Raw genomic sequence first — 144,179 nt, forward strand, 5'->3', positions numbered from 1 at the left:
GTTACTAGATATGATCAATATGTCTTTATTAACAGGTTATGTACCGCAGTCATTTAAAGTAGCTGTGATAAAACCTCTTCTGAAAAAACCCACCCTCGATCCTGAGGTCTTAGCTAACTATAGACCTATATCTAACCTTCCCTTTCTCTCCAAGATCCTTGAGAAAGTAGTCGCTAATCAGTTATGTGACTTTTTACATAGGAATAGTTTATTTGAGGACTTTCAGTCAGGATTTAGAAAGCATCATAGCACAGAGAAGGCACTGGTGAAAATTACTAACGACCTTCTAATTGCTGCTGACAAAGGACTTGTCTCCATACTTGTCTTATTAGATCTTAGTGCTGCATTCGACACTACTGACCATACCATCCTTTTAAAGAGACTGGAACATTTAGTTGGCATTAAAGGAATCACACTAAGCTGGTTTAAGTCCTATTTCTCTGATCGATCTCAATTTGTCAATATCAACGATAAATCCTCCAAGTACGCTAAAGTTAACCATGGCGTTCCTCAAGGCTCAGTGCTTGGACCAATTCTTTTCTCCTTGTATATGCTTCCTCTAGGCAATATTATTAGGAAACACTCAATTAACTTTCACTGTTATGCGGATGACACCCAATTATACTTATCAATCAAGCCAGACGAAACCAGTCAGTTAGCCAGACTTAAGTATGCATTAGAGATATCAAATCATGGATGACCTACAATTTTCTGATGTTAAACTCAAACAAAACTGAAGTTATTGTACTGGGCCCTAAACACCTCCGAACATCATTATCCCAAGATATAATTACTCTAGATGGCATTGCCATGGCCTCCAGCACTACTGTCAGAAATCTAGGAGTTATTTTTGATCAGGATATATCCTTTAACGCCCACTTAAAACGAACCTCTAGAACAGCCTTTTTTCACCTTCGTAACATTGCCAAAATTAGGAACATCCTGTCTCAAAACAATGCTGAAAAACTAGTCCATGCATTTGTTACTTCCAGGCTGGACTATTGTAATTCCCTATTATCAGGATGCCCAAATAAAACTCTTAGGACTCTCCAGCTGATCCAGAATGCTGCAGCGCGTGTTCTGACAAGAACTAAGAGGGGAGATCATATTTCTCCTGTGTTGGCTTCTCTGCTTTGGCTTCCTGTAAAATCCAGGATTGAATTTAAATCCTTCTCCTGACCTACAAAGCTCTAAATGGTCAAGCACCATCATATCTTGAAGAGCTCATAGTATCTTATTGTCCCACTAGAGCACTGCGCTCCCAGAATGCAGAGTTACTTGTGGTTCCTAGAGTCTCTAAAAGTAAAATGGGAGCCAGAGCATTTAGCTATCAGGCTCCTCTCCTGTGGAACCAGCTCCCAGTCTGGGTTCGGGGGGCAGTGAGGAGTTGCAGTGTTCGCCTAGACCGGCGGGGAAGGTGTGTAGCCACAGTCATGACGCACCGCCTGCCTATCTCGGCTTCTCTTCATAGAAAGCTTACTATATTTAGGGTATGAGGAGTTGCAGCGTTCGCCTAGACCGGCGGGGATGGGTGTGTTGCCACAGTCATGGCGCACCCCCACCCTATCTCTGCTTCTCCCCATAGAAAGCTTACATATACTTAGGGAGTAATGAGTCGCAGCGTTAGCCTAGACCGGCAGGGGAAGGTGTGTAGCCACAATCACGGAACACAGCCTCGCTATCTCCCCTTCTCTGTAGCTCTTAGTTATGCGGTTATAGTTCTAGACTACTGGGGTACCTCCTTGGACACACTGAGCTTCTCTCTCCTCTCTCTTTCCATCTGTGTGTATTCGTGTCACAGAAATGCTTGTTTCTAACATAGCTTCGGGGAGCTTATTCCCCGGAGTCCTTATGTTCTTTTTCCGCCCAGCATCATCATCTTGGATCATGATGGCACCTACATCATGGTGGCAGCTGTCGCCGTGGTCATGCCTTACGCCCTGCTGTGCCCTATTACACCCTGCTATGCACTGCAATGCCCGGCTTCGACTTGCTATGTCCGGCCAACGCCCTGCCACACCCTGTTACGCCCTGCTGTGCTCTACAACACCATGAACTATTATAACTATTACAATATCTTTATTGTGACTATTATTGCCATTGTTCATCATACCCCCAACCGGCACCGTCAGACACCGCCTACCAAGAGCCTGGGTCTGTCCGAGGTTTCTTCCTAAAAGGGAGTTTTTCCTTGCCACTGTCGCACTTACGCATTCATGCATGCTCTTGGGGGAATCACTGGAATTGTTGGGTCCTTGTAAATTATAGAGTGTGGTCTAGACCTACTCTATCTGTAAAGTGTCCTGAGATAATTCCTGTTATGATTTGACACTATAAATAAAATTGAATTGAATTGAATACAGCTAGCTCTATTATAAACAACTGTAACATCTCAAAGGTAAACAGCAGACAGTCTAAAAATAAGGCTGTGTCCTGACTCCTGAAAAGATGACAGGTCACAGAAACAAAGTGACATCAGTTAAATGTGAGAACACAGCATTGTTAGAACACAGCATATCACTGAAGTGAACATTATGAACTGTGCTCTGTGTGTGTGTGTGTGTGTGTGTGTGTGTGTGTGTGTGTGTGTGTGTGTGTGTGTGTGTGTGTGTGTGTGTGTGTGTGTGTGTGTGTGTTTTCCCAGGCTATCATAATGTACCAAATATAGAAGTCCCTTGGTCTCTGGAGAGACCATCAAGTGCCTCCTTACTCCTTTGACTCTGCCCACTCTAGTTGATGAACCAGACGCAAAGGGGAAGGCTTTGTTCCTTCACTGCCTGAGAAGAAACATGGCGTGAATTTAAAATGACTTTGCTGTAAACATGTTGCTTATGCTGCTATTAGACACGCTAATGTAAAAAGAAAATAGTTTATGCAACCAACACATTTTCACAACAGATAGGAGATTGTTGTGATGCAGGCGTGGGCCAATTCAGTTGCAAAAATCAAAGAAATTGTAGACTGAGAAATTTCACTTCAGTTAAGACTAACATGCTGTGACACAGTGGAACTCCTCACAGATAGCCTTTGTTTCCACTGATCACAAAATAAAATGTTTGTGGTTGAAGATTTGTTTTTAAATGTCATGTCCATTTCACACTTTTTCACCTCTGACTGGGTAAAAGAACTTCATGTTATTTGTCCTGTGAATTCTGGGTGACTTTATGAAGGGGGATACACTTTGAGACATGTCCTCAGCGGGTCAAAGTTGGTTGCTCAAATGCTTACATTACCAATGTTTAAAATAACATGACAGCTCCACTCAGCCATATGGAGCGTTTCAGTGTCTTTGAACTAATTGTTTAGTTTTTTCCGGCCCGCAACTTCACTGCTCTCATCCGCATCATTTCCAGACACAGCAGGTAGCTGTTTTCAGTGAAAGAAGCTTTGACAACCGTCAACCGTGACCACCGTATACTACCTGCTCAGCACCAAGCGGCAGACAGACACAGTTAGGGACTAGCTAAAGAGACAGATATTTGGCATTGGTGGAGATCAAATAGAGCTAAAAGTAGAGTGAATATTGAACTTACATTTGCTTCAGTTTGCTTTATTTAACTTCAAATGAATGATAATGTTGCTCCTTATCTCCTGGAAACAGGCAACTGTTTGCCTATGATAATATGTCAATGTTGTAATTACAGCTGGTTTCTTCTGCCCACAAATTGCCAAAACATCTGTTAATGCAGGTAGTAGTTTTACAGTTTTCCCAGTTTGTTCATTTTTCATGGGGAACACTCAACTTAAGTGAAGTATTTTTGAAACCCCAACCCCAATGATTAATTTTTGTACATTTTGAAAGTAACTGACAAACAATATCATACAGCCGATGTTATTTATTGGAGTTTATGGGATAAAATAACAAACCATGTATTATGTCGTTCAGTCTGTCTACTTCTTATATTTTGCTTTTTTACGATGCTAAACAAATAACTAAAACAAAAGAATAAATAGTGCAAGTTTAGATATAGGTCAAACCTCAATAGAATCATAGACGGTATAAAAGCTAGCACATACAAAAGATGAGCATAACATTCTCTGCATAACTTTGAGGATCATAGCCATTGAAGAGGTTTCTGTCTCGGTTGTAAATGTATCCTGGTGAATAACTGGCCATAAGTTCCCAGCAGTGCAATGTGGGGTGTTAGGGTATGAAGGCTGGGCCTTTGTGCAGAGGGCCAGAGGGCAATGGAGCGTGGCTCTTTTAGAGTTTGATTTATAATTGAAAGCTGTGTTTACATCAGCTCTTCAGCCTCCGTAGTACCGAGAGCAGTTCAAAGCTTGATGAAGGAGGAACTCAGAAATTGAACCCATTAGCGAAGGAATTTTTAGGGAAATTGGAGGAAGGGGCAGAGGTTGGGGTGGTCATAGAGCACAGTGTTTACATTTGGTTGTACATCGTTGTGTACACTGGTACTCTGAAAGGAGGGCAAGGAAATGTAAATCACCTCTGACAGCTGAGAAATTGACCACGTCTTGGCTCTAATACTTGTGTTGAAGATGGGAGACTCTCTGGGCTGGGATGGTGGTGGAAGCTAATGAGCAATCATTACAGTTGGTCTTCTTTGAGTAATTACATACACACTGGCCATTTGGGGACATGCTGGGTGCTGCTAAAATTATTGAAATTCTGCTAGTGTCTCTAAAATGCCTGATAATATCTCTAAGTGCATTACAGTTTGTTGAAAGCAAATGCAGCCAAATATGTAAACATTAACATAAAAAAAAACATGACAGGTTAACAGAAATACAAAATACATGCAACCAACAAGTAATCCAGCATTTCTTTCCACTTGTGCAAAATCTAATTCAGGGTTCAGAAAGAAGTTGAGTCTTTATTCAATAGAAATATAAGTTCATAGTTCAAAAACTGGTATACGCTGATTCAGAAACTTGCAGTAAATATTTACTGACTCAAAATACAAATCTTTGACTTGAGTTCTTTCATTCCAAAACACAAATTGCAAAACTCCTTTAAGTGGATGAAAAAACTCCTCACAGATGATTACACCCACCCTGAATGTGATTATTTTCTTAGTGAAAAGTTCCAGATTGCTAATTAGCGATAATCATTTTTCAGTACTTTGACTTTCATGCAGGCAATCACTTCCTCAGAGTGGGCGTCACCTTTTTTTTTCCAAATGTTACACATCTTAATTTGGAATTAAAGTTGTGATATTTTGATACTGATTATGAGACTAACTTTGTATACTAATCAGTTGGTTGTTTATGCTTCTGCAGTTCTCAATAACAGAATTACCAGTTGGGGAGCATACATAACCCATTTGCCTGTAGTTTACTTTCCTGTGTTACTTTCTATGTTCAGCAAATGCAATCGCCACTTCCCCTGCTGTGCAAATAATGATCCATGTATGAGATTATGAAGTATTCATGCAGCTCGTCAACATTTTTCAGCTCCATTACCCATTGTGCTCTGTGGAGACATTCACAGTGATGAACACTGAAACTAGATGGATTTACAAAGCTCTCATCCCTGACAATGTAATGTATTTATATTATCTGAGAATGTACAGCACTTCACCTGACACTCTTTTTCTACCTGTCTCTATTGAACTGCAGTAAACTCTCTAAGTTTGTATAATTTAGCATTCATCACACTGTAACAATAATGACCTTGATTGTAGACCCACCCCTAGGCTCCTGGAAATATTGCATTTAATTAAATTCTTCTTTTGCACCAATATTATTTATTTAAATGCTGCACTAAATTGTCTCTAAACCATGTAATGGCTTTCCAGCTGCTATGAAAGGCTTAGCAGTGCCATTAGAGGCAAATTCGGAAAACTCTGTCTTAGCTCTACCCACAGGACAACAGTGATTCTCCTCATTTAAAATGCAATGCATGCTGAAACATTTAATCTTGACATTATGGCCAAGTTATGCAGAAATGCTGATGTTTGTAAAATGAGGAGGGGAAAACGACTGGGAGCAATTTCCCCAATAATGCTTTATTTTTAATTGTAAACATTGACATTGCGGTCTGGAAGTAAATATCACAATATGCAAGAGAGGGAGTGGGCGTCAAAACAAGTCTGTTGCTGTGGATCATCATCTTTCGTCATGAATAAATCAGGAAACATAAGCTGTATAAATCACAAATTCAAAGGTTAAATGGCCTGTTTGCAGCAAAAAAAGGAGGTTTACAAGTATTTATTGAGGTGTCGTGCAGGAATAACATGCCATTCTTTAAATGGGTGGCATCTCCCTTTAAAGGCTTGCTTTGTCAAGCCCAGTTCAATGCCTGAGCTCCTATTCTTTTAAAAAGCAGAGAGCGCCATCAAGTGGTTGACCTGTGCTCGACATCTACTCATTTCTTTGTTCCTTTTGTTGTGGGGAGAAGTGATTGTGCAAGCTGCTTTGTGATTTTGTTAATATTACCAACAGAAGTAAGTAGTATTTTGTATCTCCTCTACCAGTGTGTTATTGTAATCGTTATGTTTAATTGGTTTTGTTTGTCATTTGGGTGCCATACAATAAGGCTGCAGGAATATTAATATCATCTTTCCTTTTCTACTGTGAATTATTTCCAGTAATACCATTAGATATTTAAGATTATTAAGTAATGTATAGCATGAAAACTGTTTTACATACCAATATTGAAATACATCTAACTTAAAACAATTCAAGGAAAAAAAAAGTACAGTTTGACAAATTGTAGAAAATAATAAAAAATGTGATCCTCTAATACTAGAGATGATGAAGTATTTAACACTATTGGTTGATATAGTCCACACAAACTGAAAGCACATACCCACATATTTACATTCTGCTAACCCTATCTACCCTTACGCTTTCCTTTTGGTAGAAAATCTCCGTCATAAACTGAAGCTTTGACTTGATGCAGTAGCAGTCGGGCCTCGCTCTGATGTAACTCAGGATTTCTCTGAGATCTCCGGCTCTTTGGTTCCTGTAGATCAGAAGGACGGAGCAGCCAGAGGGGCAGAGGAGCTCCTCTCTCTCCAGAGCCAGCAGGTCTGGAAGGTACTGCTGGGGGTCATGGTCCATCAGTACCAGATTGAGCCCTTCACTAGCTTCTTGATTAAGCTCAAGAGCTGAATGCAAAGTTAAGATGGCCTCAGCTGAGCTAGATGTCAACACCTGGAACTGCAAAGAATCAGAAGAGCACAAAAAGAGAGATCAGAATCCCTCAGTTCTATTTTTTAGCTTTCTTGTTAAAAGTGGTAAGTTAGCTACTTTGTCTTTTATTTGAGTGCAGTAAAGTAAAACGCTCATCTTCTCTGGGCATACCTGGGAGTGTTTGAAGCCAGCCACCAGTATGATTTCCTCCCCTAGCTCTGCTGTGAGTGGGTCCAGCTCCACTGTGATCAGTCTGCCAGCAGAGGGCAGCAGACGCAGCAGGCGGACAGAACTGTAGCCACAGTGCATCCCCAGCTCCAACACCCGGGAGGGACGGACACGCCTCACCGCTTCATCCAATGCTTCACCTAGGAGAGATGACAGGAACAGAGGTGGTGCTGATTGATGATGACTTGACATGTCCTTCTCATATCTGTTACTAATTATTGACCTGAACACTGATTGTTTTATTTGTACAAAGAGCACAGTTTGTTACACTGTGGACATTCATTTTCAAACAAGAAGCATCCAAAGTCGATGTTTTTTTGCTTGAATTACCTGTGGGCAGAATACAGTAATAGTAAAACAAAGTGGTGTATTATTATCATAAGGTAAGGAACTTATGGCTGACAGATATGCAGTTGGATGTAAGATGATAGAAACAATATTATGTGACACAGTCGGGTGAAATACTAAATTCCCAGTGTAATAATGTACGGTTCATTTCAAGAGTTACAAAGACTTTCAACAGTTTTAAAGTAATGATCTGGGAGATTTTAAGAGAAACCCTCTGTACTGATATCATAAAGGCTGTCTTGTAACTAATGCACTTGGTAAATAAAGTGATTCTAATGCGTACTGACCAATCTGTGGGCTGATGCAAAGGGAGGGGTGTGTGCCGGCGTAAAGGTCAAAAGTCTCCAGGACGCTGTCAACTTTGCCATGGGTGCATTTGGAAAACACTAAGGCGTGGGTGCTCCTTACACACACTCTCCCTCGCACCAGCCTCAGCGCCCAGGCCAGAGCTCGGTGGCACTGTGCGGCAACTTTGACACAATACCGACTGGATACCATGACGAAGGCAGGAAGCAGCGGGACAGAAAGGACCACGAGACACATTTTACAAGGCTTTGGAGGAGACGAGAAGAACTGCTGAAACCTGTGAATGACAGGAAGAGAATCTAAAATCAGTTTATGGATCTGAGAAGTGTGACTGAGAGAGAAAAGTGACCCATTTGGTACACTTAGATTTTAGTTAGGCCTATTCTAATTATGATTGTTGGCTTATCTGTTCCAGTTATTATTAAATCTGGCTTATTTGTGCTAGAACAAAATCAAGAGTTCCAAAGAAAAAACACCTGTATTTTCAGCAGATTATGTACACGGCCATGACCAGCCGTCAGCCATAGATTATGAGATATTTTCTGATTATATTTTGGTGGAAAGATAAGTTATAGTAAAAAAAATAAATGTTCTGTATGTTGGCATGCAAAAATTGATTTGGGGCCATTATGACTGCAGGAAACACTGTGAAATTATTGTGTACAGTATTCTCTTATTATTATATTAAAAACACTGACCTCTGGCACCCCCTGCAGATACATTATGTTACTTCTGTTGGCATTCAATTGGAAAAATATTTCAATTCCCAAATCATTGCACCTTTTAAATGTAGGAATGTCCAACTATAACTCTAACTTTCATATTTTACTTCCAATCAAATACTACAGCAAGAGCTTTCACTGAAAAATTCTGCTCCTGGAACAAAAAAAAACCGCTTTGAGAGTCCAACCACCACAACATTTTGGATTAACAGATCAACAATTTTAATTGTTCAACAATAAAAATATCAGAAGCATAGATTCTTACTGCAAAGATTTAGGGACACATGATTAATATCAAGTTTGTTTTTTTGCAAAACCCCTCCAGGTTTAAATTCATATTCATCTTTATTAGAGGCACTGTCCATGATTTATAGGCTACTGCATCTTGGAATAAATAAAACTGACTGAATATACAACTGAATTACAATGCTTCTAACAATATTACATGTGTAGTATGGCTTTTAGTTTAAAAGAAGAATGTGGATCTGTATATTCTAGTAACTTATTAAAACATTTTAAACAAAGAAATTGAACACTTTAAGGAGGACATTGAACAGATTTCTTGAGACAGAAATAATAACATATTTGCAGAAGTGTATTACTTGCCAAACTGCCCTGTTGCCTGTCCAGGTTAGGAGGACGTCCTGTCAAACACAGATGGGACTGTCACTCCTGGAAGTCAAGAAGGGGAGCTGCATAATGGAAACACTGAACTGTTATTTGTATCCAGGAAATAAAAGCCTGAGGAACAGAAAAGAGGAGTGGCGAGTGAGTACACCCTCTCTACAAATGAACACACACACACACACACACACACACACACACACACACACACACACACACACACACACACACACACACACACACACACACACACACACACAAAATGCCTGCCTGAAGCTCCTCCTCTCACTTTTCAGTACTGCTGCATTATTCCACAAGAGGTCAGCAAAGATGTAAGAATATCTCCAAGCCTGTGGCTAAACTTAGGTGTCTGCAGGACCTGGGAAAGTCTCGATTGGTGTCATCAAACCTAGGAAACTGATAGCTTTCCATGTTGATATGTATAGTGCTTACAAATGTTGAAATTGTGTGTCTTTAAAAAGGAATTAAGGGGACCACAGGGGCAAAACTTTTCATCACGGTAGGTCTACATCTGGCTTGGTTGTGCAACCCAGAGAACACAACTGACCATGTGGGAGACTAATGAGATATCAAAGGATCCCTTATGTCTCCTAAAATAGCCTAAACAATTGGCCCTGACAACAAGAACTAAGAATGAACTGACTGGGGGAATTGAATTTACCATTAAGCTATAGAGGAATGTTCTAATGCAACATGAGGTTTAGGTGTGTTTAAAACAAAATAAATGTAAATAAAATAGAAAATGGCTACTGCATCTTGGAATAAATAAAACTGACTGAATATACAACTGAATTACAATGTTTCTAACAATATTACATGTGCAGTATGGCTTTTAGTTTAAAAGAAGAATGTGGATCTGTATATTCTAGTAACTTATTAAAACATTTTAAACAAAGAAATTGAACACTTTAAGGAGGACATTGAACAGATTTCTTGAGACAGAAATAATAACATATTTGCAGAAGTGTATTACTTGCCAAACTGCCCTGTTGCCTGTCCAGGTTAGGAGGACGTCCTGTCAAACACAGATGGGACTGTCACTCCTGGAAGTCAAGAAGGGGAGCTGCATAATGGAAACAGCCGGCTAACTGAAAAACAAACCATGATTTGCTCCCAGTCACAGACATTTTGGGTCAAAGTTCACATTAAAGAAAACCACACTGAACTGTTTTTTGTATCCAGGAAATAAAAGCCTGTGGAACAGAATAGAGGAGTGGCAAGTGAGTACACCCTCACTACAAATGAACACGAACACACGCACACACACACACACACACACACACACACACACACACACACACACACACACACACACACACACACACACACACACACACACACACACACACACACACACACACACACAAAATGCCTGCCTGAAGCTCCTCCTCTCACTTTTCAGTACTGCTGCATTATTCCACAAGAGGTCAGCAAAGATGTAAGAATATCTCCAAGCCTGTGGACAAACTTAGGTGTCTGCAGGACCTGGGAAAGTCTCGATTGGTGTCATCAAACCTAGGAAACTGATCGCTTTCCATGTTGATATGTATAGTGCTTACAAATGTTGAAATTGTGTGACTTTAAAAAGGAATTAAGGGGACCACAGGGGCAAAACTTTTGATTTAAATCCACGTAGGTCTACATCTGGCTTGGTTGTGCAACCCAGAGAACACAACTGACCATGTGGGAGACTAATGAGATATCAAAGGATCCCTTATGTCTCCTAAAATAGCCTAAACAATTAACAACAAGGAATTGAATTGACCATTAAACTATAGAGGAATGTTCTAATTAGTTATTTAGGGCTGTCTTTAAAACAAAACAAATGTAAATAAAATAGAAAATGTTTTTCCACCTTAGCATATACAGATTTTCATGTCACTTTCATGACATTATTTTTGTATCGGCCTGGCGGAGGGAAACCAAGTATGCAAACTAAGTATACCAAACGTTTTACTTGAGCTTTGAGCTTAATAATTATTTTAGACCACAGATGACAAAAAGCATAATTTGTAAGTGATATGAAAATATGGAGCTGCTCCCCCCGCGACCCGATACCCGATAAGCGGACGAAGATGGATGGATGGATGGATGGATTATTTTGTTGATTGTCTCATATTATCAATGACTGGAGATCAGAATTGGCCCTTTGTTTTGGGTGCCTTTGCTCTAAATCAGTGAACTCTCTGCTCTCTCAGTTGCCCCATATAGTGAAAGTGGGGGTGAGATCCCCAGTGTGTTGCTGCCCTCATTGGCTGGTGGTGGAGCGGCGCTGCTCTGTGTATTTTTGGCCATTGGAGCGGATCATACTGCGGTGTGCAAGTCCTGTCAGTCCGACTGCGTCAAGTTAGCCAGGAATAGCTAGATTACTACCGGAAGCAAAGCATCTTTGTAACCAAAATAAAATCCTTAACAAATGGCTGGTGGAATGGAAGCCAATGGGCAGTAACAACACTGACACGTGTATGTTAACACCAATACAAGTTGTAAACAATGACAAACAAATAGTTCTCGTGGGCTAAAGTGGGCCAATGAAAACTATGACATAGCTAACAGCTAGCTAGCTAACTGGCAAAAGACGAATCCAGTTTAAACAAAGAAATAGTAGGCCGTACATTAACAAATATTTGTATTTAACGTTACACATTTTAAAGTTACTTGCTGTTTTGTTTAGCCAAAAGTCGTAAGCAAGTGCTGATGGTATATATCCTTCTTGTAAGTTAACACTACTAACATTAAGCAGTTCCAAAAAAAACTTTACTCTGACGTTCACTTATCTTCTTATCTTATTTCCTAGTGAGTGTTATCAGAGTAGTAATAGTATTCTTCTATCTACTAGTAATAAAGGTAGCTTTGGCGTTACTTCTTATTTAGTAATTAGTTCATATTATACAACAAAAAACGCAATTTCCGGTTACCTATCTTGTAGATTTCTACCGCCAAAATATACACGCATTATTCACTTCCGGTTATTGATGGCGTTTTGGTTTGTTGCAACCAACAGTCTGCAACTTGAAACACCCTTTAAATTATGCAGCCTTTGGAATCGTTTTCATTTCAGTTTCATAAATGAGTTTTGTGGAATCTGGAAATGTGTTCAAATCGGCGGTAGGTTAAGTTTTGTTTAACGTTAAGTATCTTTCAGAACCAGACTAATGTGACTGTAACGTCAATTAACGTCAGCCATTAAAGTTAATGTTAGCTAACGAATGACGGTAAAGCCTGGACTTTTCCAATGTCCACTGCCCTCCACTTTGCGAGTCCTTGATACTCTTTACGTTTTCAAGGTGTAATTTATGTAAGTTATCATTCTGAATGGCACACAGAGTCCCGAGTTCCTCTGTCATTAGCTAAGCTGCAACATTGCCAAGAAATTAACGTTAAGCTAACAGCTCAACAGTCAGTTTTCAGTGAGATGACGGCTTAACGTTACGTTAGAAAATGCTGAAAGGATCCAAACTACGCAACGTGTCTGTTGTCACATTTATTGTAATCATTGTGTTATATTTAATGCGCCCAATTATGCGACTGAAGTTTTTATTTTTAGCGGTTTCACCGGAAGCCATGTACGTGACTCTAGCTGACTTGACGCTGGTTGTCTTTCCACAGACTGCAACAGGAGCGATACTGGAGAGCAGCAACTGGTTCGTTCGCCTCGCTGGTGCTGCTGCTGCTGCAACACCTACAACCGACGGAGGAGAACGGGCTGACCGACACAATTCACGTGTAATTTTGGTGGAATAACGCGCGTTGAGCTGCTTTTACACCTTTTACAGGCTTTACAGTACTTGGAGAGCAGATCTTCTTCGCCAATGGCAAGTCCGGTTGCAGACATAGGACAGTCTCATCAGCATCACCCAGTGACCGACTCGGCCGCAGACTCCGCGTTCCAGGAGGCGCAGACATGGATAGAGGTGAGTAACGGAGCACAAACACAGAGTCCAAATATTACCTTAATACCAATACTACATCATCAACACTTTGCTTCCCTTTTGTGCAGGTGTTTTGTTTTCATTATGTGGCCTTAGTTATTGGTTTGCAGCATGTATCTGCAGCGTTTTCTCATTTAAACGGCAGTTTGATTTTATTGCTTCGTCACCTGTTGAAAGGTGACTCAAACTGCAATAATCTGACTCAGATACTGACGAAATCTTCCCAACAATATTCCTATGAAGTGTATGCATTGGGTGCAGTGTGCCCGTTCATTAATGCATTTTTTTGCAATATTACGTTCTTCTATTAACTTGGGTCTGAAACCCAATACTGAGTTAATAACTACTTTATTACTCTCAAAATAGAAAGTTACACTCTTAATTTCTAATGATATAGCCTAACTATAATAATACCGTAATATCCTAAATAGGATATTGCACACAGTTGTACTAGACACTCCTAAATGTTGCAGCAGGCTTTCAGTTGTTTTTGGTGAGGGCCATTGTACAGTAGCTTTGCCTGCTGTAGGGCTTGGTGCCTGTTTGACTGAAAACAATGAATGCATCATGTGGAATGGATTTTTGTTTCATTGCGAGCCTGGTGAACAATAATCACACAAACAAGGTTTTGTTCTGGGAGAATTTCAATCACGACACTTGCCCCCATTGCATTTGACTTTGTCATCCTGCAGTGAGCTGTCCTCTTGTCAGCCTTCAAAACACTGATGTCTGGCTGATTATCTGTTGCATGTTGGTGGAATGCAGTCACAGCTTTGCAGGTTGACATAAAGGCTTAACAATCTAAAATCTAATTTGAAGGCCACTGTGGCAGAAGAGATTGATTCAGTGTAGCAGGGGCGTTGTTAAGGATTGTGGGGCCTCTGTACAGGAGAGAACTGTGGGGCCCCCATATTCTTCCCTCATTTACATTTCACTAATCATTGACACATTGAGGCTACATCCACACGTATACGTTTTTGTTTCAAAATGCATAATGTTTGCTATGTTTAGCGTCCACACTCCAGCATTTCCGAGCCCCTGGAATGGAGGCTTCTGGAAACGCTGCTGACCCAGTTTTAGTTTGAAAACTCCAGTGTTGCGTTTTAGTCTAGACGGGCAGAAACGGAGACCTTTGGAAACAATGATGCAGACACCCCTGTTTGCTTCCTGATTGGGTCTTATCTGTCCTGAGGTGTCCTTCCCTGATTTGTCACGCCTTATCACGTGACCCTTTTCCAGAAGAAAATAAACGATCAGCCTTGACTACCGGTGGTTAATTCAACGTGGATAACGAATTACAGCCATTTCTTACCTTGTTGTTGATGCCTGCAGCTGATGTGCAGTTAAAGTTTCATTTTTATAATGCTACTACTTGCCTACATGTGCATTTTTTCAATCTTTTTTTTCAGTTTCAACTTTCTGTCAATTTATCACTGTTTTGGCATGGAGGGGTTTGAGGGGAAGGGGCATGTGTAGTTATTACCATACTGTGTTTTAAACTCATCAAAATGTATTACATCTTAAAGTACTATTGAAAATGACAGATCCTCTTTAAGAATGTCAAGCGCCATAACAGACCTATTTAGCACTAAACCCCTTTGAGGCTCATATCAAATCTTTAAAAAGCCACTACTGACCTAGAATCTCTGAGGCAGATCAGGGCTGAGAGCTGAAAAGGCAGGAGTGAACGGATTCTACTCCTGCGCTGTTGTTCTTCTATCACCCTTGCCCCGTGGGGACTGATTTCATTACCCATACACACCTGGTCACAGCCCTTCAGTCACCTCAGGGAACCAGAGACAGGTCACTGTATCTTCAATGAATAGGACAACGCAAAATCTCAGTCAGCATCCCAACGGCCAATGTTACGACTTCTATTAAATTTCTGTGTCATACTGCATGGTGTCAGGACTTTAGGCTACAGGTTAACAACGGGTCTCCTGTTTGCCAAGTATTGTCAGTGGCAAAACGTGCAACGAAACTCTAGCCAACATCCTCAAAGTGGACTCGTGCGCTTTGTGTTGTTCACTTCACCAGCTACACATCCTTGGTTGTAAGCAAAACTTTTACTGTCTTTCTTTGCCCTCTCGTTTTGTTTCATTTTAGGGTTAGCTGTTAATAATAATTGTATCTTTTTATATTCTGTCCTAGACCCATAATGCAATATTGCCTTCTTGATTGAGAGGGCATATCTCAATCTTTTGCCATTTTAAACAATGGCCGTCCAGTTTACATATACAAGAAAACAATCAAGATAACATAGACATATTTTGCAGAGGCATGTTTGATCACTTCCTTGTGCTATTTTAGGGCCTGTTCACACCAAGTGTATTTGGCATGATATTTTTTTTTCAATAAGTTGGAGCAGTAACTCTTAAATTTTAGTTTGTTTTGGCAGGTGAGAATACTTTGAATTCTGCTGCACACTAGCTAACCACACAGAAACCCCTAAGACTCCTGTTGAAAACCAGATTTATGCTTTTCTGTCAAATTGTTCTGTATCCTGAGTAGAAACGTATTTATAGTTCAGTGTAGGATTTTACCCTGTAGGTTGTCGTTACAGTAAAATTGAATTATCAAACCTGTATCATACATTTATTATATACCTAAAGTAATTGGTTGCGCATGTTGGGACATAGAGCAATGATGGGATGGTTTGCACTGTTAATCGCAACTTGCATTTTTCTAGCAACTGAAAATGAGACTATTTAATGCTATCACAAAGAAGTAATTGTATGGAATGCTTTTTCATTCACAAGATGGTTTGCATTGAAGTGGCTTTTTAGATGACGATCTCTGTCCTCACGAGTATTTTAGCACCATTTCAGAACTAATCTGCATCCATTCTAACATGCCTGTAAACGCATACCACAGACCATTCAGTATATAGCCTACATCTTCAACTTACAAAGCAAGTAATAGTGCGTTCCATTTACCTTGGAAGTAGGAAGCCAGAGCTGGGAATGACGGAATTCACATTGAGATTTTCTCTAGCCAGGTCAGCCTCTGTTAGCAATTCCAGTTGATAACAACCCATTAAGCTTTTTTTGTGTGCATACAAACGGCATAACAACATGTCTTAAAATAGAAGTTGGACAGGACTGTGTGTACGACACATTTTGTGAGACAAAAATAAGACAGAAGTGCTAATAAATAGAGCCCGACTGATATTATCGGCGGGCCGATATTATTGGCTGATATTAGGCATTTTCCAAAGTATCGGTATTGGCATCTATAATGGCCTATAAATGAATATTTAAAAAATAAAATAAAAATGGACGAAACCCCCTTCAACCATGTTATGAGTGTGTACAGTTTGTCCACCAGAGGGCGCTCTACAACGTCACTGTTGTCAACACTCGTGTTTAACCCTTTAAGTGTCATATCTTAAGTTTGTATTTTTATACATTTTATTTATCAGAACTTTAATATATTATGATGTTCTGTTGTGACAATAAAACAAACAAGTTTATTTTTAAACTGCATTATCATATTATTTGAGTGAGGACTCATAAATAATTACAAATAACTAATGTTAGGGAAATCGGTTTACTGTATGTTTTTTTTTTTTTACGCGTTTCTGGATTATTTTTTAATATACATCGGCCAATATATCGGAATGTCGGATTTTTAAATCGCCAAATATTTGTATCGATATCGCCTTAAAAATCCTTGGGCTGGGCTCTACTAATAAACTGTATGCTATTACAGCTTTTACTACTGTTGATGCACGGAGAAGCCATGTTGGATTTTGAACTAGGGGTACTGTGAGGTTGTCCGACCTCCCAACTCTGAAATCAGAGTACAAATGCCGAGAGTCAAAAACAACACACCTTCGACGTTCTGTGTGTGCGTCACGTTAGGTCACGGCAGTTTCCTGTGGCGTTGCTATGACGACCAGCCACGCTCGCCTCACACATGAGGCAGTACTAAATCTGAAAATGGAGGACGGGGCACCGCGGTCGAGCAGAGTAGAGTAGAGCTGGTACGAGCAGTGGGTAAGCGCCATAACGCTCCCTAACATCCACTTTGAATTACAAAGTAATTCTCTCAAATGTGTCACCATGGGAGCTGAGCTCAGACAAATGGCAACCAATGGCTCTATCTGTAATACCCAACACCTTGATGAAGCATTCACACCTGCACTCATTACTTCCTTGCCCGCACTTCCTCTCACCATCTCGTCAGTAACGCTGGCACTAATGGCGGTGTTTAGGCTCCTCTGAACTGGCCCTTTGATGAGGTTGATTGATTTGTGTCATATAGCCACAGGGTGTTTGCATGAATGGGAACCCAATGAAATAATCTGACTGGTTCTTTTCCCAGCACACATCTTAGTGGTTTAATGAAATAGCTTTCTTCTGAATGGTGGTTGCGGACTATTGGCTGTTGGTAAATTCATATCAAAGCATAACTGTGAGTTGCATAATTTCATCACTCAACTTGTTATGATTAAAGACAATTATGGAGGAAAAACATCCAATGGATAAATTAACAAGAATACTTTGCATTGAAACAAATTGAAAAAGCTCAAACCAAATGTAACAAACTTGCAAAGAAAAGCAAACCCAGTTTGGCATGTGGAGCGTAGTAAGATATCTTGTCAGATTTTAACTTAGCCAAGTATGAGAGATTAACTCACTGAAGAATTTCATGCTGGTGCTGGTTTTCCTTGAAGTCACTCATACTCCATAAAAACAGACAAATGACTTAAGTCTATATAGACTGGCAGTTAAACCGTGTTGCCAGAGAGGCTTTCTTGTACAGCTTAGGCACTACATGATATTAAACCTGCTTAGAAGTGAGGCTTTCCAGTGACGGCTGAGTCGGCACTGGTGTCTGTAGAAAAAGGGCAGGCCATCTTGGACTCTTCTTTTATTTTAAGCTGGTTAGTGATATGTCGTGTTTCTTTTCTGTGCCTGCATAATATATACAACAGTCAGGTATTTAATGTGTGATGCTTAGTCTTTTTACTAAGTCTTTTCTTAGTCTATTCAAGTTTCAAGTTTTGTGCTGTAGTCCCTGCAGAAAGGGCTCTCAATATGATCGCAACAAAAACAAATGTGCTCAGTGTTCTTTGCACACTTTGCAATATCTCATGGTTATTATTGTGATTTCCTTTTTTTTGGATGATTTGAAAATGGCTGTTTATTTGGCTGTTTAGTTGCCTGGCGATGTCACTCGTTCTCTTGTTGCTGCTTGATATAGCTGCGTTATCCGTCAAACATTTGTAATGTAAATAATCCTGTCAAGATGTCTTTATTTTCCAGAGCTTGTCTCAACTAGTTTAGTGTCTCTTCTCTGTTAGGTGTGTGTGTGTGTGTGTGTGTGTGTCTCTGTCTCTTTATCCTTGAACCCCCATCTCCTTCTGTCCAAGTCATGGCATGTTTAGGGGGCTGTGAATAATACAAAGTTCCATTGTGACATGCCTGAAAGGTAAAGTGACAAATCTACATGTCAATGGTTGATATAATTCCTGTGATATCATTGTACTCAACAGCCAAATCACCAGATTGATTCATGTTATTAAATGTCTGTCCAGCGTAGATATCACCGTGACTGGAGATTTAAATTCCCTATCCAGTATTTTACAGTATACACACACAGTATTTCATCTTGAGACTTAAGTTACGAGTGTTATTGATATGTGTGCAGTAATGTGTGTGTGTGTGTGTGTGTGTATATAGAATCCAACACACAAAACAATTATATTCAAAATAGAGCTGCAAATATTAATGGATTAGTTGTCAACTTTTATAATCGATTAATCGGTTTGAGTCAAAGATTCTCTTATTCCAGCTTCTTAAATATTAATATTTTCTAGTTTGTTCACTCCTGATGACAGTAAACTGAATATATTTGCGACATTTGAGGACGTCATCTTGGGCTTTGTGAAATGCTGATCGATAGGGATGCATCGGATGGACATCGGAATCTGCAGATGTCCGCCCTATTTACTGTCGGCCCATTGGCTAATAAGGTGACATGCGCCGATGGCAGTAGCTGAAGTTTATCTATTTTGCGCTGCCTTAATGTTGTGTTAATTGGTCTGACTTATGCAACAGTGGCCTACCCAGCTTCACAAGAGAATGCTCCTGTGACCAGCGTCCAAAATTAACTTTTTTGTCCACCAGCCAAATGGCTAGTGAATGTTCAGATTTGACCAGCCACTGAATGGATAATCATTGTTTTTTGGCTGGTGAGTGAAGCAAATCTACCAGCCACTTGCATATTTTACCAGCATTCGGCTAGTAGATGGTGCTAACGATTATCTGAGAGCTAATAAAAAACAGAGCGATGACCTGGAGGCCAAGAGAGCACAGACCGACATAACGACTCAGCCCATGTTAACCACAGCATTCGAGAAGGTGAAATCCCCGTAGGCACCGGACAGCATAGCTTACCGGCTGGTAGCATGCAGCAAGAGACACAGGTTAATGTTAGCTTACCGGTAGCCTGTAGCTTGACTATTATTCCAGACACCATGGCCCCTGCCAGAATCTGATATGAAATAGAAACAACAGAAAATCCTCCTGGTTCCATGAAATCACCTGTGTGGCAACATGTTGGCTTCCCCGTGAGTTATGTAAACAGGTTAGGAAATATGTGGGCTCCGTGTAAAGTGCCAAATGCGACTAGACTTGATGACTGCACCTGGTGTTTGGAAACTTTGAGTTAAGGAGCCAAGAAAGGATGAACCAAGCAAATGGGGGGAAAAGAGGGTTATGGTTGCCAAGAACCGAAACACTGATGATGATTTTCCTTTTATCAAAATGAAAGAGAAAGTGAGCCCGTGTGGAGAGACTTCAGAGAAAGGGACCATTATAAATGGATGTTTAGTAATGTTGCAGTCCACATGTGTTCATGTAATTTCAACCTAGTGTGTCTACTTTTTGCAATATATATGTTTTGTATTTTTTTTAAACGGTTCCCTTTGCAATATAAAATTGTTTGATGTTTTGTAATTAGAATACTTATATGAATTTAACTAATTGACATCCTTGAAACTGCTAGTTATATCATGATGCTTAAAAAACTCCCATAATGAAGTGGAGGCAGCTTTTTAAAGCTGACACATACGATTCTAATTGGAATTCATCATAATATGAATTGTCTAGCTTCCTTTTTGAAATTGGGATTAGATTCTTCACAATTCTTTTTCCTGCACAGACACTATTGATACACATGGGGAAACCATCCTTGTCTCATCGTTGAGCGCTATGATAGCCTGATACTCAGCAAAACAGGCCAAAAGGTCTAACTAATCCACAGCCATCAACAGACATTTGTCTGTCAAAATGTCCACACGTTGCTCTCAGTAAGAGGATAAGCTTCATACCAGCACCATAAAATTTAAATGTTTTGAATCTGCCCTTTTAAGGGCACTTTTCCTTGTTGGATGACATGACCGCAACAGAACATGAAAAAAATGCAATGCAGCACACCTCTGTTTCTGGCCCCAGGCTGTTTTTGGAACGCTAGCTCCATGGGCTTAGAAAGATCTGTAGGCGCCTCTGAATTCATCCATGATGTCATTCCCAGTTTGGGGGCATTGTCATTCTTTCCTACAGTGTGGACTGATGTGTTAAGTGCTGAGCTCTCTTGTCAGTTATTATCAAAGTACATGAGATGCACTGCTATGACTACGAGCCACGAATAATGTTATTTTAGAAGGAAGTATCTGTCAGAGAAGGGTTTAGGCTAGATTCAGGCTGTCCCCTTCATCACTCTCCTTAATGCTCTGGAAATCCATGGTCAACCACAACCCCCCTCTTCTCATTGTGCAGCTTGAATAATGATCTTAGAGTACACAGTTAAGTGTATTATTCCAGAGTCAGAATTAAGATTTTTTTATTATTTTTATATATATATATATATATATATATAATTATTTGAGCTGCCAAGTCTTTCACTTGGTTTCTCTCAATCATAGCTACATTTATGACATCTGTTCTCAGTGTGTTTACTGTCATAGTTAAGTAATGTCATATTAAAGCAATTCGGACTAAATGGATAATGAGTCTGATCCATGGTCATTTTGTAAGCAGGGTAAATAAAAAATGTGTTGGGAGGTGTTGCACTGTTAAGCTATGGACTGACAGTTTATTCAGGTGACATGAAGTTTCTTTTATGTTTTATGTATATCTTTTATGGATCCCTCAGGAGAGTGAGGCTACTTTTAATTTACATTTTCAACAGGGCAAAATGCTGCTGATCTTGAATACACTCAAACGCTACTTTTATGGCACTAAGTACAATAGGCTCCAAATGCTTTATTGGCCACAGGTATAGTGGTTTGTCATTTATTTATGTTGCTTAGATTGAAAGCATCAAAAGCACTATTGAGTGAACAAGTCACAACATAATCATCTATGTTCTGCTCAGCTGCTGTAGCTGATACAAGTGCAATACAAAATTGGATGCTGCCATTTTTTATAATTTTATTGAAGCTCTGTCTTTGCCAGTACACAAATCAGCGCCACACAGCTACTCGTACAAATGAGAAATCCCTGAAAGTAAAATGCTAATCTCTAATGCTGTGGTTATGATCTTCTTAATCTCAGCAGAAGCTATCTGTCCTCTCCTGGTGAAGCAGGGAAAAGAGCTGGTGTGTTGGCACAGTGGCGAATATATGTTTCAGAGAAGCAGGCCTGGTCATTAAACATATAGGCTATTTCTATTATTTCAACCACCTGATACAACTATCTTTTAAAATTCTAGATTGAATCTAATTATATACCTTTTTAAATCATATGAATGCTATTGGAGTCATAGATATGGTCAGATTTCTTTCATGTATGAACATGTATTGGATAGTTTGAAGAGTGCCATGGCATACAAACAAACAAAAACCCACGTAGTAAGATGGTGTAATGCAGCAAATGCCTGCCAGTCTGGGTCCAGATGGATCTTTATGAACACACACATGCATGTTTGAGGTCAGAGGTGATCATGTGGTGGATTAACAAACTAGATGGGGAGATTAGCCCCCCCTCCCTCTTCACTAGGTTTGTATGTCTACATCTGTGCTCATGCAGTCACTCAGGCAACATAAATCCACTTAAGGTATTCCATGTTTTCTGGAAATCCAGTGTCATATTGGCACTGACATTTTGACAAATAATAAATAATATATTAATAATAAATAAAAACTACAGTTTCCTTGTTATCACATTTTCTGGAGCTGATCTTGAAGGCAACATCACTGATCATCAGCCATTCTAGTGTTCATGTGTGTCCTGCTGCTCGTAGCTGACTTGTGTAATGCTCTTCATCTCAAGGAGCTTTCAAATAAATGAGTGGATTTCTTGGCTGCTGTTCACTTACAATAATTGCAAAGTGGCTTTTTGAAGGCTATGCCTGCCAAAGTAGAAAGGCATTAAAAATGTGCTCCTCTGAAGCAGCGAGGAACTTATCTAATATAATCTGCAAATACTTTATTTCATAACCAAATATATTCAAATATAGTAGGCAACTAGGCAAAGTGAAAGCACCCTTATCCAGTTAGGTTGATGACAACATTCACAAAAAACTGTATTCTTACAAAAGTCATATTCTTACTCCCTGTATCCTTTCATTGTTTCATTGTCAAACTTTTTCAAGAGCCTTTATTTAAATGAGATTGTACTGTAGGCTTAAAAAATGGTTTTAAGACCTACCAACAAACAGACATGGCTTACATATGACACTACAAAACCGTGTCAGTCAAATATTAAATAATTACATGTTACTCCTGTGATAGACTAGCGACCTGTCCAGGATGCATGCTGGGATAACCTATAGCTCTCCTGCACCCTAAACTGGAGTTGGCAGTATAGAAAGGTGTTGGATGAATAGATTATAAAAACAGCCACCAAGAGCAGAGCACTGAGAATATCAGCTGCTCAGTCTGGATGTCCCTTTTGACTTTCTCGCTTTGTGTACATGTCTGTGCGGGTCTGTTAGTGCCTGATGTTGCAAGTCTGTCTATGACAAGGTGAACATATTCATCTTGTTCAACTGTCAAGTCTGTGTGTTCATGCACTGAATGGAAAAAAGAGCTTCAAGGAGGAGAAAGCAAGGCAGCCTGGCATTCAAACTGCAGTGCGACACACACAACACACACACGCACACAATAAGCACCAGAGTGAAGGAGGTACAGCCGGCTGTGTGCCAGGTCTGCGCAGCCAATCTCTGCAGGGAAGCTGTTAACAATTGTTGTGACTTGCCACACTAGCCAATGCACCTAATGCTCACTCTGAAGAAAAACATAACTGACGGATGTTGACAGCATGAATATGTGAGGACTGGGAGGTTAGCATTTAAAGTCAATTTCATGCAGGTAGAGAATGCTTTCATCCAAAACAACTTACATTGTAACAGTAGAATAGGTTTAGGATTGCATTATGGATATTTTTCACGTACATCACTATCAGCAACTTTCTATCCTTCTCCTAGTGTGTACTTAGATCTGCCTTTTTGCCTAAAATTTAAATGGTAGTACAAACACATTTTATTGTGGGTGCGTCCAACAGTGGATTGGGTGTTGGCAAGCTTGAGGTCGGGCTCACTCTGAATGTAAAAAAACTCAAATCTAGTCCTAGATAATTGATGAGACATTCAAGAGGGAAATTAAAGCTAATGAGCCGGAGAAACTTTCCTTCTGTTGGTCTCTGCACTAACTTGCTTCAATTAAGACATTGCCATTAATAAGTTTCCTAAAAGAAAACAAAGCCAACCCAAGGCACTCTTGAAGCAGAATTTATGATGTAGTCTTCTTGCATTTCGCTGTGCTACTTTATCATGAAAGCCACAGCATGTCCGAAAAGCCCTAGAGTTGTTTTCAGTTAATAATTCCTTTGAACTAGCTCTTTAAAGGGTAGCTACTGTTTTTTTCAACCCTATTTTCCTATGTTTTTGTGTTTAAGTGACTGATGGGAACAGCAATCTTTGACATTGGTCCAGTATTAAGCGAAACAAACTACAATGTAAGTTAATAGGGAAATTGTGCAGCTTGTATTTACCTTCACAAAAATGCTTGTTTTGCCACTGACAGGCTGAGATTATTATTCTATGTGTGTCACAACATTATGGAAAGGATTTCTAAGGAGGTCGACCTTTCTGTTAAAGAGTAAGATCCTTTTTTTAAACATAAAAACATACGCGAAATTGCGTTTGCTAAAGCCACCAGAGTCCATGTAAATAAACGGTAATTTTAGCATTGTAAAATATACTTTATTCAAAGTCGACAGAAACTAAATAAAACTATGAAAAGCCGTTTTGGGTCGTCTTTCCACTTTTCCAACCAACTCTAGTTTTGGTTGAAATAAACACAGTTTACCGTATTACATGTGAAAATGTGCTGGCTCTATAAACACTAAAAGTATTGTTTTTTTAATTGGAGTCTGGTGGGTTTAGAGCTAGTGAACTCAGAGCTGTTTCTGGTTAAACAGAAAGGTCTTAAAGAGGCTTTAGAAAGGTCTATTTCTGTAGGGATCCTTTCTATAATGTTGTCAGACACTTATAATAATAATCTGAGCCTGACAGCAGCAAAAACAGCACTTTTAGTGGAGGCTAACTAACGCTGAACATTTGTCCCATAGGGTAACGTTGCAGCCCGGTCTGTGGCTGCCGTTTACAGTGCTCATGCTTAATACTGGACCACTTTCAAAGATTGTTGTTGCTATCAGTCACTTACACACACAAACATAGGAAAATAGGGTTAACGGTAAAAAAAAGTTAGTTACCCTTTAAGTTTAACTTGAAGGATCTGCTCTCCTTTTCATTAAGCAGCAGCCACACACCACCTTGAAACAGACACAGAAGACTCTCTAGAACTGTTTTCCATTTTGTCTTCTTTAAATTAATCAAATTAATCCAAAGTATTCAACACTGTTTTTCTCGAGTAGATACAGAAAGAGGGCAACCATACCTGAAATCTGGTCCGTACAGTCACCATCACCACCACGTTATTGTTTAACGTTCACAAAATTCTTCACTTCCTCCAAACAGTTTCTCATCACTCATTCCAACTTTCAGTCACAAGCCTGTTCTTTAATCCTTGCCCATAATTACAGGCCGAACCTCCTCTGACATGTAATCTGCCAGCAATCTATTGATTGCCCTCATTTACAGGCAATGTGGGTCACTTTGCATGCCTCCCATTCAACTCAGATTTATTGCTTGTTTTGTGGGCATTTGACTGAAAGGTTACATGTTCAAGTTCTTAGACTAGTTGGGAAATACTTAAATACAGAAAAATGGCTCTTTCCCAGACTGTCCAGCAAATATATTTCAGTAAATAGTGTTTTCCACATCTGCTGGAGCTTATTTAAGGCAGCTACACCGGGCCGATAATCGGCCGACAGTCTGGCGAGGTCAGTGACTCGAGTCTGTTCGGTGTGTTCTGTGCCGTCGTCCGTTGGAGGAGCTGTCGACCTTCATTTTTGCCGACCTGACATGCTCAGTCGGAGACAGGGCAGTCGGGACTCACCCGGAAATGGCAAGCGGAATGAGCGTGACTAAGCCTCTCAAAATCTGACGAAAATCTTTTAAACTGACCTTTGTCAATCTGAAATTAAGACAGATTCAGCTACTGCATGGCCTATTTCTCACTTAAAATGTTTTCAGAAACACGTTTCGGTGAACTATTTTAGTACAATATGAGATTGTATTCTGAATGAGTCGCCATTAATGGCCGGTTGAAAAATCCAAAATCCGGAAGCAGCAGCCAGACCCACATGACACGTTCGTCCAATCAGCTGCCGGTTTTAATTTTTTGGGAGACCATACAGATTAGCGCCGCCTGTTCTTATGGAGACTTTTTTACGTCTCGTCGCTTTGGTGTGTTGCGAGGCATTTTTTTGACCAACTCGGGGAGACTGATCAGTCCAACTGCCTTTTCTGGTTGGTCTGTAACAGCCTTTAGTGCCCAACAGTTGTAGATTTCTAGTGTAGGTGTGACACTTTATTCTGTTGAAAAAGAGCATAAGGAGTCATAACAAATACCATGTGAGGTGTTACACTTCTTCCTGTGTCTTGCAGCATTTGGAGCTGTTCTTAGCTGGCATATGGGACTGTTTGATGGATAGGACAGAGAACGATGTTTCTCCGACCGTCTAATTGGGTCAGGTAGGCTGAGCTGGTTTCCTAGTTTTCTGAGTTGGGGCACTGGGGACCTGGACTCTTTCTGACTATCGAGGGAGAAAGTGCAACCTGCACTGGATGGCAGGCTGACGGACTGTCGTATAGCAATAGTGTGACTAGGGCTGCACGATATGAGGAAAATATGCGATATGCAATAACATTGTAGAATATCGCAGTAATGATATTACATTAAATAAACGAATATTAAAGTGTACTCAGTTCTGCTGCTTTCAGTATTCTGCTAACATACATTGCTTGTTGAATTTAAAACAAATGAAAGGAAATAATAAAAAAAAAAAATGTATTGAACATTGAATTGAATATAAAAGGCACCACTAAAAATGAATGACATTACATTTTAATGTGCGGTTTTCTACTACTTTCAACTAAAATAAAAAATCTGTTTTCTGTCTATCACAACCTTTCGCGATGTGTATATTGCGCTAGTTGATATTGCGATGACGATAAAAAAAAACTATGTTGTGCAGCCCTAAATGTGACACCATGTCATTTAAAAAATACTATTCTGCCTTTTTCTTCCTGGCTCTTAAGCTTGCTCTTTTCTATTGCACATGATCTTTTCAAGAACACAAGTCAATGTTTTAGCCATTTTGCTAACACCACGGCTAGAACTAGATGGATGGTGATGTTGGTCATTCGGTTCACCACTGTGGAAATGACGGAAATACAATGAAATTTGGTCGAGATAATAATAGTATTAAGAGGATGAATCCATCAATAACAACTTTGGTATTCCCTTGACTTCCCCTGAACATCCATGTTCCCCTGAATTGTAACAACTTTGGTCCCTTAACATTTCCTCTAGCGCTATTATCAGGTCTAAATTTCAAACTGTCCAATACTTTGGTTTATAGCCTAAAACGCGCAAAAATAATGCCATCCCATCAGCCTCAGCTCCCCTGTGTTAGCATGCTAACATGTTAAACTAAGATGGCATGGTACACATTATATGTGCTAAACATCAGCACTGCAGCCGAGGAGAACACCTGCGGGCCAGGCCTCTGTTGCTGGGCTGTACCACGAGCTTTGGGGTTTCTTCCAGACATTATAATTCGCCCAAACTGAATACTAGCCAGGACGGAATTCACTTGGATATCTATTTCAAAAGACTTTTTTCAAAAAAAGTTTTAAACGAAATCTGCGGGAGACTCTCAACACACGTCCTACTCCATTGGTTGCTCAGCAGCACCCCGACAGTATCTCTAATCAGTAAGGTGACCTCAGCTCTTGTCTTGTTTAATAGAAAGATATTATCTGTTGTTTCAAGCAAAATGTGAAATTGTGTGAGATAAAAGTCTGAGTTTTTTTTTTTTTGCACGGCAAAGAACCAGATGACTCAGGTCCACCATGAATGGAGGCTTTTAGAACTGAGTGGGATGCCTTTCATTGTTTCACACACACACACACACACACACACACACACACACACACACACACACACACACACACACACACACACACACACACACACACACACAGTCTCATACACATGATTCTATGAACACTCAGCCCGGCATTCCTGAACACACACACATACTCACACAAGCATACAGACATACTCACGGAGCTCTCCAGCTGGTCGCCCCCCAACAACAATGCATGCTGTCACCACACTCTGGATAGAGACACAATCCACCCTCAGCTGGCATTTGTCTGGACAGGGCTGCATGATGCAGCATTGCTGTCTCTAGTGTATTTCTCTCATATCAGAGGATAATTTCTGTAAAGCTACAGTCAACATGATTGAATTCTTTAATGCTATAAATTTGTTTTTTAAAATAATTTTTAGTTCATGTACACAAATCCATCTTCAGAAATGTTATTACTTTTCTATTAAATGCCTTTCATTAGCAAGTAATGTAAAGGAGTAGAGTTTAGGGCATTTGGCTCTTTGGTAGATAACATGCCTCTTTCTCCCCCTGTGCTGCCATTCCTGATTCTTTAGTATTAGTATTCAGCTAAAACCATTAGCTGTTATTTGCATTAGAATAAGCGTCCATTTCTTAATTGTTCTCACGTTCTTTCATGCTCACTCTTCTGATTTGACAGTTATAGTGCTGAAATTCCTCTATTGAATCAGATAAATAAATATGACTAGAACATGTTTAGATCTTAGGACCTAAATTTAGTTTTTGTGATTTTCACCACTCAGTTCATGTTTTTGGAACACTATTTATTAAAGAGATTTTTAATTTATTGGATATTTTTTGCACAATAATGAGTCCTCAGAATAAAATCTTGGGTGGTCTTGTCATCAGTTACATGTTTTGATGATTTCCAAGTATCCATCTGCACTTGTCAAAGACATCACTAGTGAGCAGTGAGCAGCAAGTTTAATTGACAGGGTTGGAACCCCGTCCCCATAAATATAGTTTAAGCAGATATTAAGTAGTAAACCTGTTTGTTGCACCTACAGTCACTGCATTAACATGTAAAATGAAGGGTAGTTATGACAAAAATATACTGTCCCTCCTTTTTTGCCTTTTTATAACTTTTTCTATTCTTAAGCAAGGAAAGATAAAATGACTTGTTAACTTTATATAAACTACTGTACCAGCTCTAATTACCATTGAACTGAAATCAGATTTGCTGAAAATGTTTAAATTAATTATGTTACTAATGCAACACAGCAGTGAACCAATTTATATCCAGATCATGAAAGCATCTGCTTCATTTGCTGTTTTGTATACCTTGTGTTAGAGGTGTGAATCTTCACTGATCTCCCAATTCGATATCTCGATGCATCACTATGCGTCAAATACATTTTTCTATTAAAGCCATATAGGATATTTAATTCATAGCTTTTTGAGCTTCAAAAACAAAACATTCTGCAGTGCTCTAATACTAAATAAATTGGATACATAAAACTACAGCACTGAGCACATGGCACTTCCTGAATGTGCAAAACACAACAGAATATGTAAACCGAAAGGTTGTTAGGCCTACATTAAATTGTAAACAGAAATAATCGATTATGGCCCGGCCGATTATCGATGCAGCATCGTCCATGTCCGCAATTCGATGCATCGATTATTTGATTAATTTCAACACCTCTACCTTGTGTAAGGTACAGTATTTATTTTATAGGTATTTAATGGGATATGTCTTAAGGCACAAAGAAGCTTTATGTTTTATGATACTATAGGCAGCAATAACAAGTGAGCAGAACAGAAGAGGAATTGGATAATCAAATGAGTAATAAAAGCCACCCTGACTGAAACTATGAATAGCTCCACCTGCTGTCCAAAAACTCGAACCTCATTGACATCCTTAAATCTGAGGAAATGGACACCATCATATTGACTTCACTGTTTGATTCACATCATTCTCTAGGTAGTGTAGTGCTAAAACCTTTAACTAGATAACGAGATTAACAAAAATAATGAAAAACATTTCAAGTTGTTATTACAAAGGAGGATCTTGTGGATTATGGTTTTAAGAAATAAAATTGTCACCCTGCCGTGAAGTTAACTTTTCTCCTTCATTGCTTTTTGTTTTGCTTTGCATGGCCCATTGTTGAGAAGTTGAGTTTGTTCATTTGTGGTGTTTAGCTGTTTTGCCCAGACAATCCGATTTGGTCTATGATGAACCATTTTTGTTTAGTCTCTTTGCACCTGGTGGCATCCACTTTCTCTTTGTTTAAAATTCTCTATCTCTCATTTTTTGTGTATAATTCCTTCTAGGCAGCCGTTACTATGATTTACTTCATTAGAAGTGTAGCATTAAAGTGAAACGATAACCTGTTAGTGTGTACGCACAATACAATAGTAGCAGAAGTGAGACAGAACAGAAGAACCCACATTTTATGACTGCAGATACAATCAGGCTTAAGGACACAGCAATTTGTCTGTCTGTTTTACCCACAAATGCGGTATCTGAATTTAGTATGCTAATGTTTTGTTAATTTTGGAGTGAAGCGAAGCCACTGAATAAAATTCTTGACATCACCGTTTCCCTCAAAGAATATCTGTATAATTACACCATCATTGCACCTCTTACAAACTTTGAAAATATAGAAACCATTCTGTCAACTTTGGTAACAAAATGGTAATGGCTGGTTACAAGTCTGGCAACCAGTTCCATTAACTTTCAGGTGTCAATTGTTTGTTGCTTAATGACTACAGCTGGCACTGCCACTGCCGGTTGAAGGGTTTAGATTTCCACTGGGCCCAACCATGCTGGAAATACAAGCGCTTACTGTAGTGAAAGAGATACAAGCATCCAGCAATAGACACAAACTCTGCAAGAACACTTTGTAGATTAGCGATAAGGAGCCGACTGGCCAAATTCAGTCCTCATATGCTGTCTAAAAGGGCCCCTTTTGTTCTTGTTGCAGTTTTTTTTTTTTAATCTGGTCCACTATGTCTGGTGCAGTGTCCTTGGTCAAAACTAGCAGTTTACTTACTGCAAGTCTCACCAGTTAATAGTGTCAACTAAATACCTACAATGGAATGGCTTAGCTTACAGTACTGGTCTCTTGATTGCTGTTATCCCCATCAGATTGCTGGTAGCAGTGGATAAACTCTAATCCTGACTAATCCAGCCAGCTGCACCTCCCTCTTTTTGGGGTGAGTATGACAGCTCCCCTGGGTGGCCTGAGTCCAACTTTGACACTGTCAGTAAAGGGATACAGAAGGCGTATTACCTCGCCAGTGCGACCTTTACCTATTGAAATTATTATTGGTTGCCTGTAATGTTGGCCTTCTGGAAATATAAAGGAAAATCCAATGTATCACTACTAAAAAAAACAGCTATTGGTAATGTAGTGTACATCATTTTTTGTGTCAATCATAAGATTAAACTTTAGTGGTCCCATTAGGGAAATTAAGCATACATTTGGTTATCAAGCCAAGGCAGGCTGCCATATACTGTAGTTCCAGCTTACTTTTGGTCCTCAGGTGGCAGAACACTGCCAAATGTGCCAACACTCCACAATGTACGCTGCCACAATCAGCATAACTGGGCTGGCTACCTGTGAGAAGAAGAACTAGTGAAATTACCTGTGTTGGAACTGTAAACTTCTTTACTCTCTCCTCTGTGGTACATAAATTGAGACATTTTGTCATTCTCCAGGGCAGCCGCAAGCCATACTGCTGTTTGGAGAAAGGGTGACAACTTTTTTTTCATTTTACTAGAAAATACCTGCGTGTTAGTCTTACTGTGTGTTGCTATCACTTTTCCCATATTCACAAGTAGCCCAGAGCTGAAAGCAAGAAGTTCATGACCCCTCTGGGGGTTATTGAAAGGCGTTCTAGGAATTCACTAATCTTGAGTTGAAATAGACAAGACAGGTTGAGGGATCACAAAAACAACACCAAGAATGCAATAGACATCACAGACTGATAACTGTAAATTCCGCTCCTTGCTCAATCTCATGGAGCTGTTTTTTCCCTCCGCTCCCCTGCTCCAAGCCGCTCCGCTCAATATCACTCTGTGCTAAACTTGCTAAAGATTTCACCTCACTCCAGTAAAATGGTTCACTGCTTACTCCAAAAAAAAGAAAAAAATAACCTGCATTGTATTTATCAGATGAAAGGCGTCCACCCTTCCTTCATGCCGGATGACAGGCACTGGCGGGCATGGAGGAATAGCTGGCGTTGTTCATCTGCATGTACTGTGCTGCAGTAACACAGGGCGCTAGGATGCTTCAAACTCATGGTGTGAGTGGTTGTGGCGCAAAACAAGAAATAATGCACGCTCCAACATTTTAAAGATCAGCTCTGCACTCCATCCAAAATCCTCGCACTCCGCTCACATGCTCTATTGTGCACTCACTCAGTAATAGACTGGTAATGTTCTCAGTGGTATAATCAGTTATTCAAACAACTACTAAGCAACTTATGCAATGTGGGCAAAGCCTAAGCTTCAGTCAACCTTCCCACATTTTAGGCGTAATAGCTGTTGTGAAACTATTCAGACTTTGCAAGTTAACTCAAATAAGTTCTTTTTTTAAAGCTGAATTCCAACACAAATGTTAATCCTTCCGGCCCAACCTGATCAGTATTTAGAACAGCATTTGCAAGTGTACAGGCGTGTGTGTAGGCATTATGAGTAATATGACTTAAGTGCTACTATGTAAAAGAGTGTAGGCTATGGTTTACGTAATCCTACAATAGAAATCGGAGCTTGATGTTAACATTCCTCTAAAAATCTGCTCATTAGAAGTTTTTCATTGTAACGCATTTGGACATTTTTAGGCTTTAGTTTACAATCCCCCAGTGCTATGTTGGTCATACGCACATCCTTGTCAAATAGATGACTCAAATATCTCAGAGTAAGGATGCACATTTAATATTTAATGTTATTTTCTACTTGTCAAAGCTGTACAATTACTGTATAGTTGTGCAGTGTAGAGCTAAAATGATTAATAGATTAGGTGATCGACAGAAAATTAATTGCCAACGATTTTGATTTGGGGAAAAATCGAATTGTGGCGATTATGATTCGATTTGCGATTATACTTTAAAAAGTTTAGCTAAAGTTCAATATTCACTGTGTAACAGATAAAATGTGTCATGGAGCATTATAACATGAGACATCAAAACTGCTCTATATTCCTATGCAAGGATGAGAACAGATGAATTGCCAGCAATAAGTGTTTTTCTTTTAATAAGCATGGGACATTGAACAGTCACACACATAATATTTATCACAAAAGCTAAAGTTATAATAATAAAAAACAATTCTAATAAAAAATATCAGTACTTTCCTGTAAACGTTTCTGATATCCCTCAGTTCAATAGCAGCATCTAGATATTGCCCCTTCTACGATCATGTTAAATAAAGTAATACGAATGAATGAATAATAAACGTAAAATGGCACATCTCCGTACACAATCTGTGATTTACAATATTATTCCAGCATTTATTCAATGAAAAAAAAGTAATCGTAATAAAAAGAGGAATTAAAAATGATAAACCAAATGTTGCATCAAACACCATCAAATTCAACTAATATTGCACATTTGATTAATCGCAGTCTTCACGATTAGCTAATCGCATTCTTTCAAATTTCGATTTGAAAACGATTAATCGTTCAGCCCTAATTTTGATCGTTGATTTATTATTGAAACTGCATTTTGACAAAGTGACTGGTTTCAACATTATCTCACCCCTACTGCAACTTCTAAAGAATTTCAACAGTATAGTCTGTTATTTTGTTCTCTTCAGAAGATACTGTTTTGTCCTGGAATTCTTTCTTAAAATCCCTGAACCCCCGGGGAGAGGTACAATGGCATTTCTGAGCATTTGCGGTAAAGAGCCTGGCTCCATGCTTCGTTTTACCAATGGGAGCTCAGTGCTAACTTGGACTGACAGACGCCCATGTTCCCTGAGATGACAGAGGGGCTTAGCCTTGGGAAACTGTCAAGGAACAGGGATTCCTTTACCTTCCACTTACATATTTAAGAATTTGAGTCCATAATTTGGGGAAGAAGGGGCATTTCCGAGCTTTAAAGTCATTAAAGCTTTGTCTGACATGCTCACTTATCCTATAGTGTCCTCCAGGGACAGCATCAATCCAAGAGAATCCACTTGCAATTACACAACTTTAGGTGGCTAACTCATCTTTGTGCATAATGGTATTGGTTCAGTATTCCAAATACAGTACATGTATTTACAGTATGGATGCAGTTTACACATTTGGACTTCGTTCACCTGCACAATTCATAGGGGCCACCTGACATCACAGTACTTTGATATGCCATTTTTGTGTCCGGTTTCAGCATAGCAACTTATAGTAACCCATAGTTTTATACAGTCTATGATAGCAACCCATATACTTGATTTATGGTTAGGGCTGGGCATCGTTCAAAATCTTTCGATCCGGTGCCAATTTCAATACCTCAGTTTCGATGCCGGTTCCTTAACAATACTTTTTTTTTTATGTTTTAAAATCCATTTCAACATCAACAAAAATACATTAAACTCAAAACTTTTATTTTCCACCTTTTAATTGTAAATCAAAAGGTATCAAAATTAAAAACAATTCTGGTAACACTGCTCACTCAGAGTAACATTAATAAATATGGTTGTGCTTTTGGATAGGGGTGCGCCAGTCAGATACTCAGGATTGGTATCAATCTGAACTTGGCCAAAATTAACAAAAAAAGAGAAACCTTTTTGCCACAACATGAACATATTATAAATAATAAACAAATGACATTGTGTACAGGCTAATATTGAACTAACTAAAATGCAAAGGAATTAGTGGTGGTAAGGTTCATGGAAAAAACATCCGTACCGCTCGGTTCGCTTGTCTCGGTTCGGAGCGTGTGTGCGTCGCACGGTTCGTCAGTATACTGTTAATGTGCACTAACCACTTACTGCCGTAGTGCCCACTTTCGACACCTATGTTAAAACACTTACTGGAAACAACGAGGGGTGTGAGTGTGACAAACGCAACACATGGCAGCTGATTGGACGAACGCGTCGCGTGGTTCTTGCTGCTCCTGAATTTCAAAACTCTAATGGTGTCTCGTTATGAATACGATCTCGGATTTTTTACGAAAATAGTTCACCGAAACGTGTTTCTGACAACATTTTAAGCGAGAAATAGGCCATACAGTTGCTGAATCTGTCTGTTTTTTTGATCGACAAAGGTCAGTTTAAAAGATTTTTGTCAGATTTTGAGAGGCACCGAGCCGACCGCTCCTCGGGAGTGTGGAGTGCTGCAGGTCACATCACATGCAGAAATGGCAAGTGGGAGAGATAAGGAAGGCTGCCCGTAGTTGGAGGATGCGCTAGCGTCGTATATAGTCTGGTGTGTGGGAACATTTTGGATTTCATGTTACCTATGATGACAGCGGAAACAAAACCATAGATAGAACTGCCACTGTGTGCATGTATTGTACAACATGCATTTAATATGCTAATTTTAGCTATATATCATATGATAAAGTATATTTCTGGAGTGTTAAAGATTAAAAGAAAAAATAACAAGAACCGAAAACCGCGATACAAACCGAACCGTGGATTTTGTGAACCGTACCACCCCTAAAAGGAATGTAAACAACAAAGACATTTTAGTGCAAACTGCATAATGACACAAACCTTTAACAATAAACTTGGTGACTGCCCTGTTGTCAACATTGAACTAATGAAGAACTAACTTTAGTGCAAAGGAATGTAATTGAATTGCCTTGTTGCTGAAAGGTGCTGTAGAAATAAAGTTGCCTTGCCTTACAACCTCAGCCTGTCAGTCAGTCAGAGGAAGTTTAACGTCAACAGCACCGCGACCGCGTTTGCCTCACCATTAATATCATATAAAATGCTGTCTGCGTGAAGTTTTGAAAAATTGTAACCGCACTTGAAACCACTTTATCGGCATTGCCGTGACTCACTGTGACTTCAACAAAACTGCAGAGCCGACGTAGTTTGCTCGAGTTTACTTCATCCGTGCGTGTGTGTTTGTTTGTGTGTGACCTCCACTCTCTGTCAATATGCAGAGAGGACGGATAAGCTTGCACTTACCATGGCCGAGCAACGTACGTCTCCGCGACGTGTAGCTACATTTTTCGAGAGGTGCACGTCAGGCTACGGCGTAAGGCCCGGCGTAGGTTTGTGTCTCCACGTACCTACGTACGTAGCAAGAAGATTCGCAAAACACATATGAAAACGCGTACAGTGGGGAGAACAAGTATTTGATACACTGCCGATTTTGCAGGTTTTCCTACTTACAAAGCATGTAAAGGTCTGTAATTTTTATCATAGGTACACTTCAACTGTGAGAGACGGAATCTAAAACAAAAATCCAGAAAATCACATTGTATGATTTTTAAATAATTAATTTGCATTTTATTGCATGACTTAAGTATTTGATCACCTACCAACCAGTAAGAATTCCGGCTCTCACAGACCTGTTAGGTTTTCTTTAAGAAGCCCTCCTGTTCTCCACTCATTACCTGTATTAACTGCACCTGTTTGAACTTGTTACCTGCATAAAAGACACCTGTCCACACACTCAATCAAACAGACTCCAACCTCTCCACAATGGCCAAGACCAGAGAGCTGTGTAAGGACATCAGGGGTAAAATTGTAGACCTGCCCAAGGCTGGGATGGGCTACAGGACAATAGGCAAGCAGCTTGGTGAGAAGGCAACAACTGTTGGCGCAATTATTAGAAAATGGAAGAAGTTCAAGATGACGGTCAATCTCCCTCGGTCTGGGGCTCCATGCAAGATCTCACCTCGTGGGGCATCGATGATCATGAGGAAGGTGAGGGATCAGCCCAGAACTACACGGCAGGACCTGGTCAATGACCTGAAGAGAGCTGGGACCACAGTCTCAAAGAAAACATTAGTAATACATTACGCCGTCATGGATTAAAATCCTGCAGTGCACGCAAGGTCCCCCTGCTCAAGCCAGCGCATGTCCAGGCCCGTCTGAAGTTTGCCAATGACGGAATGGGAGAAGGTCATGTGGTCTGATGACACAAAAATAGAGCTTTTTGGTCTAAACTCCACTTGCCGTGTTTGGAGGAAGAAGAAGGATGAGTACAACCCCATCCCAACCGTGAAGCATGGAGGTGGAAACATCATTCTTTGGGGATGCTTTTCTGCAAAGGGGACAGGACGACTGCACCGTATTGAGGGGAGGATGGATGGGCCCATGTATCGCGAGATCTTGGCCAACAACCTCCTTCCCTCAGTAAGAGCATTGAAGATGGGTCGTGGCTGGGTCTTCCAGCATGACAACGACCCGAAACACACAGCCAGGGCAACTAAGGAGTGGCTCCGTAAGAAGCATCTCAAGGTCCTGGAGTGGCCTAGCCAGTCTCCAGACCTGAAACCAATAGAAAATCTTTGGAGGGAGCTGAAAGTCCGTATTGCCCAGCGACAGCCCCGAAACCTGAAGGATCTGGAGAAGGTCTGTATGGAGGAGTGGGCCAAAATCCCTGCTGCAGTGTGTGCAAACCTGGTCAACAACTACAGGAAATGTATGATCTCTGTAATTGCAAACAAAGGTTTCTGTACCAAATATTAAGTTCTGCTTTTCTGATGTATCAAATACTTTTGTCATGCAATAAAATGCAAATTAATTACTTAAAAATCATACAATGTGATTTTCTGGATTTTTGTTTTAGATTCCGTCACTCACAGTTGAAGAGTACCTACGATAAAAATTACAGATTTCTACATGCTTTGTAAGTGGGAAAACCTGCAAAATCGGCAGTGTATCAAATACTTGTTCTCCCCACTGTATATGCTGTGCATTTGGTCATATAAGAAACCCTGGGCTAGAGTAGTGTTGTCACCCATTTTTAATTTAGTCTTAGTATGTGCCCCATTTGTCCTACTTGTCATTTTAGTCTAGTTTTATTCAAAAGAGAGCTCAAGGTATCTTTGTCAAGTTTTAGTCAAAACATTTGTCTTTTTTTAAATAAATTGAGATTATTTCTGATAACCATTTCAGTCAAATAGTGTTTCACACATCTCATATTGGTTAAATGTCATAATTACCTGACAAAATACACTTGAATGATTTTTGTTGAATGCTACTTTGTTAAACACGTATCGAGCCTCTTTCTTCATGCAAATACAATCGTACACAGACACGTTAGATAAGCGCCAGGCCTCCCGGGCTCTACAGCACGTTGTTTTGTTGCCAGCGGTTGCATACATTTCTCCGGCCGTTCTGCAAGCTGTTTAAGAGCGGCTTCACCAGCAGGCTAAGCCCGTCTCCTTCCCTTGCCTGGGGCACGGGCTCAACGCTACACGCTGTAGCGGCTTCTGCAGCAGGCTGAACCGGGCTTCCTCCCTCCCCCGCCTGGGCCACATCGCTACCTGGATGTGTGACGGCTAGATGAAAAAAAGGGGACACGCCAAATCTCTAGATGAGCCGCAGCCGAGCCGCGCCTGATTAAACCGCGCTTAGATAAAGTTGTGGGGGAGGGAATACTGGGAACCGAGCAATTGGCCTGTTTGGAACAGGCACACGCTCCAAACGTGCACTGCACTAGTTCTATCTCATGATGAAAAAGTAGAGACGATTGTAGACGAAAATGAAGAGAGATTTTATCTTAGTTTTTAGTCTTTTTTCGTCAACAATAATGCATGTTAATTTAGTCTTAGTCAGCGTTTTTTTGACATTGGTGCAGTCTCGTCATCGTCTCGTCTTAGTCATGGGAAATAAGGTCGTTGACGAACATATTTAGTCTCGTCTCGTCTGACGAAATTAACACTAGGCTACAGTTTTATTCCATCCAGAAATAGAAAGTTTGTCCGCCAACCTCAAGCAATGTCTGGTCCCTGTTCAATCAGCAAGCCAACTCAAGCCAACGTTAGCTTTGTAGAGATTGTAGTATTTCCCAAATTGAATAAACCCCGCACAAATAAACACCAAACTGCTTAGCTAGCTCAATCTTGTTATAACTAAAATATCTGTTGACATTTTCTTTTTTTTTTTCTATTGATAGATTTTGCTCCTGTATGTCGGTGAAATTCACATGCATATGGGCGCCCGCTCCACCAACTGAGCTATCTGGGCGCCCTGTAAAAAATTGTTTTTTGATTCTGTGATGTTAACCAGCTGTTAGCCCTTTAACTAACAACTCGCTAGCTACTAGCATGATCAATCTAGACTTAACCACAACCAAAATAACATGATTGATGTTATATATATTTTTCTTCCAGTGCCATATCTTAGTGTCGTTCACCCATCCTGCAACAGCGTATTGATAGGCATCTGTACTCTTGAAAGCCTTTAGCTATCTCCAGTGTATGGGGATGGATTATGTAACGTTACAAGGTAAATGTCGGGAAAAGTAAGTTTCGCAAATTTTAAGGAATAAAATACAATTTTTGTCAGGTAATAAATATGAATCACAACCAATATCCAATGTCTTTCTGTTGCATTTAGATGCACTGTTGCCATGCCTTATCTAAAAAGTTGTGTATCAGTAGTTTAGTTCTGTATAGCTCTATTGTCTCTGTGTATTGACTTGTGAAATGATATCGATATATTTTCCAACGAGATATGGGATGAGACAATTCAGTTTATTTTGATGTAGTTTGATGTTGCAATACATGACCCATTTCTTCCGTATAGCCGTGCCAGTGCATCTCTCTCTCTCTCTCTCACACACACACACACACACACACACACACACACACACACCAACACGTAACTCCGCCCCCAGGTTTGTTTTAATAAAAGTGCTTGTGAAATTTCACGTGGCTTTGACTTACAACTAAACATTTAGCCCATTTTGTAGAAAATACAGATATATATTGTGTATCTCCATTCAGCCTAAAACTACCAAGATATGATTTTTGGCCCAGCCCTACTGCACAATTATAAATAATTAAAGTTTCTTAAATCCAGTAATTAATGCCAACCATCAATCATGGCTAAAATGTCTTGGACATGTCTTTATAACTTTGGCAAATTAGTTTTTTAGGTAGTTTAAATGAATTTAAAACTCATTTGTCTGTGGATTGTCAAGATTTCCTTTTTGTATTGATCTTAAATATTTCTGAACATTGAACCATAGATAGGTTCCCACTGTGTTTACACTTTGGGAATGCCAGTAAGCTGTTGTGTTGAAAGTGTAATGGAAACCAAGTTGTAATGGAATCAGAGTTGAGCTGTGTCTCAAGTGGATGTTTCAACATGATAGCACCACTGGCCAAAGAGTGTCCAACCGGTCAGATCAGAAGCCATTGTAAACACACTGATTATTCTGCATTGTGCTCGGGTGTTGACTCAGTTTGTCCGTGAAGCTCCCGATTAGCTCAGCCTTGCTGAGAACAGAGCTTTGTAATGAGAAGCGAGGAGGGCATGTCTGAACGTGTACACAACATATAAAAGAATCTTGTCACATTAAAGTTTAGAAGGGGTTTTGTTTGTTTTGGCTAGTATACAGGCCTCCCTCTCTTATAACCACAGCAAGAAGATGCATCTACTTCTTATCATCTTACTCAAATTCAAGGTCTGTTGCCTGGATACTGTTCTGAGCATGGTACACTTCACAAGCACACTGTGCCAAATCTGATATTGCTCAGTCGCCAAGAAAATAACACTTGGGTTACACTTCACTAATTTCAATTAGCTTGAAGCTAATGTCCTGTTTCCATGGGATTAATATTAGCTGGGGACATCCAGTGATTTAAAACAATTGCAGCAGTTGTCAGTGAGGCTAATCCAGTACCTGCAGTAATTGGGTAAAGACAGAGGTTGCATGCTAATACTCATGATGATACTGGTCCCATTAAACTCCCAGTAAAACAAGTTGTACTTTGACCTTGGTGGGATTTCTATACTCTATAATAAAGCAGGAAGGCAAACGGCAATCCCGATTTGATTCTTTCACCATACATGGGTGCCGATTTGATTTCCATTGGGATTTTCATTCATAGCGATTCTAGAAGTATTGCGATTCGATAGTATTGAGTATTGCGATTTTATTTTTCTTTCAATAAGATTTGCTGGAAACGGATATGATGTAGTCAGCGGTACCGTATAAACAGAAAATATTTAGGTGAATCATTGGTAAAAATAAATATCAATTCCAGGGAAAAGAATCAATTTTAAAAATTGTCGCAAAAAAATCACGATACATACCATTTTCGATTTTGTTTTTCCCCTACCCCTAATCTTAATGTATTGCAATGCTGAGGCTGTATGAAAATCCACTAATAACATGAAAACCTCTGCTATTACTGGTATAAGACAATAAGACTTCAAAAACCCATGCCACTTCAACACGTTTAATATTTTGTTTAGAAATGCTCGTTTTTTTTTCTGTGGATATTGTAGACATGTTTATTAGGTAAACCCTAAATGAGCTCTTGTGCTAAATAAAACCCCCTTTTTAAAACCTGACTGATCCAACACTGGCGTTAAGATGTCCATCCCAGCAGGTCGAGGCCAGGGCGTCTGCCTGTCTGTCTGCCTGTCTGTCTGACTATGGCTCCCAGTGTGGCTGCTGGCTGGATGTTGCCCTCTGCCTCATGGAAACTGTAGCAGGCAGGATATTGGAGACTAGTGGAGGCCCCTGCAAAAGCCCCGCTGCTTCGGAAGCTTAGCTTAGGGAGCTGGTGTCAACACGAAGGCTCTTTGTTTCTGATTTTGCATAGCTGTGGGGGGTTGTCACTACAATCCTGGTAGGTATGGGATATATGGTATGGTGAGGTATTTCTGTGGGCTGCATGGGTTGGATATTGTGTAATATTGGAAACCACCACAGTTTGGATGTTTTTGATCTATGTAGACATACCCAAGGGCCTTAGTTAGGGGAACAGCCATCTTATAACCGTAAGGTCACATGATCCATGCATGACATTGTCCATCACGAGCTACTTATTCCTTTGTGTTTGGTCGACTGACACCTTGCTTGTTCACCCAGTGTTTTCAATGTGGCCATCACATTTCATGGAAGATAAAAATCCACTTTCTATAGTACTCTTTTGTGTATTCATTCTCACGTTCACTTTTTGTGTCTAATTTCACTAAAATTAAATTGTGTACGTGATGAGCTGGGTTAGTAGAGTGGGGATTTGTAATTGCACACCCAAGGCAATAGATACAATTTAAAGAGGTGTCATTTGTGCCACTGAGGGAAGTTCTGGAGTGCACTGAGAAGCAAGGTTTGAAGGCTCATTCCCCCTCACACACATCTCTAACACACGCAATCAAGTGTGGGGTGGCACAATGAAAGCCCTGTGTGTCCCTGTCCCACCCAACTGGTCTCCCTGGTCTTCTAAAGGGACATTGTTGCTGAGATTGGACAGTTTTCCTTAGCAGCTTTTTGCCTGGTGGCAGATCTGCACTGCATAGAGAGCAGAGTTATCAAAACGTGCAAGGCTCAATCCATATAACACTTACAGATGAAGTGACATGAAAAAAACACACAACCCGCTCATTTTACATCCATAACTCAGTATTCAGTTATGAATATGAATATCTCTATAATGCACTGTATATTGCCAGAAATTAAACATGAGGCTTTTAACCCTCCCTACACCAAAAACCGTTTTGGTCGTCTGATTCTCAAAATTCCCACCGTCTGTAAATGTGTCCGTTTGTTAAAAAGCTCCAAAGTTAAGCCAAAAAAACGCTAACTGGATAAAAATCACCCATTGTACATGCCCATCTTGAAATATTTGCCAAAAATCAACCATTTGCCTAATCAAGAAGCTGTAGAAGTCATACAATTCTACACTATGTCAGCTGGCAGCCATATTGTTTACTGTGTGATGCATAGCCATGAAATAAAAATTCATCCAATCAGACCGCAAACCACAGCACAAAGAATACACACAGCCTAGTGTTAAGCGGTGGTGGAAGAAGAATACAGATACTTTACTTAAGTAACAGTACTAATACCACACTGCAGAAATACTCTTTTGCAAGTAAAAGCCCTGCATTGAAAATGTTAAAAGTATTTAAGTATCATTAGGAAAATGTACTTAAAGTATTAAAAGTACAAGTCCTCAATGCAAAACTAGTAACTAAACCTGTCAGTTTAATGTAGTGGAGTAAAAAGTACAATATTTATTTCTGAAATGTAGTGGAGTAGAAGTAGAAAGTAACATGAAAAGAACACGTAAAGTACAAGTACCATACATTTGTAATTGAGTAAATGTACTTAGTTACATTCCACCACTGGTGTTAAGTTTGTGAAAATGTAAATAATTCTTTGTGTAAATATTTTTTTCCCTATATTGTACATACATACATGTGTAATATTGTACAACCTGATTCAACTGGTCTTCTATGTTTTTATTTCTTTAATTTATCAAAGAAATTGAACTTACGATTTAACTTTTTTATTTTTCATGCCATGATAAATGTTATACTGCTCAAAAGGCATTTAGGAGCTGTAACTGCTTCTGGCCATGGCTGTGCTTGTTAATTTGAGATGCAAGACTTGCAGGTCGAGTGAAAAATGAGCCCACAGTAAGTAACAATGTGACAGGAGCAAAAAATGCTCAGAAATGATTTGGCGTATGGATGGTTGGAACACAAAGGTAACATTTGGTAGTCATTTAATTTTATTTGTAAGCCAACAGATTAATATATCTAGATATATTAATCTGTTGCCTTACAAATAAAATTAAATGACTGCAACTGTTCCAACTCCACTCTGACTTAACACACACTCCCATGCAGATTTATAAAATGGTGAATGACTTGGCAGGCAAGTCACAACTGTCAGCATCACCTTGCAGCCAAAAAAAGACGGAGTAATAAACTTCAACCTGCCTCTCACCCCGCACCTTATTTGACCTTAGTCAGAGTTTCCTTCATCCCTTTTAGCACAGGTCCCATTCCTTCTTTTTTATCCCCGACATTTGCCAAGCCACCCTCAAGCCAAATACTCCTTCCTTTCCCCTCATGTGGGCTCAAGGCCCCGCCAAGCCTGAAAGAGAATGGGGGAAGAAAAACGTGGGAGGGAATGGGGGTGGAAGTGAGTAGCGCCAATGGGGGCCAGGAGTAGGGTTAATCCACAACCCAAACATTGTTCCATCTTCTAATCAGGGTGGAAATGGGACGGACTGGCTGGAATACTAACATTTAGCTTAGGGCTAGGTCATTTTAGTCGCAGGAAATGTGGCTTGTTTAATCAGAGGGGCTTATCAAGAGTCGGGGGAGGGAAGGGAGACATAAAGAAGAGAACTGAGCTTCGGAATTCAGACTGTTTTAAGCTCCTAGGAAAACAAGTTTGGAAGCAGGCAGTCTCCTCTGCCTTAATGCCAGGTGTATGGTTTGAATGTAAAGGGCACTGTATACGTTAAATGGTCATAGTCTTAGGCTGGTGTTTGAGTTAGAAACTACTATTTTATTTTAACTTTCAGGGATTTTCTGCGCTACTTGGGTGCTTCTGGCAGCCCAACCTGGTCTTATTAACAACTGAATCTACAAGCATGGGTAGAAATGGTCTGGCATGTGAATGGCTGCAGTGTGGAAGTGTGTGGCACACTTGCTAAGCTGTTTTAGCCTCAGAGTAATAGTCACTGCCACAATGTGAATGCAAATTTATTTTGCTGTGGGTTAAGTTTTAATCCATTGGAATAATTCCAGCAACATGTTATGGCTATAAACTATTTTTAGTTTATATTCCTCCTGTATTGTTTGTCTGACTTTATAAAAGAAATACCATGCAATTGCAACCCCCGAATGATTAAGAACCAGTTCTGCAGTATAATGGTCTTATTGGCAATACAATACATCTGTCTGTGAACACATAAGCTGGACCACAGGAGCCAGCTCAGAGCTGTTAATCACTGCAAAAGGGTGGCAGTGTTTTTCTTGGGAGAGAGGAATGTTTCCAGTATGTGACAGGAGCCATACACTTAAACACTGGTTAATAAATTGTTATTTAGTCAACCAAGCAAAGAAGTTTACACATTTGTAGTATGTTATGAGACTAAGGCTTCCCTTTTCAAGGTTATTTGATCTCTAAATACCTGAAATGAAAAGTTACAGTTTTCACTTACCTGCTGGTGGTTAGTTCTTAACCACCTGTACTTGAGACACATATGTGAAATACAGCATTCTTCATTTCTCTAGACATCTTTGGAGATGCACGCCTGCTCTGTACCTTGTAGAGGTGGCACGGTCATGAAAAAACATCCGTACCGCTCGGTTCGCTTGTCTCGGTTCGGAGCGTGTGTGCGTCGCACGGTTCGTCAGTACACTGTTAATGTGCACTAACCACTTACTGCTGTAGTGCCCACTTTATACACCTATGTTAAAACACTTACTGGAAACGACGAGGGGGATGAGCGTGACGAACGCAACACATGGCAGCTGATTGGATGAACGCGTCACGTGGTTCTTGCTGCTCCCGAATTTCAAAACAGACTCTAATGGCGTCTCGTTCTGAATACGATCTCGTATTTTACGAAAATAGTTCACCGAAAAGTGTTTCTGAAAACATTTTAAGCGAGAAATAGGCCATACAGTTGCTGAATCTGTCTGTTTTTTTGATTGTCAAAGGTCAGTTTAAAAGATTTTCGTCAGATTTTGAGACCACCCCTAGTACCTTGTCAACATCGCAATGTATTGATCACTTCCCTGTTGTCTAGGAGTCTATACTTGATTCTTTACCTCTTTGCTTCACTCATCGTTTCCTGTTGTCCTCAGTTTTACGTGATACATTTTCATACATCTATAAAGCTGTCACTTTTCCGGCAGCAAAGATATGTCCTCCTTTTTAAATCCCGGCTCTTGCTTTAGCGTTGTACTGTATACTGTACAGGAGAGTGTGTAGACAAAAATATACCACTTGACATGAAATGGCTATGCATCATTCTTGAGACATTTGAAGGTCAACCTCCTTGTTTAGTTCTGTGCTTCCTCAAACAATGAGTTTATGTGAACTTTGGCACGAGGCCATTCGACTTTTCATCTTTCATGTGAAAGGAAGCAGAGAACAAGAACAAAACCTAGAAATCTAACAAGGGTCATAGGCTGTTCTGATATCCATTGAGAACCACTGAAACATAACAAAGAACAAACATTATGTCCTTGCTTGGTTCTGAAAATGAACATTTGACATACATCATACATTACATGATATATGGCCATTGAAACATTTTCATACAGTTCCCTCCCGTAAAAGAAAAACATCACTCTACTTTTTTAATGATCTTGTCACTTGGCATTGCTTCCCTTGCAGTTTTTTCTATCTTCAGATTTATTAAATACATACATTTGTTAGATTTTCTCATGGTTTTGTAGTTGAGTCACAATGGCATTCATTTGCAACATAGGTCACTATGGCCTTATACAATCAGAGATATTAACTGGATAGCTACCATGGTAAAAACAGTATTTATTTGAGAATCTTTTTCGTCTGACAAATCTCCATTGTCTCAAAGTATATCCCCCCAAACCGCCATCGTGTTATGTGCAGCAGAAGACGCTGAACGTTTATATTCCTTTTGCACCAGAAGAACAGCATTTTGCCTGTTTAGCCCTGGCAAATGTCTGTAGGGGCAGACCATATTTGTAATAGTCATCTAAATTTTACTTTTAAGGTGGTAATCATTTGTTAAAATTCACTCATTGTACCTTTTTTAAGAAGGTAGTTGGCTGGTTATATAGCAAAAGTTGGATGCCAAATTGTGACAGCAGGCAAAAAAGGTTTCTAGCGCTGAAGAGCAGGATTTTTTCTACTGCGCTGCTCACATGGTTTTCCAATTTGACGTCATGTGTTTAACGTTCGTTGACATCAACTGACACTATGTATTTAAAGTTTGATTGATCCTGGAAAAAGGAAGGATGCACCTTCATGAGGACTTTTTAGAGGTGATTCACAACATACTTGGATGACATGTGACACTAGCAAATAAGCAGGAGCTTGTTCGTCAGGATGCACTCCATTCCTAAAAAAGACACAAAGGAACAAAGAATCAAAGAAGGCAGAGTTGTGTTTTTGACCTTGAAATGTGTGTCTCATTGAAGCATTGTTAATATTTATCTGTCACATGGCTCTCTTCTCTCCTGAGAAGTTTGATGCAAATAGTGAGCCGAGTGTGTGTGTGGAAAACTTTCGTGCACTCCAAGTTCCTTACTTGTCTTTGGAAGAGTGTGTGTGTGTGTGTGTGTGTGTGTGTGTGTGTGTGTGTGTGTGTGTGTTAAAAACTTAATGGTATCTCGATCAGTGTTATGACGGTATCAATTTCTTAAGAACCGTACATGTATTGTATCAACAATGGGGACTTACAGCACTATAGGTACAGGTTAACCATCACTCCTGTACAGTATACAAAAACATGACAACACATTGTCTAAAGTGCAACCATAGACCCACCTAAGTACTAGTGTTTGCAGTGGTGTTTGTGTAACTTCAAACATTTTCCTTTTTAAATAAAATATTTTGTCTACAATCATTATTTTCTCTATCCGCCATATTTTCAGTTTTAGTGTGAGCATATATAAACTGTCTATTTTTTATATTTGCTCTCTCTTTTCTGCTAAAATAGTGACATGTTTTCACCCTTTTAACAAAGGTCTGATGATGATGACACTTAGATAATTCAGCTTCATATGGACCAAACTTCCAGGTGGTCTCCAGATTTACAGTGTAAACACAAACGGCAGACGGACATTCATTCCGAGCTCATCAGGTAACAGACAGTGGGCTCGTCTCCAGAGACAAAGGTATGACATTGAAAACAGCTCTCCTCTGGGGAAATGTGTTCCTGCAAGCTGGTGCAGCTGACAGATCAGTAGTCCCTAGGGTGCTGTTATTTTACGGGTTCTAATTTAGACTCTAACTAACCATGATTTTTTTTTTTTTTATTATTATTATTTCAAATGTTTCATTTGTCTTATTGCTTTGGTTAAACTAAACAGTGGAGAGCCTCTATGTTAACTCACAGCAAACTTGATCGACAATTAGCTTTAATTTAAATCAAAATATTATTTAAAATGAAAATATAAAGGGAAATGTCTGTTTTTACATAAACGTGGCCATATATCAAAGGATGCTTGTGTAGGGCTGGGCGATATGGAGAAAATCAAATATCACAATATTTTTGACCAAATACCTCGATATTGATAACGCAACGATATTGTAGTGTTGCATATTGGTGCTTTCACAAAATATTGACACAATGAGATTTTTGATAAATAATCATCAGTAATGTGGATATAATGACTAAGTGGGTAAAGGCAAATAATAGAACAATTACAACAGTCTGGTAAGTTCAGAAAATGACATCACTTTACTGTAATGCAGCCTTTAAAACCAGGAAAAGACAACACTTATGCCATATTACAACATCCAAAGTCAAAGACAATATCTAGTCTCCTATCACGATAACGATATAATATCGATATATTGCCCAGCTCTATGCTTGTGGCATTTAGAAGTTAGTCTATTTTCTGATGTCAGCCTGGGAAAACTCGGACAAACTTCCGGAAAATTTTTAGATTTGCGCTGCAAGTCCGTTTGGCCAAGAGCCCATTCAAGCCCACTTGCAATTTTTCCAAATCAACACACCAATCACTTAAGTCGCACAAACGGCTGACTTGACTTGTGACTCGACCCAAAAGACTTCAGACTTGACTTGAGTTTTAAGACTTGTCAACAACCTGTTATGCAATTATTGCTTTTTAAATTTATTCATATATTTCTATTTTCTTTTATTGGCGCATATACGTTGGGGAAACGTATGACGAGCTGCATGTCCCCTGCCCTTTGCCATAATGTGCAACGTAACGCATGCACTGCCTTATGTGCGCGCGCTCACATCTCTGGATGAAATCAGTGCGTCTTGCTGAGTAGGAGCAATACATGAGTAATCAGGGGTTGTGTAAGGTTTCCCACGCCAGATGACTCAAACAGGATCCTCCATGTGCCTGAGAACATTTCTGCTTTTCTGACTAAAATGAGAAAGCAACAGTAGAAAGTGTGTTTGTCTTTCAAATACATGAAGTATGGCGAGTTTCATAGGAAGCCGAGTTGTATCCCTCCTCACATTCTTCAAAACGTGTTAAAACAGAGACTACAGTATATTGTAACCTGTTGCAAAACTGCTTTACAGTCTAAAATCTGACAAATAATTTGGTTTTCTGGTAGCGTTGACTTAAAATGTTTTTACAAACAATGTTAGATTTTATAGTCCCATGAAATTCTGTTTAACTGATCTTAAATGAACTTGATCTGGATCAGAGTGATTGTTCTCCAGTCTTGAACAGCACACTTCTTTATGTCTTCCTTTCCTTTTATTGTGCTCTCCATGACTACAAATCAACATAATTCGTTGCTGCTGCCTGCAGCGTGTGTTGGCACATGTAAATGTTAAACTTGTGGCAATCCAGCACAAAGTTTTCCATAACATTCTGTCCCATGCATCATTTTTCTCATGTTGTCCTTCTGTTGGAAGATTATGTGATAGTTTTGTAGCTGAATGCTTTTTGAATTAATGCTTGATCCTTTTTATTCTGTCAGAGGTCATTATTTTGTTCTTTTGGGGGTGGTCTTAAGATGCTAGGCATTTTTTATTCTATGAAACATGGTCATGAATCACAACAGATTAAGCCTAACTAGTCTGCTGTCATCAAATCAGTCTGTAAATATTCTCCTCAGAAGCTTGAAGGTCCGACTCTGGGATTGGACTGTTGTGGTCCAGTGCTGATTCCACTGTATAATACCAAACCAATTATACTCTATTAACTATCATTACCTGTGATGATTCCTGTTTCATAATACTCTCTTGTTCATTGTCCTTGGCCTGGGCAGCAGCTCCGCTGCGGCTCCAGCTTGACTCAGTTGATTTAAAGCTTCAGCTGCTTTCTCAGAGCAGTCTGTCTCAACTCCCGCCAAAAAGGAAAAGTGGGGTGTTTGTAGTCAGCCTCCTGTAAACACATGCTGACATCAAATGTCTATGCTGATGTGTTTGTAGGCCCGTGGGTGAGTGAATGCTTTTTGTATGTGAGGGACAATGAAACTTTGTGTTTGTGTCAGTTAATAAAATATCACTAGTCAGAGCTTACTTACATTTGCCTCTAGACTGTGTGAATGTGCTTGTCTTACTACACTGTATACTCAACTGTATTTGCTGGCGTCGGTGCCTCCAGATCAGTCTGATATGGTGAATGGTTGGATCTGCAACTTATTGTGGAGATTTAGTGGTGATCTGCCATGCGGGCTTTAGAGGCATGATCCAATATTAGCCCAAATCTTCTTAAACCTCTGCCAACTCAGGAAAACCTCATGATGCATGCTGAAAGTTGGCAACAAGTAAAAAGATACACAAGCTATTCAGTTTTCCAGGCCCACATTGGCCCCAGATGCCTTAAGCACTTCCGTCTACTCTATGAAAAAGAGAGTTTGTAACAGCATGTTTTATCTCATTTTTGTACAGCATAAATTAGCACATATACCTAATGATATGTGCATTTTTTTTATTTATTTTTTTTAAAATCATATTAGCTCATCTTTAATGTGACATGCATGTAGGACATGTTGTAGCACAGGGGCATTTCTAGGACTTGAGGACTAAATGTAATACACAGAGCAGATCACAAAAACAGCGTTTGGCTTACCCAGCTTGTCAAAAGCTAGTGTTTCTTCATTTCAGCTGCCCAGTTTGTAGATGTTAGTTAGATGGCACAAACATACTGACAACTCAAAGACAAAGGTTTTGTTTCCAGATTTGTGGGGCCATATATAATGTGGGGGGTCCTCCCCCTTAATATCCTGGTGAATTTTTCTGCACCTATTTCTACCTTTTTCTGCATCAATTTATGCTGGAAATATCTTTATTTATGTAAAGGAAAACATGGGTGACAATTCAAATTTTAAAAACTTAATGGAATATAATGCAGTTAGGCTATCAGACGGTTTGTATTTCTCTTCCAATATTTATTCTCCTGTAGATTAACTTTAATGTTATCTCTGTTGAGTCAACACTAGGGTTGGGTATCGTTTGGATTTTTACGATTCCGATGCCAAACCGGTACTTTTAAAACGATTCCAATTCCTAAACCAATTCTTGAAAAACAAAAAAATGACATCAAAGACTGGCCGTAATATGCTTTTACATCCGCTTGGTGAGCCCAGAGGGAAAATATGGCATTTTAAAAGTAGCCTACATTTACGGTAGCTAGCTGACGATAGACTACAGAGAAAGTGTGATATTTTTTCCGTCCGTTTCAGAGCGATAGAGGGAAAATATTTCAGTCGACACATTTAGTGGAACCAAAATGAAGAACTGGAATTTGCGTTTTAATCTGGTCCGATTCCTACCGGTTGCGTAGGAACCGGTTCCATAGTGGATCTGGGTTTCGGTACCCAACCCTAGTCAACACACACAGGCACACAGGCATGATTTACTCTTCCCTCCTCTTTTGCATCTTTTTGTTGATGAAGTAACCTCTTTAAATGTGCAAGTGGCACTTTTTTGTTTTTGTTTTATGTGAATATGAATTCATTGTAATTAATTTATGAACCCCTGCACTGTAGCCTAGTATTTCAGATGTGTTTTAGCAAGATTTTTGCTCATGTTCAAAACATTCTGAACATTCAAAATGTAACTCATCCCATCTGTGTTATCTGGCTTCGGAGTTGTGATATTTGAGAAAAATAAAGTTATAATGTTACAAGAATAAAGTCACAATTTTTTCAGGAAAAATCCACCTGTCCTATAGTCTGCTGTGCATTACGTTATTGCTCTGCTGATATGGTAGATGTCATTCAGTCTATCTGACAGACAGAGCCCTGTGTCCCTGGGGTCTCTGAATGAGACAAAGTTTTGGGAAGTGGCTGAACGCTGCTTCACATCGGAGGTGGAAAACTGACTCTATGGCAGATACACATGGAGCACAAGTGCAACATGTCTGCCGCAGCATAAGAAATACTTTTGTTTTATTGAAGAGCAATAATAAACAATAGTTTGGTAACATTTTCGGAAAAAGCAACATTTGTGTTGCCTACATTGCTTACAATATCATCTCTCAAAAAACTAAACTTATGAAGTGCATTTAAGTGCCATATTACATTGTAAAATTTTTAAAGAAAACATTCTAACATCAACCTCACACTAAGGCATACATTAAACATACATAAACATTACCTTAAGTTGTGCAACTTAACTTTCAGAACTACAAGTTTCATCCTGAGACTGATCTGTATATAGGCCTATATGTAAATATAAGTATATGTAAATATTAATTATACTCAATCTATTTTAATTTATATAATATATAAATTAAAATAGATTGAGCTCTGTTACACTTATGCTAGTAGATCGTTGATCAGCTGGTTCTCCGTGAAGAGAGAGAGTGAGAGAGAGTGGTGCGCAACAATCAGCTGTTTCTCCGAAGGGATGGTCAACAAGTCGGCTCTTTAGATGAAATTGTGGTCACTGCTATGTATTTTCTTGTCTTTGTTTTTGCTAGTTGTAGTGTTTGGTGTAGTTTCATCGTCCATACAACTCCGTGATTTACTTTTGTCGGGTCCGCTTCGTGGAATGGATGAGAAATGTTTTCTGTTGAGATGCTGATGCATCGACGTCGTGCTATTATTGTGGTAAGCTAGTCCGGTTTTTCAGTAGACACACTGTACAGGATTTTCGTTTTAAATACGTTTGAACTGATTCCAAACTTTGGAGACTTTCTATCGTTTTCTCCAGCCTGTCTCTTCTCTTAGCCCCTCACTATTTACGCTCTGGCATGTGCCGGCGGCAGACTTAGCAGCGTCTGGTGTGCGACAATAATAATGATCCGTGTGGAAACACCGTCCGTCAGCAATACAACGTTGGTAACATTGATTTAACGAAGCTTCGAGGCAAGTCATTTTGCATCGAGGATTTTTTGTAATCGAATCATTCGAGTTATTCGAGGAATCGTTTCAGCCCTAGGTGGCAGCTTATAAAAAGGTCCAGATGATTGACCGTAGGGCAGATAACACCCCGTGACCGTTTGGCTGAACTTGTTGAGGCGACACCCCTCCCTTTCATACGAAGAGTCAGGCGTTACCAATTTTAAGAATGTTGTTTGTCTTTTGGACGTTTTTTTTCTTTTTTTTTCTTTTTTTTATCAGGTACTATTTCTCCTGAAGCCAAGGGTGAGATTTTAATCGTTTTAGTGATGATAAAAACCTGGCAGTTCTTTCTTGGTTGGAGCAGTGTTTTGTCTTGTCGTAAAACAGTTTTCGGTTCTGCAATACTGAATAAATGTAGTGTTTTTTTATTGTCTTGCTTGAAGAAGACACTAGACTACACAAATCATGCATCAGCAGTATATTCTTTTCTATTCCCCCTTCTCAGGTGTTTGTATTAGTGAATGACCACGTTGCAACTTGTTGTTTTTCTACTGTCGGAACCAGAAGCAATTTAAAGATGAAGCCAAGTTAAATTAACAAGATTGTTGGCTAAAGGCCAGGAGATGTTTACGTGTGTTCTTGAACTAGTGTTGGAATCAATCACACACTTCAAGCGTAACTCTCGCCAAAATGCAACCTAGGGTATTTTTGTGAATGTACCCTTGTCAAACTTTCGTTTAAAAGCATATTTAGGACGGAATCTCCACTTTTAAGATTTACCGTATTTAAATTTTTCGGTCAAATGGCCATTTGAATGGGAGTGCTAGGGGCACTTTTATGCTAGCCTCAAAATAGCTATTTTTAAAACACTAAGAAGGCTAGACACAACATGAAACTTTGCTCGAAGTATCACCAGGGGTTTTACACCTTAACTCCAGCATTGAGAACATTGTTTGTGTCCCCAGAGTTTACTAAAAAAAGTTTTGAGCAACTTACTGTAGCTGTTGTTCTTCCGGTCTCTGTCTATCGAGTCAGTCAAAAATAGTCGAGGGAGGAGAGTAAAGTTGGAGAGCTCCTAAAGCTTAGTTCCATATAAATGCACGGATAATTCGTTGTTTTGTTGTTAGTGAAACACAATATTGACCTTGTAGTTGAAAAAGGAGCCTCATATAAGAATGACAGATCCTCCTATGGAGTCCCTTTATTCGCATTCGGAGATCGCCTATTTTTGACTGGGAAAATGGCGGAAAGCGTAAATGACAACTGCTAACGTGAGTTGCTCAAAACCTTTCTTTTTAGTAAACTCTGGGTACACAAACAATGTTCTCAATGCTGGAGTTCATGTGTAGAGCCCCTGGCGATACTTCGAGCAAAGTTTCATGTTGTGTCGAACCTTCTTGATGTTTTAAAAATAGCTATTTTGAGGCTAGCATAAAAGTGCCCCTAGCACTCCCATTCAAAAGGCCATTTGACCGAAAAACGAAAATACGGTAAATCTTAAAAGTGGCGTTTCCGTCTTAAATATGCTTTTAAACGAAAGTTTGACTCGGGTACATTCACAAAATGACCCTAGGTTGCATTTTGGCGAGAGTTACGCTTTAAGATAACATCCTGTAAAGTAGAATGCTTTTGACTACAAAGCAGGTATGTGACTAGAACACAGGCGTGTGGGTTGGGAGCACATTTCCCTGTTTATGTTCACCAGCCCTTGAGCTAACAGCTGTCAACTCTTTAACAGGCTGATCACACTTGGGGCCTCAAAGTAACTAGTGTTTTACTTCCCCCAAGTCAGGGAAACCAACCTGTCTCAGACCTTGAATTATTGGTTGTTAATTTGGGAAAGGTAGCTGTCCAATGCAGGGCCTCTGAGATTACTGCTGCAATGCAATAGATCAGTTTCATTGCATGGCCCCTAGGGTAGAGGGATTGCAGTAAGATCGTTCAGACGGAGGAAGAAGGAAAAAGAAGGAGATGTAAAAGTAGTAATACACAGTGGTGGACTTGTTTGTTGGAAAGCTCTTGATTTAGCTGTTGTGAATATGCAGTACCAATTCTTCATCTGTATCCTGATCTAACAATTGTATTTTTCTTGGCAATATTATTTCAGTAAATTCTCTTTGAGTTGTGATCCACTGCCAGACATGATTTGACTGACTCTCTTCACATTGATGTTTTATTTCTCAGGACATGAAAGTGATGTTTCCTGGGAGTTTTCATGCTAAAACTCCATTGGGTTTAAAAAAAAAAATAGATTCAAGAACTACTGTTCCCTCAGGGAAACAGGATTTGGCAAAAAAAAGTTTGAAGTTTATTCATGCATTTCTAAACCAACATACTGTGGACAGTCTTTCTTTTTGGATACCAAAACATGACATGAATCCATGAGAATACTTTAGGTCTGGACGTGAAAGGTTTTCAAAGGGAAGAAAGTGAAAAGCAGGGAACAAAGCCAACCGGCATCGTTTGATTGTTTGTGAAACAATGCGGGCGACATTCCACTGAAAACAACAAAGGCGACACATTCCTCTTTTTAATTGAGTCCCTTCATATGACCCTGTGGTAGTTTGAAAACAGTCCAGATCCAGAAGTTTCTAGCATTTTTAGGTTCCAACCTTTGTCTGATCTAATTTAAAGCCTAACTGATCATTCATCTGTTAATCACTTGTCCTGTGTTCTCATTTTGAGAAAAACAAAAATCATAAATCTATATTTTTTTGTTTCGTGATGACTACCCCTAGTTTTGCATATATTTGACAGAATACAGTTCTGGTGTCTGTCTATGTACTGTAGTTAGGTTAGACCTTATTTCAGTGTAGCCAATCAAACCTTGCATAAAGCAGAAACATTAGCGTTCTGTCATTGGCAGAGCAGACGGTCACACTAAGCCAGACAGCAGCCTGCTACACACAAGAGGCACAGACTTAATCAACAAAAACCCACAATAGCTTTCCTGCTAATGTTTCCTTCGAATCTAAATTACAAACATGAACATGAGTGCTGTCATGCATCTTAGCTTGTTGACCAAGCCACCAAATAAACATTCAGCAGGGGAAATTGCACTGCTTACGTCAGTTTGCAGGCTAGATAGGTGCTGGTGTGGTCCTTACACTGTAGTACTGCTTAACAACACACTGTCTGCCCATGAGATAGAGAGAGATATATTATATATAACCTCACGTTCATCTGTTCCTATACTAATGTTACTATCAGAATATTAGTTTTTGTGATAAGCAAATAGAAATGCATAGTCCGGGTGGTCTTCTCTAGGTATTGTGTTGGTTTCTTTACTGATTCAGTGTTTAATGGCCACTTCATTTTATGGTGTATTCTATAAAACAAGCCATTGACCTAAAATAAACTAAACTCCCTTGCATGTAAAAGGAATATGCCACCTTAAATGTTATATCAATGTTACTGTAGCTGGAGCTTCCTGCTGTAACTCAGGAGGTGTTTTATTACTCAGGAAGGTAATGATGCTGGACTGTCTGATCAAATTGTATTTTAGTACAGTCTAATATGGCCAGGCCATGTGTTACCCTTTCACACAAGAAAGAAAAATGTTGATTCTGTATTATATGTTGCCCAAAAGTGTTCCCTCTAGTCCGTCACGAGTTTCATGTGCACTCCAGCTCTATACTTAACTGTATGGGAGCAACAGATGTACATGAATCAAGGTCCTTAGCAACTCTGCAGCTACTGCCAAACTGAGCAGCAAGAAAATGAGAATAATGGAATCCCTGCCATTTTTTTTTTTTGTCATAGCCAGAAAAGTAACATACGTAATTTGTGTTAATGTGCACCCCAAAGGACAAAATATTAATTGACCTAACCTTTAAGACATTGGTTTCCACCTGTAGGTTTGGGCTCCAGAGGCCCATTACATTATTTTTGGGATTTATTGAATAGGAAAAACACAAATATTCAAATACATATCAGTGTTTTCCCTAACTTTGTGGAAGACTTAGGTGACGTAGTTGGTGGGGGGTTAAGGCATCCTTCCTCATGAAAATGTTACGTTTTTCAATTTAAAAAACAAGCAATTCCCCCATACGTTTGTGTCTCTTTGTGAGATTTTGTCTCTTTGTGGGTTTTTCTGTCTCTCTGTAGTCGTGTTGTCTCTTATTGGTCATTTTTGTTGTCTTTGGGATTGTTTTGAGTTTCTATGGTCATTCGGCGTCTCTTTGTACTCTCTTTGTATTCCTTTTGTGGTAGTTTTGAGTCTCTTTTTCACATCATTTTGGACCATTATTATCGTCATATCTGTGTCGAAAACGTTTAAAAGCTAGAGCAGATAATAAATAAATAAATAAATAACACTCAAAAAGCTTAAAGATAACTTAAAGCTTAAAAAAATCTGACTACAATCATTAGATCTGGGAAAAATCTTTAAGTTACATTCATTCGGATTAGGTGCTGCCCAAATGGCCCGGGTGCTGCACCTAAACCTTATAATGGCCGGGAAAACCCTGCATATACAGATTGTTATGCGTCTCATCTTTTCTTTCCTATATGAAATATGCCCGGCTTCGACTTGCTATGTCCGGCCAACGCCCTGCCACACCCTGTTACGCCCTGCTGTGCTCTACGACACCATGAACTATTATAACTATTACAATATCTTTATTGTGACTATTATTGCCATTGTTCATCATACCCCCAACCGGCACCGTCAGACACCACCTACCAAGAGCCTGGGTCTGTCCGAGGTTTCTTCCTAAAAGGGAGTTTTTCCTCGCCACTGTCGCATGCTCTTGGGGGAATCACTGGAATTGTTGGGTCCATGTAAATTATAGAGTGTGGTCTAGACCTACTCTATCTGTAAAGTGTCCTGAGATAATTCCTGTTATGATTTGACACTATAAATAAAATGTAATTGAATTGAAAAGAGTATGAGCAGTTTCTGTCTCTCCAATTAGGAACTCTTACAATACCACATGTAGCGTAATTTATCTGCATAGTATATTTTCCGAGAGTTTTCACTTAGAGCAACTTGGTAGTGCAATTTTTGTCAGTCCTTGCCTCTTTTCCTGCACTGTCCTCAAACTGTAGACCAATCTTTCTAAATGTGGTGACACTGTAATCTCTCTGTGTGAAGGTGGTGTGACACCGTAATCTTCCCATACACACATACTCAATGACAAGGTTAGTGAAGAGCTGACCTAGTTATTAGAGAGACTCAAGGCAAACAGATTCAACCTCTGCAGCAAGAAACTAAAATCTACTACTAAAAATAACCCTACTTGTAAAAGCAGTAAACGGTTAGTCATCTTTACCAAGCAGAGTACCAACATTCATGTGAAAAAATGATTGAGAAGCTCCTTAATCAAGGTCATCTCAGCTGCAGATTTTTAAGCTGCAGATATAAAAGTATGTAGGCCACTGAATCTTTATTGAAATCAGACCATGAAATCTTACTCTCCTTATGAACAAAACCAAAGAAAGCTATTGTGTAATGTACTAACTCTGGGATTGCTTTACATTTACAGTGACGACCTGGGAATGTTATTCAGTCACATACAAGACTACAGAATGTTTTAGTGTGACATAATATCTTGAAATGTAATTTTGGTATGTAGAAAAGACCAAACATATTGACTAGTAGTGGTATCTACAGTCTGCTGTCATCTAGTTGTACAAGTTGAACTTTTTGTTTCACAAACATTTATCAGTGGCAGAGCTGGAGAAATAGTTAATCTCGTTGATTATGTTAAACCTCAGTGGGCAGAGCCATAGAAGTTTTTTTCTGGCCAAGTCACTATAACCTGAAGCCCAGTGGAAAAGACGAGATACGAGAAGAGGAATAGAATTTGCAAGAATCCTACTGCTTTTGGTGAAAATGCAGTCTAGCAACATTAGGCTGTCTGTGTTAACTAGTCTTTTAAACGTCCTAAGGTTGCACCAGCTCTACTAGTCTATAGATGTTTAAAAGAATAGTTTGATATTTTGCGAAATACGCCAATTTGCTATTTGAGAAGATTAATACCCCTTCTGTACAGTACATGTGAAGCTTAGCATGAAGATGGGAAACGGCTCACCTGGTTCTGTTCAAGGCCCCCTGTAAAATCACAACTTCTCCCTAAATTAGTTTTTTTTCTTCTATGGATTAACAAACTAAATGTAACCTGTCAATTGGTGAGCTTTTGAGCTGCTGGTAGGCTTTACTTTTAGCAGCCCTCTCTTTGCCATTGAAGTTTGCCACTTAGCTAGTTCTGCCCATTGATGTTCAACAAATAATGTTGTCTTCCTCCAGAGCAGGTCCATTACTGTAATCATAGAATATGGGTTTTGTGGACCTTATGTTTGTACTGTGAAGCTGACTTAAAGGCCTCACACCTGTTCACAAGCGCTAACGCAGTAGGTAATGGGGGCAGTAATAGTAAAAGCTAAATGTCAGCATATGGGGAAAATCTGTGCCACTTTCTTTTCTGTTTGTCTGTTTATCTGCCTGTCTTTCTGTCAAAGTCTCATGCACCAAACTCAACGCCTCACTGTTCTCTCTCTCTCTCTCTCTCCCCCCCCCAGCAGCAGAAATGAGGCTTACTGTCAACCTACTCACTGACACACAGCAGTCTATTTCTTTTGTAACAGGTCCAGGCTTCCAGACGAGCCAAGAAGCTGACTGAAACAAAACACACAGCTGTCCCAGACACACTACATCTCCACACTTTTTTCCACAGCTGTGTAAATAAATGTTAAATAAACTCTCAGGAAATTTAATCTTGTAATTGTTTTGGCTTCAAAATCAGTGGTCCAAAGGAGTCCCCCCTTTTTTACGGCCAAATCCCTGCCAGTGTCTGTGAGAATAAATGCAGTTTAAGTAGGCCTGCTGCTAAAAGTCCTAAAATGGCAGATATTCTAAAGTGGACAATTACTGTACTTTAACCATTTATATTTGCACTTTATATGTTTGTTTTTAAGTGGGACTTCAAATGCATTAACGAAATGTCCTGTTCACTTACATAAATAAAGGTGAAAGGCCAAATCTTTCCTGTGACTGAACCGTATACATGTTTGGAGCATGAACAGGGTTTTTATGCACTTACATGTCTTGCAACAAATAATAACCATTTATTTGTGTTCAAATATGTGTACAACAAAGTCACACAAGCCTGTTGATGTACTGTAGTCATGCAAATACATGAAAACAGGCAGCTTCTCCTCCTCAGAGGGTCTGAGTAACTATTACCCAATAAATCCCCTGTCACAACATATTAGCCTGCCAGAGCCATTTGGTCAGGATGATTGTGGCTTATGTCAAGCTTGTTAGTGTTTAGAGCTGTTAACTAGAGAGGGACTTGATATACAGCCGGCAGCTCTTTGTGCACCTCTCCATACCATTCTCAGGATTTATCGTGAAAGAAAGATGTGAAAGGAGTGTTGATTAAGGTTGTTGGACTTGTTTCTTTGTTTCCAAGTGGAGCTTGTGTGGCTAGACTTCAGATTCAGAGATAAACTTGATTTTTTGATGTTCTTAAGCCATGTTGTTGTTATATTTTGCTAACTCACTCCTTTTCTCTCTCTCGGTAGGCTGCTACAGGAAGATGCTTTGGTGACAAAGACTTCAGAGGAGGTTTGGAGAACGGGATTTTGCTATGCGAGTAAGTTATGACTGCATTTGAATTTTTATTAATAATAATAACTAAATTATCCACCAGCTTTCTCTGACTAAGCGTTTACATGTGTTGCTCCTATTCTCTTCCTGAAGAAAGTTATGCATTATTACTGTTGAGTAACTGTGAAATATAGGTTCTTTTAATTTGACTCCGTTTTTATTTTATTTTGAGCTACTGAGATGTTGTGTATCATGGTGATTTAAAATGGGTACAACAGTAAAAAAAAAAATAAAAAAAAATAAAACAACTTGAGAGTAGGAGTGCAAGGATCAGAATCATAATGTTCACAAATAGGTCAAGTGAGTGCTCACAAGTTTGGTTCTTGCATTCTTCTTTTACTATATTTATAGTTTTTTAATTTATAGTTTGGTGCGCTGCCTTCCTCCACATCTGTTTTTGTAATTACAATGCCCTGACAGTTTATAAAACGTTAAAGGGAAAAACCAAACACTATTATGTCATCCTAGAATAACTACATATGATTCAGAATGAATATGAAGAACATCAGGTTTTTCTTTCATAGTTGCACTGATTTGTTACAACACTTTGGTCCAGTGATCAGAGAGACTGGAGTCCTCCAGTGCAACACTGTGACCTCTTGTCTGCCCACTCATAATGAGTCTAGGGGCTAAAATGAGACTGAAAACACACAGACACTTCTTTCACATTCCTTTCTGCTCAGTTCAGTTACACGAGCGCGATGTTTACACCATCTTTATTGTGAATACAGACATCACATCCAATTTAACAGTGTCCCCACTGGTTTTGGAATTTCTGGAATATCGCTGAGGTGTTAGGAAATAGCTATATTTATCTCAGGGGAATGAATTTACTTTGATATGAACAATCATGGAAATTAACGTCAGTCCCATCATGTTCTGGTTTCAGCTTCTCAAATGTGAAGATTTGCTACTTTTTCTGTTTTATATTGATTGTTAAATAATTAAATATATTTCAGTTTTTGACTGTTTTAATCATCAACCTTACATCCCCTTGTCATAAAACTGCGCAAGTGTTTAGTCAAGTAATGTGCGTAAATGATATTCAAGCAGCAGAGGAGAGTAGACTGAACTTGAAGCTTGTTTTGAATTTCACTAATGGCACAAGCGAAACTCCCTCCATCCTCTTCCTCTTTTTCCTGATACACAAGGTGTCAGGAAATGTGTTTGTCCCTGTGCAAACTAAGATGATGTATTTATGTCGCTTGGACTCTGTTTGTTTTGATTGTGTCGGTTTTAAAATCCAGGAAAGCACTGTCACTCTTGTAGACATTCCCACTTCATTTGAAAGCTGTAACTAATTTGAACTGTGGCAGTCACAAATGAGCCACATATTCCTTCAGATAACGGTTTAAAAAAAAAAAAATCAGATTTTATCTTTGATTTATTTCCATCACAGGTGCAATGGGATTGTTGGTACTTTTTTCCCCAAACATTTTGGTAAACAAAGAAATCTGTACCGATATCATACGGGGAAAAATCCATTTTAAAAGAGATGATGAAACAGGGAAATCCACTAGGTTCATTTTTATTTTATTTCGCATTATTCTCATTTTCAAGAGTGGAAATATTTTCTTCTTTTCAGTGTTGCCATTGCCCACTCTCCCCACCTACACATTGTATGTAGCACCGACCCTTCTCTTGGGGTTGTTGGGAGTTATTCTGGGAAACGCACAGCACAGCAGGACGTCTCTAACTGAAGCTGAAGTAGATGAGACAGGCTGAGGGAAAAAGAGTTCACTAAAAAGGTCAATTACAGCAGTTTTGTGATGGCAAAATACCTGCTGGAATGCCATCAACATCACAGGGCTGCTGATATCTTATACTGTAATAGTATACAAGGGCAGGTTGTTTTTTGTACAGGAGAGAATCATTACAGTGCTTCCTCTGATGAAAACCCACACAAAAGATGAAACTGGAGACAGAGAGAGAGAGAGAGAGAGGAATGGAGGGGGGACTGTGAAACTGTTGCTGCTTCGTAACTGACAAGTTGTCCGAGGTTGCAGGAATATACTGTACATTTCCTTTAAAAATATAAAAAGTTTTCCTTCTTGTGTGTTTGTAATGAGAGATGACAGCAGAAGGACAAACCTTTTCACATGTGTAGTTCACTGTGATATGAAGTGTACTGGAACTATTTAACAGCTCCCAGTGGGTGGAAGGAGAAGCACTGCGATTCTCCACTATGATTTAGGATCTGTGTCGTTATAAACCTTCCAGACGCCACTGTGGGACCCTCAAAAATGTTTCTTTCTCCCATTTTGTTCCCCCTTATTTCTCTGAAGAGACACACAGGCACGCACGCACGCACACAGTTTCACCTACTCTTTATCTCTTTTGCCAGCAGTAATTTCACTCTGCGTGAGTTGGATTTAAACTTAATTTGCGGTGCATCATTTGAAATGTTCATCACAACTGGTCGTACAATTCTGGGGCCTTGACTCATGACTTTTTTAATGTATTTCTTTTATTAAAATTCAGCTTGTGATGTCTTCTTCCATGCATTTCTTTTGTTAGGTTGTTGAGCTCTATTAAACCCGGCCTGGTGAAGAAAATCAACAGACTTCCGACACCCATAGCTGGCCTGGTGAGTCCTCTGCCGTCACTCAACCTCACCGCTTTTCCACCAAAACTAAAGCCAGTCCTTTGATCCTCTTATGGCATGATATTTTTTTCTCATGCCATTTCTTACTTTTCCACCCTTATAGCATGTATTATGTCTGTGTCTCTTCCTCCCCTTTCAGTGTCTGTTTCCCTCTCCAGGGATACTTTAGGCAGTCTAATTCAGTGCTGTCAAATGTTGAATGCTCATAAGAAGTACATCACCATATAACTTTATTGTTGGTGTATGTCTGTTCAGGTTATATATGTTTTGGAGTGAGAAATTATGTCAGTTTGCCAGATCATTTAGTCCTAGTGCTAAATATCCATCCAACCTGCGCTGTATTAACTGATTTCCAAGGATGTGAGAAAAACGTTGGTAATACAGACAGACATACACTGACAATAACTATGTGACATGCATTTCCAGTACCAGGTGTTTTATCAGGGTTTGATTACAGATACCAGCAGCTGAAGGATCTCAGTTTCAGTCCTTGCAGCCAAGGTGTCCATCAGCAGCCGTGTGTGACACTGAGCCCTTAACGGCTCACTTATTGTACAGTAAGACTGTTTTGCAGTGACACAGATCATTTGTAGACTCCCTTTCTGTAAAAAATAAAAATAAAACTCTTGATCACAACATAAGTCATCTGCAGGAGAATATGTTCCAATATCATTGACATTCCTCTTTCCATTGTATTTCTTTGACTAAATGAAATTAGTTTGATTTACTTAAACCATCAAAAAGTATATTTTCATCTGAGCACTAAGACATTTCCTCCCGATCCTAAAACCTACACTGAATAATGCACGTTGTTGTCAGTGGTTTTATTTAAGAATCTTAAGTTTGCCTCCTGACGTTCAGTAGATCTGAACACTAATACATTCCAGAGTAGAGTACAGTGCAATACAGTGGAGCCCTTTCATTACAACCTAAGACCTTGATCTGGATGAAGTGACCTTTCAAGACCAGGACCGGAACGTAAACAGAGGTACACTGAAAGTTGATCGCATTGGATCTCACGCTAAATGTACTTCCTTCTGTCCTTCCTAACTTAGCTCTTAGTTGCGTTCCTATCTTGAAGACAGTTCATGTAAAAACGTTGTGGGTATTTTGTTGATAATCTTAAGTGAACAGTACACAGCAGGATAAAGAACAAGAAGTATATATATCTGTTGCTCATCCTGCCTCCGATTTTGAAAACGTGGCATTATAATGTATATCGCCACATCGTCCAACCAGTCATCCTTATGATTAAAGAAATGAAACTTCACTGACAAGGCATGACAGACAAAGGAGGTTGAAATATGAGGATGGTATAGAAGTGTAAGGGGAACTGGGTATTGTCTGGATCACAGCATGACAGAACAGACCAGGAAGTCTGAATTGGGCTGAAATGGCTTTTCTTATCTCATGGCGTCACTAATGGCTGCCAATGAGCCTTCTCTGGCTTTTTACAAGTGGCGGATAATTAAACAGCCACATTCTTTACAGGCCTGTTTTTTCACCATACAATCACTGCTAGAATAACAATACCTTGTCTTGTTAAAGGCTTTTTAACCCAAGAGCTTCTATGCTCACCCCATCCTGGCATCTTGTTAATGTATGTATTATATTAGCTTTTTGCGTTCTTTTCTCTATCTAGTTGTAACATCCTGCATTCTTTACTTTTCTTTATATCATTTTCTCTATTTCTAGCTAAATGGACTCTAATCAGATTATCTGCACTGGTTAACAGCCATGTCTTTTAGTGTTTTAAAGGTTTTTTTAAGGGCTCAAAGCTGCTGAAAACAAATAAGAAAATTTGATTTTCATTAGCAGTTTCACTTCTAAATTTTACTCGATAATGACATCAAGCAGGTGGATACAGTAATGCCAACACTTGTACGTAATAAAATGCAATCTATTATACAATCGGCGTAACAAATGGTACCATTTGGAAATCTGATCCATATTTTTTGAGTGTGAATGAGGCGCTAATTAATTTTTTGTTGTAGTGGATGATATTTAAAGAAGAACATTTTTAAACTGTTTGCTGTGTCACAAGTTTGTTTGGTATCTCAACGAACAGTTACTGAAAACAACTGCCCTCATTGGCCCAAGGAGAGGCAATGCATTTGCAGGATGAAAAACATTACATGACCGTTACTATATGGCCCAAAGACGTGGATAAATCATTCACCGAAGACAACATGTTTAACAGTAGAAGTTTATGGACAGCATACAAAAGTTCAATGAAAAATCACACCTGCTGGTTTTATTCCAGTATGAAGAATATGACCCTCTATACTTTGGAAGTTTCATAATTCTCTTTTAGCTTCTTCCTGTGGCTTTGCAGGGGTTTTTCCTCCTCTTGACTGTGATTAAAGAGGTGAGAAACACATAAACAAGTGGTCTGCTGTTATCTGGACCATCGTAATAAAACACAGGCTACTCCCCCTTCCTCTTCCTGTTTGGGGGCTAATGGGAAAATGAGTCTCTGAGGAGGTTTGGCTGTTTTGTAATTAGAGCAGCTACCTCAGTGCTTTGGCAGCTCGGCCTGTATGGCTTAGTGTTCGTCTGAACAGGTTGGTTGTTGCATGCTCTGTTCCCAGCCGTCTCTGGATCGACTGGTATGCTTGTGTTTTACGGTGTGTAAACAAGACACGCAGTAGAAATTGCCCTGCAAGTTGAATGGTAGTAATTCACGTTTAAAGTTGTGTTGTTGCATCAAGTTTAGGGCAACTGTAAAAAAATAAATAATAAATTCATACTGTTATGTAAAACCCTTGTAATTCCATCTTTGGGAATTTTCAGTTTTCATAATAATTTGAGGGATTGTATGTGTCAGTATCTTGAGATAATCCAACTACCCTTGGTGCAGTGAGAGCTTTTCAAAGCCCTATCAGTCATGCTAAAGACCATTTTTCTTAGTACCAGAAAGGCTCATATTTTAGATATAGAGGATTTTACTTAAAAATATAAAATGATACAACCTAAGTCTGTACTATAGCATGTCCCAATACTGGATTTAAAAAATAAACCCATTACTGAATCAAACGGTTTTTGATAAGGATCTCCTAATTATTTATTTATTTTTAGGAAAAGTTACTACGTCATCTGCAAAGAAAGACATTTTGCAGTTGAGAAATTAACAAGTCAGGTCCCTCTTTTAAGAGCAACTCTTTAAGTCAAGCAATTTCTTATTAAACAACATATTCACAGATACTGATCTGCAGTTAGTTAATATTACCTGATCTACTGGTTGAACTCTAGTGAGAATACTTAGAAATGCAGATTAACACAACTAGTATTTGTCTATGTACTGTATATATATATAACATCAGTATGTGTTGGGGAATCTGTCAAATCTGAATTGCACAACACACGCATCTTAGTTGACTTCTGAATACGCAACTACTCTAAAGAATGAGTGCTTATGGTCCTTGTTTCACAAAATTAATATTTAATGTACAGATCTATATGTAATTATTTATAAAATTGAATGTCCAAATTTAGCATGCAAAGCTTGTCCTTTTGAGGTAGGGAGAGTTAGAACGGAATACATTATTGTCATTTTTTACTTGTCAAGTTGATCCCTACCCTGTCCTCTAGCCTACCGGTAATAAATAGATAATATAAATAATAATTAGTAATAATAAGTAATAAAGTAGTTCAACGCAGGTAATCCCAGATGTTTAATTTATTTTTATACAAGAACACAACATTGTTTACAAGAGCACAGATTCTACATTGATCTAGCCTCTTAATTTTGCTCTCAAAGTGCACCAGATTGATGCCTTTAACTTTTAAAATGTACATTTTCTTCCGCGGGACCATACCCCCGGAGCCCCCTAGAGGGTCGGGCGTCCACCGTATCCTTCTCACCTTTTTTAGCCCTAACCTGTTTGCATGCCTGTCCTTGGCAGGGAGAGAGAGAACAATCAGGGACTTATCTTATTAACACCCAAGGGGCTTGTTTTCTCATCCTGGGCTACTTTCCTCTGGATTATGTCAAGGTCCAAAATCAGGCCGTGAGCACTGATCCTCTTCCCTGAGAAACCCTGGTGGTCTAATCGTGGTAGTCAGATATTGATTACGTTCATGGTTCAAAGGAACCCAGGCACTTTATTTTCCTCACACACACTCGTGCAAATGTAGGTACAACACACACACACACACACACACACACACACACACACACACACACGCACACAATACCAACCAGCATCATATGCATGGCCAGTAATTTTCGAACTTAGAATATGTGGCTCTCAGACAGTTGTGGTTTACCTTCTGCTAATATTTATATAGAACATCTTTTGCTAACTGCTAATTCCAAATAATCCTTAACTCAAACTCTGAACATATATTTAGATTTGGTTGCAAATGCCATTTAGATGGCCCTTGTGGATTTTTCTTCTTCTGTATACCTTTTGCTCTATTTTCTTACTTAATTGTATCACTTGTTAATTTTACCACAATGTGGGTATTTCCACACTTGGTATAACTTTTGCCCAAATTTATAATGACTTTTTTTGGCGTTGTGTGGACAAGGGCTTTGTGTCGACTTCCCAATCCTACAAACACATTCAGCTGTCAGTCATTTCTTTGCGGTAGGCGCCCAGTTTCCTGTGGCAGTGACCTGTAAATCACCACAAAGTTATACTCCCTTCTTAAGACCAACACACACATGCGCACACACTCCAAACACACACTAAATTATCCTGTTTGCCATTACGCGGGTTGTTACTAAATGAGCCTGTTAAATTGTACGTTGGCTTGTTTATTTCAGCTTTTATTTCAATTCCACTCCGTGTGAAATTCCAGCTATAAAATAGAGATAAACTGGGAGACGAAATTGTTATTAGCTGCTGAAATTGATTGGAGTTGAAATTGCTCTTTTGATAGCTGAGATTTTTGTTGTCAACGCCACCTTTTCAGGTACTCTCTTTTTGATGAATACAATGAAATATGTTTTCCTTGGTGGTTCCTTATGAAACAGCTTCTGGCAGCTGGCTCTTTATGCACAACATGTTGTAGGTAGGACTGAGGGCAGCATGACTTTGTTTTTTGCCAAATATTATCAACACAATTATTAAACGCACAGATGCATGGTGTTAGGGAAGAACGTATGTGCTTCAGAAGAGGCAGTGTCTACAGTATTACTAAATATGTACATTTTTGTGTTCACTCTTACTGTCCAGCTGTGACTGCAGTCCTTGTTTGAAAGGGCTTTGCTATTTAAGAATTGATTTATTACTCACTAAGTCAATACTATTTATTGATTTGCTATTTACTGTCTTAAACCTGAACATTGATATTTGCAGAGAATTAAGTTTAGTCTTTCACTTTACCCTTTCTGCTTCTCTTTAGGATTTTAGACACACTGAGTTTTCAGTCAGTTTTTCCAAATGTGTCCAGGTGTTTACACAAGTGTGATCTGGAAATATATTGATATCAAGTGGTTCATGAGCAAAGTGAATACATACTTGCTGTATCTCTAACAAAATAAAATCCTCCAAGCTGTTAAACTTTACTACAGAATCTCATCCAGTGTGGATATTTGGCTACTAATTTGGATCTGTTTACTTGTACACAAAAAGGTTTGGGAGTCCCTGTTACATACTGTCCCCCACCCTAAGGGAGTATCTTATTGTTCCACAAGTGATAACTCATTTAAAATATCTGTAAAATAATCTTAAATAGAGCCCACACGGCTTATTATTTGGATGCAACTGGACTGAAAGCCCTTTATTTTGAAGTCAAATATGACCCACAGTGGGTGTGTCCTCCCTGGAGTAAAACTGTCAAAAGAAGAAATTGCTGTGTCCTCTCTCAAAGTCTGGGTTGTGTGTGTGTGTGTGTGTGTGTGTGTGTGTGTGTGTGTGCGTGTGGATGGAGTTGCCTCACGAGGAGAGCAGAGATGGCGCTGTCCCAAAAACACAGGAAGCTGCAGGGTGGGTTTGAAGGGGGTGTTTTGCTACAAATGGAAAAGTATCGTGAGAACAAATGTTCCCAAGTGGGATTGTTTGTGTTTGTAGCCATGCATGTCTACTTAAACCAGCTAATGTGTAAATATAAATATGTCTCTTAGTTCTGTTTCTGAACACAAAAGGATGTATATTTAAAACAGCATTTTGTCTAAATGTGTGCATGTTGTATGTGGATGTAAGCGCATTGTATTTGTGTTTTGTTCTGTGAGAGAGTTAGAGAGAGTGTGCTTGGAACAATCAGGGTGGAGAGGAAATGGTGACACCCTGACAGAGAGACAGAAAGAGAAAGAGAGAGGGAAGGGCTTTGGCTGTGGCCCTCTGAAGGATAGAGAGGCAAAGAAACAAAGAGAGAGAGAACCTGGGAACAGGAGAGGAGAGCTCAGCTCAGGTTGCATCCAACAAAGAGTTTATCTGAGAGCAGAGGGGGGAGAGAGGGAGGGCGACTGAGAGGATGGGGAGAGAGTGAAAGGCAGTGAAGAAGAGAAAGAAGGAATGATCGAGGAAAAGCAGGTGAAGGAGGGGAAGATAAAAAGGAAGTCACTTGATGGAAGCAAAAGGTGAAGAGTTTAAGTTGGAGTAATCTGAGAGAGGAGACTCACTAAAGCCATCCACAAAACCTGGTGGTGTCGCGTTTCTGTCGAGCAGGTATCCTGATTTTCATGTTTGTGGTGTGTGGCTTTGTATGTTTGTATGCACGGAAAATAGATGAATCAATCCTGTTTAAACCAGTAAATGGGACTTTTGTCATTTCTTGTACTTAATACAGTACTTCTACATCTTAAGCCAACTTTTGTGTGTGGAGTCTGACAGAGAGACATTGAAAGAGGCATGTCTGTGTGTGTGTCTGTGTGTCTGTCTGTCTGTCTTAATGTTAAAGTGCTCAAATTATGCTCATTTTCAGCTTCATAATTGTATTTAGAGGTTGTACCAGAATAGGTTAATGTGGTTTAATTTTCAGAAAACACCATTTTTTTGTTGTACTGCACATTGCTGCAGCTCCTCTTTTCAACGTGTGTTGAGCTCTCTGTTTTAGCTACAGAGTGAGGCATCACGCTTCTGTTCCATCTTTGTGGACATCTATGGACTTTGTCCATAGGTCTGGTCTGTAAATGGTTGTTAGAGGGTTTAAAGATTAAGGTTATAATTGGGTTCATGTTAAGGATAGGGTTAATATTAGGGAAGTCAATGAGAATAGACGTACTAGAAGTACTGAGTATTGAAGTGTGTTTACATGTGTGTGTATACCATGCTTAATGAGCCAGACTTTAGTTTATTTTCTGTGCTGCAGTGCAGTAGTATTATTTTTCGGTAATTTTCACATTTTAAGTAGTGTACTTTCTACAAAAACTGTATGAATTTAAGTGAATTGGAGAAAGAGAGTATGTTTGTCACGGGTGTGTTTGAGTTAAGACCTTGTGCAGTTAATGGACTTGACCACGTGTTGCCTTCTGTCTCTGCCAACTGCGCATTTATCCTGATGAAACTGTGTGTATGTGTGTGTTCTGTGCAGGACAACCTCAGTGTGTTTCTGCGTGGCTGTGAAGAGTTGGGACTGAAAGGCTCCCAGCTGTTTGACCCTGGAGACCTTCAGGACACGTCAACACGCCCCACTGCCAAGTAAGTGTGTGTGTGTGTGCGATCAATTGCGTTCCTAAGCACACTATCCAGCATTTAAAGAAACCAAACTTTTTGATAGGGAAACTTTTTGTTCCTTTTAAAATGGTCTACATGTGAGATGTATAAACATTACAAAAAAGCCAGACTTTTATTTATTTTATTTTTTTTTTCAAAGGGACCATGTAGAATTACCATTTGATATGAATGTACCAGAGTTAGCTTGAAGCTATTTTTTTAAAATCTGTAATCCCTTAGCAGGTCACATAGTACATGTAATAAATTGCAATAATAAGTTACACACAGCTGTACATCACTCACACACACTTTGACAAGTGTACGTTAGACAAATTTAAAAGCATGGATTGGATTGTGGATGATCTAAAGTGGACTTTTACATGGTTAAAAGACAATTCTGGCGCAAAACGAACCTAGGGGTTAATAACACATGTACCCACTCTGTCGCTCTCTGGAACATGTTTTCACGCTAATCGAATGAGTTTGTAGCTTGAAAGAAGCTAGCGCGGACCGCTGATTAGCTTACAACGCTAGTATTCGGGGCACAGGGAAAGTAAAAACAAATTGCTATTTATACCACTAAAACCACACTTCAACGGTAGCCTAATGAGGGTCCCTAAATGTTAACCGAAGCATTGAGAACATTGTAAGTGTACAGACCGTTTATTAAAAAGATAGTTTAGAAAGACAGTAGCTCCCAAGACGGCGGCCGCCTGTAACGAGAACGCGACTGTCTTTATAATCTATCTTTTTAATAAACTGTCTGTACGCTTACAAAGTTCTCAATGCTTCGGTTAACATTTAGGGACCCTCATTATGCTACCTTTGAAGTGTGGTGATATTTTGAGCCTTTTTAGTGGTATGAAAAATTGATTTGTTTTTACTTCGATACACATTCAATTAGCATGAAAACATGTCCCAGAGAACGACAGAGGGGTACACATCTGTTATTAACTCCTAGGTTCGTTTTGCGCCGGAATTGTCCTTTAAATAAAGGTTTGAGGTTTTTGTGCTATAGTACACAAAACAGAAAGAGGGTGCTGTTCTTTCAAAGCAAAATGATGTAAAGCCTTTAGAGTTTCTGTAACTAGTAGATGGTAGAAACACCTCAGTAGAGTAAAACAAGTAAATAATGAGGCACGGGATAAGACACAGCAATATTTTTGTGACAAAGTTTTTTTTTTGTTTTGTTTTTTAAATGCAGTCTTATTTTAAAGTAGTGTGGTGGATAATACGTAATATAATATAATTACGGGTAAAATAACAGTTGAATTAAAAATAATGTATATGAGCAAACGGCAATGAAGGCATGACTTGTGGAAAAATATTTATGATAACCAGTTTAGTAAGTAGATCTCTCTCAAGGTCCAACTACAGTAGTAGCTGTTGTGGACCTTTAAGGACTCATTTTCCTGTTGGATTAAACGTTCTTAAAGAGTCTTAAAGTTGAGTCTTGACCTTGGGAACAGCAGTGGAAACAATCTCACCTCAAGGTTCATTTAGTAGCTCTTCTGGAGTTTTTATGCCTCGGCTCCAGCCGGGGCCGGAGGCATTTTGTATTTGGGTTATCCATCTGCTCCATGGACGATATCTCAGGCACCCCTGTAGGGAGTTTTTTCAAATTTGGAATAAACATTCACTTGGACTCAAGGATGAACTGGCGGTCAACAGTGTTGTGGAATTTATCTGAAAGCACTGATGGTTTAATGGTTAAAGTTATTATCATTGTACAACAATAAGAGAAAGACGAACCCCGTCACAAAACCCAGAAGTGAGGAAGAGAAAACAACGTCTTTCTGACCAGGGAGACCGAAAATGCATCAAATATAGTTTTCCTCTTCATTTCATATATACAGTACATATATAATGAGTCTGGACCAAGGTTATTATAGTTTTGCATTTTTCATTAGTTTTTATTTTTATTTCGTTTTGACTTATTATTTTCAAATTCAGTTTAGTTTGAATTAGTTTTTAAAGCGGGTTTGCTAGTTTAGTTTTTATTTTTTGAAAATGCTTAGTTTAGTTTAGTGTGGGTGGTGATGGCGCAGTGGATATGACACATGGGTTCGAATCCCACTGCAATAATCAACCAATGTGTCCCTGAGCAAGACACTTAACCCCTAGTTGCTAAACAGTGTTTGACCTCTGACATATATAGCAATTGTAAGTCGCTTTGGATAAAAGCGTCAGCTAAATGACATGTAATGTAATGTAAAAAAGTATTGTGTAATAATAACTCAACAAAAAACATCATACAATTTTAGAAATATGTATTCACAATGTATTCAACAATAACACCAGTACATACAATGTACATATGATGAGCACAAATATGTAAACAGTCTACATAAGACGCCGCAGTAAGTGCAAACTGTGTAAGTGACGTGTTCCAGGAAAAAAAACTAAATAACCAACAGACTAAAGAAGACATGAACAGGTGTTTTGAACTTTGGTTCAAGTAAAGTGGCGAACTTTTGAAGTCAATCGACTCACACAGTTGTGTAGACATCCCAGTATCAATCCACATATTAACCCACGCTTCCTCCCGCTTCTGGTGTTCCTTTGTATTTACTAACCAGCAGCTATCAGGTCGCCGGTGAAAGCCCTCGTGTAGTGTTCTCTGTCCTGCTGTTGTCTCCGTCATGCTGCCTGGCCCTGTACCCATACATCTATGCCCTGTACTGGGGTTAGCTTCTGTTTTGGGGAAAGGGGGCTTTGCGTTCTCCTTTACCTTGTTAAGGTAAGCTAGGTTAGCCTCCTTGTGCGTGCTTCTCAAATGTACTTTCAAATTCCTGGGATTTTTCCCTTTAATAAATCGTCCACATATTTTACCACCTTCCACTGCAAGGAACTTGCTTTTATCAGACACAGTCATAATCAAATAGGTCTCTGCCGCTTTCTTCCAACTTTCGGTACCGCTATGATGCCAGGCGAGGGACACGGACATGTTGTGTTCAGTTTGACATGGAATGTCGGAATTTCTGGGTTCCCAATCGGAAACTATATACTGTATGTCTACGGCATAGACTGAAATGTCAACTCTGAAAGATATAACGTTATTTGCTCTATGAAAGACATTGACAAAGACAAAAACTAAGGACATTTACTCAATAGTTTTATTTTAGTTAGTTTTGCAAACAGACATTACCGTTTTAGTTAGTTATCGTTTTTTGTAATGCCTCGTTTTTATTTTTATTTCAGTTCACGACAATGTTTTTTCCCACCGAGTTTTCGTTAACGATTATAACCTTGGTCTGGTTTACGTGGTTGTAAACTGCAACTTGACTGGTTGGCAGAGGCCCAACCCCGCAAAGGCAAGACATTTTGATAATGAATGAAGGCTTTTATTTTATTAAGTGGATGGGCCAAGTGTTGTTGATAAAGAAACACTTTTATTGTGTGTTAATGGATGGCTTGTCTGTATCACTGGTTGTCTGCTTCGGTGTGTGTCACTCTGCGTCAGTCACCGTGTCTGTCATTCTGTGCATCACACAATCCAGTTCACTGCAACGTACACAACTAACTGAGAGTCAATGCAAGTTTGTTGAGCCTGTGTCAGTGAAACAACAATACCATATCTGTTCTGTGACAACTGGTCTCTGTCCAAATACAACACTCACTCACTGAACCATGACTGTGTGTGTGTGTGTGTGTGTGTGTGTGTGTGTGTGCGCGCGTGCGATCTCCTGCATCAACAACTAAATGGCATTTGCAACAAAATCTAAATATATGTTGTTCAAGTTAAGTATTGTTTGGAATTAGCAGTTAACAAAAGATGATGCTGGTTGTGTGTGTGTGTGTGTGTGTTCTCCTGCTTCAACAAGGTTTCATTCACAGACGGGTTTAGAAAGGTGCCGCTGGAGATGAGGGAAGAGAGAAGGACAGGGAGTTATTTGAAAGCACTGATGAGTGTGTTTGTATGTGTATGTGGTTGTGTACGCTGTTTATGACGCTTTTGTTACTGAGCATGTGTGCAGCCATCACTCTGTTGCACGCATTTAGCTCCAGTTTAAACAGGGATGCTACTGTTTTCAGTAATAGTCAATCTACTCCTGTTTGTGCCTCATTCACCTTTCTTTAATAATATATAATAATACATTGACAATCTATAGAGTCAGCAAAAACTGAAAAAACTTCTTTGTGCTATTTCCAGTTGTTATGTTTCCCATTGTCCTACAGGATGCTATTTTCTTGCAGCTTGTACCCATGAAAGGAAGCAGTTTTTCAGGGGTTCTCCCCCCTGAGTCTCTTGACAGGTGTTTACTCATCTTGGAAACAGCTGTGGACAGGGAAGGCGTACAGAGACAGACAGGTTCTGATACACTATGACCTCAGGCCTGAAATATCTCCTGTTCGTTCCTCTGCGTGCAACAGATCGATTTCCAAAATAAGTGACAGTTTGCCAGGCAGAAGAGAGTTTCCATTCAGCTGTCTAGCAATTTTTACACGAAGTTTTGAAATGCTGCAAAAAATAAACTACAAATTAAATGTGTTTCCTTTAGGTGGGTAGAAGTAATATAAAGGTGATTTATTTTCCATACTGTATATGGAAACCAGTATTCCATGTAAAGCAAACCTTTACCTATACATGGCAATGTGTTTCCCTTTGGTAATTGGTTGTCTATATAAGGTGGTCCACGATGTAAAGTAATATCCATAAAAAAAGATTTGTTAGATAATGAGGGAAAACCTATTAAAACCATCATATTTTCCTGCTGACCCAATCCTGCAAAACGCTGCAAACAGCTGCCTTACAACTAGCACCAGAAAGATAAACCACATCCCTCTCATCGTGGCTTCTCTCCATTGGCCCCTTTTCAATCCAGTATCAATTCTGAGCATGTATTGATCTTCTGAAAGGCTGGTGTTGGGCTAGCAGCATCTAACTCAATGAGCCGGAGTACAGATGTAGAGCTTTTTTGGTCACAATCCGGGCTGAAGCCTGAGGATGACCAGACTTCTGCATTAGGGGGCTTTGATGCTGGCAGGGAGACATTGGCAGGTCCTTCTTGTGGTTTTGGGAATGTTGCTAGATTATGAGCATTTTTAAAAACCGTATGTATTAACCTATATACTTTATTTTTTTAGTTGCTTTGTGTATGATTGATTATATTATATTCGTAGTTAAGGAGTGATCACTTTACTTCATTTGAAAAGTGTTATGTGATTATTTTTTTTGTAGTTAAGACTAATAGAGAAATTTTGCTCTTAAATGTTGTCATACCTCTTTGCGTGTATTAGTGTATTTCTCTGCTGCTGCTATGTCTCCCTTTCTTAGCTCAGAAGTATCGGTTTCCACAAGTGTGTATTGGGATCAGTTTTACAACTTCTTCATTCAACGTCCCATTTATAGCTTCAAGTGGTGATCTGCATATCCACATATTTTCAGTTTGGCAACTTCTATGGTGCTAAGTGTCCAATGCTGTGGTGTTTCTGCACTACACCTTCCAGAGATCACTTGGCAGTCAAACCATGTGGATACCATTGTGACATCTGTCTCTTTTGACTTTGTCTTTGTGAATGATGACTGCTGGTGCAAAATATCTAAGCAGTTTTCACATATGAACTACATGACTGAGGAATGAATCCCGACATAGTCCTGAGTTTCCCATTCGCACCTGTAACCCACAACAGGAGATTGTCTGTCTGTGTCAGATGCAATCTCACTTACTGGATGTACTCCCTTGGTTGAGACGAGGGTAGAGCAACAGACAGGACATGATGCGGAATACACCACCTTACGGAGCCAGTTCGTAATTTGGTCATGAACAACTCTTTTGCCGATCTCCATTATGTAGTTTATATTTTAGATAGCTAAAGTCAAACTGCAACCAGTGAGTGAGCATAACAGCTGGAAATATTAAATAAATGCATCACCAAACGACAAACTGGATCCAGAGATGTAAATGTACAGTCTTTTAGTTCCCCCTGCGTGGGCTACGCTCACTGCAGATTCCTCTTTACTGCACTGTATATTCAATAAGTTTTGTTTTTGCTGTTGTTTTGCAGGGATCTGTGAGAGTTTGGTTGGTTTAAGCTCTCTGCTGTTATTTTTATGTAAGATATTTGACTAAGGGGGCGTGGGTAGCTCACCTGGTAGAGCGCAGGCCCATATACAGAGGCTTAGTCCTTGCCGTAGCGGACACGGGTTCGGTTCTGACCTGCGACCATTGCTGCACGTCATTCCCCCTCTCTCTCCCCTTTAATGTCTAACCTGACCTATCAAATAAAAGGCCTGAAAATGCAACACAAAAAAGGATATTTAATTAAACACTGGAAGTCAATGACTCACTATCACTATGTCTTTCTCACTCTCCCAGGGGAAGTGACTGCAGCCGAAAGCTCAAGAATGTAAGTGATACTTCTGGATTATAGTGGGATAATTTGTTTGTGTGCTAAATGTCTGTTTTGATGTAAACTGTTATTATGGTCCAGTGTTTCTGTTTGTGCTGTGGTTGTCACTCTCTGCTATTATCATGTCTGTTCCAGCTCTACCAGTTCTGTTCACTCTACAGTCAGCTATGTGTACTGTATTATTCCACCAGAGGACTAACTACTCTAAATATTTCTAGTTTTCTGGTTTTACTGTTTTAAGCTATTCTAACTTTTCTGGCTGTTTTACTGTTATTTAGTCTATGTTTATGTGGTCTCATCCACCAAATCTTTCAGTTTCATGCACTCTACCTGCCTTTCATCTATTCTATTGTTTAGCTCTACATATTCAGTTGATTGTCTGCTCTACGTTCTCCAACTCCATGTGATCATCATATTCTACTTATATACTATCTTTCATCTCCATCTATTATATCCATGTGTTCTTACTTTACTTACTCCAGCTCTTCTTGAGTTATCTTCTTTTTCTGCATATTCTATCTAGTTTAGTTCTTCCTATTCGGCCATTTTAGTTCTCTGTGTACTTGTTGTTCTGTCTCTCTTCTAATTATCCATTTTTACAGTCCTTGTTCAAATATACCTCAGCACCCTCTTCTCTTTTTCTATTATGCTGCTTAAAGAAGTAGAACACATAATGCTAGACCTGCCCACTCTGCAGTCAGTGCAGGGCCTCTCCCTCTCTCTCTCTCTCTCTCTCTCTCTCTCTCTCTCTCTCTCCCCCCCCCTCCCTTCCTATTTGTGATGCTGCTGTGCACTGTACAAGTTAATGTGTTGAGCTGCAGAGCTGGCCTGCTAGCTCATTTAGCTGACTACACACAGGGACTCTCAGCCACATTTGCAGCAATAGCAAACAGCCCACAAACCCCCAGCAGCTAAAGGCTTTAGCCAGGACCTGCTACCACGATATGCTACTACACTATGGATCTGCCCTGCAGACTCAAGACTGAGGACTAGGATTTCCTAGCAGTTGTCTCTGCAGCACATCACATCTTGAGAGGTGAAGGAACTGCACCGAGAAAAATTTGCTGATTTGAGGATTAAGGTGTTGATTAGCAGATTGGATATTGCATGGGTGGGTGGAATATTGCTGGATTCACAAGATGATCGTTAAGCAGTGCAGGGGTGAACAAGATCTGATTGTGCATGTGTGTATTGTGATGTCTAGTTTAGAGAATCTGTATCACAATCTACCAATACATGTCTGCAGATTGTGACGTGCATGCATGCACTCCTGTGTATGTGTTTACATTGTAGGTGCATTTTTGGGATTATTCATGCCCTTGTGTATGCATCACATACGGAAATGTGCATGCACATGAAACAAAGAGGTGATTGTGGTTTTTCGATGGAACCTCTTTGACAGGTCTTTCCACATTTGCCAGATCAGACAGCTGCTGAAACTGAAAAGGCAAAGCAAGTGTGACATTACTTCACTGTCAGGCCCGTTGTTTATATTTCAGTCAAAACTTCCTTGACGTGTTTTCTTTGAACTACTGTAGCCTGGTCCTTGTTTCCAAGTTTTGGTTTTTGTACAGTTTGTTGTAGGTTTAGAGTTGCATGTCTAAATCATGCAGTGCACAGTTGGGGCATGTTTTCCCATTAAGTTTGTGCAGTTGGGATTAATATGGATCTGTTTAAAGCATACTAGTAAGCAACTGAAACATTTGGTGCTGGCCCACTTCCAGAGGGAGCTTGCACGGATGTTATCATTATACTGGTGACACAGAAGCAATAAGCTCTGCTGCTCAGGGTGCTAAAGTGTGCAGATAGTAAATAACCACAAAAGGTGAAAACTGCAAATCTATCACCAGTAGTTTAGATCTACATTTGAAAAGAGTTGTGGTTTGATCCCCAGTGATCTGTGGTCCCCACCTTTAAAGTGTCCTTGAGCAAAACATTAAATCCCTCCCTGTTGTAGATTTGCATCTTAGTAAGGCTGATTCTCAACATTGGGCTAAAAACATGAATTTCCCTTAGAAATCAGCACAATATTACACAGAAAAGACGTTGTTCTTCTTCTAAACAGCAGGTCGGTTCCTTCACTCTTTCTCCAAGTGTGTTTGAACGGCGGCAGAGGGTGTTTACACTGACAGTATGACTGAAATAACCACATTAAGCCATGCTGAGCTTTCTTATCAAAGCAATCCCTGTGGAGTGCTGGTTGACATAGAGTGCCGGTTGACATGGACACAGTAAATATAGCTGGGAACACTTGGCCAACAGTGCTCAAGGTACAGCTCTGTGTGATCTCCCTGTGGCTATAGCTAATATGTAGATTCTGCATTTTAGGCATTTAGCTGACTCCAAAGGGAGTTACACTGAATGCAGCAAGAATCACTTCCTGAGTAATACTTTAGCATTACCTCAGGACTTTAGGTTACGTGCATAAGTCAGAGGTACGGCCTCATTCATCTTCTGATTTTACAAGGTTGGTGTTGGAAGGAGGTAAGATTGACCTGGTAATTTATGCACTCACGGCTAAACTAGCTAACGGGCAAATCACTGTGACCACTAAAGCGATGCTTTGTTTAAGCAGGAGATGTGCGTGTGACTGGTTTCAGTGTCAGAACAATGGCTTAGTCTTGTCATGTTTGTGCAGGATGCATTAGCTAACATGTACCTTCTTTGGAGGTGGCTTTGTAATGACCTAAAAAAAAACAGCTTGTATTGCTTTGTAGAGAGAAAAGTGAAAGAAATGGAGTGGAGAATGATTTCAAGTGTTTGCTTGGTTGCCTTTTTACTTTCCTTCAATACAACCATAAGCTGACAAACTATAATGTATATCCATTTTACCTACTAGGAAGACGTGAAAAGTTTCATATGTTGGCCTGCATTGCTACATGTACATATTGTACTTTCACTTAATTGAATTCCACAACTTTCCTCTGAAAAGCCTCAAATTACAGTACCCTAATGTTATGCAAGTTTACTTATTCTGTGGCAGTTATTGATTTGGAATAGCCAACTCAGACTTCAAACAAATTGGCTCAGTGTACCTTGAATGACATGTTTAGTCTTGACAGTCTAATGGACATTATGTCTGGATCCAGGGTATCATTATGAAGACTTTTGACTGCAGTGAGGAAATTTAAGAATGTACTCAGGATCACTGGATGACCTGCATGGCTGTTGTTGTAGCAACAAGACTAAAATGTTCTCTCTCTGTTGGTGTTTCATGAATAAGATGACATCTGAAGCCTTTATTGGGGGGTGGCTTATGTAATATAGCATATGTTATATTTGTATTAATTATTAGTTTTAATGAATCTGGGCAAGAAGGTGTAATAAGAGTGAATATAGTGACTAGCAAATAAAACCTTGCTTTATTTCTTGTCTTGTTCTTTTCTTGTCTTGTTTTCCTTTGGCACTGAGATGGACTATTGTATTTTCCTTTACAAACAGTGTCATCTCATGAGATCTGACTGTATTTTTCTTTCCTTTTTAGGTTCTAATCACCATCTACTGGTTGGGTCGTGCTGCCAACGGCTGTACCTCCTACAACGGTCCCACGCTGGACCTGAAAGAGTTTGAGGGCCTGCTGTCACAGATGCGAAAGGTTTGCTAAGTCTTTTTTTAGTAATGTCTAGGCCTAAAAATATAATGTAAATCAAAAGTACAGGGACAATTTAGGCAGTAGTATAGCTAGTGGTATAAGGGGTAGAGAGAGGCTGTCCTTTTCACACTCAAGCAGAAAATCACTGATTTGATCACTGCAGTAACCAAATGTCCTGAAAAAAACACACAAATTATACTGGACCACTTATTTTGGTGTGCACTGATAGTGTGTGTTTGTTAAATGTACACAGACTTCTCAGAAATCCTCTCAGGCAGCATATTTCACCCCCACCCAAAGATGACCTCTGTTAAATTGGTCATCTCGATCTGGTTCCACCCCTTTACTGACCCAAAGGTACAAAGAAAAGTTAGCATTAGCAAGCCCTTAAGACACACATACAGACACACACTATGACAACCGCTCATAGCCATGATGTCACCCCCATGCGATTTATTCAACAAGGTGACGTCCCTTCTCGGTTCTATAAAACTGAGAAATATCTGCCAACTAAGCAGGATAACTTTCCCAGATGTTCACACATTGCTGCTGACCAAAACAAAGCCACGTTTCTATGAAACAAAGAAAGGGACTAATAATAAAATGACTAGGGCTGTCAAACGATTACATTTTCTTAATCGTGATTAATCGTTGAAGTTCTATAGTTAATCGCGATTAATCACATGTTTATCACATGATTAAAATTCTATTATTTTGCATTTCAGAACAGTTTTTAAGTACATATTAACAATGGAAAGCCATTCTTACCAGTGGATCTTGATTGGGAATCAAATGAATGCAAGGAAAGTTACTTTATGAACTTGATTTTAAGATTTGTATTTGTTTATTATATATTTAATCTAGTCACACATTTGAATTTAACAATAACTTTGAATGCACCACGAGACTGTAAATTACCAGTTTCATTGAACCCACCGTCTGTGTTTTTCCGACAACAGCAGCTGCAGATTGTTACATCCCGGTGTTGAATCCTCTACAGTGAAATACAGTCACACTTTACACCGTTTAGCGTTAGCTGTCAGCATTGTAACCGCGTTTAATCCAGCTACTAGCTAGCGGTAGGCTAACGTTAGCTGCTGTCGAGTATAGTGTTAACTAGCATCACGTGCAGCGGTGTTTGTGTTGTCTCTAACGTCTGTTTCAGAGCATCAGATAGAAGTTCAGACATATCAGTGGAACCAGAATGAGGCACCGAAATCCGCATTGCTATTCCTGCAGCAGCAGGATGTGTTACGAGGAAGTATGGCAAAATAGTAGCCTGTTAGGCACGAAGCAAAGCCGAGTGAAGGGAAAATAAATTAATAAATGGCGGCATGCGATTAATACGATTAATGCTCGACCCTTAAAGGAGAACTCCGGGCAATTTTTATGTTAATCTTGATCGCTATGAGTATGTGAGTACTGTCGATAGCAAAAAAAAAAAAAAAACGAGCCGAATCGGTGCTAGCAATATGGAGCTGCTGCAGCTAATGCCGAGAGCTCCCACTTAGCTAAAACGGCAGTTTTGGGGGCATATCATAAAGAGTGCCTTTGTGCCTCTTTAACAGACACAAAATGCAATTTAAATTCACCTACCCTGTTAGCTGCTAGCTGCCATCTGGGATTAGTGAGTGTGTTCAGCCAGGCTTCAGTAATAATCATCACACAGCAGTTCTGTGTGTATTTGTAGCATATATATCCATTTTGTGTGCGATCCATCTGGCGTTGGTGAATAGTAGTCTCTGCAGTGGCAAACTGTGTGTTAGTTGCTGTAGCCAGGCTAGCAGGCCCTACCGGCATCCTTCTACTTCCTCCCCGCCTTCCCCGCATGCCGCGGCCGACAACAATCCACGGGCGCCCGCTGTTCTGGTGGATGTCCTCCAGAGGACAGTTCATGCTTTCACAGCGAAATTTTTGCAGCGAAAAAAGTTTATTTCCCCCTCAAAAATAGGTAATTGAGCACTGTAGTGGTTATGATCATATCAGTGACTATGTAACTACATGGAAACTGGCCAAATGATGCCCGTTTCTTGTACAGTAATACCGTTACTGAAGGCTAGCTCTAGCTCCATAGTTGCGTTACTCCAAGTTTCTTCCCTTGTGAACACCTCCGCTTTTCACTCTTCACACACTACGCTCCGATCTGCACACTGCTGTTTACCTTTTCCTGCTACAACTGAATTCCCGTGGGACTTCAGCGCAAGACTACAGCCAGCCTCCTGTAACGCTGTTATTTTACAAGAAACGGGCATCATTTGGCCCACAGACATTTTAATTGCATTTTGTGTCTGTTAAAGAGGCACAAAGGCACTCTTTATGATATGCCCCCAAAACTGCTGTTTTAGCTAAGTGGGAGCTCTCGGCATTAGCTGCAGCAGCTCCATATTGCTAGCACCAATTCGGCTCGTTTTTTTTGCTATCGACAGTACTCACATACTTATTGCGATCAAGATTAACGTAAAAATTGCCCGGAGTTCTCCTTTAATCGCATCGCGATTAACGCGTTAATGCTGACAGCCCTAAAAATGACATTTGAAAATCAAGGAAAACACATCAGGTGCACACATTCAAGAATGAAATTGGCACTCTAGTTCACGTCTAATACTTGTGGAATTTGAAACTGGACCTTTTTCAAAGAATTATGATTGAAATTCAAGAAGCAGGTGAATGTGTGTCCCAGCTGCACTTTTCTCTGCTCAGTTATTGTAAGTAGCTCAGGATAAGTGCATCAGTTAACGGGTCAGTTCACCCAAATTAGGAAAGAAAAAACCACCTCACTTACCACTAGTGGTATCTTGGCATGAACATTTTAGGCTTTTTTTTTTTTGCCCAGGTACAGTACAATTGTAATCTGTAAAAAAAAATAAAAAAGTATGTTAAATTAAGTGTTAAAAAAATGTATTAATTCTGGCAATGGTGAAATAAAAACTGAAACTGGTCACTGAATTTTAAGGCAAATGTTTATGCCCATCCACCTATCTGACCAACGCACCCTAACTGTACAATGTCATTGCTTCATCAAAGAAAGTTGAATCTATGTTAGACAAAGATACAGTACGTGAGACAGAAATTCTGTGGCAGTACAGCCGACTTGAAGACATAATAAAGAGTCTGTCAGAGGTTTGAAAGTTGCATAACAGACCGGTCCAGGGGTCAGGAACAGGAAGTCGTTTGGTGGACAGGAAAGGCCTTTCCCCACCTTCCATTAGCTGCATAGACATGTTTCAACTGACAGACAAAGGGAGGGGTCACTGAGGTAAAGAGAGAGTGATAGAGAGGGATTTGAGTAAAAGAAAACATGAGAAAATACAGTGCGAGGAAGGAGAGAAAGCAAAAGGCCTATACACAGTTGATCTAGGTATTACAGTGAGATGTTTGTACAGGACAGGATACAAACAAATTCTTCAGATGTTTTTTGACCAGGTGAAAATTAAATTCTCTTCAAACAACACAAGTTTATGGATGTACTTAGCATGCAATGTTATGTATCCTTCCTTTGTAATCACAAATGTTACACTAATTTGTGCATGTGATATAACCTGGGCATGTGTTCCTAAATTTTCAGGAGGCAGAGGAGGCAGAGAGCCCTAAACGCAGCATCCGGGACAGTGGCTACATCGACTGCTGGGACTCTGAACGCAGCGACTCTCTCTCCCCGCCACGCCACGGCCGCGAGGACTCGTTCGACAGTCTGGACTCCTTCGGCTCACGCTCACGACAGACCCCATCGCCGGACGTCCTGGTCGCCCGCGGCAGCAGTGATGGTAGGAGAATAGTCTACCTTTTATGCTCTTTACAGTCATATTCACATAGAACACTAGTTTGAACTGATTATGAAAGCGTGATCTTGTGGTTTGAATGACCTGCCTTCAATTTAAAGGTTGCAGGTTAAATCTTGTCAATAGCCTTTGTGTCATTTAAGCCACACCACATACAGTGTGTCTTGTGGAAGGGAAGTAATTCAGTACTGGCTGCTTTGTTTGGGTCAATCGTGGTGTTCAGATATAGTATATAGATAAATGAGGCGCATTGTCCTTGTAGTGCTACTGTAATAAAGCATGTTGTTCGCCTCCCTGTGTTTTCACAGAACAACGCCCAGTGCCCGTCAAAGGCTATTATAATAAAGTGAATAATATCAGTGATGCTTATTTTAAAGCCACGCTATTGTTTAATTTTTATTACAGCTATATGTCTTTTGAAACGGAAGACATTTAGTACAGGAGCTGCTGTTTTTGTTCTGTTCATATTTGGCATATGGACACTGTGTAAATATAAGATAAATTAAGTGGTTAGTGCTGCTGTAGTAAAGCCTATATGTGTTTGCTGTAAAGTTGTCTGCAGTTCGGTTTTACTTTTTTTTAATATAAGGAACCCAGTCTTTTATAATTTTATTAATCAAAAAAAAAAAAAGGCTGCATGCTGTCTTTATGTTCCTTTACTGCATGCTGTCTTTATGTTCCTTTACTGTATGAAAAACTGCTCATGTATATCCTCTGCGGGTCTCAAAGTTCTCGGATCACCCATATCTGATGTCAGCTAGCTACATTAACAAGCGCTATCACATCTGTTTTTGTTTCAAACTCATTTCAGTTTTGTAATGTTAACACAGGCCGCTCCAACATGACAGTTGTGTCAGGTGACATAAAACAGAAGCTGTTTATTTTTCCTCATGGAACATCTTAATAAATTCTGATTTAGCTGATAAAATAAAAGTGGCAAGAAGGCTCTACACAAAGGTCTGATTTGATCTGAAAAGAAAATGCCGTCCAGTGTAATAAGTTGCTGTTGACACACCAGATATGTGTCCTTTTGAGAGGAATAAAATCTTGAGGCTTTAGGCTGTAGTTTGAACCCTGAGACACTGAACCCCTGCCATTGGTTAGCTCTGTTAAGAAAATCAGATAAATGTTTCAAATTGAAATGTAAATGTAGGTCGTTTAGATTAGATATACTGATATTAGAACTACCCACAACACGTCCTCTTTGCTTTCTTTAACTCAACAGACTAAAAAACTGTCAATGCTTTGAAAAGTCAACATTTCTAAAAGGTTTTATAAAGTTTGTACTGCATAAACATGATATATTGCTTTGTTTTTATTGTATAATAAAGTTTTTGTTTAGATAACCATATTTAAGCATATGTAATTGAATGTGTCCAAATTGGTAGCCTAACAATTTAACATAAGTGTTTCCATGACAAGCATGAACTGCAAACACCTGCCAATTTGTTTTATGCTTCGTGCTGAGGTTTGGCTGCATTTAAGTACTTAAAAATGCCAAGCCGACCATATGCTTTTATTGAAAGCTGTTCATTGCTACACTTTATTTGAATTTTAATTCAATTTTTTTTAATGACAACCTATAAAAGGTTACAGAAGTCGTCACAAAACGTAATGTACGTTTCATCTCTGAACTGCATGTGGGAAAAGAGAGCGAGGCCAAGCATCCTGTCTGACTGTGTTTGTGTTTTGAGGGAAGTACAAAGGAAACTGCCGTCTCCAAAGCCTAAGCTGCTGTCACCAACAGTCAGTTTAACAAAAGGCCTTGCTAGATGTTGATGTTTGCTCCAATCCACCCAAACATCCAAAACAAGGACCATTAAACTGTCACATTTTGAATGCCGTTCAGGAGAATGCCATCGCAGCAGTGAGAGACAAAGTTTTCTTCTCAATAGACCAGAATGCACCACAGATTGATGATACTGTATATCGCAACATAATCTGAAGTTGGAATTTCCTTTAGGCTTTTTTAATTTATTGCTGTAAGAAGCTCTTTGTAGTTCAGCCATGCAAAGGATGATATAGGGGTTAGTAAGTCAACACCAAGATCACTATATTTTGAAGCCCTTGCTATTATTAGGGGATGCCATACTGTCAATGTTCAGATCAGACCCAGGATGCACAAACTAGAGATGTGAGAACAGGATAACAATGCAGTTATTACCCAATGACAGGGACCGTTGAGTACCCCCAGAACAAGAGCAAGAGCATCCATTGCCCTTTCACTATTCAGCTCCCAAACTGACTTGACCCTGGTGGCAGTAATTAGGGGACAGGGAGAAGAGTTTAATTCAATCTTTGAAAGAGATGCAATAATGCAGATGGTCTTTCGTTAGGGTCAAGTTTCCTATATGGATATAGTGTTGATAAATGAGAAAGTGTGCTTCTGTGGCTCTTTACTCCTATAGTAAAGCCTGTCCTTCTCTCTTTCTGTTTGCAGGACAACATCCATTGCTAGCCAGATGCTGTTTCAAATAATAGACTGAGTGATGTCATTGAGATGGTTTTTAGGGTTTCTGTTTTTTATCAGAAATTGCCTTGAAGTCCAGCATACAGATTTTCTAAAATACCAGTTCAGTCTGTATAATATTTTCTTTTACCTCACATGGCTTCATGCCCAGCTGCTCATTTCTGACCACTCACTTATATCTGTTCTTAGACATGATTAACATCAAACTTCAATGTGAGTTGAAAGCAGAGTTGAAAATGCACACACACACAATAATAAAGTAATATTACATAATATTTAAGTTGTGTTTCTTAAAATTTAAAGTAATTTGAACAAGTTGTCTGTTGGCCTTGTTTTAGTTGCATTGTCTTGTTGCCTTCTATGCCTTTACTACAAATTATGATGAGGTTTCTGACAAAGGTTGGGTTGATTGGATAGCATTTATCAAATCTGGTATCAACTCTGTGTATAGAATTTGAATCCTTTCAAATCCCATATTGTCTTTAATTATTTTGAGCTTTCACCATTTGCAAGTAATTAAATTATCAGTAACTGAAACTCAAAAGATCAACATTTTTCCTGCTGCTCAGAAGGCAGAAATACTACAGTTTTTAGGCATAGTCGAATTAATGTTCACAACCTGTAGCTACAACCAGAAGATGGCATGAGATGATGCCTACCTACTTTTACACTTTATTTTCCACAAGCTACTTCCTCCAGATACTGGAGGTCTTGTATATGATATTCATGAAAGTTTAACTGGGAGATTCTGCTGAAATTGACATAATGTGATCAGCTAGATAATTTCTTTAAAGAGAAGTAAGTACTCTGTCTTGTTGAAGTCCTGTTCACCAAACAGCAGCTAAAAGCTTCATTTGAGCTTTTATAGACTTTAGGTTGGTTGGTTAGCTACAGCTGCAATAATCTGCCGCTGGCATTGTTCGTCATTTTAAGGGGTTAGGCTAAGTCTAAAAGTGAGATATGTGCTTCCTAAATGTTTTCATTGTTCTTTATTGATAATAAGAGTGAGGAGAGATAAAAGTTTCAGATCTAAACAAATCTGGGTGAACTCGAAACGGATCCTAAATGGAACCGGCTATCAGAACCTAACCCTACTGTTGACTCATTCTGGACACTTTCCACGTGGTCAAAATCAGTAAAACTCCTTGCAGACCTTTGCTGTTCATACTGCCTAGAAAGAGCTTTGTCATATAGTGGAAAATTTGGAAAAAGCATGAATACTATCCCAGAAAGTGTCATCATTTATTTCACTCTAATACTATTAGAAATGTTGTGGGTATCACTCTTCATTTGTAATTATGTTCCCACTTTCCAGTTATTGTAACGCATGTTGAACTGGAATCCATGGCTTTTACATGTCCTGTAGTAATACAGCATGTTGATGATTATTGATGTAAATATGTTTCTGTGAAGCTCTGGTACAGTATGGCACTGACCCATGATAAACGTTCCCTCAAGCTTCAGTGTTACCATATGTGCAGAGAGATCAGATCACCACGTAAAGACATATGTTGTTCCTTAAGGATGGATAAACTTGGATGGTGGAGTCACTCATGTTTCCAATTGATGGGCTCAAGAGTCATTATTGAACCACTCGTCGTTGGAAGTGCAGATACCTCAAGGCCTCTTTTGGACCTTGATCTGTCAATCTTTTAGACCACATAAAAATGAAGAAGTCTATTGATCGAAAGAGGTTTTCACAAGTGCAAAATGCGAAAAAAGAAAATTCCACAGAGTTGCAGCTGCATCCACATGTATCTGTTTAGAACTAAGGGAAGATTTAGATCTGGTTAAAATTGTGGGTTTATACTTGGAAAATGTATACATTCGAGTCATAAATTTCGAGGTCATAGATGAGTATGCATCCGTCCAAAGGGAGGGAAATCCCAGTAGCACATGTGCTGAACATCTTGGAGAGGAATTTTTGAGAGACCTCGGGTAAAGCAAGGCTGCAGGTATCCATTATTTGCATTTTTCAAATGTTGAATTTGGGTTAGCATTAGCAAAAATGGCTTAAAGCGTAACACTCGGCAAAATGCAACCTAGGGTCTTTTTGTGAATATACCTGAGTCAAACTTTCGTTTAAAAGCATAATTAGGACGGAAACACCACTTTTAAGATTGACCGTTTTCTCGTTTTCGGTCAAATGGCCTTTTGAATGGGAGTGCTAGGGGCACTACTATGATACCATAAAAAAATTTTAAAACACTAAGAAGGCTCGATACAACATGAAACTTTGCTCCAAGTATCACCAGGGACTCTACACATGAACTCCAGCATTGAGAACATTGTTTGTGTACACAGAGTTTACTAAAAAAGGTTTTAACAACTCACTGTAGCTGTTTTTTTTTCGGTCGCCGTCCATCTAGCTAGTCAAAAATAGTCGATCTCCGAATGTGAATGAACCATTGACATATTTAAAATGGACCAACAGATCCCATTGCTCTGGACAGAGACCAGTGAAGGATATTAGAAGCACCTTTCTGGTGAGCGCCGAGCGTTACTACGCAGCCTCCAACTGAGAGAGACGACGTAGATGTGACGTGAGCAACCTGTCTGAAAGTTGTAAGTCTTCTGGTAGCTGTGCTCAATCATTCCGAATATTGCAGTGACGGAGAGCGTAGGTAAGGAGATAATATGGACACAGGCTAATTATTGCTAACTAAAATGCTAGTTAACATTAGTACTTAAACAGCTAATGTAAGTCGAAACTGCCTGCGAGCTTCTCCTGTACTATATGGTAATTCCTCTACTATGCGACAGTAAGTCACTTGGTTATGACACAATCCTTAGCCTATTTTTACAAAAACGTCTGCTACGGAGCCATGACGTGAGATACAAGGTAATGGAGCCTTTTACATATTGTCGTGTTTCTTTAGAAATAAACATGGACAAATAGTCTTTAAGCGCTTCAGATGTAAAGTTATTCACTGTCAAATTGGCGCCAAAATGAATGGCAGTCAATGGAATGCTAACGGGAGGTGATGGCTATGCGATCATAGTAGTGCCCCTAGCACTATATTCACAAAAAGACTCTAGGTTGCATTTTGGCGAGAGTTAGGCTTTAATGAAGATGGATTGACTGGTATCCTAATGATACATCAATGGGATTTATCCTCATTTCTCTTTTCGGTATGGACTCTGAGGATCACACTTGCAGAGGAATTTAAGACGCCAAGCAGGGAAAGTCCTTGAGCGGTGCACTTCTGCAGCTCCAGGTGTTGCCACTGACATTAAAGAGCTAACAATGTGTTTCAAATGGGATAAAGACAGACAGGCATCCTAAGGCTAGAATTTAGTCAGCAGGAGCTGCACAATACACATTTTGTTATGATTTATGTTACTTTCATAGGGGTTGATTTATGTTCAGCCACTGGAATGCACTGCAATATGTAATAACACTGGAACCACACTTTAGTGTTTTGTAAAGCTATATGTATACTAATTGTAATGGCTTGATGGATTCAGAGATTATAAAAACGCAATGAGAATCCTCAGTCAACTGTTTCTCTGCACAATTTTTTTTTTTATTCTCTCTCTCCCTTCCATTCCCCCTCTCTTTTTAACACATTATTATTCAGAAGGTTAATAGAACGTATCAGAGACACTGTTACATATATATGCTTCTTCAGAAGTGCAGCAAAGCTACTAGATGGCTGTGTGTTCACAGTATAGGATAAAAAACATTTAAATGTGAAAAATGGAGTAGAGAATTTCAAAGTATTTTGCTGGTTAATACATTTCTGTTTTGTTACAATTTGAATCTCATGAATTGCTTACAACACAAAATTTCAACGCCACGTCTTTGAATTGTTTTCCTGTAATCATAGCAAAACACTTTAAAATTGAATCTCCCTCTAATTGAAATTAGTTTATCCTTCACTAAACCTCTAAGACATGAAAACAAGCTGTATGTGCTTTGACACATCTTGTGAACAGTAATCTTGATCGTAATTGTTTTTAAACTGAACGTATTAAATGGTATTTGTGCAATTCAGCCTGTTCTAAAATGTATCTGCAAACCTGAACTTGCCAACAAATTAGCTGCCGAGTGATCTCTCTGTGACACCATTAATACACTTTATTCCCCCCCATCTCCTCCTCTCAACAGGCCGCGGCAGTGACTCAGAGTCCGACGGTCCCTCCCACAGAAAGATACCTGACATCCGCAAGGATGACATGTCGGCACGGCGGACGTCCATCAGCGAACCACGAACAGCCATGCCTTTCAACCAGTACCTGCCCAACAAGAGCAACCAGAGTGGCTATTTGCCCACTCCACTCCGCAAGAAGAAGAACGATAAAGAAGAGGGAGCACGTAAGAGTTGGAGTACTGCTACTTCCCCTGTAGGGGGAGACAGACCACTCAGGTGAGTCTAACTGTTATAGCAATTAGAAGGAAAGAAACACACAATGTACAGAGGAAATGCTAGCATGTCATTTATTAAGGTAGTTTAGATATTTAAATACAAGTGAAATGGATAAAGTAATTGCATTTCTACATCTGAGAAATAGGGTTTAAATCAGAGAAAATTATATATACAGTATATATACACATTATTGTTATTAACCAGAGTAAAGCTTCACTAATTGAACGAAATGGTGTTCTGTGTAACTGAACGGAAGTCTGTGAATGGTTAGAAAATTAAAGATGCAACATTTAACCACTTTACATGATAAAACATTTCTGCTATAAGACAACATTTGACATGTAAGCTTTGAATATTCAAGGTTTGAAGGTGAATATGATGTGTGTTCACAGAACAGAGGAGCTTATTACTTGACTTTGGTGCAAACCATGGCACACACAATATTTTACATTTAATAGACTGATGGTGCAGCTTAGTTTAAGTTGTATGATGTATGTATGAGATGATAGATTTAAAGATAGGCTGGACCAATATAGTGCTGGCTGAGCCATTCGAGTTTCAGGATGCTGCTGGTGATTCATGATAAACTGATGATTTGGGGACAGGTTGTACAACCTTGTTTTAGTTTGAAATGGATTTGCTGCAGATAAAACCTTTAAAATTAAAGGTTGTCGGGAATTTTCTGGCAGAGAATTCCACAAATTTCTGCTTGTAGCTGAACATGTTTAACCAGAAATTGTACTGCAGTAATATGTTTTGCATGTTCTGTTAGTTTACTTTAGCATGATAAATTCTAGACAATTAGAAGAATCAAATATGGATGGAAGTAGACCATGAAGTTATTTTTAGAAAAAGTATGACATTTTCGCAGAATTGAGAAAACAGATCTACAAAATGTAGATGTTGGAAAGTAAATGTTTATTATTAATTATTATGTATAGTACCGACCAACCTCTTTTTTTTTTCTTTTTTTTTATTAATTCTGTGTTTAATAATTTTGCAAGAGAAGGTGTCACTTGTGTCAAATTGCAGATTCATGTTTCAGCTGTTGATTATTGCTCTCTGTCCAGTACTGTACATATGGGAGTGACTGATGGAGCCAGATGTTCGTTTTCATTGACTCTGACTGATTCTGATTAAAGCAAAGTGTGAAATACGCTGAATAGAGAAGACACAGTATAGTCTGGCGGTCTTATTGGCATTTATTGGTTTGGCATTTTGAGAGCACTGGGGTCACAATTTTTATTTGGTTAAACATTTCATTGTCAGTGGCTCTCACTGCAGAAGTTTCAAATTTCTACTGGGTTAGTGGATTCCATAATGTGCTTTGATCTGTTTTAGTATCCGTACAGTATGTACAGTGTTAGTGGTGTATGTGTGTCATGTCAGGATTTGAATGGAAGTAGTTTTTGAAGGATAATGTTTTGCAGTTTGGACGTAGCATTATTTAGCTGTAGCAGGAGGTTGAAGATATTTAATCAAAAACGAAATATCTCTAATTGTATTCTTACCTCAGTCTGTTTATATTTTCAAAAAGTGCTGCCAGAGGGTGCATATTCTGTAGGTGTGTGTGTGTGTGTGTGTGTGTGTGTGTGTGTGTGTGTGTGTGTGTGTATCACCCATAGTGTGTTGTCAATCGGTCATTCCCAATGTTGTTAAATTCATTCATCACCATTACATCAAACACATGCATTCAGTCATTTTGCATTACTGTTTTTTTTTTTCTCCATCTCTTATCATTTCCATCCATAATGGTGTTTACCCTCTTACCTCCCTCTACCTCTTGTGTGTGAACCTAATTCCTCCCCCCCCAATCATGTTGTGGTCATCCTCATGTCATTACATCATCCTTTTTTTGTGTGAATGGGTGATGTAATAGTCCAAATGAGCCCCCTAGCTTAGCCAACCCACCTGGAGAGTCCCCCAGCTCGTCCCCTACCCCGCCCCACGAACCCCAGATACAGATTCAGAAGAAGAACCAGACTAAAAAGGACGATGAGGAAGGGAAGCAGACTGCCTCTACACTTTGCATTGAGATCCATGCAGCAGGCTTGAGGAGGAGCAGTGAGCCTCTGCCATGTAGAGTCCCCCAACCCTGTGCAGAGCCCCCCATGGTGAACGTAACTCACCTGATCATCACCTCTGAGCAAAGGTCTTCACCTTGATTTGTTTTTCTGAAAAGTCCAAATTAGCAGCCAAATTCTTTTTATCGACACAATTCTGATTCATAGTTTGTCTAAATCAACCAAATCTAAAAGCTAAAGATCGTCTTATAGAGTTTTAAATAATTTGTTGATATTTTTGTAATGATAAATCATGATATTGTTTTTGATTATTTTTAAAGGGGTCCTTAAAGTGGAACTCCACCAATTTTACACATCAAAGTCTGTTCATAGGTCTCGGGGAGTACAACAAAAAAAGTTGTATAAAGCCTTTTGCTACTCCACGTGGAGTTGTGTGAAGGCTGAGCAATTGCCTAAGGGATGTCATCCACAAGTTTGAAAATGCAAAAATATCTGGGGGTGTGCAGTTACAGTCAGGTCCATAAATATTGGGACATCGACACAATTCTAATCTTTTTGGCTCTATACACCACCACAATAGAGTTGAAATGAAACGAAGATGTGCTTTAACTGCAGACTTTCAGCTTTAATTTGAGGGTATTTACATCCAAATCAGGTGAACGGTGTAGGAATTACAACAGTTTGTATATGTGCCTCCCATTTTTTAAGGGACCAAAAGTAATGGGACAGATTAACAATCATAAATCAAACTTTCACTTTTTAATACTTGGTTGCAAATCCTTTGCATTCAATTCCAGCCTGAAGTCTGGAACGCATAGACATCACCAGATGCTGGGTTTCATCCCTGGTGATGCTCTGCCAGGCCTCTACTGCAACTGTCTTCAGTTCCTGCTTGTTCTTGGGGCATTTTCCCTTCAGTTTTGTCTTCAGCAAGTGAAATGCATGCTCAATCGGATTCAGGTCAGGTGATTGACTTGGCCATTGCATAACATTCCACTTCTTTCCCTTTAAAAAACTCTTTTGGTTGCCTTCGCAGTATGCTTCGGGTCATTGTGCATCTGCACTGTGAAGTGCCGTCCAATGAGTTCTGAAGCATTTGGCTGAATATGAGCAGATAATATTCGCGAAACACTTCAGAATTCATCCTGCTGCTTTTGTCAGCAGTCACATCATCAATAAATACAAGAGAACCAGTTCCATTGGCAGCTATACATGCCCACGCTCATGACACTACCACCACCATACTTCACTGATGAGGTGGTATGCTTTGGATCATGAGCAGTTCCTTTCCTTCTCCATACTCTTCTCTTCCCATCACTCTGGTACAAGTTGATCTTTGTCTCATCTGTCCATAGGATGTTGTTCCAGAAATGTGAAGGCTTTTTTAGATGTTGTTTGGCAAACTCTAATCTGGCCTTCCTGTTTTTGAGGCTCACCAATGGTTCACATCTTGTAGTGAACCCTCTGTATTCACTCTGGTGAAGTCTTCTCTGATTGTTGACTTTGACACACATACACCTACCTCCTGGAGAGTGTTCTTGATCTGGCCAACTGTTGTGAAGGGTGTTTTCTTCACCAGGGAAAGTATTCTTCGGTCATCCACCACAGTTTTCCATGGTCTTCCGGCTCTTTTGGTGTTGCTGAGCTCACCGGTGCGTTCTTTCTTTTTAAGAATGTTCCAAACAGTTGATTTGGCCACACCTAATGTTTTTGCTATCTCTCTGATGGGTTTGTTTAGATTTTTCAGCCTAATGATGGCTTGCTTCACTGATAATGACAGCTCTTTGGATCTCATATTGAGAGTTGACAGCAACAGATTCCAAATGCAAATAGCACACTTGAAATGAACTCTGGACCTTTTATCTGCTCCTTGTAAATGGGATAATGAGGGAATAACACACACCTGGCCATGGAACAGCTGAGCAGCCAATTGTCCCATTACTTTTGGTCCCTTAGAAAGTGGGAGGCACATATACAAACTGTTGTAATTCCTACACCGTTCACCTGATTTGGATGTAAATACCCTCAAATTAAAGCTGAAAGTCTGCAGTTAAAGCACACTTGTTCGTTTCATTTCAACTCCATTGTGGTGGTGTATAGAGCCAAAAAGATTAGAATTGTGTCGATGTCCCAATATTTATGGACCTGACTGTACAAAGAATTGAGGTTACCAGACCTCTGTAGCTTGCTCCTCATCTCTGCTTTAGGGTTGATTTTCGAGGCTACATTAGCCGATACTAGCATGACATAGCAGAATCACCGACCCTATTGTCGGCGGCCAGAAGAAGAATGCATGGAATAAGGATTTTGATTTGATTTATTTAATTGTATCAAGAATGCCTTACACATGAAAAGACATCACATACAATCGAGGATAAAAACACAATAAAGTCCAGGACTTAATTCCATTGTTGTCCTCAAAATAATAATAATAAGAAAATATGATGAAGAAATCTGTGAAGAATTCTTTTAATGACTTGACTTGACCATGACTTGAGTCAGCAGCAGAAACTTTGTTTTGTTAAAGGGTTAGTTCACTCAGATCAGAAAATAACTCGCCACTAATCTATCCATACAGATCATTTCAGCTTCATGTTCAAATATGTCCACTTTAACTCCTGCCTGCATCACCACACAGTATAGGTGAATGGTATTTTTATTTTTGCCACTCAAAACACTGAAAAATTACAAAAATCTTCGCAGCATCTACATACTTTGCCATAAACTGTTTTCATCAGGACTGTTACTATGGTGGAAAATAGTTACAATTTTCACAGCTGGTGTTTCCATCCAGCTCTTTTGCTTTTTGGCACTGCCATTACCAGATCATCGTTTCCAGTGTTGTTCTTATCCAGAGAAACATAACAGTGAGTCAGCAAGAGGTCCAATATAGAATGCACTGTTGTAATACAGGGTCTTTACCCAGCAGGCCAGCCAGGGGTCACAAATTCTACACAAGGTGAGGATTACAGTATGAGCTTTCAATGCTGTTCACAGTGCAAAAGTCCATTATGATGCCTTATTACAATTACAATAACCGTTTATCTCCTGAAAAATGTCTGTTTAGGTCTCTGTTGTTATTTCACAATCCAGCCCTATCCTGTGTTATTTCCTGGTCCAGCAGACATTTCATTCACAGTCCTGTTGGAGAGTTATTACAGTCGCACCTCCAGGTTCCAGCTTTTTCTGGCACAGATGTTATGGCATTGATTGGATTGTCAGCGTTTCAAGGGAGTGAAAAGAATGCTCAAAGGAAATCTGACTTGTGTATAGCTGTATTCCAAGGAAAAGGGGGATTTCTAGGATGTTTTTAAAAGGCTTTGATATCAGCTTCTGTAACAGCTTGCCTTTTTCAAGAAGAAAACTGAGGCTGGAATTTTTGTGTTTTAGTGTTGCCAGGAGTTCATTCTTTTAAAAACAGTTGTATAACATCAACATATCAGTGTTTGTAGTCCCCTATCAAAGTTGTGTTGACACATCTTTTTTAAGATCACTTGACCTTTCCCATCAAATTCTAGGAATAAAACAGTACACACCTTAAAAATACAAACCTATACATAGCACCAGCAGGTACACACAACAACAACTGTACGGTGTTCACACACACAAATGCACTCACAGGGAAAATGAACACGCGACCCACCCTCAGGATGTAAGGAAATTAGACTTTCTTCATTCCTTGACCCTGAGCAGGCTGGGAGTGAAGCCTGGCCTTTTCACAGCCTTTCTCTCCCTGCAATGCATCGTGGGAATTTATTTTCCAATAATAAGCCTCACAGAAAGAAGCTGTTCATCATAGGATGACAGACAACAGAGTGTTCAGCAAAACTTGCTTTGGCTTTGTGACTCCAGTTTGTTTTAACATCCAGTCTGCTCGGAAGGGATTTGTGACCTTGCTATGCTATTTTCTTAGATTTATGTCTTCAAATAATTCCATTTAGGCTCCTCCCAGAGGAATGCTATCTGATGATAGAGGATTATAACCAGGCCGCAGTACGTTTTAGTTTGCTTTGCTTTCTGCAGTACTCCAGCTCGCTCGTGCTCAGAGGAACTCTTCCACCATTCCACGACTCTAGCAGCAAACGCTGCAGCAACACCCGCGGTTGCAGCAAGCCCCGTCATCACCGCCGGGAAGCATCCACCTGTGACGGAGCAGGAGGAGGCGGCTGTGATGAAGCGAGCCACTGGTGTCCCGTTAGTCGCAGAACGAGATGAGAAGCTGGCTCGCCAAATGCTGATCTCTCCCAAACACATTACCACTCCGAGTCCCCCCCACTTCTTTCCTGTGCCCACTACCATGGCAACTGCTACAACAGCAACAACTGATACAGGCCGACGGAAGGGAAGGGCGCTGAGTGAAAGTGATGACCCACAAGGAGGGAACTCTTGGTTGGCCAGCAGTCTTCCAACAACGTGAGCCCCGTCCAGCAACTACACTACATTTTATGAATTTTCACCGCGTTAACTTAACCTGCTACACCTACGTGAACTAAAACATATTTCAACTTTAAAATCAAGGGATGTACTCAGCATCCCTTGATGGGATGCTCAGCATGAGACCTTGACCTCTGCCCGCAATGGCTATCTGGATGACTTAACTACCTAAAAATTGCATGTTTTTTAAAAACGGTTGTTATTGTGCAGAGAATGCATGGAAACTCAAAATAATTTCCTGCTTTATTTCTGTTAAGAAATTTGGAGAAAAAGAAACGTTTGAGAATGTGGTCTTTGATTAACTACGCATGGCCTTAGTTAGCAACCTTTGATCTCTTCAGAAGACCCAAATAACCACAATGGACACTGAATTGAATTTTATCCCATTTAAACCAGTATTGTTTGGCAATTCTCAAATGCATAAATTGGTCCAACCATTATCAATAAATCAAACATGGGCCATTCCATTTATGTAAAGTACTGGTTTTAATGCAATCCCCACTCTATCATATGATACATCTTCCTACAAAGAACATGGCAAGAAGACATTTTACTACAACAAACCCATATGGCAAATAGCCATCTTAGAAAACTATCTGGTCCTGATTTAGTGAGGCTTCTTATAATTTAGTCTCTTGTTCTCTTGTGGGGAGAAACCACAGGCCACACTTTCTCTCACACCCCTCCAACATCACAGAGGCAGCTTCATAAAAAAAAAGCCTGTGTGAAGACCTTTGTGGTTGAGGCCAAACCTACAAGTGTTGGTCACAGACAGAAAGAGTCACATCCTTGATGTCGCTCTTGTGCTGTCTAATAAAATATGCATGTGCCTTTTTTTAATAGTTAAGTACCAGCTGCATTCTAAGATCATTGCCATATGCATCTGTTGTATGCTAGCAGTGTTTGGGTTTTCAGAGATGCAGTAAACTTGCTGTGTTATGGATAAGACTGCCCCCTTGTGTTTGGTTTGAGGGTCATCATTAAACCTAGAAACTGACAGATATCTGTGCATAGATACAAAACCAGCAGGCACACTTGTTTAAAACATTGTTAATGAACCATTCTGTATTAAATCTGTCGTAATGAACTCATTGTCAGGTGTGATCACAACACAGTATGTTGCACACTAGCTATTGAATATTCCATCGCTGTGTTTTGATATTCACACAAGTGAATGACGTGTACTTGTATTCATTTGTGATTGTGCTCTCTCTCCATGCTCTCTGCCTTCTGTAGATTCAGCCGCACACATAGTGTGTCAGATGATCCACAGTAAGTTGTCCATTAACCACTCACAGGCTCAGCTGTCTGGCCCAGCACTGCTCTGCACTACAAAAACAAACCCTGCTCAATAAGTCATTTAATCATTCATTGAGTGTTCAAATTGGATTTTTCTTTATGCAAGTGGGAAAATCTGCCAAAGGTTGAGGTCATTTAAAGAACTTTCATGAAGCCATTGACAACAACTTAGGTTTATGTTATTTTTGTTTAATTGAAAGTCCATTGACCAAATATATTAAGCCAGTTTTTGATATCTGTATGTTTGACCATCTTGTAATGGTAGAAACATTACAAGAATGTAGTGTTTGCCACAGAAGTACTCAGTACTCTTGACAGGGTAGAAACTCCTCTAAAATGGTCCTCAAACCCCTCATGTCTCTACTGAATGTCAGATTTCTATTTTCATTGAGATTGAGTAAATGGGAGTAAGTACGGTCAGCCAGGGCTGATGTACCACATTTGTTACATGTGATTTAGGAAAGAATATTTACAAGTTTTTTTTGCATGGAAAACACAAAGCAGATTTTTCCTACTTGTATTATCTACATTAAAATGATAAAATAATAAGTTAAATGACCTTTCAAGGTGAACATTTTTGACAATCTTCTTCAACAGTGTCAAACAATGTCCCTAGACCTTACACTTGATCTGAAATATCATGAAGTCATGTTTTCATTAAGTCTAATCAACATGCTTTTTTTGGCTGGCAACAATCCATTCCTCTCCTCCTCTCTTTATTCAAAGTACCTGCAGTAGTAGCTGTGGAAAGGATGTACTAAACTGCGCTGGGCCAACATAATCTTAGTGCTTCTGCCAGCTGCATGTTTCATGTAACACAACAATTTTAACCACCCTCCCAACATCCCATCCGTTACAAAATCATGAGAATCTCCTTTTGCTAATGTAAAAAGTGCAGCTTTTTATGAAACGGGAGAGATGATTCATAACAAGGAGATGACTTAAATGCTTTTTTAGTTTAAAAAGTTTTGATTTTGAGTAGCAGTTATTCAGCATTGCACCCATCCCAGTCACCAAAACGTTTAAAATACAAGAACATGTCAGTCATCTATTAGATTTAAATCACTCTTCTGCATCAAGTGTCTTTTGTTCACCCAATACATTTTGTATGTTGGCAATGCATCACTTTTCTGAGTCTTAAAACAAAAATAATTCTTACGATCATGACTTTAATGAGCTGGGAATTATTTAAGCGAGGATATATTGATTTTACTCCTAAGTCTGTGATGAGCCGCATGCTCCTAACAATAAGGCTGCACTTTAGTGTCTTGTCTGTAATCTAAAAATGGATGCCTTTACATTACTGACTGAACTAATGTAAAGACCAGTGTAAACTCTCTGTACCAAGTCTTTGACTGTATGAAGTCCATACTGGTTGTTGCATCAAATACACTCACATCAGAATGTTAATTACAACCACAGGTACCTGTACCTGAAGCTGATGTTTTCAAAGGTCTCATTAAATGGCATCTTAACATCCCTAATGTAATGTATTTCCTGTTCAAACAAATTGTGAATGTTGTATTGGTTTTAAAAAAAATCTTAGTTATGCCTACAGGGTAAGCATGAGGTTACCTTTGAAGATGGACAGTTTTTCCATTCATGCGGTCTTTAAAAGACATCTTTTATTTTTTTTGGTATCTGTACTGAGCCATTTGTTACAGGTAATTGTCTTTTCCTAGTAACGGTGGATTGGAACAAAACCCTTTTTGTGGATGTTTTCTTTGATACTATGTATCACTATATATTTTCGGTGGAATATCAAATGTTTAGCCATTGCTGAGTCTTAGAAAAGGTAAATGTTTTTACTGTGTTCGACATGACTGTATGAAACGGATAAAGATGGCAACGTACTGTACAGTACAATGCACTGAGGGAGATGTATGTTATCACTACCAGACTAACTACAAAAATAAACCATGTCCTATTCTGGAAACGATATGTCAACATCTTTTTCATTATCCATATTCTCTGTCTGTCTCTCTCTCTCTCTCTCCCTCCTCTCCTTAGGAGTGTAAGTATGATCGATATGCGTGGTGAGGAGGAGGCCATCTCGCAGCCCCACAGTCAGGTCCGTCATGAACTGATGCACAACCAGTATAACAGGATGAAGGAAGAGGACGATCACTGGCAGGATGTGAGTGTCTCCGATTCATCTGACTTTATGGAACTGTTTTTATTTCTCTTATTTTATGTTCATTTATTTATCGATTTATTTTGGGTTGAGATGATTTTTTTTCTAATACCTTTTTTTTTGTTGGATTGATATTATTTGTAACTCCCGTTTAGAATTTCATCATCTGCACAGTTTGTATTTCTTGTCTTCATTGTGTCAGGAGTTTTATCAGTTATATGCAGTGATTGTAATGCCTGCGGCAGCAGTTTTTTGCTGTGCCCCAGTTAAAAACTTAAATCGGTTTTCTAAGGCCACAGCAGTGCTTCAGGTCTCATATCGCTGCTGAGCCAAGCCCTCTTGCCTTGTTTCACTTGGAACTGAAACACTTCTGATGTGTGTCAGGACCTGGCCCGATGGAAAAATCGGAGGAGGAGTATTTCCCAGGACCTAATCAAGAAGGAGGAGGAGAGGAAGATGATGGAGCAGTTGCTGTCAGGAGACACCTGTACCTCCATGAGGAGGAGAAGCATCAAGACTTACAGAGAGATAGTGCAGGACAAGTAGGTCAAATACAAATAAAGAAGTTGTTTAATTTGTATTCAGCTAAAACAACAAAGTGTATGTACAAAACAATACTAGTATTAAAGGGGTGATAGAATGATTATATAGGGTATTTCACACGGTTTCTTAAGGTCTCCTAATAGGGTATATAACATTAGTTGGGCTGAAAATGTCCCAGGTGCTATTTGTTTTTCGCCCTTCTGCATCCCTGTGTAATGGCTCTATTTGGAACGAGAGCTTTTCTTCCAAATATGGTATGCTCATGAATATTTAGATAAGCTGCGCGCTGACTGGTTGAGGAACCACATACACATACATTGGAGACGATAAAGCAGGTCTCATATTTCACACACAAACACTCACAGACACACTGTTACATGCCCAGACGTGCCCGGGTGCAAACCGTGGTGGCTAAAACAGCTGAGACCAAATGCAAAGTTTCGACACTTTCATTATAACTAGTGTTGTTGTAACGTTACCCTTTGGACATAAAAAACATCCACAAAAGAATCACAACTCACCTTGTAGCTAGTAAGCGCGGGGAGCGGAGAGTGAACCCCTGCAAGCCTGTCGTCTGTCAGTGCCTCTGCGGTGCTGCGTTTAGATCCACAACTCCCTCTCGTCCGATATACTCGTTCTAACTCTAAACACTTTTCTCTGGGCCAGTAGGCTATTCCGTTGTACAGCCTGGAACACTGTATTTACGACCATGGTTCATTTTCAAAATCCTTGAAAAACTTCCAAACTTTCTTCTTTCTAAAGTACACAGCGCAGCTCGTGTGTGAGATCCTGACGGAGCTCCAGCTCAGCGGGTCTGTGAAGGGGGGGAGGCCGACGGGGAAGGCATCAAACCCGGCCGGCAGCCGCCACCTGTCACGGCAGATTGCGGAGCTCCTCAAGTCCGAAACTGTCTTACCAAATTTGCAATTAGCCATCAATTTTCGTAGAACGGCCCATATTTGAGCTTTACATAGTTGATTTCTCGCATAAAAAAGTCTCAGAAGTGAATTTAGTGATGGAAAAGCAGACGAACAATGTATAACATTTCTGAGATCTACGCGACCTAGATTCAGAAGATGCCTGATCTCAGGTCAGTGGTGTAGCCTATGCAAATGTTGGGGCGTGACAAAGACTAGGAGTTGAGGAGTTGACGTCAACTTTTAGCTTTGTTGAGATTCGCCTGTTTTCAGAGGCAGTTTCAAATTGTGAGATTTGCAGAGGAAAGAGGTGTCAATGGGATTTTGAGGTTCTATGTATGTCCTATTTACCCTCCAAACTGTTGTTATTCAACTATGACAAGGTAAAATCGGTTTTGCATTCTATCACCCCTTTAAGGAAAACTAGGTATTTTTCATGGAAGAGAATTTAATCTTCATTCTAATTCCTGCTAGTGGGCGCAAAAGTGACAGTGGCTCCTCCTGGAGTTCATTTAAGTAGGTCTGAAAAAATTTAAGAGGAAGAGCAGGTCAGCTCAACTGATAGTGAAGTCAATATGATGGGTAATACTATAGTGTTTATCTCCGATTAAATCTACTTCAAATTTAATTTGTGTTTATAGGTTGAATCTGTCATATCAACTGCTAAATAGTAGCAAAGTTTACCTTTATTTAATGTAAATCAAACTGGGTCATATCAGTTGCTTCACATTTCACACAGCGGTTTTGCTTTTATCCCCTCTCTTTACCTCTTTTCCTCTTCAACAGGGAGCGTCGTGAGGATGAGCTGCGGGACGCGTACAGGAAAGCCAGAACCCCAGAGGAGGCATCATTCATCCTCCAGCGTTATGCCCAGCGTTTCTCCATCAGTGATGCAGTCCTGGAACGTCTACAGTTGCCAAAGATCCTGGACCGCAGCATATCTGCTGATCCCTCCTTTTCCGGCTCACCCTTCCCTCTCTCCCTGTCCGCCTCCCCAACGACCCCAGACCCCTTTGACGTGGACCCCAACGGACCCATGAAGTATCTGCGCCAGCTGTCTGCCCCGGCTCCGAAGTTCACGTCTACACTGGAAGCGCAAATCGAGGAGTTTCCCAAAGACTCCTCACACCAGCGGCCTCAGATTCGATCTCGCTCGTCTGAGCCGCCATCCACCAGAAACCTGTCACCCAAACCGGTGCCTTTGCTGACGCCCAAGCCTTACTTCCAGTCCGGACCCACAACGGCTGAACCATGGCCCAGCAAGGTAAGACTGACTCAGAAGCACTTGTCATTATCCCAACTTCCCAACAATAAAAAATTAATCCATTATTGCTGCTGTAAATATGTGATACCAGCATCCTCCAAATGCCATGTGGATTTTTTCCTTTCCAAGTGTCTGGTTTTCACAGTAAAATATCCTCACTACGCCTCACAGTGTTAACTCTATTTAGGTTCCTTACTCTTGATGAAATGATTGAGATTTAACCACAACAGTCCAGCAGTGGGCACGGTTCAGGTCTTACCACTGTACATGTGGTTACTATCCAGTTTTGCCTGCCCTCCTTACAGGCTGGTGGGTAAATTCCCCTCCAGCTCTCTTGGCAGTTACATCAGAATGTCACAGAACCGCCATGGTGATGAGCTGGCTGTTTTCTAGGAAAACACAAGACTTCCTCTCCAAGAAGAAGCATGTCATGTTTCAATTTAGCTCAAAGTACTCTCAACAGGATTCATTTCCTTTTCATCTGGAAAAAATTCCAAATGGGAATATTCAAAATGAGATCTTGTGTTTTGGTGTGGAGGGGAGGGGCAGATTATTACCAGACCAAATGAAGCACAGCGCTTTTCTGGAATGTCTTGTCAGAGGTCTGAGCGGAGCCTGGCTTTGAATGGAGCCCTCTGTTCCCTATTGACTTAAGAAGTTGACAAGTAGGGCCCTCTCAATGTGAAGTGGGCTCCCATCGAACAAAGAGGGCCCACACAGGCTGCTAGGAGAAGGATGAGAAGGTGGAGACGGAGGGGGGGCAGACTGAGAGTCTGCATTCACCCAACTCCACTACTGTGTCTTAAGTTACCACTCACTAGGAGCTCCTCACACATACTTAGTGCCTCTTTGTCATAGAGGCCAGCATGGTGTTGTGAGCTAGATGAATAGCTTATAACGAACAGAGATGAGACGCTGGTAATGACCACAAATGAGGGCACTGGGTTTTTAGGCATAGGGTTTATTTTAATCTCTTTATTTGTCATCAATTCATTTGGTTAACTATTTAAAATATGTTGAGCTATAACAGCTTGATTGTAGCAGAAATTCAGGCAATGTTTCCTGCAGATGTTTCATACTCTATCTATGAACCAATTTTTCATCCACCCAAGTCATATTTCAAGTTGAGACTGGAAAATAACAGAGTTTAACAAATGATGATATTACAAATCATATACAGATCCAAGTTTACTCATATGCACTAATTTTTGTAGTGACAATATCCATTTAAAGAGAATATTTCATCATCGCACTCTCAAGTCTGGTTATATTGTAAATAATCAGGACAAACATATTAAAAGTGAGCCAATACAATACTGGGTACAGGGTTACTGTATTAAAAATAAATCCTACATAAAATGTAGTGTGAATGAATGTACTGTCGGGACGGTTCTTCGGTTACCTTTATTGTTTTTAAAGCATGTCATTGACTTCTGCAGTGTGCATATAGAGCCAACAACCTGTTCTTTATGATTTAGGCGGATGGTTTTCTCCGAGTCAACGGCATAGGAAGTGACGACATTCCTTCCACGCCTGACAGTCAAGGAAGGGAATCTCCTCCTCATTTTCAGGCATCCCCTTCCAAAACCAGCAACAGCACTGTAGATGCTCCGTCGTCAGCAGCCTCACCAACATGCAGTCCACACACCTCAACCAGAGAAGAAAGCCCCGTGTCAACAAAGGCCAAGGAGGCACAAAGTGGCACAGAACCGGCTTCTAAGGACGTCCAAGCAGAGAAAGTCATTCAGCATTCGACACCACCCAGCCGGCCCACCTCGCTGCCATCGGTCAGGATTAGTATCTTTTTTAAAGTTGATTACAAAAAAAACCTGAGGATAAAATCCAATTTGATTAAAAGCGGGTGATTAGTATGCTAGAAAGATCCTACTATGCTCTCCTGTCAGCAATTATACTGCAGTCATTACTTTACATGTCCTTCAATTAGTTGAAACACTAGAAATTTGTTTAAAAAAACCTATGAAGATACCTGTGTGACATTTGTACATGTTGTATAGCCAACCATAGCACTGTACTCTGCTCTCTGTCTTTAGATGCATTTTACAATCTTGCAAGGCTTTTTTGCAAGTTTATTTAATTATTGGATTTATACCTCATACAGTGCATAAACCTCTTGATCCCATGCTTGTTTAGTGTATTATTCAACTTGCAAACCATCTGTGACACTTATAGGAGCTGCAGAAGCCAGAAGAAAGCTTTGGGAAGACTGAAAGCCAGTCAGTAGCTGCTCCAGAGGAGAAGAAGTCAAGTGCCGCAGCTCAACAAATGCCTCCTGCAGGTCTGAACAACATGTTGCTATACTGACCCCTTGTGGTTGCTCATAGACTTGTGTAATTACAGGCCAGAAGTTGTAATTTCACCTAGAACCTCGGGGAAACACGAAAAAACAACTTTGAGGAAAAGATGCACAATGAAAGTGTCTTTACTTTTCTGTTTTTGATATGATTGTAACCGTAGTATTAAAACTGTGTTGTATGTGTGTGTTGTCAGAAGCCAAACAAGAGCAACATATAACTGAACCATCTGGTCAAAGTATCTCCAACCTTGTCCAGTCAGGAAACCGCACACAGCAAAGTCAGCCAGTAACTTTACAGGTGAGGCTGCTAACCGAGCTACTATACACTTTCAAACCACCCAGCCATCCAACGGATAATCTTTGAATTTCCCTGCAGGCAAGTGTTCCCAGTTCCCAGGAGTTGCCACAGAGAAGAGAGAATGTACCAAGCTTAGCTGCACCAGGATCATTTGAATATCACCCACCAAGGGAAACAACAGCAGGTTAGTGAATTCTTTACATCCAAATACCAAGCCAGCAGCTTCTTTTCCATACATCTCCTTGGTTTCTGAGTTTAATTAGCATATCCTTCTTGCTGGCTTTTTCCCCTTTTGCCTTGCATTCTGACACTCTTTCTGTTTTGTTGTAGCCAATGATGTTTAAATCACAGTTAAATGGTGTTCAATAATATGTGACTATTATAAACCTGCATAAACTCCTGCTTCACTTTTTTCTGCTCAACAGACACATATCTTTAATCGCCACTTACACTAAAGTCTCCTATAAACTTGTCTCAATGTAGATGGGTTAATTAGACCTGGGATCCAACACGAATATATACAATATAAAAGAGGTACATTTCCAGATAGTGTAATAAAAGCACTGCATTTAGTTGTTTCCTGCCTTTTATTCTGACTTTTTGGCAGTCAGAATTGTAGTGGGGTAGAAAAAAACTTGACTTTTTAACTAAATCTGAATTGCAACCTGTTTAAAGACTATATATTGTATTTCCAAATACAATGCATTTACAGTATCACAGGAACAGAACAGTAAAAGCCTTCCCCATTTTGACTTCTCCAATTCTCTGATGTCAATACCAACTCCTGGTTTTGACATCTGTCCATCCCTTATCATTCCTTTCCCTCCTTTCCTTCCCTCCTTTCCTTCCACCCACATTTTTTATTTCACTATAGAGTTTGCAAACAGTGTCAGGTCTCCGCTGGCAACCAGCAACCCTAAGTTACGCTGGGAGTTCTTCGTTCCGCCAGGTAAACCCCTTCATTCATCGGTGGAGTTCATGTTTCCGTCCCCGGGTGCTGAACGCACAGGGTTTCCCTGTCGTTTCTTCAAGGGCTAGACAACAGCCCTTCACTCCCATCTCTCATTTCCAGACTGTTGTGGATGATCAGTGATGTTTTCTCTCTCTCTCTCTCTCTCTCTCTCTCTCTCTCTCTCTCTCTCTCTCTCTCTCTCTCTCTCTGTTGTAACTGTGTTCTAAAGTTTTTTATTTTTACAATGGTGTGCAAATGTACACGTGTAACTCATCAGTGTGTTGTCATTGTTAAAGAGTGTACTTTATTTTAAGTTGTATTGGTATCATTATGTGTATTGGACAGTCTTTCCAAAATATCCACTGAAGTGGGTCACCTATGACAATTTGTTAAAATCATCATAGATAAGCTACTAATGGGCGACTTACTTATGTTTGCCTCATTGTGCTTTACATTACTATCTTTTCCACCAAAAGCTACAACTATTAGGTCTACCTCAACATCTGGATCACACTTACCAGAGTGATTTTGAAAAAGTTTAAATTTATAGCTAAACACACCAACATATAATGACAAAATAAAATCTGAAGGGCAAGAAAAGACAACTTCTTTTTGCAGGGTTCATACGTTTTGAAAAAACCTGGAAAAGTTATGGAATTTGAAAAATGCAAATTCCAGGCCTGGAAAGGTTTTGGAAACATAAAAACACCCAGAAAGTTTTGGAAAAATCATGGAATTTTTTTTTTAACACAGCATAATAATATGTGATTAATAAATGTATTTTCACGTCGTCTTAACCTCAACGTTCTATTCGGGGCGCGATATTACGAATCCCACTATGAACCACATAAATTGTCATTCATTTTATTGTTAAACCTCTGAGGGTAAACTTTAACACAGATTTTTATTCTTATTGTATAATGTCGACTGACATTTTCAGGAAAACATAGTCATGGAAATTTGCCAAAAAGTCATGGAAAAGTCATGAAAAAGTATTAGTTAAAATGCATATGAACCCTGTTTTTGGTTAACTACAGATGTAGTATGCTGCTCTTGGTGGATTGGTTTTCTGTCACCGATCTCTTCATTTTTTTTCTTCAGCACCTTTACTACTTAAGTTGTCAAACCAACTTGTGACAGTGTGTTGTCATTTTCCAAAATATTTGTCCCAAAAGGCATTTAGTTGGATGACCTGTATCCAAAATGTTTCTTTAAATTATATCTTAACTAATGTTCTCTCTCACACTTCCTCTACAGAAGAGACGGAGAAGGATTGCCGTGGAAACGTGAGTGAAAACCATCATCTGACTCCATAATATTTTGTGGTCAGACTCTGAAAAACCCATTTACTGCTTCTCATCTGGCTCATCTCCTGGGTTACAGTAGTGTAGTTTAACATATGCATATTATACACAGAGATAAATCAGAAGTCAAATGCTAAAAACATTACAACATTACATGTTAAATTTAGTATGCAGGTAAGATTAAGGAAAAATCACCTGGTAACTTATAAAAAAAGTCTTTCGTCTAAATGGAAACATAACGTAAACCAAGCAAAATATGAAAAAGACTGCATGCGTAGTTTTCTTGAATCAGACGTAGATTTTTAGTGCAGGTTTGTAAATTCACTGTGTCATACTGCAAGGCTTTACCACATATCATAGGACTAGGGATGTAACGGTATGAAAATTTAACCTCACGGTTATAGTGACCAACATTATCACGGTTTTCGGTATTATCGCGGTATTTTTAAAAGTGTGTTCAATATGTTCAGAAAGCACTTATAGGCCTACACAAGCTGAAATAGTTTCAAAAAGTGTAACAGTGTTTATTATATTACAAAAATATAGGCAATAGGCTTGTAAAAACTATTGAAAACTGGCTACTGAAACACTGGCCCGCTGTAGGGTGTCCGGTAAGAACTTGAACCAGAGATGTCTGACTTTGAGATCCAGGAAGATTTATTTACAACTCGAACATGAAGTTAACTATGAAGTTGTATTTGACGTTACATGTGAAGTTGGATGTGGTTCTGAAATATAAGCAAATAATAATGCACATTAATAAGCATCTGACTTACTATAAACATTTACTAAAACTAAATGTTATAATCACCAGCATATAACAAGAAACAATACTAAGAATTACATTTATTTCTCTGTAATAATTAACATAAATGTAACATATTGCTCAGTAACACAAACTGAGAATAAGCCACATCTATTACAGCACATATATCCATAACGGAGCAAACTGTGTAATACACCTTTAATAGCTAAGCACGTAGCTCCACAGTGCTACTGTAAGTAAGTAAGTAAGTAAAGTTTTATTGTATAGCACCTTTCACAGATAAAAATCACAAAGTGCTTCACAATAAAATGCAATACAACACAAGAAGTCTCAATACAAGCAAATTGAAATACAAATAGAAAATATAACAAACAGCCATAAAAGCCCCTTGACTAAGTAAAAGCCTGCTTGAACAGCGGAGTCTTCAGCTGCTTTTTAAAAGATTCGACAGAATCCACACAACGTAGCGGGAGAGGCAAGTCATTCCACAGCCTAGAAGCCACTGCTTGGAATGACCGATCTCCTCTAGTTTTAAAATTAGTGCGGGGAACCACTAATAGCATCTGACCTAATGATCTCAGACTACGGGTGGGGATATATAGCTGTATCAAATCAGAGATGTATGAAGGAACCTGACCGTGCAAGGCTCTGAAAGTAATGACCAGGATTTTAAATTGAATTCTGTACTGGACTGGTAACCAGTGAAGTGCTGCTAAAACAGGTGTGATGTGTGCTCTTTTGTTAATGTGCATTAAAAGCCTTGCAGCGGAGTTCTGAACAGTCTGGAGACGATAAAGCTGATTCTTACTCAGACAGGTAAAAAGACAGTAATCTAAACGTGAAGAAATGAAAGCATGAATGATAATCTCTAATTCATCCTTAGTCACAAGTGTTCTTAACTTAGAAATATTTCTCAGTTGGAAGAAACAGTTCCTAACTAATAATTTAGAGTGGTGATCCAACGACATAGCTGAATCAAAAACCACACCTAAGCTCCTGAGACTCGGCTGGACAGACGAGCCTAAGTCCCCAATATGCTGCTTTATCTCAGGGATATGACTTTCAGGGGCGATAATTAGAGTTTCTGTTTTATCTGAGTTCAGAAGCAGAAAGTTGTCAAATAACCACTGTTTGATACTAGTCAAACAGTTTATTAAAGATGACAGTTTAGAGAACTCAGTTTCCTTAAACGAGCAGTACAGTTGGATATCGTCCGCATACAGATGGTACGATATGTCACTAAATTGACAAATGATCTGTCCTAAAGGAAATACGTACAAGAGGAACAGAATAGGTCCCAAGACAGAACCCTGAGGTACCCTACAGGATAACTCTGCAGTTTCAGACAATATCTGATTCACATAAACACTAAAACCTCTACCAGAAAGGTAGGATGAGAACCATTTTTACTGGAGATTGCACACATTGTTAGCAAACTGCCCTAACACAACCTGAATATCAACACATGGCTGCACAAGTAATATTAAACAATCTGCACATCTATCAGCTATGCAATAAGAAACACAGCAACAGCAGTATTATCAAGGCGATAATATATATCTCTCTCTCTGCAAATAAATGTCATGTCGTAACACGGGCTAAATTATCCACATCGTAGCAGAACACTTATTGAAATATGAATAAACGTAGCTTTAACGTTTACACAGATAACGAGGCAGTAAAAGCCATGACAGTTTAACAAGCTACAGAATAGTTTTAACTTACGTTGTGGGCTACACACATCACTTCAACAAGTCCAAAAACAGGAAAGGAATGATAAAGAAAAAAGTCAGTTTACAGCTGCTGTTCTGTCCCCTTCTCCTGTCTGTCAACTTCAAGAAACGCACTGTAGGCTACGCAGTGCTCCCGCACGGCAACTTCAGGAGACTCGGATGAAGCTGGGAACACGCAGTTTCCACACCGTGGTAATCCACCGTGATAATAATGATATTTTAAATGAAAACAGTAATTGTTATCATCCACATTTTTACCGTGGTTTACCGTTACACCGGTAATCGTTACATCCCTAGGACACACAGCTGTTCATGTAGCATGCCAGATGAGGATGCTGTAGAAAATGGCCGAGACTGCTTTCGTTTTCATTTGAGCTCATCTCTCTCTTTCTCTGTCTCTCTCTCCTTAGTAGGAATCCTTTGGCTAGCATTGGAATAGTGCTGTTGTGGTAGATCAACTATTTCTGTCTCCTCCCTTCCCTTCTTCTTTTCCTGTGGTGAATGTGTGTGCATATTGGTGTTGATCTGGGTGTGGGTGTGGGTGTCGACGCCATATCAATCCATTGGTCTCTCATTGGCGTCATGGTTGGGTGAGCGTGTGTGTGTGTTTGTGTGTGAATGGGGGTCGGTTTGTGGGTGGGTGTTATTGTGTGCATGAATATTTGTGTGCCGTGTGCATTTTTGCATGTTGATTTGTGAGTGTGTGTGTGTGTGTGTTGGGGTCTATCAGGTGTCAGTCCCGGTGTTGCCCCAGGCCAGGCGGGGTGACCGCTGGTCTTGGGACCCGGATGAGGAGCGAAAGCGTCAGGAAAGGTGGCAGCAAGAGCAGGAGCGCATGCTGCAGGTACACAGTATACCTCAAAGGGTAAAGCATGGCGCACAAGTCTGCAAGGTTAGGGGTACACTTCCTTTTGGAGCTTAGTTGGTAGAGAAGGCACCAGCACTGTGAGGATTAGGTGCAGAACAGACTTTTAGCTATAAGTATGTAATATGTACAAAAGTCCTAGGGAAATAAATAAACCTCAGCCCAGACTTTAAATGAACATACAAAGCTAGAAGATATGTTTGAGACACATTCTTCCCACAAACTGGGAGAGATTTGTTTATTTGTTGTCTGTATGTTATTCAAACATGACCTACAAGTTCAGCACAATAAATGTAGGTTAAAGATGATAATTTGCAATTGAGCATTCAGGAACTGCACCTTACATGAAGCTCTGACAACATATGTGTCAAACCCATTGAAAGTTTGTTTTATGCAGTAGTGGATAATCACATAGCTTAGATTATACCTAGGAAAATACTTAGTACAACACAGACTTTCTGGGATTTCTGGGATCGACTATAATTAAATGGCCAGTCACTTTATTGGCTTCAAATGTACAATGCATCTCAGTGGGCACAGCAAGTCACTTGCACAGCCTGCATGATTGAATATGGGTCAACGACGCTTTAGGTTAAAGCTAATTGCATAGGTTGTGTTTAGCATGGAAGGCAGATTTTGGGTATGACTTGTTAACAAATAAGCTATGCATGAGTCAATGCATAAGCCAGGCATCGTGTCCCCAAAATATGTCTATGCTTAAAACTGGTCTAAGTTTGTTTATCTGAGTTGTAAATGCAGATTTTTGTAGACATTCAGTTTAATATAACTGTTGCTAAAACAGCTTTTCAGTGACAATATTAACTAGATGCTGAAACCTTTCACTTTTTCAACTAATTTAGTCCAGTTTTAACCCAAATGTTTAAAAAAAACTGAGCTACTTTACTGTTTACCATACTGTAAATCATGCAGTGGCACAGTAAGCTGCTGTGTGACAGTTTGTGCTCAGCTCAGAATCAGATGGATTAACCACATTTCATGGCTACTTGCAAAGCTTGCCTCCATGTTTGTTTTATATTGAGCATATCCTCCTCCAAAGGCACACCCCAACCACTCCGATGCACAGTTTGACCACCAGAGGGCGATTTTTGAGCAGTGGAAGAACCTTCAGTTTGGTTTTTTCTGCTCACTGTCTCCATTTCATGCACAAACACAGACAAGGACTTTGTCCAAGGTTGCTGCTGTTGCTGCTGCCCACATCACCCTCTCTCTCCTCAACCAATCAGAGGTCCATCTCAGGTCCACATATTCTTAAACATTTAAAGGATTCATTGGTATCCATGAAATACTGTACTCATCTACAGTGATAATCTTGATGAATAATTTAAACAACAGTGATGAGTAGAGTACAGATTTCTCTTCTTTCCGGTTGTTTGTTTGAGATGAAATGTGCTGAAATGGATGAATGTCTGGTGCATCAATGTGCTTGTTACCTCCCTGGTTGGTTGTGTGTTGTCTCTGTGCCTTGATCTTGATCCGGCATCTGTCTTGCTTTAGTTGCCTTCTCTCTAAATCTTCTTTTGGGGTTCCTACACAAGTCTGAAAAGAGTGAAAAACTAGTCTCATGAGGTTTGTGCTTGTCTAGAATGATCTGACGTGTTGGTGGTCATGTTGCCCAGTTGCTATTGTAGTAGCATACATGAAGGAAAAACTTATCAGCTTTTGAATTGAAAATTGTGTAGGAACCTCTGCATGCCCAACGTTTGCCTTTCGTCCGCAGTGCCTGCCTATGATCTCTTTTGTTTGCTTTTTATTCCTAACACGCAAATATGAGATCTGAGTGTTAACCATAACACAGAAGTAGCAAGCTACCTTTGCATTCATTTATGTCTCTAATTTCAGGCTTATATTTAAAGTACATACTAAGGGAATCCCACAGGGACATTTTATAGTCAATTATTACAACAGGATTTACAGGTCTCAGTCCCTTTGATTAAATTAAGCAGAATGCATTATGAGAGAATTGTATCCACTGAGTCAGACTGAAGCCTGTTACAGACCTTTTGATGATGAATATTTCTGCGCATCATCTTTTGTTTTTCTGCAAAAAATATCCACCTGCAGACAGTGTAGTCTTTGTTGAGGCTCTGTGCTGTATGTCATGTCTGTGTTGCCATGGTAACAGGAGAAGTACCGGCGCGAGCAGGAGAAGCTGAAGGAGGAGTGGGAGAAAGCACAGAGGGAGGTGGCGGAGGAGGAGAGGAAGTACCACGAGGAGGTGTGTGCATGTTTATGCTTGAGGGCACATGTTGCACCCATGATGTGTTCTTTGGTGTAACTCGCACTCAAAATCTGAAATCAGGATAATTTTGGACTCAGCGTTCTGAATGAGAGCACCAGTTAAATGTATAATATGTGTGAGTTGTGTTTTTCTAAACCAAAAAGAAAAGTGTATTTCCTGACTAATAATCTTAAAGTTGTTCTTGAAAACTCACCCAGCTCTCCCATCACAACAGGAGCGTAGGATACTGGAGGAAACTGTGGCGCCTCTAACTCCCCGCTCCTCAGCCCTGCCCTCCCCCAGCCGAGGCGGGGTCTCCTCTACCTCGGAGCCCCAGGACACCATCGTCCGTTCGCTTGGTGACTGGGAACGCAAGCAGGAACTGCTGGAGAGGCACTCGGTGAATGGCTGATTGACTGATTATAGATAGTTTTTTTTTTCGAAGCATGCATTCATTTTGTATAAATTCAGGAGGGGACAATTGGTTAGAATGACTTGAGTGGGCACAGTGTTTTTTTTGGGGGGGGTTTTGGGTTGGTTGTTCAGCTAACTGTTTCCTGTTTGTGATTGGATGGCACAGAAGGGGAGCACAGAGAGTGTTGAATGGAAACGAAGAGAAAACGACAGGACCAGTGACATCAGCACCGCTGATGACAGCATGAAAACAGGCAGAAGGTTAGCGAACTAAATGTGTTGAATGTTGCATTTTACACATTTTAGCTGACATTCTGAGCAATGGTGCCTTAAAATGAGGCCTTACTTGGCCTTTGTGTAACAAGGGTATTTCAATTAATTGGATGGAAACTGCCAAGGAAGAATACAAAATTAGACCACTACCCCCTCACAACTCAAAAAATCAGTTTTACTATAGTGGCCACCTGCAGATACACAATAACATGTCAAATTTACATCTGTTGTCATGTGACTTTGCTGCCTTTCCACAGTTATTTTATAAAACTGGAGCTTCATGTGTTTCCTAAATACTTGTCAGTCCCGTATTCATCATTTTGAGTGTTGTGTATCTGCAACTTTTCTCTCAGCCCTGTTTGTCAGAGTATCATCATAAAAATACTGTAGATCTCAGTGGGATCAGTCAGCAGTAAAATGGACTATAAAAAGCAAAAACCGAATCAATCTTAACATAGTGTGTTTCCGATCCTCAGCTCGGTGAGTCAGAGCAGCAGTCAGGCAGAGACACTCGGTCACAGTCTGCAGAATGGCCAAAAACTCCCTGCGATGCCGACCAAAACCTCGACTCCAGTGAAGAAACAAGAAGAGCCTTCAGCAGACAGCAACAAGCCCAGCCGGCCTGCAGGAGACAGGAGGTGTGTGAATGTGTGTGAGAGAAGCCTTCAGTCCAAGTTCTGACTGGATTTCATTGTCTTTTTAAATCCAGAGTTCAGTCCCTTTCAATTGTGTATACATGATTCTCCTATGTTAATACAAGTTTAGAGCACACTGTTTCAATTATACTTAATGTTCTTAACTGACAGTGTGGGGTATAAGACACAACCAAACACAGGTTATTGCACCAGTATGTAACTATTATCACACTAGAGAATATCATCAATTTGCAATATGATTTAAAAAAAAAAAAAAAAAAAGGTTAAATGTTGATATCATGGCTGTGAGAAATCTTCCATTTTAAACACTGTTTTATTTCCTCATGTTATTTCTTTTGTTTAATAAGATGCCTCTATGTGTCAAGGCTGGCCCTCAGATATCATAACACTGCTTATTTTAAAATAGACAAATAGATTGCATTTACATGTCATCACAGCTGTAAATACATACTTTGTCAAAAGACCAGAATAATGACTGGTAAGTACTAAGGGTTTGACAGTTTAACTTCAGTTTCACCAGCAGGTGGCATCTTTTAGCTGTATTTTACCCCCAACGTCTTTCTCCACATAATTGAACAGTCTGTGACAAGAAAAGAAAAGAACATTCATTAGAATCAGTCACACATAATACTGCAAGTAAACCTGCCAAACATTGAGTAGATTTCGGTGGTTCAGCTTGTTCTGGCTTGGATTGGTTTGTGTCTGACTGTGGCAGCCAATAGAGTCACTGTAGCTGTGACTCATCATCATGTTGCATGTTGCCGTCCATTTCCAGGAGTGGTCCCATAGATAATATCATGTGCCACAGCTCATCAAAAAGCCCCGCAGCATGTCCACCACCTCCAGACACACCGCCAACACCCAACAGGTACTGCATTACAAACAGCCCACATGGATGGAGGGGTGTGCTTTTCATTTCTGCACTGTCATTTTCTGCTTTGCTGCCTACATTTCTCCACCCATGACATGTACCACTGCAGCAAGGATGAATGCAGTGGGAATTTCAATACAATATGTGGAAACAGAGTTTTAATTCATTTTTATTTCATGTATTTCTTTGTTTTACAGTGAAATGTACATTCCTAAACATTACTGCAAATGTGCCTGATGTTGTCTCGAAATTCAACTGCTCATCTGCAGTCCCAGGTCATTAAAATACAATTACTAATGTTTGAAAAATAGCACACAGAAGACAGACCCTGATGAACATTACTGAGCACAAGGACCTTGACGAGTAGAAACACAAACAAAAACACTTTAGGCAAGAGATGGAATATACTTTATATATACTTCACCACCACAAGTATCTCTATAAAATAAATGTCATACATCTATTGTTGTTAACTGAATCCACTGCTGGATAGTGCAAATGCAGAGGATGCTATCTGACCATAAATTCAGATATTCTGTATCAATTTTCCAGTACAACAATACACTGACAAATGAACAGCTTATTAACTGTTTCTCTTTCGTATTCACTGTCAAAAGAGCTTAACTGGTACTAAGTAATCAGTACTTTACATCATTTCCAGTCCCTCCTAGTGTCATAGGTTTTCTGTCTCTTTCTCTCTTGTGTAGGTCTGTCAGTGGGAAGAAACTGTGCTCCAGCTGTGGGCAGCCGTTAGGGAAGGGGGCCGCCATGATCATAGAGACCCTCAGTCTTTACTTCCACATTCACTGCTTTAAGGTCGGTGACGGAAAGAAGAAATGCTTTTCATGTCAAGATTCAGTATCGATCTGTTTCGTTTATTTTTTTTATTAATTTAATTACCCATCAGACGTATGAATGCAATTGCACCTTAGCAATTGTGTTGTTGTGTATTAACTATTGCGTGTATTCAAAGCCTGGTATATCTTATTCCTCTGTGCCATGGAGCCCAGTTGTACAAAATCTATTAGAAACATACCAGTGAACCTCAATGTTTCACAGTTCCTTCATTACCATGAGCATGGACACCATTTTGAGTCAGTGCCGCATACAGTACACCACCCTGCTGCCGAGAATACTCAGTAGAGCACCAATTCTGTATTAATCCGCAGCTGAGAATAGTCCCCAAAGAAATGTACTATTTAGTCCTGTTTGAATAAAGATTGCTGCTGTTAGAGAAATTACTCTTATTCTTAAAAAATGAAATTAAATGTTTTTGACATTATTTTTAAACAATGATATCTTCAGTAGGAGCCAGTGGTCTGGAGGCTGAGTGTCACATACAAGTTAGGGAAGTCAGAAAGCATCGAGAGACTCACAGATCGTGGGGTTTTGGTTTTGTTGATTTGAAAAAAAAAAAAGAAGAAATAACTATAGTCTTACGCTTTAAGATGCACCTGTAATAACAAGTAATTCATGAATGATTTATATGAATCAAAATGACCGCCGCTGTCTCTCTTCAGTGCGGAGTGTGTAAAGGACAGTTAGGCGACACGACCACGGGGACGGACGTCCGGATCAGAAACGGTCTCCTCAACTGCCACCAGTGTTACATCCGCTCCCGCTGTAAGTCCCTCCCCCTCACTCTCTCCTGTATCTTTTACCCAAGCTCTGTCCTGCATCTCTCTCTCTCTCTCTCTCTCTCTCTCTCTCTCTCTCTCTCTCTCTCTGCTGATGTTTCCATCCATTTGTCCAAACATAAATTAATTATGAATGTCAGGTTCTGTCAGCTGGTTTCTAAGCAACTCAACCACCATCCTGAATATCAAAACACACAACCACCAGAAATAAAATAGATAACTTCCATGTTACATAATACTCATAAAGAGGGAGTTTAATCATTATCTAATGTTATAAAAAGGGTACGGTGTTGTTTCTTGTTGTATGGTAATGTCAACCGTGTTTCAAATCTTCACGGATGAATAAATGTGGTTTCCAATAAGGTGATGGTGTCGTAGCACCAGCAGTAAGTACGCTGCTCACAAACCAGCTAGAAAAACACACAAAGCTTTGTTTGATGTATTGTTTTCAAAGTAAACGTGACACTATTTTTTATAATAAAACATTTAAGGTGTATTTCAAAGGTTTATTCTTTATTGCAGCCCCGCTGTGTGGCTGATAAGACGAGTGTATTTTTAATCTAAAAATCCAACCCAGTGCAGCTTTAATAAAGAAGTGTCAGACACAGTGAAGCTTGGCTGAATGGAGGGATGGATCTGAAGCTGCATCAGGAGGAAGAGAAACTTGTGATGTAGCAGCTGGGAGAGGATGGCTGTAACTTTCCGTCCTTTTCTCCTTGTCTGAACTAGAGCAAAAGTTCATGCTTTCTGAAACACAGAGCTCACTTTTAAATAACCTTCTTAGCAGCTGTTATGATTTGGGGATCAGAAAACCACAAAATCATATCCTCAGTCAAAATACTGAACAATATATTATTATTAATTTCAAACACATACAGTTGCAACAAAATAATTGTGAACGTTATCAGTTTGCCTTCAATTATTCAGTAAAAAAAAAAATATATATATATATGGAATTGAGATTCTGTATTAAATATAAACAAGAAAGTCAAATTAACAGGCAATAACATCAACAAGTCAGATCTTGATCTCTATCTTCATCTTGATATTAAAAAATATCCCGGTATTATGGTGAACGTTATGATATAGCACACCCCTATTTCCTTCTCTTTCTTTTTCCTTTCAAGCGGCCGGACAGCCAACCACGTTGTGACGCTCAACAGAAAAGCACAAGGTTCATGGAAGAAACCCCAACCCCATAATCTGCAAATCATGTCCTTCACAGCATGTCGGGATCTTTGCATCCTGTGCAGCTCAATAACCAATGAAGATTCGTCAGGGGGGCCCAACAAGGGTTCTGGGGACAGTCAAACGTTCATATATATATATATATATATATATACTATATATATATATATATATATATTCTATATATATTCTATATATATATATATATATATATATATATATATATATATATATATATATATATATATTCTATATATTCTATATATATATTCTATATATATATATATATATATTCTATATATATTCATGTTTATGTCATCTGATATGTGAGTGACATCTGGATTTGATTGGTCCACATACCACCACAGACTCTGTTTCATCATGCAGCAAGAGAGAGAGAGAGAGAGAGACTGTTCTGGGGTGGCAGCCATGTTGAAAAGAAAAGAGTGAACACACACAAAAAGAATATGGTCAAGTATTTAAGGTGGTTAAGTAAAATCAGGATTTATTTTCCTAAATATTAGATATTCCAAAAATTAGAATATTTGCCATTTAATTCCATATGATGGAAATGCAGTACATCACATAGTTAATAAATTACTTTTTCTTTTTTTTATCATTTGAGAAAGGTTTTCTTAATTTGGATAAAATTCCAAAAGCTGGAGAGAACTATGTGGTCAAGCAGCTCGGGTTGGATTTTGTTATTTCTCTAAACAGAATAGATCTGAAAAATATGAATAATTCAATTCACCTTTAATTGAGTGATAGATTGAAACAAAATGTATACAAAAACTTAATTTAGGAAGTGCAGTAAAGGTCACTACAAACCATAGATTTAGATCCACAGACACAATATCTACAGTAAGTCACTATTGTCCCTACAGAACAATGTATCTTGTTCTGTGCTCCTGAATAAAATTAGCCTCTAATATAAACACATATTACGGATGTAGTTTCATCTTTAGGGCGATAACACGACTCGTGAGCTGTTTTTGTGCTTTGGGTCACAGCAGGTTGCTCCTCGGCCAGTCTGTCCGCTTGGAAAGTCAGGACTTTAATGTGCCTTAGGAAAGTAAAGTGATGCAGGAAAAAACCCACCAGCTGTATGGTGTTGTATTTCTCTTTTTCATTTGTATGGGTGTAGGGAGGGATACGGCCAAATTTGAACCCTTAAATTGCAGACAGACAGGCTGCAGCCCTCCCTTACATCACGCTTTACTTCAGTACTGCTTATTTTACATAAACAACACCTTTAATTTCATATTTCCCCCGTTATTCCTCAGTGATTTGCAGTGATAAAAACCAGTGCAAAGGAATACATTTGTTGTATATTTGGGAAAAATATATACTGCAGGGCATACCATGGATTTCATTTTGAATGTTTTATTCTAGAGAGATATAGACTTCTGTATGCTATTAGTTGAGGTAATTTTGATAATTGCTCAGTGGTAGGATTCATTAATACAATTACAAAACACAAAAATCACCAGTTAATGTTGCATCTAGTTAAACAGCAAAGGTAATATGAACACTCATACCAGCAGCAGTTGCACCTGTGCAATATTTGGTTGGATGAAAACTAAAGATATGTGCTGCCAGCTGGACATTTTAGGTCACTTGCTTCTTTTTTTAAAACTTGTATGAGAGGAGCTCGGTTATGTATTGTGGATGAAAAAAAATAAAATGCACGTTTAAGCCTAAAACCAAATGATTTGCTGTATGAAAGCAAACTAGCAGCCGCCTCCTCCTGAACTGCGTCCTATAGCCAAGCTTCTCCTCCGGTTTCATCTCTCTGATCTACAGTATTTTTAAGCTTCTGTTCTGGTTGTGTATTTTATTTTTTATCCTCATTTAGTTATTGAATAAATCTCGGCTGAGTCTCTTATAGCAGGATCTTTGAGACGGAGCTCTATATTCAGACAGTTTTCCTAACAGGATAGTTGGGGAATGAAACCTTTACGTCTGTTCTGTATTTATTGTAATATTCACCTGAACACTATCCGAAATATAGATTAATTTGATGTTTAAATGCAATGGCATTTATATCATACTGTATGTTTATAAATAAAATGTTATAAATTAAAGATCTGCTTCTGTCTTTTAATTTTTCAAATAATCTCAAAAAATGTAATGCACGAACTAAAAGATTTAAAGTAACGGAACGTGAATAAATACTTCAAACATCTGATGCTGCAGATCGAGTCACTGGCTTTAACAAGAAGCAATTGTGTTAAAGAGGAAACTGAAAGTCAGGTCTTTTTTTGGGAAACCAGTGTTGTGTCGAAGTTTGTTTCTACTTCAAATAGTGTTTACTGCAGGTTGCCCTCGTGGTTTATTTGATTTATTTATTTTATCCTTTAACCTTTATTTAACCAGGGAGGTGTCAGAAGGAGAACTGCCAAAAGCCTCAGAATAAAAGGTTGCTGATGACAGATACAACAATACTATAAACAGATAACAAGGCTAAAAACAGACCCAATTAGTAATAAACTCTATTAAAAAATTGTCTTTAATTCTGCCCGTTATGTTAGATATCAATTTGGGTTTAATTTAGATTAAACTCAGATTATGGTTAGATTTGGGATTAAGGTTAAGTAAATTTGGGTGTTGGGTTTATCTGTGTTACCATGTTGCCAAAAAGATGCATCCATAATATTCTCATAGGGTAAATTCTGGTAGCTGTTGATCCAAAATTGTGACCCCAGATATCTTAAGATTGGGTCATAAATATATAATTGCTGTTACCATAAATTGTGACCCCAGAGATACAGATAGTGTCACGTATTGTAATATGTAGTTGATCCTCCAGCGTCACAGATATTGGTTCAACACCTACTTTAAAATGTTCACCTAAGAAAGTCAACCAGTGAGATGATGAGCTTAAAATGTAATTTTCTTTAAAATGATTTTAAAATACCTGCTCATGAAAGATGAAATTGTTTCCGTCTTTCCTGCATTTTAAATCTTGTATATCGTCTTGACATCATTGGAGCGGTTTTTCAAACTGTCGGATTACAGAAGGCCCACACTTGATTCGTGACATTTGCGTTGGAACTGGGTGGAATTATGTTCATTCAAAGGCAAATATTTTAACCTTTGTTTGAGGAAAAATAAACCTTAAAGACTCAATAACTTGTGAAGCGGTGCGGAGCTGTCTGTGGTGCTGAAATCTCCGTCCTTTGAAAACGACCATGACCGAAAACATTGCATTTATAACAGAGTAATCATTAAGAAGCTTATTTTAGGATTGTTAAAGAATGAGTAAAGCTGTAATACACTAACGAATAACTTGACTGGGTTTTCTTATTTCTCCAAAGAAAACAACATGACAAAGCAACTTGGACTATTATTTTTTTTTTATCATCAACAACCATTTCAATGGTACACCTGGAAAACTATGTGCACATGTAGAAATATTTCCTTCTTAAATATAAGCATTCATTACCTACATATAAATAACTTTCAGATCCTGGACAAAACATGTAACATAATGCTCACAAAATGGAAGAGAAATCATTGTAAAATCAGACAAAGAGACAACATGCAAATTATATAGAAATAAATACAATGTTTGCATCCATTCCCTTTTTTTTTCTTTTTTTTTACCCAAAATAAATTCTTCCGAGGGAATTTTGTAAAACATCAAAAAGACTTGTATGATCGATCTACGAGGGAGTATGGCCTATGGTTCAACTATAGGAGACAATTATACGTATTAACACTATACAGTTTGAGCCACAAAAACACTGCCGTAGAAAGACACACAAAACACACAGATTTCCTGTCAGAGGTGAACATTGCAGTAGTTTGTGCCTTTTTTTTTTCTCGAGGAAATAATTGTGTTTATATCGATAATTTAAAGAAACTAAACTTTCAGCCGCCCTGGAAACAAAAACACAGCTGAAAAGAGGCTACTTCCAAACAGCAGGTTGTGTTTATAGAGAACAGAGAAGCAAATGGTGTCAGCGTCTCGTTGGGTATTTGTTGTGTCGGACTGTGGATTTGTGAGAGAGCATCCTCAGTCGTGGATATTAAACGTCTCTCTACCAAACAAAGCAGCTGTTGAACTCTGACATATAATGCGACTCAACGAGGCTCCTTTGCTCACTTGATGGCACGACGCGTTTCCAGTGCGCAGATGTCTGTGTTGGCTCATACATTGGCCAAAAAAATGTTCATCTTAACAAGTCACTTCATCCAGTATTCAGTCTTAAATGTGTCGTTTGTATCTTAAAACAGGAGGGGCATTTTGCTTTGGGATGAGATATGTTGTCTTGTTCTGAATTTACGCGTGACGAATCTCAACAGAAGTGTAATTGTGTTGATATTAGTACAGTAATATGCCGTCTGCCTTTTTTTAGGATTTCAGTTTTTAGACATGACCGGAAACAAGTGAAAACATTTCACCCAACTAACAGTTAAGAAAACAAAAATTATCAATCAATTTGACTTGTCAAGATGGATATTTTCACAGCAAAAGTGTCAACTGACCACAAGAAACGGCGCAAGGCATAAAAATAAAATAACCAAGTCGTCATCTTCTTTTGAACTGCTCTTTTTTGTCCTTAAGTCTGTCATGGGCAATTGCTTTTCAGTCTCCGGAGGATGAGGAACCGTATCTCTTTTCCTCTGCTGTTTTTCTTCCCCCGCTGTGAAGCTTCATTAGAACATGCTGGTCTTTACTAATGTAGCTTTGGCTCCGTTCTGTCTTTGCAAAGACGACAGTACGCTGGCGAACGGCCCGCCCAATGAGTCCGGGATAGAAGTGATGGTCCCAGGAGCGGTGGCCCAGCCTTGGCTCGCTGCTGTCACCCCCATGCCGCTGGACACGGAGGTCTTCACTTGGTCCACCTGTCCGTTCCCGGTGGTGTTGACCTGGCCTCCGGTGGGGCTCGGTCCGCCGCAGTTGGAGGTGGGAACGGGGTTCGGGCCCGGTCCTCCTGTGCTGTCGGGGTCGGTGGATTTGGTCTCTTTACTGTCTTCATCTCTAAGGTCGGACTTCTTTCCAGAATTGGACTTGGCAGCCGCTGCGGCCGCTGCAGCTGCTCGCTCCTGCTTGCGAAACTTGGCACGCCGGTTTTGGAACCACACCTGGAAAATTGAGCAAGGGTGCAAGAACGAAAGTTAAATCACCATGAAGGGTTGTTTTGGGATCAAAAATAAATAAATCATTGCTCATCTAAAATGAAGTATTACTATACCTTAACCAACAAGGCTCTAAAGCACAGCTGAGGGGAATTAACTCTACATCAGTGTTTATAAATGCATTTTGATGTTTAAAGTGTCCCTAAAGACAAACACCATCTTTATTTTACACATTAATGCATGAGTGTGTGTGTGTTATATGGCGCCAGCAGTTGAAGGCCATCAGTCGATAATGTCAAAGCAGTAAAGCTTTTATTTTACTAAAATATAGTGATTAGTTTAAATGTGTTAGAATGTTTCTTATTTGCTTCATAAATTCACCCGTGCGTAACTGTGCGCAATTGAAGCAGGTTGGCGTCTGCTGGAGAGCAAGTGGCTGTGTACCTGCACTCTGGCTTCAGTCAGATCGATTTTAAGTGCCAGCTCCTCTCTGGTGTAGATATCCGGGTAGTGCGTTTCAGCAAAAACCCGCTCCAGCTCCTTCAGCTGGGCGCTGGTGAACGTGGTCCGGATGCGCCTCTGCTTTCTCTTCTCGTTCAGTCCGCCGTGATCCGTGAACAGTTTGTAGGGAACTGTGAACCAAGTAAAATGTCACCGTTAGACGTGCAGTGGCTCCATTCGTGCAGTATAAGATGTTAGTGTGTGTAACTGTAATGTTGTTAAATTGAAGTAAATTCAAATTCGATGTTTTGTATAAAATCCGGTTATGGATGCTGGGCTAAAGCTTTCAATTGTATTATGCCTTTGATTACCTGTGAATTAGTTCTGAATTGATAACGTTGCTGACCTGTGATGCGGTTAATTGTGATGTTAAACTAATTGTTGCTCCTCAGATTGAGGCTCAAGTTTGAAAACTTGTCATAATGTTCCCATCCGCCTCGCTTGTTGCTACTGTAACTCCAATTTGGTGTCAATAATGAGCTTTAGTCTTTGGTTATCTAATTATTTTCGAAGCTTTATGTCTCATCGCAAAGTAAATAAATTATGCCTATCATTTTGGCAGCTTAAGATAATTCTGTTGGCGGTTTTGGGGTGTGACTGGGGTAGTATAACCCCGTAACCGAATTACCGCTTGCCTGCAATCGCTTCTAACGTGATAAATTCTTTCATTTGTGTAAGCAAATTTCGTTTGGTAAATACTAAACACATTTCCATTTTCAAATGCAATCAAGGCGTCCTATAATACGCCGGGTTGAGGCTCCGGAGTCGCTGCTTACCTGCGGCGTACGGGCTGCTCTGGTGGTCCCGCAGGGTCCCCAGGCTGCAGGACCCCGGCGTGAGGGACGGACAGCCGGAGGTGGCTCCGAAAGTGGTCCTGATGGGATTGTACTGAAACCCACTGGCTTGACTGCACGAACTGAAGTCCGCATAGGCCGATGCCAAGCTCGTCGTGTCCATCCCGGCCATACATGACTCGTAGGCAGAGGAATTTAGGTAAGAATACTCCATTTTATACATTTGAGAAGGCTCGGTGGCGTTAGAAAGCTGCACTTCCCGGGAAAAAAAAAAGTCAAACAAAAACTACCCCAAAAAAATTGGGTTAGAAAAAAAGAATCAAAATACAATTGAGGAGGACGCGCGGTCTGAGTTGGGGGGGAAAGATGACTTGTTTGGTTTGAACTGGTTGGAAGGAGGCTGGACGGTGGGTAGATGTTCACTGCTCAGCGCCTGCTCCAAAACTGGCCTCCTTTATAGGAACCTAGCCCTGTTTTATGAAAAGCCCCCTAAGAGCCGCCTAGCCCGAGGTCTCTAGAGCATATAGTCCTCATAATAAACTTGGCTCTTTCCGCTTGGACAATAGCAAAGCGTTTGGTCTTATTGCTAGCGCTTTTTTACATGACAATAACTCATCAGTCTATTGGGCTGGCACTGGGGGCCCGGGCTGTCCAACCTCCCTATCATTGATCCCCTGCATCTCTAATTAGAATTTAATACCACGCCATTACGCACCCCTCCACCACCACCACCGCCGCCTCCCTCCACCCCTCTACCCATCCACCCCACTCTTCTCCAACCACCATCTTGCCCTTTAATTCAATCACACCACTTGGAAATAATGAAAGTTGGGTGACGATTCTCCCTGATCCAATTTTCTCCAAGCTTTTAAGCCTTTTAAGCGACCGTATACCTTGGGCAGGATTTCACATAGTATTCCCCCTCTGCCTCTTCTTCCCCGTCTGCTCCGACTGTTTGCTCTCTGTTTATGACTGTGGTCTTCTGCACTCAAGCAGCAAAACATGCTCATTTTAACAGGTATGACGACCGATATTGTCGTTTTGAAACGGCATTTTGAGGTTGAAAATCTCCTTTTTTTGGCAAATAGAAATCTGCAACTGAGGTGAAGTCACCCGCTTTAAGTGTAGCCTAGGCTTACTGTTATTTTATAATGTTTTTGCACCATGTATGGCCCGAATTATGCAGCTTTGTTTTAGGACATTGATTGCAATAAAACTACGTAAACAAGCAAATGTGCTCTGAAAAAAAAATGCATTTTTCTTTTTAGAGGAAAACATACGATGTTATATGGTTAAAGTGATTATAAAAGGCTTGTTTTTCCCACAGTGTCTGCGCACCAATCGCATCCACAACAACAAGCTTCAGACTGGACCGAATACCCCCTTTGTTTGGATTTCTCTTTGTTTTAATTCACGTTGCACTGCGCCAGTTCTGACAGTTTTCATTGTTTTTATTAGTAATTTAGACTTTTAAATCGGGTCTTTCTGCTTCTAAAATCGATGTCAATAAATGAAAGATTCAAATTGTCTCAACATATTACAATTTACGCCCAGTAATAAACGAATTTGCAGCTTTGGTTTAATATTTTTTTTTGCCAAATAACCACAACGTCTTTCTAATTCTGCACTGCTGCAGTATCATCTCTGCTAAATTTCCGGGTGTGTTTTTTATGATTCAAATGAGTTTGTAATTGTCTTTATTACTTTCATTATTCCGTTTATTTGGCAAATAACATCTTTCTAATGAAAGTAACGAACTGGTGAGGCAGTCATCGGACCTCTTAGGCCCACAATATTGGCTGAGTGGTTAATTTGGTTTGTGTAATAAGGTGAACCCTTTTGTATGGCGCGTACACACGCGTGTTTCTTTCTTCTTCTTTTTTTTTTCATTGGACCGAGTTCAAGTCCTCGTTTGAAGCTGCGGGGTTTTTTTTCTCTTCCAAATGATCGAAACATAAAAAGGCGCAACAGGAATTATGGAGCAGCAATTACATTTAGCAGATGAGAGTTTGATGTTTGAATTTGTTCACCACTGGTCCAGCCTGATTGAGTGATTGATCTGTGTGCTGATGGTCTTACACTGAAACATCACTATAATATAGCCTACCTGAGCGTAATGCTCCATAGTGAGTTTATATATCAGTGTTTTTATCACACGTATTATAAACCTTTTTCTCACTACCTATTACATTTTATTATAGGATTATTATAGATCTTTTGTTTCTCTTTTGATTTGATTTTATCCTTCACAAGATTGATCTTATTTCTTCATCTTAATTAAAGAAGGCTGGACAGATATTAAATAAACGTGTAGGATTTTTTTTTTTGAAATCGAGACTACAAGGAGATACAATGAAAATGACACCACATACAGGTCAACGTCTGAGGTCACTGGTCTAAAATTGACTTTTAAAATGTGTTGGGGTAACTCCAGTGCAAATCATCCTTTCATCTCCGTTTAAGATCTTTATTTTCAAATAGGCTACATATTCAGACACACGTGTCGGTACCTCCAAACTGTGAGGAACGACCTGTCTTCCCTCGATATTGGCACCAAATTCATAATAAAAAAAACAACAACTGCCGTTTAATGAAATATTCAGTTGTTTTTAGAATACAAAAGAAAATGAGATTTCTTTTCCGTGCAGGCTCCAGGCTGGAAGGTGCAGCTCCCGTATTTTCTGTTAAAATAGACCCGCTCACATTTTCCATCAATTATTTTGCACCACAATTGCTGACGTGTTGCAGTGTGTTTCTCCCTTTTCTTTCGTGCGTAATTCTTTCTTGACACAACCCGGTGTCTATTATGTAAATGTATTCCCCCTTTTTCTACACACGAGCTGGGACCCAAAAGTTGTACCAAATGGTTAATTTGATTATTGAAACCAAAGAGCCAAATGGTTCACCGTCCTCCCTCCACGCGTCTGGCAGCGAGAAAAGAAACCATCTCTGGGATGTAATCTAATAACGCTCAAAGAAACGAGAAGTCTTTTCTGATTTTCGCCGAGGCAAATACAATTATAGCTTTTAGCCATCGGTTTCTTTCACTGAAGTCGCTCTTTATTCCTGCGGTCTATAGTCCTTACACTATAGTCCACCAGCTATTGAAACGCCTCCTTTTATAGTTTCAACATCTTTTAATTCTTTCAGCTGCTTCGGGTGAGATGAGAAGCCACAGTTTGATATTTTGATGTGAGAATGTTTAATCCGAAAGGCGGGACTCTGCAGTCCGAGTTGATTTAATAGATTTTATTTTTTAGCTTTTGCAAAATGCAAAACGTGCAGACAGTTTACGTCCTGCAGAGGGGCCTGGTGGCTGCAGGTTGTGTTCAGCTTCGTTTCTAAACAGCAGCAGTGCGTGCAAACAGTGATTTACAGTATCATAATGATCCTTTAATTCAAGTAAAGCGGTAGTTAATTAGTAATTATGTGGCAAATAAAGGGCTTCAACCATAAGCCTTCACTTAAATAAATCAGGAAAATGCGATGTGTGCAAGACCCTAAATTCCCCTGGCAAGTGCCGGACAATAGCGGGGATATGGGAGCAACTCCTCTCCATTTAGTGCGCACTATCGTTGCTCAGCAATATAGGAATGCGGGTCGACAGGAGGGACAAAAAGAGGAACAAAATGCCATTGTCTCTGGATGGATTGGATGGATCCACTCCCCCGAAAAGGCAAAGAAACAGAGGAGGATAAAGAGAGAGACCGCGATGGGAGGGTCCCGCTGTCACATTTCACCTACAATGTCTCACTCCTTCGCCCGAGGAAATCCTACGCTTATCAAAACGGGTATTAATAAGGCCGCGTGTTGCAGGGGAGGGGCTCGAGAGCAGATACAAAAAATCATTTTGGGGATGCTCTCGTGGCAATTTAGTCTGATGTCTCAATTTGACAGGATGGATAAAGGCAAGCTTTCACCTGCAAAGTGCGTGAATATAATCGGAGATAAAACTTCCAGCTACTGTTCCAACTCCACAATAATAATGAAATGAATATCGAAAAAAAACCAAATATAATATTCTGTAATAAATCATAATCTGTTTTTATATTGTATTGTATCTCTAAGCTGCCTTGCTTGTAAGATATGACACTGCACATAAAAAAAACATGGTGGCACAAAAGAGAGGAGAAAAAAGTCAAACATCTGAGTTTAAAGCTGTTCCAGGCCGGTGCGTAAAAAGCGCATCGCGTTTCCGAGCGCACAGATGGAAAGTGACATCTGGAGAAGAGGCAAATTCAATTAGAAGCTGGTGTCTTCTCTCGGTGTCTGCAGAAAAAACCGTGCAGCACAAAAGACTTCATGTCTCAGTCTGCTGCATGCAGGCTCGTGTTGTTATTGTTATTAGACGTTTTTTTTTAACCTGATGCTTCTTTATTCTGTCTTTGGCACACATCTGAGGGCAGTGTGCGCCTCCGTGATGGGGATAGGCAGAGATGTGGAGGAGGACAAACCTACCTGCTCTCATTTTATCTAGATGTTTATGCAGAAAGTAGAGTTTGTGCATCTATATAGTTTATGATACATTCTAAAATAACGATATTTGGGGTCAAGCATCGCCTGGTATGGTAAATAAAGGGGAGTCAAAGCAGATTTATGAACCTGCTATTTAGCCTATGTTAAACAAAATTATTAATTTACAGATTCTACACGAGGAAAAAGGTAAATGTGTTATTCTCATGTACTACAGGCTCTTCTGTGTGTGCGATATTTTCCTGTTATCTCCCATTAACTCGTATCGTTGCTTTCCAGATTCTGCGGCCAGCTCCTGCAGAGCACGGCTCGTCTCTCCTGGCCTCTCCGGCCCCTTTGGGCCTTTATCTGGGCTTCCCAAGTGACCAGGAGACCAGCCAGTGGATTAACATAAAAATCTTATTCCGGGGTATAAGATTAGGAAACATATTACCCTCAAACGCGGCTTGGCACGAACGAGAGCCAGGCAAGGAATCAATTACTAAATTACTCCAACCTCTAAATCGACATTAACGCAGAGAAATGCCATCGACCGGTTCTGAAATAAGATTTCGCAAAGATGTGATCATTAAATCTCTTGCCAGTGTTCAAGAATTTGATTCATAAAATCGTCTGAAATGAGATGGAATTAAATTCTTATCGGAGCTCTTGTCATCGTTTCATCCCGCGCTGTTTAACGTTGGTCAATGGCCTTCATGAGATTTTCCCTGTAAATAAACTTAGTAATTGAATCCGCCTCTCCACGACACATGGGTTGGTTGTTATTAATTTATTGCAGACATGCAGGCGGACGGATGGGGCATGCAGGCCTGAGTGTGGCCTCGATGTTGCTGCTCTATACGTTTTAATTCAAACAACCTTGAGTTTTTAGACGCAGTTAAGCTGCAACATGCTTTTTCCGGGGGGGGCACAATCAGAAACATCATCTGTCATTTTTTCTCCTTTTTGGCCCCCTGCATTTCACCCCCAGTGGGGTCAAGGCATATTTTATTTAGCATAGTCTACTGGCATTGCTCCCCCTCCCCACCCCCACATTAGCAATTGACAATTATTAGCCTCAGCCTCATAAATCAGCTGCGTGACCCGTTATTATTGTTGAATTGAATAGCTGTTGGGGAAGTGAGGGTCAGTGTCATTAACTTCCCCCACCACCACCACCACCCACACACACACACACACACACACACCCCTCCTCAACCCCACACCACCCTCGGGCCCCCTGAAGGCATTTGGCCCTCTATACAAGGACCTGCTGGCTAATAATGCCGTGTGGTCGGCCTAAAAGCTTAATCACACATGCATTAAGCGGCAGACAGCGGTCTTTTGTGCGCACGTAGGTTTACTGGAATTAAGCGATTAATGGTCATCTGAGCGGCAGGCGACAAGGCGGCGCATCGAGAATGATGGAGCGGTTTTTAATGTCAAAAAAAAGGGGAAGAGAGAGACTGGCCTGTAGCAGCAGCGGAGGCGTCAGGGTGAAAGGAAGGAAGAAGGGAGGGAGGAGTGGGCAGCAATTACAGTAGGCCGTGTCTCCCAATCCATCATAAAAAGTCATGGTCATTGTGAATTATATTGATTACAACGCATTGTAATGTTTATTGCACACCCCTGCTTCGACATTATAATATGCAAAAGATACCACATGTAAACACCTGCTATCAATTTCTAAAGCTGCAAATTTGTCTCGCCTTGTGCACCCCCCTCTCTCATCTCATATTCTTTTGATGTGTTAGGACTAAACACATGGCCTCTCTTGTACATTGGACTCTGTGTTTTTGCCCCCAGCCTCCATCTGCATAAACCATCAGGCAACTCATATGAATTATTATTTCCATATAGTCAAAAGAGTCCCAACAAGGGCCTCTAATATTCATAACATGCACACAACAGGATACTCTGCCCAATATTGTTTCAAACAGACCAGAGGAGTCAAGCACAATCATTAATCAATACTTGATTGGGGTGCTGTGTTTTCATGAATACATTGACAATATAACAAAACTTGTATCAGTGTCAGTCGAGGACAAACATCTCTTAAAAGCATCTTGAAAAAAACGTAATGTTCTCTTTAATCGGCCACACACTTATGGTCTACCCATACAGATGTGTTGGCCCGTCATGTACACCTGTAGGGGTGGGACAGCTGATACATACTCTTTAAAGCTCCTACAGACCCACCCACACAGCTGTTGATCAGTTATGTTGGGACATGTTGGTATATCCCAAATTGGCCCCACCCAACTATAACAAAACTAGCTATAACTAAAGACACATGTTGGTGCAGGACACTTTAACTATATGCACACACATATCTCTCTGCTCACTAACAGAAACTAAACTGTATATTGGCCACGAGGAAGTCAACTTCCTTGAATTTCATGTACACTTTGTCTTTTTTGCTCTTCCTCAGGAAAGCCATCCATATTGATGACACCGGGTGATTTATATTGCCATGACCACCATCCAATGGCAGCGCCTGTTGATCAATCAAGCCTAATTTGATTGGATGAAATCCTTAAAGAACAGCCAGATGGGAGCCATCAGAGTCAGTCTGTCCACTGCAGGCTCTGATTCACTTCCTGTTCCCAGAAGGCCGCTCTGAAAGATGATGCTGCACCACAGAGCTGGATGAGATAGATTCGGTATTCCAGCTGAAATCGATATATGTGGATGGTGAATTGGCTGGTACACAAAATGGGAGTCCTAGAGTGTTTTATAATGCTGTCAGAAAATACGTGTTAGTGGGCTGCAACACACACAGCTTAGAGAACAGATAAGTTGCTTGTTAGAGGACATGAAGTAATGACAAGTCTGTTATATTCTGTTTTTCTTATTGTCAACAAATCACATGCAAACACCAAAACCAACCATGAATTGACCCCAACAAGTATTTTCTGTTTCCAAAGCCTGATTTATCTTATTCCTCTGTGACATAGAGCTCCATTATAGTCCAAAAAATATTTAAAGCTACATTGTGTAAGAATTTCTCCCATCTAGCGGTGAAATTGTATATGACAACCAACTGAATATTACTTTCTAGCCCCTCCCATTCCGATCACGTTTTAACTCCTACAGTGGCCGTATTATTCCAAGAAGTACGACTTTGTCCGTGATTGTTCCTTCCACTGTAATAATAGTTTTACGTTTTTGTTATTTTGGTACCATGTCATTGCTAACATCAGCTATCAGGTTCCCAAACGAATGCAAGCTAATGTTAGTAAAGTATCCGCGTGATCCTCCATCTTCAACAGGCTTTCAAATCTGCTGGCAGTCGCGAGTAATCTCCCCCTGGCATTCGTCACGGTGCCACCGAGTGTAAAGCACAAAAGGCGGAGGTATGTCCCTCTTTGGCTAATGTATTTTAAAGATGGAGGCGCAACATGGCAGAATACATACGAGCGACTCGCTCATATGTATTCTGAATGATTCTGAATGTCAGATTCTACGCTTACGAGAATACTTTGATTAGTTGGTGGAAGTAATTACACATGAATGAGCACATATTTGTGAAAGAACAAAGGGGTTTTTGCTAAGAATCAACTCAAGCTTTAAAATACATGAATGAGCCACCCTGTTACACTGTGTGACATGATCCTTTATTTGAGTCAATCCTGCATACATCTTCCTAAACACTCTAGTGCACCAAATCTGCTACTGAAAATAGTCCCCAACAAACGCACTGTTTACTCCTGTTTAAGTATCCTCATGGTGACACTAGAGGAAAAGTCAGGGGAGTCACTAGGATTCATAGTCTGGCGGCCATGAATGTCTGTGTTACATTTAATTGCAATCCATCTCATAGTTGAGATATCAACTAAGTTGCTTGCATGGCTTAAAATCTGTGGCATCCGTCTTAGTTTTTCAAAAGTCGACTGCTGTTCTATTCCTTCTATTTCTATGCGGTGTATCTTTCCTCCTCTGCCTCCCCGTGTTGAAGCTTGACGTGACAAATAGCTGGATCTGCACTTTTCTGTAGCAAAACCAACATGCCCCTCATCATCGCTGGGTGCAAATTTGATCAGAACACAACCAGAATCCCCCGGCTGCCTGATGATGAATTGGCATATTAGGAACGATGTTTATGCATTAGGTCAGCACTCTCTGGCAAATGACAGTGAATTGCTTCTCAGACAAATCTCTGGTCTGGGATTCCACTGACTGTGGATGAATTGAACCTTCCTTGTGCGTTCCAAGAAAACTTGTCAAAGAGAGTAGATGATGACTTGGGTTTAATCGGGTCGGACACTTTTCTGTGAAGTTTGTCATTTTAAGCTCCTTTATTAGATCGAATTGAATATAAAATCAAACAAACCTACATACACAGCAGCACTTCAGGAACAATATTGATTGGTTTTTAATAATTTAAAGTCCTCATATTATGCTTTTTGGCTTTTTCCCGTTCCTTTATTGTGTTATATATCTTTTTTGTGCACGTTATAGGTTTACAAAGTGAAAAAGCCCAAAGTCCACCCGAAAGGGACTTACCATCTCCAACAGAAAGCACTGTTCACAAACTGCTCCAAACAGCTCTATTGTAGTCCAGCTTTTACTTCCGTGACGAACGTGCGTCACTTTGTAACACGTTATAATGCTCGCCTAGCTGCTAGCGTGGCACGCCCTCATACTCTGCTTCTGACTGGGTAGTAGTCCTTACCTAGCTGCTGCGCATGTGCGACTCCCAACAAAGATGGAACAGAAGTGAGAGGTCTCACTCTGTAGCTAAAACAGAGAGCTCAACACACAGGGTGAAAAGAGGAGCAGCAGCAATGTGCAGTACAACAAAAATATAGTGTTTTTTGAAAATGAAACCATGTAAACCTATTCTGATATAACCTCTAAATACAATTATGAACCTGAAAATGAGCATTATATGAGCACTTTAAGAAAGCTACATTCATCCACAAATTACTTTTTATAGTATATTTACCTTTTAATACACTGTCAAATTGAATGATGGAATGAGCTGAAGTCAGGAGTTGAACTGTTCATATAGCTTTTATATGAATTAACGTCAGTGTAAGCTGGTCCAGCTGAGCCTGGTCCAGGTCCAGATTGAAGCTACAGAATGAAAACCAATAGCCCTAGGCTGATCTAGAGTAACAGTGAGAAGACGGAGGGAACCGTGAGAGGAGCAATAAAGCTAATGTGATCAAAGAAAATGGCTCTCTGAATAGAGGTTGGATGAAAGCCATACCCCTGAAATCTGGGCTTGCAGGCCCTGGCAGAGGTGACAGCATGATGAAGTTTCTACTGGATTTCCTGAGAGTGGAGGCAAAGTGGACCTAAACCACCACCACTCACGTGTTGGATGTGAAATTGATAGGCAATATTTGTGTTCATTGTGGGCCTCTATATAAATAACATCACAGAGTCAAGAAAATGTGACATACTGTAACAGAAGTAGAATGCCATTAGTAGTAATTGTAGTTTAATCAAATTAGATGAAGGGGGTCTTAGCTACGCCTGTTGTTTCTAGTATGTTAAGATATGTACAGACATGCCACTTGGTCAAAATAACTACAGAAAGATAAATAAACCTGTGGTTGAATCGCTACAAAACCACCATAATAAAATGAACACCCGCAAAGTGCGAGTAAAAATCTTCGTTAGCGAATAAACAAATAAGGAAAGACTTTTTCTCAGTTCATCAGCCATTAGCAGATAGACCAAAATGTTAATTTTGGACCCTGTATCACTAATTCAGGATATACTAAAGGATCTTTACACTATTTGTTTGTATCTGCTTCATTTAGTTAACAAACCATGTATATGAGACATCAACTTTTTTTATAACCTGTACAAACTGGGTTTTAAGTTTTTTTTTTATTATTATTAATGAACTGTTTATTTAGCTTAAGAAGTAGAATTTTCTTAAACCATGACATTTAGCTTCTTTGCGTGTTAGCATGCTATATTACTAACCGAGAATGGTGGTATTTAATCATTAGATGAAGAGGTGTTATGTGATTAAAGGAATACTTTGATATTTTAGGGAGCTGCACGGAGACGATTAACTTAAAGACAGGAAACAGGGAACATAACTCCTCAAAACACACACATTTCATGTTCATAGGTTTTAGATATTGTACCATGTGTTAATTGGTGAGCTTTAGCGACGCAGGTAGGTCAGATCTTTTAAACGTTGGAGAAAGCTAAGCTAGCTTTTTCCCATGCTTCTATGCTAAGCTAAGCTAAATGCTTCCTACACAAACATGAGAGTTGTAGTAATCTTTTCATCTAACTCTCAGGCAAGAAAGTAAATAACCGTATATCCCAAAATGTGGAAATATCCTTTTAAATGTGACATTAAAGTGGTCAGTTGTCTCAGAAGTGAAAATATGGACCTGTTGGTATATGAGAAGTCAGGGGATCACCAAGGCCTACCATAAATGTGTTCATGACAATCAATCCAATAGTAGACCAACAGTGCCATGATCCATAGATTCAATGCTGCTTCTGTTTACATGAATTTAATGATAATTTATATTAATTCAAGTAACCAGACGATACATGTTTGGACTTGGTTATCTCGTATTTGATTATAAAAAGCACAGTTCACATGGCTGTTTTGTTATTTTAGCATGGAACACCTTTTACTTATGTCAGCATAAACAAGAAATTGGTTCAATTTGATGACAGAATTCTCACCAATACCAGTACATATAGTATTTTTATTCATGTTAAGATTGGATTCATGATTCTTTTAGACTTTTTTTATTTGATAAGATGTCTATGTATATATCTTCTGGAATATCATTGCATATATTAATATTCTGTCAAGTGGTTTCATAAAGTATGAAGTCATGTTAACAGGCTAAACTGAATATCACTAGATATTTGAGTTATTCTCTGCATTAAAACACAGCTTTAAAACTGCTCAATACCTCTTAATACTTGATTCTGGTTTAATTTAGAGCTTTACGATCAAAACAATAAACTTAATTGGTCCTCATCATTTTTTATCTATAGGGTATCAATAGTATGTATTAGCCATCAGCAGCATGTAACACCCAAAGGCAACAACCAGGGTATGTCGAGGTCTGTTTAGCTGCTATTCAAAAGCAATCACAAAATGCCCACCAGTTTGCAACCAGCATTTGTCCGCCCTCTCCTTCCCCTGGCTGTGTTTGCAGGTTTGCATCTGAATCAGGAGGCTGGCGGGGCCCCGAGCCGCTCGGCCACGTGGACCAGATTGATGTCATTGTCTCGGCACACTGACCTTTGCTGTAATACCCACGGCAGACATCACAAACTCTCACATCAATTTAGTCCAATTGGATGTGGCATGTCTTGGCTAACTCAATTTGTGAAGAAATGCACCTGTCTCTGCCATCCCTCCCTATAGATTTACTCAAGGGGAGGGGGGGAGGAGGTATTGCAGGGAAGAGAAAGGGAGAGTGAGGGGAGGGTTTTGGAGTGGAGTTGGCTGCTGATCCACTACCCTGCCCCCTCCTCACCCCCCAAAAAACACGCAGCCATATGCATATAAACACCATACACCAACTTCTCCCTCTTTCTCTTTCTCTCAGCTCTTTTCCCTCTGCCTTACTTTGCAGATGTTCCTCCTCTGCAGTGGCACACACTGTGTGTGTGTGTGTGTGTGTGTGTGTGTGTGTGTGTGTTTGTTTTCCAAGGTCTGGGCAGAGCGTCTGGAAGGAGCAGAAGGAGAGCCATTAGCCCAGCAGTAATCAGATTAGAGCGACGTTAAAGGGGGATGTGAATTTAAACAGCCAACAGAGAGGAGGAAGAGGAAAAGTTGGAGGTGTTATTAAGGTTGTTCATTACTCCTATGCTCTCAGTGTGTGTGGGTGGGGGTGTGTGTGTGTGTGTGTGTGTGTTCTTGTTTAACTATATTCGTGGGGTCCAAAAACCAGGAGTCCAGTATACTTGTGGGGTCCAGACAGCTTTGTGGGGCCTAAATGCTGGACCCCACAACCTTAAAGGGCTGTTTGAGGGTTAAGACTTGGTTTTAGGATTTAGGGTAAGGGTTAAGGTTAGGTATTTAGTTGTGATGGTTAAGGTTAGGGTAAGGGACTAGGGAATGCATTATGTCAATGACGGGTCCCCACAAAGATAGTGAAACGCGTGTATGTGTGTGTGTGTGTGTGTGTGTGTGTGTGTGTGTGTGTGTGTGTGTGTGTGAAGTATATGCTGAAGTATGGTATGCAAGGTCACTTTTGCATTCAGCACATATGTCCATACATACAGTACATGGGATTTAGGCAGCTGTACAGAATGTAGCAATTCATGACAACCTGTTAGTTTAGGTGTGTGTGTGTTTTATGCAAAGCGGAGAGCTGTCAGAGATGAATAATATGTGTTGGGCTCTGCGCATTAGGTAATGAGCAGCATGCTGCGAGGTTAGGCATAAGCCCTCCATCTGCGCTGTTACTGTTTACTTGTAAACACACAGACATTTGTTATACTATCCTTGTGAGAACATCCATTTATTCATTCATTCATAAACACTAATCTTAACCAAAACTAAGTCCCAATTTAAAGCTGCACTTTTACATGAATATTAAATCGGGTTGAGTGAAAGGAGTTGTTTGTAATGATCCACAGACAAATATCACACACCTGTTCTATGGTGCTTTTTAGTTTTCTTTAGCCACTATTTTAGGTTTCATGGCACATTTACTGTACTGTTACTGTCTTAAAGCAGGTACACACCGGGCTGATAAACGGCCGTTGGACAGTCTTGCGAGGTCAGTGACTCGAGTCTGTTCGGTGTGTTCCGTGCCGTCGTCCGTTGGAGGAGCTGTCTGCCTTCATTTTCGCCGACCTGACATGCTCAGTCGGAGACAGGGCAGTCGGGACTCACCCGGAAATGGCAAGCAGGATGAGCGTGACTAAGCCTCTCAAAATCTGACGAAAATCTTTTAAACTGACGTTTGTTGATCTGAAATGAAGACAGATTCAGCATCTGCATGGCCTATTTCTCACTTAAAATGTTTTCAGAAACACGTTTCGGTGAACTATTTTAGTACAATATGAGATCGTAATCTGAATGAGTCGCCATTAATGGCCATTCGAAAAATCCGGAAGCAGCAGCCAGATCCATGTGACGCGTTCGTCCAATCAGCTGCCGGTTTTCATTTTTTTGGCAACAATACAGATTAGCGCCACCTGCTGTTATGGAGACGTATTACGTCTCGTCGCTTTGGTGTGTTCTGAGGCACTTTTTTGACCAACTCGGGGAGACTGATCAGTCCAACTGCCTTTTCTGCCAACGGTCGGCCGTCTGGTTGGTTTGTAACTGCCTTTAGTGCTCTCATCACTTTGTTTCCAGCAGCAGCATTCAGTTTGTTTTCAGCAGAAACACCCTGATAAACCCACGGTAAGCTACCTGCCCAGCACCAATACCGCTATAAAGTTAGCAGCTTTCTGGTGAATGTTGCATTTAGTAGCTAAAGGAACTAAACTCTCAGGAGTTTAGGTGGAGAGCAACACAGAGCTGCTGCTGGACGTGTAAATTATTTGCTACAGCCCAGTATGAATTAATTAATTAATTCCACACAAGGCCAATGCTCAGTGCCAGTGCAGGATGTATTATGTTCTTTAGCAAATCAGAAAATAATGCTGTGCAGGTGGGCATGCTTTCCATCACAGTGTGTGTGTGTGTGTGTGTCTTTCGTGCGCCGGATGTCCCTCCCCTCTTGCTATCTCCGCTATCGGGTTTTAGCATCGCCCAGTACAGTTGTGATTGGTTTAAAGAAATACAAATAAACCAGAGCAGTTTTTCCCTCATACCAGATTAGATAGGCTGTGTAGCCAGACCATAGGAGATAGGTCTGGCAATGCGAGACTACCTTTTTATTACCCATAACTACAATCTTTCCCTTAACAAAGTGTTTCAGTTACCTAACCCTAACCATATCTTAAACATTGTTTATTTGCCTTAATCACAATATTTCCCTAACCTCAACTATTTTGTAGTTACCAAGAATTTTAAAAACCTAGGACTGAAAAAGAAACGCGATTGAATGTCCAATATCACATTCTTGTGTGGCAATAGGGTTGGTTTGCTCAAACATTACTCATAACTGCTTTATAAGGCCAAAATATCACCTTGGCACTAATGGCCAAACATTGATTATCACATCTTTAACCCTGAACTCAAGTCCTAAACATAGGATATCAAGTTTCACCTAAATCTCATTTTAATACTTTTCATCTTTCTTTTCTTATGAGGGCACTTGTCTTCATAAGACACGGAAAAACACATTTATATCAAAAAGACATATTTCATACACATGCAATATAATTGTACTGTATATTCATGTACACAATGTACATCCTAGTAAAACATTGTGGAACATTTAAAGCCTCATAGGCATGAGTGAACACACAAACAACCATAAGATGGATGTTGAGATAACATTTGCAGGCTTAATGGATTTTCCCTGCAGTGTTATTGACAGGTGAGTCAATAAGCCAGCAGCGTAAAGACAAACCTAACCTTACTATTCACTTAACATTGACTTTAGTGGAATCTCCTGGACAACACAGTAAAAAGGGCACTGCACGTCAAAATACCCAAATGCTTCGCATGTCAGTGATGTTCATGTGATGAGTGTCAAAACATTTAGCTTTTCAACATGGCTAATTATGCCGCTATTACACCGAACAAAAAATAAAATCTGCAACCTTTGTTGGTATAAAATATCATTAAAGTAGAAATATTTCCAGAATGGGTGGAACCAGTTAGGATTACAAACCTATTTCTTGAAATTTTAATCTTTAAATCCACATGTTGGCATCTTGTTTTATATTTTGAGCTGTACAGAATATAAGATTGAAGATTATAACACACAATGAGATGTCCAGATGTAGGAAAATAACACATGCGAGGAAATGCCTTGCTAGTAAATTTAGCGGAGAAAAGGTGACTGCGAGCCAGCTGCAGAGTACCATGAGGTCCCGGTCGTTTAAGAAGCCGTTGCAGTTAAGTTTAGCTGACAAAAGGTGACTGTCATGCCGCTACAACAGTTAAGTTTAGACACCAAAATGACGAGTTAAAATTAGAAAAAGATTGTGTAGTACGCCCGGGACACGAACATTCGTTTCCTGGGTGAAAGTCTTACATTTTCCCATTAACTTCTTCGGGGGACACGAACTCTGCCCCCTGCTTGAAAGCCCTGTGTTTAATGTTTTTTAACATGGGGGGTATATGGGGATTGAATCCCTTTTGGAGCAAGCCTTAAGTGGCCACTCAGTGAACTGCTGTTTTTGCCTCTTCTGTATTGGCTTCTATTTTCAACACTGGGATCTGACAAACACTGTGATTTGCAATGCAGGTGTGCAGAGGTTGGATAGTATGCAGGATTTTAATTTCTCTCTCAACCTTTATCTTTTCATTTTTCACACATCTACTTCTGTTTTCCATGTGAACAACAGAGTGCAATAACTATGAATGCCTTTGGGTAAGGGCGGGTCAAGAAGTGTGGGAGTTAACAGCATTTGTAAGATGGCCGCCTTTGAGCATGGTCATTCGGGACACTTTGTATGAACCACTTTGTTTGAGCATACTAAACCCTTAACCTGTGGTTAGTTCCTTTTTTATCAACGATTAGTAACTTCACTTCCCACGTTCCACTTCCACTATCTCTATATATTTGTATATTTTGGATTTTGTGAAAATCTGTTTATTAATACTTTTATATGTACACTTATATTGATATTCTATATTTGCACTCTTACATACTTTGTACTGCTACACAACAGTTTCCCTCGTGATAAAGTTATCTAGCTTATCTTAACTTAGGCTGTGCTCAATATCACACCCTATTTTGCTATAGTGCACTATATTTACTTTCCCCCATTTTATCTGATGTGTTTAAGTGTCTGAATATTCAGTATAAAATGTACGGACATCAGTGGAAAAAAATATATAATGTCAATAGCATGCATACTGCTTTTTGCTAAAAAACAAAAATCCCATTCCCATCCCATCTCATTTGTATAAAACCCAACAAATACATTAGAACGACGTTTTCCACTTTGATAACAGTTTGAAGATGTGTTTAACTCAGACATTGGGAGTTCATCTTGAAGGGTAGATGTTCCTCCAGTCCCAGGGCAGCATGTGGTGGAGATTGACTTTCGTACTGATTTGGCATGTGTTTAGTTTGAAGTTACAATGGATTCCAGTGGTGACCCATTTTCTCTGCAGAATAAAGTACAGAATAATGTATAGGCCTATTAATATATAAAATATAAAACATCTGCTTTTACCCACCACAGAATGCAGCATGTTGTTCCCCCTCTCTCTTCCCTTCCCTTTCTTCAGCTGTCCTGTCAAATAAAGACCTAAAATGGCACAAAAAATAATCTTAAAAAAGGCATTCTGGGAAATGACCAACTGAAGTAGAATTAGATGAAGTAACCTGAGAAAAGGTGCCACAAAAGTAAATTACAACACTTTATTACTAAAATTAAATGAATGTGACAGATTTATAATATCTGATAGAGAATCTCAGGGCAGATTTTTATTTATGAAACACCTGAACAGGTTACGTACACACGTGATATGCACTAACACACACAGAATCACATAATCACCCATACAAATGGGTTCCTCCCCTCTTGTTTCCAACCAAAGGTCCAGTCAGTGACCTATTACAGCATGGCTGCACAGAGTGACCCCCACTGCCCCCTCACACCACCCGTCCCTTTGCCCTGCTCCCCACCCGAATGCTGAGGCATCACTGCTCCTGAGCACACAGTCCTGTAGCACCCCCTGACCCCGCGCTGTCCCCCATTATGGAGCAGTCAAAAAGCTTTTAGGGGCTCCGGTAACGCTGAAAGATTGATGGCGTAAAATGGGGTGGAGGAGGGGGGAAGAGCAGGTGGTTAAAAAGAGAATGTCCTGCTTAATGGGTTGCCAGGAATGTAATTCAATAATTATGAAAAGTGACTTAGGAGAGCTGGCCGGATGGATGGATGGTGGCTGAGGGAAGCAGAGAGGCTGCTGGCCTTCTGCACATGCCTGAGCATCCTCAGCCTCCAGCCAGGCCGAAACAGGTGAACACATTTCAATCATTCAGCCTTAATCTGAAAAGAACACAAATAGCTACAATTTTAGAAATACTCTGGGCCAAATTCACTAGTGTTACCCCACCCTCCCTACGAATGTTTGATTGAAACCAAATATTTATTCTGAGAGTTGTAAAGGGAGGCATTTTGGCGCCCCTGGTTCTGGAGGTTAATGTCCCATTTATTTTTCCCATAGATAATGTTACGTGACTCACAGTTGGAGCACTTTTATGTCTTGGATCAGTGTTAATTCTTCAAGTTCAATACACAAAACTGTGTATGGTTCTTTGATTTGATTTTTTTTTTAATTTATCTAAGCCTGTTTACGTTTCGGGGGGAAACTCCCAATGTAAATTTTGGCGGGAAACATCCTATTCCAAGATAGTTAGCCGGACATGCTAACACTTGCAGCTAATATTAGATAAGCTCTCTTGTTTTTGGTTTTGGAACAAAAGAAGACATGACCACCCCAAACTCTTCCCGAATATCACTTGACAAGCTTGCTGTGCCAAGCAAGGTTTTAGCTGGCGGTCAATTATATTCTAGAAGGGACTTTTCCTCATTTTTATTCTGATTCAATATATATATATATATATATATATATATATATATATATATATATATATATATATATATATATATATATATATATCAGCTGCGTGTAAACAATGGAGATACTAAGAGCTAATTTCGGGTTTGGCCACCGTAGGAGTTAGAACATGCTCGGAATGGGGGAAGCTAGAAAGTAATATTCAGTTGGTTGTCATATACAATTTCACCGCTAGATTGGAGAAATTCTTACACAATGTAGCTTTAATGTAAAAAAACAAAAAAAACACTTTATTTTTCTCATACTGCCCATGGCTGCTGCACCTGTATTCACCCTCTGTATGAGACGCTCTGTAGGAGCACCTGTATTTTTTAATTCCTCCTCTCGAAAAAGCCCAGTCTGCTCTGATTGGCCAGCGTGTTTCCTGGAATCTCTGGTGCACTCCAGCTTTGTTTCACTGGCTTTGTCCTGTGAAAAATCACCAATAAAGGCTCCTAAACCAAATACTACACAACCGGACATGTCCCAGCAGCAAAGTGACCGGAATTTGGGGAGAAATGACCAGCATTGGCCACCAAGAT

The 144,179-nt window shown here is 39.7% G+C and overlaps 3 protein-coding genes across 17 annotated transcripts; 1 reads left to right on the forward strand and 2 right to left on the reverse strand.

The window, feature by feature from the left end:
• Nucleotides 1-5,950: 5,950 nt before the first annotated feature.
• LOC144524094 (catechol O-methyltransferase-like) lies at nucleotides 5,951-19,944 on the reverse strand. Of its 6 annotated transcripts, XM_078260096.1 has the most exons (6): nucleotides 19,729-19,944; nucleotides 10,325-10,435; nucleotides 9,309-9,443; nucleotides 7,962-8,257; nucleotides 7,270-7,466; nucleotides 5,951-7,125 (listed from the first exon to the last, which is right to left on the reverse strand). In XM_078260096.1, exons 4-6 carry the CDS (start codon nucleotides 8,215-8,217, stop codon nucleotides 6,781-6,783), a joined length of 798 nt encoding a protein of 265 aa, XP_078116222.1. In that variant the 5' UTR covers nucleotides 8,218-8,257; nucleotides 9,309-9,443; nucleotides 10,325-10,435; nucleotides 19,729-19,944; the 3' UTR covers nucleotides 5,951-6,780. The 6 variants fall into 6 exon arrangements, with proteins under 6 accessions (XP_078116222.1, XP_078116226.1, XP_078116224.1 ...); XM_078260100.1 differs by lacking the exon at nucleotides 19,729-19,944 and having other exon boundaries at nucleotides 9,305-9,443; nucleotides 10,325-10,716; XM_078260098.1 differs by lacking the exon at nucleotides 19,729-19,944 and having other exon boundaries at nucleotides 9,309-9,394; nucleotides 10,325-10,715.
• On the forward strand, nucleotides 12,946-119,287 carry LOC144524092 (LIM and calponin homology domains-containing protein 1-like). 10 transcript variants are annotated; one of them, XM_078260084.1, is made up of 28 exons: nucleotides 12,946-13,261; nucleotides 60,174-60,244; nucleotides 62,776-62,845; nucleotides 70,346-70,452; nucleotides 76,788-76,818; nucleotides 80,306-80,416; nucleotides 83,979-84,177; nucleotides 90,774-91,032; nucleotides 97,080-97,469; nucleotides 98,727-98,762; nucleotides 100,800-100,926; nucleotides 101,308-101,465; nucleotides 103,170-103,647; nucleotides 105,126-105,434; nucleotides 105,838-105,943; nucleotides 106,156-106,259; nucleotides 106,338-106,443; nucleotides 107,134-107,208; nucleotides 108,469-108,497; nucleotides 111,745-111,858; nucleotides 114,023-114,115; nucleotides 114,354-114,518; nucleotides 114,699-114,793; nucleotides 115,282-115,443; nucleotides 116,237-116,329; nucleotides 117,040-117,148; nucleotides 117,853-117,955; nucleotides 119,097-119,287. In XM_078260084.1, the coding sequence occupies exons 1-28, from the start codon at nucleotides 13,160-13,162 to the stop codon at nucleotides 119,120-119,122; spliced, it is 3,828 nt and encodes a 1,275-aa protein (XP_078116210.1). In that variant the 5' UTR covers nucleotides 12,946-13,159; the 3' UTR covers nucleotides 119,123-119,287. The 10 variants fall into 10 exon arrangements, with proteins under 10 accessions (XP_078116210.1, XP_078116213.1, XP_078116212.1 ...); XM_078260087.1 differs by lacking the exon at nucleotides 116,237-116,329; XM_078260086.1 differs by lacking the exon at nucleotides 107,134-107,208.
• A 4,477-nt stretch (nucleotides 119,288-123,764) lies between these two features.
• On the reverse strand, nucleotides 123,765-125,760 carry phox2bb (paired like homeobox 2Bb). The gene is made up of 3 exons (XM_078261320.1): nucleotides 125,520-125,760; nucleotides 124,687-124,874; nucleotides 123,765-124,248 (listed from the first exon to the last, which is right to left on the reverse strand). The coding sequence occupies exons 1-3, from the start codon at nucleotides 125,758-125,760 to the stop codon at nucleotides 123,820-123,822; spliced, it is 858 nt and encodes a 285-aa protein (XP_078117446.1). The 3' UTR covers nucleotides 123,765-123,819.
• Between the last annotated feature and the right edge of the window lie 18,419 nt (nucleotides 125,761-144,179).

This window comes from Sander vitreus, chromosome 10, assembly GCF_031162955.1.
Source record: "Sander vitreus isolate 19-12246 chromosome 10, sanVit1, whole genome shotgun sequence".
Classification (NCBI taxonomy): Eukaryota; Metazoa; Chordata; class Actinopteri; order Perciformes; family Percidae; genus Sander; species Sander vitreus.

Excerpts from the sequence above, each read along its gene's own strand:
- LOC144524094 (XM_078260096.1), bottom strand. The coding sequence starts at position 8,217 with ATGTGTCTCGTGGTCCTTTCTGTCCCGCTGCTTCCTGCCTTCGTCATG. Across the intron at positions 7,467-7,961 it reads TTGCATCAGCCCACAGATTG|GTGAAGCATTGGATGAAGCG; the intron begins GTCAGTACGCAT and ends CATCTCTCCTAG. Across the intron at positions 7,126-7,269 it reads CTGGCTTCAAACACTCCCAG|TTCCAGGTGTTGACATCTAG; the intron begins GTATGCCCAGAG and ends GATTCTTTGCAG.
- LOC144524092 (XM_078260084.1), top strand. The coding sequence starts at position 13,160 with ATGGCAAGTCCGGTTGCAGACATAGGACAGTCTCATCAGCATCACCCA. Across the intron at positions 62,846-70,345 it reads CGACACCCATAGCTGGCCTG|GACAACCTCAGTGTGTTTCT; the intron begins GTGAGTCCTCTG and ends TGTTCTGTGCAG. Across the intron at positions 84,178-90,773 it reads CGCCCGCGGCAGCAGTGATG|GCCGCGGCAGTGACTCAGAG; the intron begins GTAGGAGAATAG and ends TCCTCTCAACAG.
- phox2bb (XM_078261320.1), bottom strand. The coding sequence starts at position 125,760 with ATGTATAAAATGGAGTATTCTTACCTAAATTCCTCTGCCTACGAGTCA. Across the intron at positions 124,875-125,519 it reads GAGCAGCCCGTACGCCGCAG|TTCCCTACAAACTGTTCACG; the intron begins GTAAGCAGCGAC and ends CTTGGTTCACAG. Across the intron at positions 124,249-124,686 it reads TGACTGAAGCCAGAGTGCAG|GTGTGGTTCCAAAACCGGCG; the intron begins GTACACAGCCAC and ends TCAATTTTCCAG.